Source organism: Stigmatopora nigra, chromosome 2 (assembly GCF_051989575.1).
Source record: "Stigmatopora nigra isolate UIUO_SnigA chromosome 2, RoL_Snig_1.1, whole genome shotgun sequence".
Lineage (NCBI taxonomy): Eukaryota > Metazoa > Chordata > Actinopteri > Syngnathiformes > Syngnathidae > Stigmatopora > Stigmatopora nigra.
The window spans coordinates 17,651,613-17,762,978 of record NC_135509.1 but is presented as its reverse complement, the minus strand read 5'-3'; the positions used below and the strand labels follow the sequence as shown (position 1 = coordinate 17,762,978).

At 36.4% G+C, this 111,366-nt stretch overlaps 6 protein-coding genes and 57 non-coding genes across 68 annotated transcripts; 2 read left to right on the top strand and 61 right to left on the bottom strand.

Annotated features, from left to right (window-relative positions):
- Positions 1-2,506: 2,506 nt before the first annotated feature.
- On the bottom strand, positions 2,507-15,955 carry hsf4 (heat shock transcription factor 4). 2 transcript variants are annotated; one of them, XM_077710281.1, is made up of 14 exons: positions 15,819-15,955; positions 15,476-15,624; positions 14,885-14,993; positions 14,672-14,799; positions 14,453-14,577; positions 11,820-11,895; positions 10,744-10,811; positions 9,338-9,437; positions 8,617-8,735; positions 7,696-7,926; positions 7,508-7,628; positions 5,865-5,930; positions 5,608-5,703; positions 2,507-4,632 (listed from the first exon to the last, which is right to left on the bottom strand). In XM_077710281.1, the coding sequence occupies exons 2-13, from the start codon at positions 15,599-15,601 to the stop codon at positions 5,644-5,646; spliced, it is 1,329 nt and encodes a 442-aa protein (XP_077566407.1). In that variant the 5' UTR covers positions 15,602-15,624; positions 15,819-15,955; the 3' UTR covers positions 2,507-4,632; positions 5,608-5,643. The 2 variants fall into 2 exon arrangements, with proteins under 2 accessions (XP_077566407.1, XP_077566408.1); XM_077710282.1 differs by having other exon boundaries at positions 4,622-4,632; positions 5,608-5,785.
- A 2,338-nt stretch (positions 15,956-18,293) lies between these two features.
- On the bottom strand, positions 18,294-26,360 carry LOC144189283 (cytochrome P450 2F2-like). Its single transcript, XM_077710747.1, has 11 exons — positions 26,115-26,360; positions 24,322-24,484; positions 23,338-23,490; positions 23,058-23,218; positions 22,019-22,087; positions 21,525-21,629; positions 21,283-21,424; positions 20,651-20,736; positions 20,300-20,401; positions 18,874-19,015; positions 18,294-18,802 (listed from the first exon to the last, which is right to left on the bottom strand). The coding sequence occupies exons 1-11, from the start codon at positions 26,271-26,273 to the stop codon at positions 18,615-18,617; spliced, it is 1,470 nt and encodes a 489-aa protein (XP_077566873.1). The 5' UTR covers positions 26,274-26,360; the 3' UTR covers positions 18,294-18,614.
- Positions 26,361-27,295: 935 nt separating this feature from the next.
- psme3ip1 (proteasome activator subunit 3 interacting protein 1) lies at positions 27,296-40,489 on the top strand. 3 transcript variants are annotated; one of them, XM_077741737.1, is made up of 8 exons: positions 27,296-27,382; positions 28,355-28,488; positions 28,579-28,677; positions 30,544-30,666; positions 32,866-33,004; positions 33,463-33,539; positions 35,266-35,472; positions 40,136-40,482. In XM_077741737.1, the coding sequence occupies exons 2-8, from the start codon at positions 28,365-28,367 to the stop codon at positions 40,225-40,227; spliced, it is 861 nt and encodes a 286-aa protein (XP_077597863.1). In that variant the 5' UTR covers positions 27,296-27,382; positions 28,355-28,364; the 3' UTR covers positions 40,228-40,482. The 3 variants fall into 3 exon arrangements, with proteins under 3 accessions (XP_077597863.1, XP_077597880.1, XP_077597872.1); XM_077741754.1 differs by lacking the exon at positions 40,136-40,482 and adding an exon at positions 37,235-37,584; XM_077741746.1 differs by having other exon boundaries at positions 27,327-27,382; positions 28,334-28,488; positions 40,136-40,489.
- cpne2 (copine II) lies at positions 39,726-82,318 on the bottom strand. 2 transcript variants are annotated; one of them, XM_077741717.1, is made up of 16 exons: positions 82,044-82,318; positions 70,485-70,685; positions 63,357-63,536; positions 63,193-63,267; positions 62,998-63,069; positions 62,594-62,677; positions 60,303-60,392; positions 59,532-59,630; positions 56,951-57,037; positions 56,244-56,303; positions 49,151-49,284; positions 48,526-48,580; positions 46,886-46,937; positions 45,485-45,618; positions 44,379-44,615; positions 39,726-41,147 (listed from the first exon to the last, which is right to left on the bottom strand). In XM_077741717.1, the coding sequence occupies exons 2-16, from the start codon at positions 70,659-70,661 to the stop codon at positions 41,040-41,042; spliced, it is 1,644 nt and encodes a 547-aa protein (XP_077597843.1). In that variant the 5' UTR covers positions 70,662-70,685; positions 82,044-82,318; the 3' UTR covers positions 39,726-41,039. The 2 variants fall into 2 exon arrangements, with proteins under 2 accessions (XP_077597843.1, XP_077597851.1); XM_077741725.1 differs by lacking the exons at positions 59,532-59,630; positions 60,303-60,392.
- On the bottom strand, positions 50,331-50,416 carry trnay-gua (transfer RNA tyrosine (anticodon GUA)). Its single transcript is given in 2 exon segments — positions 50,331-50,366; positions 50,380-50,416. It is a non-coding gene; the product is annotated as a tRNA-Tyr (tRNA).
- Positions 50,511-50,596, bottom strand: trnay-gua (transfer RNA tyrosine (anticodon GUA)). Its single transcript is given in 2 exon segments — positions 50,511-50,546; positions 50,560-50,596. It is a non-coding gene; the product is annotated as a tRNA-Tyr (tRNA).
- Positions 50,691-50,776, bottom strand: trnay-gua (transfer RNA tyrosine (anticodon GUA)). The gene is given in 2 exon segments: positions 50,691-50,726; positions 50,740-50,776. It is a non-coding gene; the product is annotated as a tRNA-Tyr (tRNA).
- Positions 50,872-50,957, bottom strand: trnay-gua (transfer RNA tyrosine (anticodon GUA)). The gene is given in 2 exon segments: positions 50,872-50,907; positions 50,921-50,957. It is a non-coding gene; the product is annotated as a tRNA-Tyr (tRNA).
- On the bottom strand, positions 51,052-51,137 carry trnay-gua (transfer RNA tyrosine (anticodon GUA)). The gene is given in 2 exon segments: positions 51,052-51,087; positions 51,101-51,137. It is a non-coding gene; the product is annotated as a tRNA-Tyr (tRNA).
- On the bottom strand, positions 51,233-51,318 carry trnay-gua (transfer RNA tyrosine (anticodon GUA)). The gene is given in 2 exon segments: positions 51,233-51,268; positions 51,282-51,318. It is a non-coding gene; the product is annotated as a tRNA-Tyr (tRNA).
- Positions 51,595-51,680, bottom strand: trnay-gua (transfer RNA tyrosine (anticodon GUA)). Its single transcript is given in 2 exon segments — positions 51,595-51,630; positions 51,644-51,680. It is a non-coding gene; the product is annotated as a tRNA-Tyr (tRNA).
- trnay-gua (transfer RNA tyrosine (anticodon GUA)) lies at positions 51,776-51,861 on the bottom strand. Its single transcript is given in 2 exon segments — positions 51,776-51,811; positions 51,825-51,861. It is a non-coding gene; the product is annotated as a tRNA-Tyr (tRNA).
- On the bottom strand, positions 51,956-52,041 carry trnay-gua (transfer RNA tyrosine (anticodon GUA)). Its single transcript is given in 2 exon segments — positions 51,956-51,991; positions 52,005-52,041. It is a non-coding gene; the product is annotated as a tRNA-Tyr (tRNA).
- On the bottom strand, positions 52,136-52,221 carry trnay-gua (transfer RNA tyrosine (anticodon GUA)). The gene is given in 2 exon segments: positions 52,136-52,171; positions 52,185-52,221. It is a non-coding gene; the product is annotated as a tRNA-Tyr (tRNA).
- On the bottom strand, positions 52,319-52,404 carry trnay-gua (transfer RNA tyrosine (anticodon GUA)). Its single transcript is given in 2 exon segments — positions 52,319-52,354; positions 52,368-52,404. It is a non-coding gene; the product is annotated as a tRNA-Tyr (tRNA).
- trnay-gua (transfer RNA tyrosine (anticodon GUA)) lies at positions 52,500-52,585 on the bottom strand. Its single transcript is given in 2 exon segments — positions 52,500-52,535; positions 52,549-52,585. It is a non-coding gene; the product is annotated as a tRNA-Tyr (tRNA).
- Positions 53,044-53,129, bottom strand: trnah-gug (transfer RNA histidin (anticodon GUG)). Its single transcript is given in 2 exon segments — positions 53,044-53,079; positions 53,093-53,129. It is a non-coding gene; the product is annotated as a tRNA-His (tRNA).
- trnay-gua (transfer RNA tyrosine (anticodon GUA)) lies at positions 71,237-71,322 on the bottom strand. The gene is given in 2 exon segments: positions 71,237-71,272; positions 71,286-71,322. It is a non-coding gene; the product is annotated as a tRNA-Tyr (tRNA).
- On the bottom strand, positions 71,404-71,489 carry trnay-gua (transfer RNA tyrosine (anticodon GUA)). Its single transcript is given in 2 exon segments — positions 71,404-71,439; positions 71,453-71,489. It is a non-coding gene; the product is annotated as a tRNA-Tyr (tRNA).
- trnay-gua (transfer RNA tyrosine (anticodon GUA)) lies at positions 71,577-71,662 on the bottom strand. The gene is given in 2 exon segments: positions 71,577-71,612; positions 71,626-71,662. It is a non-coding gene; the product is annotated as a tRNA-Tyr (tRNA).
- On the bottom strand, positions 71,757-71,842 carry trnay-gua (transfer RNA tyrosine (anticodon GUA)). Its single transcript is given in 2 exon segments — positions 71,757-71,792; positions 71,806-71,842. It is a non-coding gene; the product is annotated as a tRNA-Tyr (tRNA).
- Positions 71,932-72,017, bottom strand: trnay-gua (transfer RNA tyrosine (anticodon GUA)). Its single transcript is given in 2 exon segments — positions 71,932-71,967; positions 71,981-72,017. It is a non-coding gene; the product is annotated as a tRNA-Tyr (tRNA).
- trnay-gua (transfer RNA tyrosine (anticodon GUA)) lies at positions 72,100-72,185 on the bottom strand. The gene is given in 2 exon segments: positions 72,100-72,135; positions 72,149-72,185. It is a non-coding gene; the product is annotated as a tRNA-Tyr (tRNA).
- Positions 72,271-72,356, bottom strand: trnay-gua (transfer RNA tyrosine (anticodon GUA)). Its single transcript is given in 2 exon segments — positions 72,271-72,306; positions 72,320-72,356. It is a non-coding gene; the product is annotated as a tRNA-Tyr (tRNA).
- On the bottom strand, positions 72,447-72,532 carry trnay-gua (transfer RNA tyrosine (anticodon GUA)). Its single transcript is given in 2 exon segments — positions 72,447-72,482; positions 72,496-72,532. It is a non-coding gene; the product is annotated as a tRNA-Tyr (tRNA).
- Positions 72,627-72,712, bottom strand: trnay-gua (transfer RNA tyrosine (anticodon GUA)). Its single transcript is given in 2 exon segments — positions 72,627-72,662; positions 72,676-72,712. It is a non-coding gene; the product is annotated as a tRNA-Tyr (tRNA).
- On the bottom strand, positions 72,797-72,882 carry trnay-gua (transfer RNA tyrosine (anticodon GUA)). Its single transcript is given in 2 exon segments — positions 72,797-72,832; positions 72,846-72,882. It is a non-coding gene; the product is annotated as a tRNA-Tyr (tRNA).
- On the bottom strand, positions 72,966-73,051 carry trnay-gua (transfer RNA tyrosine (anticodon GUA)). The gene is given in 2 exon segments: positions 72,966-73,001; positions 73,015-73,051. It is a non-coding gene; the product is annotated as a tRNA-Tyr (tRNA).
- Positions 73,134-73,219, bottom strand: trnay-gua (transfer RNA tyrosine (anticodon GUA)). Its single transcript is given in 2 exon segments — positions 73,134-73,169; positions 73,183-73,219. It is a non-coding gene; the product is annotated as a tRNA-Tyr (tRNA).
- On the bottom strand, positions 73,307-73,392 carry trnay-gua (transfer RNA tyrosine (anticodon GUA)). The gene is given in 2 exon segments: positions 73,307-73,342; positions 73,356-73,392. It is a non-coding gene; the product is annotated as a tRNA-Tyr (tRNA).
- trnay-gua (transfer RNA tyrosine (anticodon GUA)) lies at positions 73,479-73,564 on the bottom strand. The gene is given in 2 exon segments: positions 73,479-73,514; positions 73,528-73,564. It is a non-coding gene; the product is annotated as a tRNA-Tyr (tRNA).
- On the bottom strand, positions 73,659-73,744 carry trnay-gua (transfer RNA tyrosine (anticodon GUA)). Its single transcript is given in 2 exon segments — positions 73,659-73,694; positions 73,708-73,744. It is a non-coding gene; the product is annotated as a tRNA-Tyr (tRNA).
- On the bottom strand, positions 73,833-73,918 carry trnay-gua (transfer RNA tyrosine (anticodon GUA)). Its single transcript is given in 2 exon segments — positions 73,833-73,868; positions 73,882-73,918. It is a non-coding gene; the product is annotated as a tRNA-Tyr (tRNA).
- trnay-gua (transfer RNA tyrosine (anticodon GUA)) lies at positions 74,013-74,098 on the bottom strand. Its single transcript is given in 2 exon segments — positions 74,013-74,048; positions 74,062-74,098. It is a non-coding gene; the product is annotated as a tRNA-Tyr (tRNA).
- trnay-gua (transfer RNA tyrosine (anticodon GUA)) lies at positions 74,181-74,266 on the bottom strand. Its single transcript is given in 2 exon segments — positions 74,181-74,216; positions 74,230-74,266. It is a non-coding gene; the product is annotated as a tRNA-Tyr (tRNA).
- Positions 74,348-74,433, bottom strand: trnay-gua (transfer RNA tyrosine (anticodon GUA)). The gene is given in 2 exon segments: positions 74,348-74,383; positions 74,397-74,433. It is a non-coding gene; the product is annotated as a tRNA-Tyr (tRNA).
- trnay-gua (transfer RNA tyrosine (anticodon GUA)) lies at positions 74,521-74,606 on the bottom strand. The gene is given in 2 exon segments: positions 74,521-74,556; positions 74,570-74,606. It is a non-coding gene; the product is annotated as a tRNA-Tyr (tRNA).
- On the bottom strand, positions 74,688-74,773 carry trnay-gua (transfer RNA tyrosine (anticodon GUA)). The gene is given in 2 exon segments: positions 74,688-74,723; positions 74,737-74,773. It is a non-coding gene; the product is annotated as a tRNA-Tyr (tRNA).
- On the bottom strand, positions 74,859-74,944 carry trnay-gua (transfer RNA tyrosine (anticodon GUA)). The gene is given in 2 exon segments: positions 74,859-74,894; positions 74,908-74,944. It is a non-coding gene; the product is annotated as a tRNA-Tyr (tRNA).
- Positions 75,039-75,124, bottom strand: trnay-gua (transfer RNA tyrosine (anticodon GUA)). The gene is given in 2 exon segments: positions 75,039-75,074; positions 75,088-75,124. It is a non-coding gene; the product is annotated as a tRNA-Tyr (tRNA).
- Positions 75,211-75,296, bottom strand: trnay-gua (transfer RNA tyrosine (anticodon GUA)). Its single transcript is given in 2 exon segments — positions 75,211-75,246; positions 75,260-75,296. It is a non-coding gene; the product is annotated as a tRNA-Tyr (tRNA).
- On the bottom strand, positions 75,377-75,462 carry trnay-gua (transfer RNA tyrosine (anticodon GUA)). Its single transcript is given in 2 exon segments — positions 75,377-75,412; positions 75,426-75,462. It is a non-coding gene; the product is annotated as a tRNA-Tyr (tRNA).
- trnay-gua (transfer RNA tyrosine (anticodon GUA)) lies at positions 75,545-75,630 on the bottom strand. Its single transcript is given in 2 exon segments — positions 75,545-75,580; positions 75,594-75,630. It is a non-coding gene; the product is annotated as a tRNA-Tyr (tRNA).
- Positions 75,880-75,965, bottom strand: trnay-gua (transfer RNA tyrosine (anticodon GUA)). Its single transcript is given in 2 exon segments — positions 75,880-75,915; positions 75,929-75,965. It is a non-coding gene; the product is annotated as a tRNA-Tyr (tRNA).
- trnay-gua (transfer RNA tyrosine (anticodon GUA)) lies at positions 76,048-76,133 on the bottom strand. Its single transcript is given in 2 exon segments — positions 76,048-76,083; positions 76,097-76,133. It is a non-coding gene; the product is annotated as a tRNA-Tyr (tRNA).
- trnay-gua (transfer RNA tyrosine (anticodon GUA)) lies at positions 78,439-78,524 on the bottom strand. Its single transcript is given in 2 exon segments — positions 78,439-78,474; positions 78,488-78,524. It is a non-coding gene; the product is annotated as a tRNA-Tyr (tRNA).
- trnay-gua (transfer RNA tyrosine (anticodon GUA)) lies at positions 78,613-78,698 on the bottom strand. The gene is given in 2 exon segments: positions 78,613-78,648; positions 78,662-78,698. It is a non-coding gene; the product is annotated as a tRNA-Tyr (tRNA).
- On the bottom strand, positions 78,783-78,868 carry trnay-gua (transfer RNA tyrosine (anticodon GUA)). Its single transcript is given in 2 exon segments — positions 78,783-78,818; positions 78,832-78,868. It is a non-coding gene; the product is annotated as a tRNA-Tyr (tRNA).
- trnay-gua (transfer RNA tyrosine (anticodon GUA)) lies at positions 78,962-79,047 on the bottom strand. Its single transcript is given in 2 exon segments — positions 78,962-78,997; positions 79,011-79,047. It is a non-coding gene; the product is annotated as a tRNA-Tyr (tRNA).
- trnay-gua (transfer RNA tyrosine (anticodon GUA)) lies at positions 79,131-79,216 on the bottom strand. The gene is given in 2 exon segments: positions 79,131-79,166; positions 79,180-79,216. It is a non-coding gene; the product is annotated as a tRNA-Tyr (tRNA).
- trnay-gua (transfer RNA tyrosine (anticodon GUA)) lies at positions 79,304-79,389 on the bottom strand. Its single transcript is given in 2 exon segments — positions 79,304-79,339; positions 79,353-79,389. It is a non-coding gene; the product is annotated as a tRNA-Tyr (tRNA).
- On the bottom strand, positions 79,473-79,558 carry trnaf-gaa (transfer RNA phenylalanine (anticodon GAA)). Its single transcript is given in 2 exon segments — positions 79,473-79,508; positions 79,522-79,558. It is a non-coding gene; the product is annotated as a tRNA-Phe (tRNA).
- trnay-gua (transfer RNA tyrosine (anticodon GUA)) lies at positions 79,648-79,733 on the bottom strand. Its single transcript is given in 2 exon segments — positions 79,648-79,683; positions 79,697-79,733. It is a non-coding gene; the product is annotated as a tRNA-Tyr (tRNA).
- Positions 79,825-79,910, bottom strand: trnay-gua (transfer RNA tyrosine (anticodon GUA)). Its single transcript is given in 2 exon segments — positions 79,825-79,860; positions 79,874-79,910. It is a non-coding gene; the product is annotated as a tRNA-Tyr (tRNA).
- On the bottom strand, positions 80,001-80,086 carry trnay-gua (transfer RNA tyrosine (anticodon GUA)). The gene is given in 2 exon segments: positions 80,001-80,036; positions 80,050-80,086. It is a non-coding gene; the product is annotated as a tRNA-Tyr (tRNA).
- Positions 80,175-80,260, bottom strand: trnay-gua (transfer RNA tyrosine (anticodon GUA)). Its single transcript is given in 2 exon segments — positions 80,175-80,210; positions 80,224-80,260. It is a non-coding gene; the product is annotated as a tRNA-Tyr (tRNA).
- Positions 80,348-80,433, bottom strand: trnaf-gaa (transfer RNA phenylalanine (anticodon GAA)). Its single transcript is given in 2 exon segments — positions 80,348-80,383; positions 80,397-80,433. It is a non-coding gene; the product is annotated as a tRNA-Phe (tRNA).
- On the bottom strand, positions 80,527-80,612 carry trnay-gua (transfer RNA tyrosine (anticodon GUA)). The gene is given in 2 exon segments: positions 80,527-80,562; positions 80,576-80,612. It is a non-coding gene; the product is annotated as a tRNA-Tyr (tRNA).
- Positions 80,696-80,781, bottom strand: trnaf-gaa (transfer RNA phenylalanine (anticodon GAA)). The gene is given in 2 exon segments: positions 80,696-80,731; positions 80,745-80,781. It is a non-coding gene; the product is annotated as a tRNA-Phe (tRNA).
- trnay-gua (transfer RNA tyrosine (anticodon GUA)) lies at positions 80,870-80,955 on the bottom strand. The gene is given in 2 exon segments: positions 80,870-80,905; positions 80,919-80,955. It is a non-coding gene; the product is annotated as a tRNA-Tyr (tRNA).
- trnay-gua (transfer RNA tyrosine (anticodon GUA)) lies at positions 81,047-81,132 on the bottom strand. The gene is given in 2 exon segments: positions 81,047-81,082; positions 81,096-81,132. It is a non-coding gene; the product is annotated as a tRNA-Tyr (tRNA).
- A 9,554-nt stretch (positions 82,319-91,872) lies between the features above and the next one.
- On the top strand, positions 91,873-104,185 carry LOC144209062 (myosin heavy chain, fast skeletal muscle-like). 2 transcript variants are annotated; one of them, XM_077735247.1, is made up of 41 exons: positions 91,873-91,953; positions 92,048-92,086; positions 93,594-93,815; positions 93,888-94,031; positions 94,171-94,327; positions 94,431-94,458; positions 94,532-94,640; positions 94,732-94,824; positions 94,904-94,967; positions 95,056-95,154; positions 95,245-95,348; positions 95,477-95,615; positions 95,720-95,838; positions 95,947-96,096; positions 96,183-96,353; positions 96,432-96,735; positions 96,816-96,880; positions 96,961-97,048; positions 97,193-97,310; positions 97,384-97,507; positions 97,650-97,786; positions 97,872-98,127; positions 98,209-98,451; positions 98,557-98,733; positions 98,815-98,960; positions 99,042-99,132; positions 99,229-99,618; positions 99,692-99,818; positions 99,899-100,017; positions 100,092-100,288; positions 100,585-100,768; positions 100,844-101,009; positions 101,485-101,609; positions 101,686-101,994; positions 102,077-102,280; positions 102,378-102,503; positions 102,594-102,764; positions 102,847-102,951; positions 103,613-103,708; positions 103,834-103,965; positions 104,083-104,185. In XM_077735247.1, the coding sequence occupies exons 3-41, from the start codon at positions 93,609-93,611 to the stop codon at positions 104,101-104,103; spliced, it is 5,805 nt and encodes a 1,934-aa protein (XP_077591373.1). In that variant the 5' UTR covers positions 91,873-91,953; positions 92,048-92,086; positions 93,594-93,608; the 3' UTR covers positions 104,104-104,185. The 2 variants fall into 2 exon arrangements, with proteins under 2 accessions (XP_077591373.1, XP_077591379.1); XM_077735253.1 differs by having other exon boundaries at positions 97,650-97,790; positions 97,876-98,127.
- Positions 104,186-104,663: 478 nt separating this feature from the next.
- syt19 (synaptotagmin XIX) lies at positions 104,664-111,149 on the bottom strand. The gene is made up of 8 exons (XM_077710485.1): positions 110,979-111,149; positions 110,827-110,900; positions 109,318-109,368; positions 108,894-109,073; positions 107,706-107,855; positions 106,094-106,213; positions 105,518-105,629; positions 104,664-105,442 (listed from the first exon to the last, which is right to left on the bottom strand). Exons 1-8 carry the CDS (start codon positions 111,139-111,141, stop codon positions 105,129-105,131), a joined length of 1,164 nt encoding a protein of 387 aa, XP_077566611.1. The 5' UTR covers positions 111,142-111,149; the 3' UTR covers positions 104,664-105,128.
- Positions 111,150-111,366: the final 217 nt, after the last annotated feature.

Sequence of the window (111,366 nt, the reverse complement as noted above, 5' to 3'; positions counted from 1 at the left end):
ATTGGGAAAGGCATTATTAAACACACTTAGATGAAATAATATTTGATATTTTGCGGCATAACTTTTCTTGCAATAATTGCATTGAACTGCATCGACTTTGTATTTTTCTGTAGACAACCAGAAAAAAATGTTTTAAGGATATCAGAGTTTAGTTGTTGTTATGCTATCATGACTAACATCATCATTAAAAACATTTATTAAGCATTTAGGCTGGTTTTTAGTGAATTAGTCAGATTTTATGGTGTGATTGAACTGAAAACTGCCTTGTCAGTAGTGATTTCTTTTTGTTTTTACCAATTGGAGATACCTTGTATTGGTGAAATAAAAGAACAGCATTTATGCTATGGACACAGAAATGTCAATGCTTTAGAACACTTCAGTAGTTTGACGTCAATAACTGATTTCTCTGCCAGCTAGTTTGCATCTTCTCATGCTTTGCATGTCTATAAAAAGATTTTTTTCATGAAAAATGCAGTTTCATCTTTCTGCAGCATGCCTTTTATCTTTGCTACAGCCACATTTAAATCTGTATTTTCTAAAATCACGCATTTCAAATTGATACCATGTTGTTCATCCGATTAGACAAAAGGCAGAAATTTAAAAATATTTTTTTTGCTTTTGTTAAAGTGCTGTAGGAAAATATCATGGACAACCAACTTCAAAAACCCAATTAAAAAAAGTTCCTGAACTAGAAATGCTGTCTAAAAAAAAAGGAGAAAAAGAAATAAGAGAACGCCATGTTCTGTTGTAGACAAGCCTCCTTAACTGCAACTGCCTAAGTGATCTCTGGAGAACAGTGGCTGTTATTTATGGAAAAATAAAAAGAAACACTAATAGGCACGTGTGACAAATAGCACAACCTCTTCACTTAGTAAAACACACCTGTGTACAGCATTGATGCTCATTGGCAGTTATAGTTTGCTATAATTCTTCAAAAGAGTATCATCTTTATTTCTACCAGTGGCCGTCAGGGCCTTTAAGACTTTCTCTGCTGGCCTAAGAAATATCTGAATCATATATTATATTGTGTCCATCAATACTTATTAAATAATTCCAAATTGTCTGTTAGCTTCCTTTCATTGCTTTTCCCCTGGTTGCACTGCTTCCATGTGTGTTTTCATATTCAAGTATTTAACCAATCACATTTCAGCCATTATTTGTTGCCAGGGTCAGAAATCTGCCTCAAGGCCTTCACAATCAGTTCTGCAGGCTTTGCTGCATTAAACAAGAGTCGATAAGACGGTTGCTAAAATCAATCAGATTTCGAATTGGCAACTCCACGATGCCTTGTCGCAGGCGTAGGGATACGTCATCGCTTTAACCAACTATGATTGGCTAGTGAAAAAGTAGGCGGGCCAAAGCTACCAAACTGTATCTGTAGCAAACTGCACAAGCAAATATGTTGTTGTGTTGATTTAAAGCCCTTTTCAAGACGGACTATGACAGAAATACGACAGGACAGGTTCGACTTTCAGCATTAGCTTTGATGGCGATATAAAAGAAGGAAGGAAGAAAGGAGGATGGATATTGTGTACAGTTAAAAAGGATTTTTGGTGAGTGAAATATGGATATATTCTTAAATAACATTTCAATTGTGGGCCAAGTTCTGATATCTGAAAAGCTCCAGTGTTTGTATTTAATCACTAAATGCTCCTAGTGGATTTTACCCCATTTTAAGGAAATGTTTGCCAGTATGCCATTGACGTTCATCGCTGTTTTTTTCCGGGAAAATCACCCCCGGCTCGGTTATAATGTCTGAAAAGCTCCAGTATTTGTATTTAATCATTAAATGCTGCTAGGAAATGGGTTTTCTACCCGTTGAAGGCGCTGCGTGAAAATGCACGGACCGCCACTCATTTCTACATATTTGATATTATAACATGTCCTCTATGAGGTCATGATGTAATCTATGTTTTATCAAGTGTAGTCTATATGTCAATGGTTTTGGTTTCACTTAAATAGTTTCTTGTTACTGTACTTGATACTGCATTTTAATATCTTAATTATTTTAAATATAACATTTAGATTGGATTTGTCCTTTCTTACCCATATTAAGTATATATATTGGAATTATTGATCTTGGTCTCATAAAACTGAAACGGGGTACTCTTCCTCCTGCCCGCAAACATCTGGAGTAGACCCCCTCATTCCTGCGATCGTTGTGAGGGTGGGCTTTTTCATGAAAAGGTTTTCAGGGACTGTACAGTATACAGCATTAAGTATGCGCATAATTGAATTCACTCATCGTGTAATTTCAATCCATCCATCTGCAGTAATGTCTAAAGTACTTTTTCTCAAGATGGGGTGAGCTGGAGTCTATTACAGATGACCTATCTGAAAAGAGGTACATCCTTAAATGGTCGCCTGCTATAATTAGAGTAGATACAGAAATGACTCATATTCACATCTGGTTCTTTATTAGTTGTCATGCAGGTTGATGGACTATGAAAAAAATCAAACAGTCGCTATTTAGACAATATGCAAAATCTACACAGCAAGGCTCAAACGATCAGCGACAAGCAAACTGGTATTTATCATAAACTATGTATTTGTAGATTTAAAAAAAGACACCAATGGCTCATTCAAAATCATCTCTTTTCTTTCATTTATTAATAATTTAGATATTTTTTTCTTTATATGTCAACTACATATCCAGCTCATTAAACCCAGTGTAACATTGCACTTTAGTCTTTTCATGAAAGTCATTTAACACATTCATTTCTAGCTGATGATCATAATGATGATGAGGTCCCCTTTCAAAAGCATTGTAGCACTAATATGAATTTAATGGTTGTTATAATATATCTTGGGAGAGTAATTAAAAGGCCAATTGTGAGAAATCATTCCTTCAATGGGTTTTTTTCATAGCGTAACAATGCTTTTTTGGGGGATACCATCAGTCTTTTACAGCAGTAATATTTTGACCTGTTTTGTTAACAATACTCATACAAGCAGCATCCAACTTAACACACATTCATTCATCTCCAGTGCAAATGGTTAAGAATAAAAATAGGCTAAATAAAGAACACAACAACAACTTATGCATATAAAGCCACCCCTGGAAAAAAAAACCCACTGTTGATCAGAACAAGAAAATAAATGCTGTCTTAAAAGTACTGTACACTTTCAAAAAAACTTTTTTTAGTGCAATTCCACATGTCATTCACCAAAGCTAACATGCACAGGGAACGAGGGTACCGCCTCAAAAGCTAGAACAATAGTCTTCTCAAAGCAGAAGCCACAAAGTTGTTTTATTTTTTTCCCCCAAAAAATCTGATGTCATTTTAATTCCAATAGGTTGAAATTGAAATGAATGAAATTAGTTTTAAAGCATATAATATCAAAAGTGTGAAGGTTTAATTAAGAGCATTTTTAAGGTGCCCCCTAATTTTCATTCACACAAGTATGAGAAATAAAATAAAATGAAAATAAATCTCAGCTCAGCCATATTGCTTCTACTTTGAGTGTTTTTGGACAAGCAAATTCTCCTTCTGCTGTGCATCTTACTTTGGTCTGCTCCACTCCACCACTCACATTTGCCCCTTCCTACATTCCTATGGTCATCCACATATTGCATTCTGTACAGTATATTGCACAATTCACATAATTCTTGTATACTACCTCTGTAAGTAAAAATATAAAATAACTATGCCATGCAATGTTGATATTTTAAGCAAAACTAGTTTACAAATGAGTGTAGTTTAGGATTTTTTTCTTCCAGAGCAAAGAATACTTATTTTTTAATTCATATTTGTATAAATCATGAAATGCTAAAGATCACTAAACCCATATGAAAGCACAGAAGGATTTTGGAAGCGAGGAAAGGCAATGTCTAAATGTCTGTTATGGATGCTTATTCTCACAATGGTCCAAATTTACTGTAAACAAACATGTGTAGAATGCTTTAATAATAATCAACAAAATTCTTCATAATAACTGTTTGTAGTTTGTGCAAAAAATGCATTAGTTTTGTTGGTTCCATCAAATTGCAAAAAAAGTCTATCAGTTTATGTTCTTCAAACCACACATGTATATAGACAAACTAATTCTAGCTACTTTTCAGGCCAATATATGTACATTACGTGGATTGGGTTGGGATATTTGGTACTACTATGTGAAATTGTGTCTGAATGGGTTTTTAGAGTGGCTTGATTCCATATGTTCATTGTAGAATCTACCTACTTAGTGATGACAATTTGCCTTGTTATGTTTCACACAAAAATTAGTTTGTTTTTGATATTTTAAGATCCAAAAATCTTACAGTAAAAACTGAATTGACGCTGTCACACGCAATTTACACACTCAGATAATCACAATGATTAATATTTAGTAAAAATGCTTCCGTGTGTACAGCTGTAATAAGTCGATTTTAGAAGGAATAAGTCACTTCCATAAGTAGTAATTCCCTCTCACAGAAAGACTAAAGTGCTTGAGGCTAGCATGCATTTTGGGCACCTAGCTGATAATAGAATCTTACTATGCTAAAAATCAATCCACTGAAGAAAAAAAAAGATGACATAACTGATACAAATATGATAATTTTCCTCATTTTGTTGTATACTATGCAAAGTAGGCAAATAAAATAAATTCCCTGGCTGGCCAGAAGTATCAAATTCATGCAGTGTCTGCAGCCTGAAGAGAAAATATTTTCAGTTGGGTTACACAAAGCAAGGCGATCAATCATATTGAAAATATTTGTTACTAAGTGAATAAAATAGAAATACATATTTAAAGTACAGTATTTTCACGACTATAAGGCACACTTAAAAGTCTTAAATTTTCTCCAAAATAGACAATGCGCCTTATAATTCAGTGCGCCTTATATATGGAAAAAACAGAAAACCAAAAACGAAAAACCACCACTGTCGGATATTAAAAATACACAAACGCCTGAACTGAAACAATACTGTTAAATATGCAGATGCCATCTTAGTTTACAAAATCTTCCATCATATAGCTCGTCCCCCACTGCAAGATTTTATACAAAAAAACCCAAAAACATCAACAACGGCTGGCTCTAGAGGCGATTGTGTAGTGAGTGCTTCATTACTGGAAGTCAATAGCAATTACCGTATTTTCACGACTATAAGGCGCACTTTAAAGTCTTAACTTTTCTCCAAAATAGACAGTGCGCCTTATAATACAGTGCGCCTTATAATACAGTACGCTTTATAATACAGTGCGCCTTATAATACAGTGCGCCTTATAATATAGTGCGCCTTATATTTGGAAAAAAAATGTCATTCATTGAGAGTGCGCCTTATAATGCAGTGCGCCTTATAGTCGTGAAAATACGGTAGTTCATGTAAACACAACATGAACAAATTTAAACAGCTTTCCCACTCATAACAATCCTGCCATCTGTCATTATTTTCATTCTGTATGTGTTCGAACAAGTAGCAATGTATAGCTTTAAATTAAAGGAGATACACAATTTTACTTGCTGAAAGTACTTTAAATGAGTAAGCATCAGTAATTATGTTGTTTATTAATTTTGACAATTGTTTTAAAGAAATGCCATTATGTTTTTTTATAGGGTTTAATCTTTGAATTATATTTGAAGAAAAAAAACTATTGTTTTAGTAAATAACATAGTTGCATTATTACCTTCCATTTGAAAAAGGATAACTCACTGCACAGAGATCACTGTTTTTCACAAGCAGATGCTGGAAAAGCCTCAGGTTCATGGTTTTGGAACACATACTGTGAAGTAACAGACATATGCACCACAATGCGGGCAATATCAATGTTCAATCAGACATGGAAACGCTGACTTGGATATTCCCTGAAACAGACATTAGACACCTGATAGGGCAGAATTTTATTCTAGTAAAGACTGGTAAAATGGACAATCAGCAACTTACTGATTTGAGGTTCGACTCCATCTCATTAAAGCTCCATTCACTCAGAGGGAGGTTAACGCTGAAGGGCTGCAGCATAAAGATCACAAATGAGTGTTTTGCTTTTAAGGCAGGAAATGACAGAAGAAATACTGCCTGTTGTATGTTGGTGAGGTGGACAGTTTGGTCTTGTGACAAGCTGGGTGCTCATGTTCTCATTCTCCATTTGATTATGTCTTAAGATCTATACATTTTATTTGTTGACTTTGAAGAATTCAACATTTTATTTAATTGTATTATTTCAATTACAAATAGCCATAAGAGTTCAAGAAACCTCTGCCTTTTAAGAAAATGCAGTGTACATACAATGAATTGAAAAGTTATATGCATCCTTTCCAAATTCCCTTCCTCTTGTCGTGTAAGAATGATACTTTTTGCTGGACTAGAATGAAGTGTCATTGCACATTGAATGACTCAGTGGATAGCAGTGGCGCTCTCACTGTCAGAGTTCGCTCAGGGAGTTTTCCAGCGGTGTATTTCAAATTTTATATAATACAGCGGGGATTGGCTACAGCACCCCCGTGCAGATAAAGCATTCGGAAAATTATATATATATATATATATATATATATATATATATATATATATATATATATATATATATATATATATATATATATATATATATATATATATATATATATATATATATATATATATATATATATATATATATATATATATATATATATATATATATATATATATATATATATATATATATATATATATATATATATATATATATATATATATATATATATATATATATATATATATATATATATATATATATATATATATATATATATATATATATATATATATATATATATATATATATATATATATATATATAAATATATATATATATATATCTATATATCTATATCTATATCTATATATATATATATATCTATATCTATATATATATATATATATATATATATATATATATATATATATATATATATATATATATATATATATATATATATATATATATATATATATCTATATCTATATATATATATCTATATATATATATATATATATATATATATATATATATATATATATATATATATAGATATATATATATAGATATATATATATCTATATCTATATATATATATATAGATATAGATATATATATATATATATATATATATATATATGTATATATGTATATGTATATGTATATATATATGTATATATATATATATATATATATATATATATATATATATATATATATATATATATATATATATATATATATATATATATATATATATATATATATATATATATATATATATATATACATATATATATATATATATATATATATATATATATATATATATATATATATATATATATATATATATATATATATATATATATATATATATATATATATATATATATATATATATATATGTATTTTTTTCACATTAAAAAACTTTTTTTATTTTTATTTGATTTTTATTTTTTGCATGGCATAGGGTGTCAAAGTGGCCTGAGATGTGTGAGAGATTGCCTGAAGATTGAGCACCCTGCATTATATCGTGTATGCATGCAATTTGTGTGTGTAAGCTTACATCAATAACTGTACTGGTCCCTGGATCCATATTACTTTGCGGATGACTCCTCAGTATGAGCTGCTGCAACTCCTCGAGGCTCATATCCATATTTTCCACTGGATCAGTAGCACAATCCACTCTACAAACACAAATGCCCTCAGTGACGCGGTGTGCACATAATCATGTATACTACATCTAAGCGCTACCTTTCTATAGCAGCTCTCTTAGTCTTCCTGTCTGTCATAGATGAAGTTGGAACTCTCCCCTCCAAAACAGACTGCACCATTGCAACAGGAAGGACGGGAGGTTCTGAGGGGCAGACCTCACAGGAGGAGGTCAATGCTAGTGTGTCTACTCCACCAACAACACTGCTTCCTTTCACTCCTCTAACTCCTGGGCTCACAGGCTCTTCTTTGATCAGCATCAGACACTTTTCTCTATGGGTTAAAAAAAAAATCATGCAAATTTTCATTCAACTAGTGTGTGAGCATTTTCATGTATTTCTACAATATTGCCACATCTGATTGTAGTAGTGAAATCACACCGAATAAACAAACACAAACAAATTCTCCTGCAGACTCCTTTACATCTGTCACATTTCTGTCCGTCTTTGTGTAGATTTGATACGATATGGAGTTAGTGCTCCAAAAGAAAATCTGATGGTTGTAAAGTAACATCGAAACTACTAGAAAAATTAAAGTCAAGAAGCCCTGTTTGCATTTGTAATTCAAATCTAAACAAAGTTCATTGTGGCCAAAATGGCCCAAAAAGTATTTTAAATAGGTTTTGTTAATTTTAGGGCCTTATAATCATTCACTTAGAAAAATAGGACCATGAGTGTGATTTATGCTGTGAAATGGGCACATCCATTTTGATTAATTGGCCCAATTTCGTAATCTCTTCTGACACCCAAGTGAGATGCTTTTCAAAATTCAAATAATAGAATAACAACATTATTGTGGTCAAATAAGAGTTTTAGATGCACAATGTTTATCTAAGCCTTAAAAAAAGTGATGTTGACTAAAGACAAAAGTGGGGCGAGGGTGCTGTAATGTGACAGAAATTAATGTTGACCAATTTACTACTGTAATTCAATATTTGCTTCATTCTTCATTAAACTAATTCACCTGGTTTCATCTGACTGCATCTGTAGAGACATGTTGGCTTGGGACATATCTGTTACATCTGATATGATTGGTCCACTTGTTAGTCCAGTAGTAGAACATGAAGCAGTATCACTAGATGGCTGACAAAGAAAAGCAGTCAAGCCAAGTTTGTTTGCAGTAAAAAAAATCCCCAATCACAAAAAAATGCCAAAGGCTTTAACAAGCTGAAACCTTGAAAAGGGATCCGAGATAGTGACGGTGTTTTTAGTTTGTGTTAACACATACCAACACATGAATGTTTCTTTCTCAAAGCAGTGCTTCCATCTAGTGTTGATATCAAATATAATAACAACTGCAGCATTAGGAATTGGAGCCATTTTATGGGTTTATGTACACAAATATTTGCCATAGAACAAGGGGTTGCTGCTGCTCTTTAATGGGTATATCATATAATAAATACTTTGTACTGATAAATGCCTGCATTAACGTTTGAATGTGAACTCAGCACAAGGAAATTTGACATGAAAAATGTTGTATTGTGCATGTTGATGTATTCATATACATACATTAACATCCTCACAAGGGTAGCAAGGCTGTTAAAGTATATACACAGTTTACCTTTGTCTCGGTGGCACACTATCTTCCGATGTAATTTATTGTTCATATCAGCATAGTTACTTTTTGGAAGAAAAAAATCTAAATCATGAAAATTATGTAACAAAAAAAGTACATATTCTCTCACCGATTGGATGTAGAAGGGCTCATGGATTGGCTCCATTGGGTTATTATGAATGAACTTGGAGGCTGGGGGGCTAATAGACCCATCATCCAACATCAGAGGCCTGAAGAGATAATGAGTTTTTAATAAGGTATATTAAACATCTCATTCCAAGCAGTCTAGGGCAGGGGTGGGCAAACTTTTCGGCCCGGGGGCCACATTGACTTTAAAAATCTGACAGATGGGTCGGGTCAGCACAAGATACGATACATATAAAAAACTGCATCCGTTAACAGTACATATGAAACATAAACAGAAAAAAAGGACTAAAGTATTGACATACTCATCACTCATCGTTAAACTAAAAAGTATAAAGTACAAAGTTAAGTAAAAAGGAATGTATTAAGAAATATTAAAATGCCATTTAAAAAAGATAGAGGGGCTGTAAAACAAGAAAAAACAATAAGAGTGGACAGAGCTAATGCCACTGGCTTCCACGTGACGGCGCCATCTTGGGGGAAAAAATACATTATTTGGACAATGTCGGCGGGCCGGATTAAAAGACATCGCGGGCCGGATGTGGCCCACAGGCCGTAATTTGGCCACCCCTGGTCTAGGGTGTAGTTTGGCTTTTGCCCAAAGTCCCCCGGCACCCATACTAGAAAGGACGGCTGGATGAAACAGATGTTGCAAATATCCAACTAGGCAGACACTTAAAGGTTCTTATGTCTGTTTGCTTTGACTATTAGAAGACAGTAGATATGACTAAAGTTATATTATCAATAAAGTTTATAAACTCCGTCATTAATTTAGGAAACAGAGGTGAAACATTCAATTATTTCCCTTTAGTTACTATTTTTTAAATGAAAACCAACAGAGATATACGCCTTGCTATCACAGAAATAACTAGAAAATTTCACACAGTAATAATGTATGTACTCATCTGATATAACAAAGATCTCCCAAATCAACTCAAACCGTGGCAATGTGTCATTGCAACTTTGCCAGGTAGCATGCTGACCCTGAAATGCTTGTTCTCTTGGCACCTTTGTGTGAGAACGTGCCTTTCCCACTGCTGTGGCAAGGCTGAACCAGCATTTTTCCATACATTGGCTATAGCAAGGTCATGCACTCTGTTCTGCCTCCCATCTCTGTGTGTGGATGCCGGACTGATTCAGCACTCGTGGCCATTGACACAGTTTGATGGTTCAGTTTGTCAGCTGAGCCAGCCCTTCCCACTGCCCCAACACGGCCTCATTTGTGTGACTTTTGTTGATTTGTACCCCGCGAATTTGTGTGTGTTTGTGTGTGTGTGTGTGTGTGTGTGTGTGTGTGTGTGTGTGTGTGTGTGTGTGTGTGTGTGTGTGTGTGTGTGTGTGTGTGTGTGTGTGTGTGTGTGTGTGTGTGTGTGTGTGTGTGTCCATACTCACAGCTTTCTCTTCAAGCTTACAGTGCCGGGTGTTTTGGACTGCATCTGGCTGAACAGAAACTGAATTAGCTGGCAAAGAGAAAAAAAAGTAAAGCATGAATCAGCAAGCCTCTCTAAGCTTTTAGCCTCTATTGCTCAGAGGAGTTCTCATATACAGTATACACACTGTTCACACACTCCAGAGATATTTAAGTTTCATACAGTATATTTACTGAAGAGGTTAAGTAAGAACTACATTTAGACATTAACTTTTCTATGGAGATCAGGTTGTGGGAAGCATTTTTCCTAACAATTTGAGTCAGAATTCAAATGCCATGAGAGTTAATATGAGTTGGGATATTATACAGAGGTAAATGAAAAAAGACCAAAATAATGAAATGCAATAAAGCTAAACAGGGGAGGGAACTATGATTGGTTGGCAATAGGGATAAGGTGTACCCCGCCTTCTGCTTGTTAATTGCTGCTAGAGGCTACTGCACAGCCACCTCGTGGCAAACCTTTCAAAGATGCGCGTTATGGAAGATGAACGAATGAATGAATGAATAGGCTATTGCACACCCTTGACCCACGTGAGGAGGAAGTGAATCAGTAGATTAAATATTGTCAGAGAGAGGGAAGGAAACCTTGACAAAATTGCATTTCTATATATTGACTGAAATGAGAAGGAAATAACTATAGGTTGTGTTAATATTGCACCGAAATATTCACTGCATTATTGTTAGTAACAAGTAGTATATGGCATTTACCTGATCATATTTAGGTTTATGTTTAACAAAGTAAATATCTGAACGGTGATGACAAAAAAATTGAAAAACACGACAGATCTCCAAAATAATTGATTTGGTGAGAATTAGTTTGTGTCCAGACACCTTGAAGCAATTGAAATTTTACAGCCATAAAAAAAAAAACAACACAAAGTAGAATACGCTTAAATTTGTTGTTTTTCCATATGTACTTGTCTACTCGATGGCTAATATTGTGATGAAATAGTCCATCAATATAAAATACGATCAATCTTACTCCTTTCAATAATCAACATCAATTCAATCGATTGTCTTATTTTCCTTATACACTGACCTTGTTCATGACCTTCTGTTGCTGTGAATGGTTCTGTCTCAGTGAGACCACCTCTCTCCACAGAACCTCATTCTGCCTGCAAACAGTCCAGTAAAAAGATAAGATCACGATATATGTATATATAAAATAGAGCTATGCTATGGGTGTCATAACATTACAAGCTTCATGATATCATGAAAATTGTGTCCTCAGAGAGAAGATGCAAACGCAACTGAGAAGGCTGGATCCATGACTTCTGAAGGGTTATAAGGATTATGGTAACAACTCAGCCGATATTACAATATAGCTCCAAAACGATTTATTTTAATGCCAAAATTGCTTTGCAGTAATTTTCGGTATGTTCCAAATTTATGTAATTTTTACAGTATTACTTATTGGGTGGGTGTCGAATACCAACCCATCTTAAAATACTGCAAAGTACTTGTTTTAATGCATCTAAAACAGTATTATGGAATATCTAAAAATAATCAGTTTCATAAATTTCGGAGATCAATGATCGACCGATCCTTAAAAATATATTGGCAGCTCTGTGGTTGTTTAAAAAGCAATCACATATATATGCAACTCTGGACAGATCAATACAGTATGCTTGTAAAATGTTCTATAGTATAATACTAGTAGAGTTTATGTACATTTGAAAAATCTAATTTGCTGTACTGCAATTGACTGGACAAGATATTTAGGGTGTACCCTAGCAACTCATTGCATTTAGCTGGGAGAGGTTCTAACCAGGAACATCATCGGTGGTTTATTGATTTATTGTAGTTTGATCTAAGCATAGTATTATTTATATTTTATATATTATTTTCCTACCACAACGTGTGATATGTTTTTGTCAAAGAATCTGCACTTCAACAAAGAAGGTGGTTATTGTTAGTCGTACACCTTTTTTTAAAGAGAACTTTCTTTAACATAAACCAGTAGTATATAATAATTTAAACTATTGCATTAGGTTTTTCTGTAAAAGGAAGGTTCTTGTAGAGAAATTTCTGACTAAGCTTTTGGATGTACGTTTTATAAGTAATTAGGTGTTGCATGAATAACATACAGTAGATACATAGTACAGTGTTCCCTCGCTTATCGCGGTTAATGGGGACCGGGACCCCCCGCAATAAGTGCATTTCCACGAAGTAGGGGTGCCCCTTCAAAAATGCTTAAAGAAATGTCTAACACATACACAAAAGCACCACTAAGCAAAGACATCATAGTAGTCCGTGTGGAGGATCTTCTGCAGTTTTTTTGCACGTAAGAAACATTGTTATTGGGAGTTGTGAACATTGTTTTTTTGGGCAGTGAAGATGCGCCTGTAAACAGCCATGACGTCATCAATGCGATTCCTGAACTCTCACCATGTTATTGACCATTTCTTTCATGCAATTACTAATTCTTATTCAATATTTTGTAATTCTTATTCAATATTTTGTTTCCACCTCTTGTAAATTGATGTAATTTATAATTTTAACTTAATATCTTTAAATTTTTTATTTTATTTTTTCCTGAAAAAAAATCCGCGAAGCTCTGAGTCCGCGATAGCTGAATCGCGAAGTAGCGAGGGAACGCTGTACACACTTTCATACACAGGTAACAATTGCACAAGTATTATAGAAACCAAATGTAGGCAATTCAAATTATTGTAGCACTGAAAAGCATTCCAATGTAAGATTATTTTTTCTGATATCATTTTTTAGTTCTTCAGAAAAACTATATTTCAGCAATTTACACTGTAATTTTCTTTTGGTGAAGCTAAATATTATTGCACTTTATTTTTTGGTGAAGTTTAAAGCATGTTTGCAGTTCAATTTCTTGCACTAATTTTTGTTTTTAGAAGATAAAACATGCTAGAATAAAGGGAGCTATAGTAATTTAGGGGCTTAAAAAGTTTTACTTGAACAGTATTACATGTAGTTAAAAGGTATCCTATTTCACAGGAAATTATTACTGTTTTACAAATAAAACAAGGTAGTGTGATTATTAAATGTGTATTTTTTTGTTTTCGCATTAATATGGAATTAGAAAATATTACAATTCATAGATCAGACTTTTAAAGAAATGATTAGGTAGACAATTGTGAATGTGCACCTCTAGAAATAAGGTGTTTGAGGAAATTTGGACATATTGATTGTTGTGTTTTTTTGCGTGTAGGCCAATCTTAAAATTACTATAAATAGTTTAATATGGATAAATTCTAGTCATTGTTGTTCTAAACACTTTTTGATGTATTAACAAAAATCTGCTCTGTAATCGTGTACTGTATGCGCATGCGTGTGCATGAGAGTCAGGTGAGCAGGTGAACATTCTCTGCTCTCATTAACAAACAATGGTACAATGAAGTAGCAGCACACAAAAGACACAGTAGCAACTGAACAATAGCCTCCAGAGAGAAAAAAATGTACAACTGGTTGACGTGTTCTATTATATTCACAGGTGCATACATTTGCTAATTTTTTTGTTTCGTTTAAAGTAAAATTATTCATTTTTTTATTTCAATCTTGTTTGAAATGGTCCCCAGTCTGACAATATTAATCAAAATAATGATTTAACTTTTAATGGTTCATGAATATGTTATATTTTCTGGCTTAGTCAACGAGATGTGCTCCATGATGATGAAAGGAACGCATAGGGGGTCTACTTACTGCTTCATGTCTTGCATCTGACACTCCATGTTGTCCTGTTGTGTTCTTAGTAATTGAACCTCATATAATAGTTTACTGAGGTCCTCCTGACGAACTTTGGTCTCTTCGCTCTTCACTATTGATACCTGCGCACATGGTCATACTGTGTGTGACACAGAGTTTACTTTGGGCAACTATTCCAATTTTTTTTTCTGTGGCCTATATACATCAATAAAATACCTTTCTCTTGATGTGTTCCAGCATGTGTTCATGCCCCTGGAGGAAGTACAAATGTTGGAACTCTGTATCGTCTCTTTCGGGTTTGACCAGGCCACTTTGCTCAATATTTACGACTTTACGAAAGCCATCTGGACACACAGCCAAAGTAAAAATATGAATGCATTAGGGAGAAAAAGATGAGAGAAAATGATGAAAAAAGCAATGATGACTCACACATGTTGAGCTGCCGGACAAAGCTTGCCATATTATTGTGTTTGAAGTACTTCGGTAGAACTTCTTTGGCAAAGCGACCCTGGTCAAATACATGGAAACTGGTCCCAGTCTGAGAGAGACCAATACAATAATGTCTCTTGTCATTATTTCGTTATTTCAGTTAGTGAAAAAGTAGTTCATTGTATGATTTCAAAGCATTGTAGGCATTTTGTGATTTTTGTCTTGAACAAAATACTAAATAAATAATTATTTTGTAATGCAAAAATGCATTGACAGATGTGAATCAATCCTACATTGTGAAATTAATACATTTGTTGGTTTTAAGCAGTGCTTGAACTAAGATTACTTTGTTCTATTATTGTTTTGGTGGTAAGGCGGTAAACAATATGCCTCATAGTTTTAAAAAAAACATACAGTGATGTCTTGGACAGACTGTTTTTAATTTTCTTCTTCTGGTGTTTAGGAATTGTTCATTTGTGAGGCCCCTAGTTGTCACATAAAAATTAAGATTATATTTAGCGTATACATCTAAAAAATACCGCACATTACATTTCGTTTACAAATGTCCAGTAGAAATTTTTGGTTACTCACAGCACTCCAACAGATTAAGTGGTTGGTGTCTGGGTCCTCCACAAGAGTCCAGAGTTTGGTGAGAAAAGCTGGAACATTGCTGGTGTAACTCCCATCTACACCCATGGCACCTGGAGACTCCTGCATGGTGACAAAGTCCACTGCCACAACTGGTTACAACAAGAAACCAGATGTTTGAGCTCAAGGATGAGGAATGCCTATATACAATATATATGTGTGCCAATTCCTGACATTAGTCCATGTTGGAGAAATCCACCTGTGTATATCCGTTACTGATATTCCCAAATTTGCTTCAGTCTATTTAACTCCATGCTCAAATACTCATGTCCAGCTTTGTATTTACCTTGCTTTGACTGGTTTTTCGAATATCCTCAAAAGCTCTCAGTAGGAGTTTTCAGTTATTTCCATATTTTTCTGCCCCCTCGCTGTTCTCTCTGCCCCATTATCATTCAACTGATTGTCATGACAGAAGGTCCTTGTCAGCACCCAACATCCCTGACACACATACGCACACACGTGCCCATGAAAGTATGAACGTCCCCCAACCACAGCCCCCTCTACCCGCACCTCACCTCACAAACACACGCACGCATTCATGCCCCCTGGACCCTGCTAACAATATTCTTTGGAAACTAAAACAATCAGTTTACCCATATGTACAAAGGATTGGATAATCCATCAATTTCTATTCACTTTATTATGTAATGTCTGTAGAACTAACTGTATAAAAGTTATTACTAGTGAGATGTCAAAATATGCTTTGGTCTTATTGAATAAATGCATTTAATTTTTTTTTTTTGAACAATTGCCTATTGGCAATTCAAGGTGTCTTCTGCCTGGTACTCGAAGTCAGATGACTCCAGCACCCCCTGCAAGACTTGTGAGTAAAAGTGGTTTTGAAAATGAATGAATGCCTGGTATCACAATTATTAAAAGGTTTGTATTTGTGTGTGATTGATTGACTATTAGAAGTGTTATTGTATTTCACTTATTGATAGTTTTTATTTTATTTTAATGGAGGTCAACATGAATGAAGGAGATAAATATAGATAAAAAGGGGGATGAATAAATATATAAATAAATAAAAAGACATGAATACAGAAATAAGTAAATAGTCTCATTGAACTGTAATCATCTTTTATTACATCAGGCCTTCCTTTATTCTACACATGCTTTTGTGGGATTTCCCCGTGTAGTCCAGTTTCCTCCCATATCGCCCCCAAAAAGCATGGTTGACTGATTGAAAGTGCCGCCTAGTGGTGTATTGCTTCACTAGCCTGACTTTGTGGCTTTGGTGCAAGCAGACGTGAGCTCGATTCCCGCTGGTGGCGGTATGATTGTGAGGGCAAATGGCCGTCTGTCCCGTTGTGTGTCCTACGGCTGACAGATGAGAAGCTGGGAATGGCTCCGGCAACCGCCTAAACCCTTACGAGGATGTGCAGTGCGGAAAATGAACGAATGAATGAAAGGTGAACTGCAGTACAGTGTTCCCTCGCTACTTCGCGCTTCAGCTATCGCGGACTCAGAGCTTCGCGGATTTTTTTCAGGGAAAAAATAAATAAAAAATGTAAAGATATTAAGTTAAAATTATAAATTACATCATTTTACAAGAGGTGGAAACAAAATATTCAATAAGAATTAGTAATTGCATCAAAAAAAGGCCAAATAAATGGTCAATAACATGGTGAGAGTTCAGGAATCGCATTGATGACGTCATGGCTGTTTACAGGCGCATCTTCACCGCCCAAAAAAACAATGTTCACAACTCCCAATAACGATGTTTCTTATGTGCAAAAAAACTACAGTAGATCCTCCATCCGGACTACTATGATTTTTTTGCTTGGTGGTGCTTTTGCGCACGTGTTATACGTTTCTTTAAGCATTTTTGAAGGGGCACGCCTACTTCGCGGAAATGCAGCTATTGCGGGGGTCCCGGTCCCCATTAACCGCGATAAGCGAGGGAACACTGTAATACATTATTGTCATTAAAAGTAGTGGAATAAACCACAGTAGGATCAAGAAGGGTCAAAAGAACACTCAACATTCTGCTGCTGAAACGTTAGTTTGTTAAGGAGACTCAATCAGACATCAGGAAGACATACAAGAATATTGTATGGAACTTTCAAGCAAAGCAGAAATGTTCAAAGAGCAGTTTCTCAAGTCGCTATACACAGGAGTCGAGACAAGTTTAGCGAGAACACATGGAAAACTACCGTATTTTCACGACTATAAGGTGCGCTTAAAAGTCTTAAATTTTCTCCAAAATAGACAGTGCGCCTTAAATATGGAAAAAACAGAAAACCAAAAACGAAAAACCACCACTGTCGGATATTAAAAATACACAAACGCCTGAACTGAAACAATACTGTTAAATATGCAGATGCCCTCTTAGTTGAGAAAATCTTCCATAATATAGCTCCTCCCCCACTGCAAGATATTATTAAAAAAAATCTAAAATATCAACAATGGCTGGCTCTAGAGATGATTGTGTAGTGAGTGCTTCATACCTGGAAGTCAATAGCAATTACCGTATTTTCACGACTATAAGGCCCACTTAAAAGTGTTACATTTTCTCCAAAATAGACAGTGCACCTCATAATACAGTGCACCTTATATATGGAAAAAAATGTCATTCATTGAGGGTGCGCCTTATAGTCGTGAAAATATGGCTGCTGAAATGCAAAAATATATACGTATTGTGAAGGAATTTACATCGTTCATCCACAAAATTTAAGCCTTGGGAGATTTTTTTCTGCCTGTTTTGTGGATTGGGTTCTCAGGTTTTCTCATTGCCAAAACCATAATACATGCTGTGAACTTTGTGCTAATGAGAAGAAACGTTTATTCATTAAAGATGTTTTTACATGCATGTTAAAAATGTTGGACCTTGAATGAAACATGCTATTAGGTTACTTGCAAAAGTTATACATTTATGTCATCAAACACTATAATCACAACAGGTCAAATAAAAAGGGAGAGATTTATATAGATATAACCCCCTTGAAAAAAGGTCAGGGACTTGTGGCCTAAAGTGCAAATCATTTTTGCTAAGGATACCTAGAGTTTTAGATCTCTCAAAAACATATTAGTTTTGAATTGCCCCTAGGTGATGTAGGGAGAAGTTCACCTAGGCTTGGCTTCACTGCATTTCTCTGAGTTGGATCTTCATGCGATAAGGTTTGGGAGTCAGAGTTACCCCATAGACTGGGGTGAAGTCTGGCTCTCCTGCATCCTCAGGCCAGATGAACTTGAACTTTCTTAGTAGAGTCACCGTAATGAGGAAAAGTTCCATTCGAGCCAAACCCTCACCAAGACACATGCGGGGTCCTGTACAGAAAATATTGAATGTGAGCAGGTTTGATGAAGATTTACAATACTGTTTAGATGTGCTTCCATACCTGCAGAAAAAGGCATAAAGGCCTCTGGCTTGACAAATTCGCCCTGATCATTGAGGAAATTTTCAGGATTAAATTCGTGAGGGGATTTCCACTGGCCTTCCTCATGCAGTACAGAGGTCAGGTTGGGGATGATCATTGTACCCTGAGGAACCAGAATTAAATCAGTCATTTAAAAAACACATCACGTAATGGTAAATGTATTCCTTTCCTATGCTTATTTTTGGCATAAACATTTGAACTGTGATTTTCTTTGTTAATGGATGTATTTATCTACACACAAAAATGTGTCTATCTGTCCATTCTTCATCTTCTATACAGCCCATCTTCGAAAGGGTTGCTGCAGCTTAACCCAGCTGTCTTCGTGCAAAAGGCAGACTACGGTCATCAGTCAGTCATAGGGCAAAAAGAGAGACAGACAGCCACTAACTCTCATAATTACACTGCCACTGAGTGTGAATCGAACCCAAACTGCCCGCACCAATGTCAGGTGGAAGTACCACTCCACCACCAATTGAAATTTTTCTCAATTACAAAAAAATAGGTAAAGATAGAGAAATGTATTTTTTTTGTAAACAGGGAAGTTCCTTTTTACCTTTTTTGAAAGCGTGAAAAATGATCAGTTATCCAATTAACTTCAGTCTAACTTTTCGGCCCGGGGGCCACATTGACTTAAAAATGTTGACAGATGGGCCGGGTCAGCACAAGATACGATATACATAAAAAAGTGCATCCGTTAACAGTACATATAAAACATAAACAGAAAAAAAGGACTAAAGTATTAATATACTCATCACTCATCATTATAGTGAAAAGTATAAAGTACAAAGTTAAGTAAAAAGGAATGTATTAAGAAATATTAAAATGTAATTTTAAAAAAGATAGAGGGGCGGTAAAACACGAAAGACAAATAAGAGTGGACAGAGCTACTGCCACTGGCTTTCACGTGACGGCACCATTTTGGGGATAAAAAATAAATAAATAAATTGTTTGGACGTTGGCGGGCCGGATTAAAACGCCTCGGCCGTAGGTTGCCCATGTCTGGTCTAACACATTGATGACTTCTGTGAACTTTGCAGAGGGGTGGCATAAAGTACAAACAGCACCATTATATGGTCAATGGTGAACAAATGATAAAACAAACACAAACTATGAAACAATTTTTGTTTTTGTAGTACTTTTCAATCATGTAGGGAACTTAAATGTGTGCGAAAACAGTGTTCAAGCTGGTCTATTTGTGTCCTGAAGTTGGCTGGCAAACAGTTCAAGCAGTACAGAGAATGAATTGGGCACATAGATCATGTGTCACATAATAGTGGCCTGCAAACATGGCCAAACAAAAAATAGAACTTCTAGATAATTTTCCCTTTAGTGAACAGGTTACATAATGTGAAAGTTTGTATTAAAAGGTTGCTGTCATGTTTCTTACCTTAGGAATAGAATATCCCATCACTTCTGTGTTCTTTGTTGTAGAGTGAAAAACACTAAGGGGCACAGTGTTGGCTACTCTCTGAATTTCATGGAGGACAGCCTGTAGAGAAGAATGTATGAATGAAACGAAAGAGAAAAGAAAAAAGAAATTATTAAAAAACAAGACATTTTGTTTTATATCACAAGCAGTAAAGTTTGTTAAATGCTGTATCTCAAACCTTGTCTCTGCTTTTCCAATTAGTAACTTTTTATTATTTTTGTTGGCTAGACTTCAGACATGTCACAATCATAACATTTCTTTAGAAATGATAAATCAGTTTTAATCACTTATCCATATGAAATACCTTGCCTGCATATATGGCATATTTTTTCTGTCATCAAAGAGCACTTTATCATTCCCTTTCAAAACCTCATCAATCTCCTCTTGGCAACGTTCTAAAAAGATAGCAGAAATAGAAGTTTGGGTTGAGAGAAAGGTTTTAAATGTTGGAGGTCACATAATTATTGTTTTGAAAGACTGTAAGTTGCATATTTTATATACAGTGTTCCCTCGCTACTTTGCGGTTCAGCTATCGCGGACTAAGAGCTTTGCGGATTTTTTTTTGGAAAAAAAAATACAAATATTACATTGAAAGAACATATTTTACAGGTTTTTTTTTGTTATAACATGAATTTCACTCTCTCTACCCGTATTCTATATGGTGTACTGTATACAGGGGGGTGAATTTAAAAAAATAAAAATATAAAAAATTGGAATTAAATTCAAATTAAGCATTTTTGAAGGGGAATCCCTACTTCGCGGAAATTCACTTATCGCGGGTGGTCCCGGTCCCCATTAACCGCGATAACCGAGGGAACACTGTAGTTTGACTGGACCTGCGACATTTTTTTTTTTTTCGTCAACAATAATGTTCACAACAACGTGTAATTCTTTGGAAGAAGGGTACTGGACAAATCACTTGTAATTTAGAACTAACATACCTTGTACATGCTGATGAGTCATAAGATAAAGAAAAGCAGTAAGGAGGGTATTTGATGTTGTGTCAGTCCCAGCAAAGTGAATATCAAGAGCATACATTGTAAGCTGTTCCTCTGAAAATGAGCAATCTTCATCATCACGTTTCTAAAAAAACAGCCATTGGAAAAAAAAAAGATTGACAAAGCAAAATCCACACTGGATGAAAGAACACGTTTTAAAAATAATTCACTATGCTCTTTAACACCTTGTCTAGTTCATCCAGGTAACAGTCAAGAAAGTCTCGGGGTTCTTTGGGAACTCTTGTCCTCTTGTGCTCGGCCAACAACTGCTTGGCATGTTTTTGACATGTCTGAAATCATGTAAAAAGCAACTTTTTTTCAAAAAAAATCAGAGATCAACATAAGCGAAAACAAAAACAGTTCCAGAATGTTACTACACATCATTTTTCTACCTACAGTGTGACAGCCTTACATCATCCTCAACATTCCAACAAAGGCGGGTAAACTATTCCAAAAAGGGTCACAGTTGGTACGGGTTTTTGTTCCAACCAATCAAGAAGACACCTTTCCACCAATCTGGTGTCCAATCAGTGGATTGCAGTCAGGTGCTTCTTTCTTTTTGGCATAAACCTGATTAGTTAAACTGTCTGTGCTGTATCGGTTGGAACAAAAACCTGTAACCACAGTGGCCCTGAGGACTGGTTTGCCAAACCCTGTTCTATAAAACCATACAACATACCTTTACATTTTCAAAAGCCTTCATGAAGGGCAAAGGAAGACTCCTTATCATAGGTAAGGAGTCATACAGCTGTAAAAGATACATAAAATGATATTTTATTATTTCAGTCTTCTATAATAGATTTCTTGCAAAAAAAATCTCTCTCTCTTGCTCTTTCACATTCATTCATTCATTCATTCATTTTCTGAACCGCTATATCCTAACTGTGTGGTGTGCTGGAGCCTATCCTAGGTGACTTTGGTCTTGCTTTTGTAATATAAACATGTTTTACATTGAATTAGTCATAAAAGTCCACCAATTTTCTTTGAAATGTGTATGCAAAAAAGAGATAAAAGATGAGAACATTTATTATGCCATTAAAATGAATAAGAAATGCAACGACTTTTTCCAATGGAGTGGGATCATGATTGGAAGCTGAGCTAGTGGACATTAACATACAATTTAATAACTTAAATCTATGTTACGCACACTCAAAAAAACACACCGCAAGCCAGAGCTGATCAGCCATTGTCTTGCGTAAAGAAAAATGCACTGAAAAGAGGCTTTTGGACAGACACTTGCGTTCATACGACGCTGGAGGCCATTGCCCTGACTGGGACATGTGTTGCATCCGCCAACACTACCACAATAAATTCAATGGATACAGAAAGTGTATTCGATTCAAGTTTAAATTTGGTTGATGTTTCATAACTTGACATTTTTTCACATCATGGAACAAAACAATTCTCCTCTAGGCTTATCTTTTCTTATTAACTTGAATATTTTGTATTTAAGCCTGTAGATGAAAACTTGTAAAAGCATAGGTTATGTATTTCATTCCATATCCCAGACTTCATGTTTGTTTGTTTCTGGATATTTTTGTGTTTAAGAAAACTTCCTGGATTTGTTTGTAATATTAAAAGGAGGATGTGATTACATTTTGTGGTAATGAATCAGAGGTGTCAGAACATTTTTTTCATGGTAACTTGTTTGAAATTCAAAGGAAATGCAGACATTTTTAAGTTTCCTGAGTGTTATTGCAATCATATTTCAGACTCACCATTGCCCAGGGTCCATTGGCCAACTTGGAATTCTCAGTAAAACACTGAACAATCACTTTGATAAACTCATCATTGTAATCGAAGCGTTTACCAAACAGAACTTGGCAGATGATGTTAGAGGATGCATTATGGAACATAAGATTGGGACTCAAAGTGCTGCCTGTAAAAGATTTTTAAAGCAAATTTAATATGCTATCCATTTGACAGCAATTTCTATTTTTAAACAAAATTAATAATGTATATAATCAAATGTTTAGTTAATATTTAGGGCTCACATACCGATGCTGTTTTCCAGTGTATTGATGATAAACTCTGTTTCTCCCAGTATCCTTTCCTCCATTGATTGCTTTCCAAGACCAAAGTTCCTCAAAGTCATCAGAGCAAATCGGCGATGGTCCTTCCAGCTAGAACCATAATCAGCCAGGATGACTCCTGAAAAAAATGTGATCAATACTGATTAAGAAAAGTAACCTAATAAAACATTCTCCAAAATTCTTTATATATCTAAACAATCCCTCTACTGCAACACTTTTTGAAACAATTGTGTTTTACTCGCCCAATAATATCCCGAAATGTACCATCCCATCACACAATTAGCATACCTGTCAACTTATACGTTTTACACGTATTTTATACGTTTTTTTTTTACCATTTCAAATCATGTACGCCGTACACCGACTTTTGTACGGGGATTTTTTTTTTTTTTTAAATCGCCAATATTTATGAAAACCAATCTCAACAAGACCGTTTTGGCTAAAATCCAGATAGTCTCGTAGGCTGGTTGCCAACAACGCTACTGTCATCGATCGTTACTATTGTCACGGTATACCAGCAAAAATTATCCTCAATCGTATGTATTTTTTTTAGCGGTGCGTACGGCAATATCGATAAAGGATAACATGCTCATGCGTAGATATACATAGAATAAATATCGTGGAAGCAAGCATGGAGGAGCCACCGAGTAAGAAACGAGTTACCGCGAGTAAACATGCGTTTAACGGTGTTTGTAAGGTTTTTTTTTGGAGTTTGTACGTGGAATCATAATCATTTATAAGGGCAGTTATCGGCAGAGGTTGACAGGTATGAATTAGTCAATCCAATTTTATGGCTGAATATATTAAAATTATAACCCACGAGAAGGTTTACTCTCACTGATAGAAAACCAATTTGTACCCAATGAGCATTAAAGCCAGGGAGTCCTCACAACTACTCCTCCTGTAAATATTAATGCCTATTTTTGTATCATACAATACTTATTTGAACCTTTTCTGTCTGTAGTGTCATTGACATAAAGGTCTTGGGGTCTTCCAGCAAATTCAGTCCCCTTGGAGATTAAAGCCTCCTTCATAGCTTGTACCCCATTCAGGATAACAGCGGGCTTTGGACCAAGGTACACACTGTAGACATTTCCATATGTCTTTCTTAACTAGGAAAACAAGAATAGTACATCAAATGTTATTTTCATGCAAAGAAAGAAAAGTATATAAAATGATGTTGAGATGTTGGATCGAAGAGAAGAGCAGACAAACTTAAACATCTCACTGTTATGGAGAGATTGCACAATTCAGCAGAGCATACAGTTTATTTATTTATTTTGATAATTAGGAAAGGAAGGCTTTCACATTAACACATTATGGCCTTCAAAATTCAATTACCGTATTTTCACGACTGTAAGGCGCACTTAAAAGTCTTACATTTTCTCCAAAATAGACCGTTATAATACAGTGCGCCTTATATATGAAAAAATGCCATTCATTGGGGGTGCGCCTTATAATGCGGTGTGCCTTATATATGGAAAAATGTCATTCATTGGGGGTGCGCCTTATAATGCAGTGCACCTTATAGTCATGAAAATACGGTATTCATTCATTCATGTTGGGTGGTAAGGGTTGCTGTGGTTGCTGGATCCAATCCGAGGTGACTACGGACGAAAGGCAGACTACAACCTACAACTGGTCGCCCGTCAGCTGTCGGGACTCACAATCATACTACCAGCAGCGGGAATTGAGCACGCACCTCCCTGCACTGGAGTCACGCGAGTGAACCAAAATTAAAAAGTAATTCTCAAAGTAAAAAGTATAAACTCCAAAATCAAAAATGTCTTTTTTGCTATATATGTATCACTAAAAGCTAAAGTTTTGTCCTAGCACTGACTTTTATTTGAAACAGTTCATACGTCCCTTGCACAAATGTCAACGGCCCCTGAACAAATAGAAGAGCAACGCCAAAGTACATTTGATTAAAGTCTGTATGTCTGTGTGTGTGTGTGTGTGTGTGTGTGTGTGTGTGTGTGTGTGTGTGTGTGTTGGTGGTCGGGGGATTATGGATACATGTTTTTGTTGTTGTTGTTAGGGTGAAACCACACACTCCAACTCCAACATATCAAGTAGCATGAAATTAAAATGAGTTAATTCACTGAGGTTTTGTTTGTGGTGTAATTATAACTATTTTGTATTTTTGTGGATGATTTATGAAATCTATTATTACCTCATCTTATTTTTTTGTCTTTTCGTGACTAATGAGCTCCTAAGTTCAAGGCCAAATGATAGCCTTGGCTTCTATTATGTGGTTAAAGTGTAGAGCTTGTCTGTTGTTATGCAACCAAATTGGAAAAGGTAGATAAAAGGTAGATAAAAAGAGTGAAAACATCAAGGTCGTGGGGGGTGCTAGAGCCAATCCCAGCTGTCTCTGAGCCAGAGGTGGGGGACACCCTGAATTGGTGGCCAGCCAATCGCAGGGCACAACGACAATCATGCACAGTCACACCCATACCTAGAGACAATTTACAGTGTTCAATCAGCCTACCTTGCATGTTTTTGGAATGTGGGAGAAAACCCAGAGTACCCAGAGAAAACCCATGCAGGCCCAGGAAGAACATGCAAACTCCACACAGCTGGACATAGCCTGGATTTGAACTCAGGACCCCAGAGCTGTGAGGCAGATGCATTAATCACTCACTCCACCGGGTCAACTCCATTTAAAATCATGCAATTTAAAATATATATTACAAAATGCATATTTTTTATGACAATATGAAGCATTCTTGTTTTTCGTACCCGCTCAAAGTCTTTCAAGGGATTCTCCAAGCTTAGGCTCAGGATGTTTCCAAGGATTGGCAAGATAGTGGGTCCTGGTGGAAAATTCTTCGGCCTTCGGCACATGATATTAAAAAGAAATAAAAAAACACAAAGTGGTAGGAGGATTGTGGCCAACATGTTGAATAACAGTGGGTAGACTTAAACAGCTCCACTTCTTTTAAAAGGTTGTGCAAGTGTAGGTCCAGCCTACCATTGTGTACTTTGCTTCCCAGAGTAAAAGGGGAGGGCGCAGAACTGCGCAATTAATAGAAAGTCGAAATATCCTCATTGAAATAGAAGGATAATTTAAAAAGCCATGAGTAGAAAAAATATAAACCACTTTCAGACGTGGGTGTGAAAATAACAATTGAAATTACTCTAATGTTGTTGCACAATTGTGCACGCTGTCTTATAACTGGGGGAGTTACTGAATAACCCCCCAAAAATGTTGAGATGACGCAAGTTTTCTCCTAAAAATGTGAGTTTCAATAAGCCATTTGAAATGTGTCACTGTATCCGATTAAAGAGCCTGATGTGAGCTCAATTGAGTTAATTGTCGGATGTTTTGTCATTCATTTTTAGACTTAAAATTGAATTAAATCATGTTTGTGGTAACCAGGACTGTGGACAGGATAAAATAATGTAGAAAGAACTTTATGATTTATTGAAAGAACTTTTTAGACCGCCTGGCAGGTTAACAAAATTATTCTATTTTAGGACAATATTACTAATTTTAGTTAGTCTTCTCTCATTTGTAGCTGATCGGAATACAATTTGGTATTTATATCAGGGGAATGCAAAACTATACTATTTTTTTGTGTCTCAGGGTTGTATATATACTACTTTTATCCTCAATAGGGTCGCAAAGGGTGCTGGAGCTTATCCCAGCTGACTCCATATATAAGTGTGTGTGTGTGTGTGTGTGTGTGTGTGTGTGTGTGTGTGTGTATGGTTGGCCTGAAGTCAGCTGGAATAGGCTCCAGCACCCCCTGTGAGCCTAGTGAGGATAAGGCGGGTCAGAAAATTAGATGAGAGGTCCAATAAAACAAGGAGATTTAAAAAAGAATATGTTTAATTTTACCAAAAATGACAGTGTTAAGGGCAATATTAGTTTATTTTATTTTGTTTTATTTGTACGTTTGTCCTCATTGGAAACAACTAGAGCGGAACTAATGTCACATGTTGCACCGAGCCAATTTCAAAGTGACACACAGGCGTCATTGACTCCTTACCCACAGCCCTTTTTGGTAAGTTTGTTGAATGTAAAATCATCTAATAGTTGGATATTGTCTGCGACAGTTTTGAAATGAGGCTCATGTTTTTGTTGCACCAACACGTGTCTAGATGACACGCTTTGTTTTACGTGTAGTATGACAACACCTTGCTGAATGCTAAAGAAGCTAACTGAAATTGATCTGCACGCAACTAGATTGCGTAATTACAATTTATAATCGTAAACACCATTGATGAACTTGCAACTGCATGTACCTAATTGCACGAAGTTTGCTCATGTGCGCAGTAAATGGCGAATTTTTCCTTTCATTTTAGCAAATTGAATGTTAGGCTATTAGCCAGCTAATGCTGTATTACCGAAATATTAGGCCTCAATTCATAGTCAAATATTTCAGGGAAAGTCAATTTTTATCAATTTAAGTTTAGGTTGTGACTCCTGCGTGTTTTTCTTAGTCGTGTATGAAGATGAAACTGTGTCACTTGTGTTCAATCTATCACGTGTACTTTTAAGTTAATGTCCACACGGTGGAGCTGTCGTCCAAACTGTGAATTTCAAGCCAACGGCAAAATTCAGCAAAATGTGAACAGTTTGCAGCATTATTTTTAATTGTTGATTTCATTTTATTTATTTATGTCCATTCAGAGGCTAAGAATACGTTATACACTGACACTGACTACTACCCCCCACTACTTTATTTGTTTGCACATTTAAGTACGGTGAGTTAATGCACAAAGATGAATTAATTTCTATCAATTAGGTTTGGAAGGTACTATCTTTGTTTTTATTCATTCAGTTCATTAATTTGCATTACAAAAGAAACTCTACATGTCAATACATAATGTGAACATGATGCAACAACAGGGGAAAAATAAATCTGATACTTTCTGAGTATTTCCAGGACATATGTGAGGTAACATAATTGATGCATGTGTCTGTGTTGTACACCATGTGGTCCGTGTCCAAGATCTGTAATCTTCCTCTATAGTTGAGCTGCAATGGCAGGAGGAGGCACTGGTGTTGATCTCACCAGGAAGTTTGTTTCGGAAGCAGAGCTAGATGAAAGGAGGAAAAAAAGACAAGAGGAGTGGGAAAAAGTTCGTAAGCCAGAAGACCCTAAGCGTAAGAACACCCACACGACTTGTCAATGAAGTACCAATAGATCAGTTGTCAATACATATAACTGCAAACGTGCTTTTTATCCCGCTTTAGAGGTCCCTGAGGAGGAGTATGACTCGCGTTCTCTCTTTGAGCGTCTCAAGGAGCAGAAAGACAAAAAGCAAGAGGACTTTGAGGAGCAATTCAAATTCAGTGAGTCGTGTGTTGTTTTGAAATGTTCTGTTTTGACAGTTGACCTCACATTGCTCCTTTTTAAAGAGAATGGTTTTCTGTGGATTAATTCTATTATGAATTTTGTGTAATTCCCATGTAAAATCAATCTTTTTACTTTCATTTGAGCAAGCTACACATACAGTTGTGGTCAAAAGTTTACGTACACTTGTGAAGAACATAATGTCATGGCTCTCTTGAGTTTCCAGTTATTTCTTCAACTCTTTTTTCTCTGATTAAGTGATTGGAAGAGATACTTCTTTGTCACAAAAAAACATTCACAAAGTTTGGTTCTTTTATGACTTTATTATGGGTTAACAGAAAAAGTGATCAAATCTGCTGGGTCAAAAATATACATACAGCAACACGAATTAGCAATTTTGGTGACTTAGAAAGTTTTGTCAGTGAAATGAGCTTCATGGCATGGCCTCTTAATTTCTTGTGAGTGATTATGAGTGACTACAGCTAGTGACTTCTCTTAGGCCATTTAAATAGAGCTCATTGGATGCAAACACCCACAAACGGTACAATGGGAAAGTCAAAGGAGCTCAGCGTGGATCTGAAAAAGCGAATCCTTTACTTTAACTAGTCAGGAAAGTCGCTTGGAGCCATTTCAAAGCAGCTGCAGGTCCCAAGAGCAACAGTTCAAACTATTGTTTGTAAGTATAAAGTGCAATGCACTGTATTGTCACTGCCACGATCAGGAAAAAAAGGAAAGCTATCGCCTGCTGCTGAGAGAAAATTTGTCAGGAGGGTGAAGATTCAACCGAGAACACCAAAAAGCAGATCTGCCAATAATTAGAAGCTGCTGGAACACAGGTGTCAATGTCCACAGTCAGCGTGCTTTGCATCTCCATGGACTGGCAAGCAGCTGTGCAAGAAGGAAGCCTTTTCACCAAAAGCGGCACCTGGCGGTAGTATTATGCTGTGGGGCTGTTTTGCTGCCAATGGAACTGGTGCTTTACAGAGAGTAAATGGGATAACGAAGAAGGAGGATTACCTTCAAATTCTTCAAGTAACCTAAAGTCATCAGCCCAATGATTGGGTCTTGGGCGCAGTTGGGTGTTCAACAGGACAATGACCCCAAACACACACACAATATAGCCATGAAGATGCATGCAAACCTTTCATTCATTTTCTGAGCAGTTTATCTTCACAGGAATTGCGGGGGTGCTGGAGTTTATCCCAGCCATCAATGGGTAGCAGGCGGGGTACATTCTTGATTGGTTGCCAGTCAATTGCAGGGCACAAGAAGACTAACAACCATGCACAATACACTTGCATACAAAGGGACAATATTGAGTGATCAGTCAGCCTACCATGCATATTTTTGGGATGTGGCATAAAACCAAAGTACCTGGAGAAAACCCACACAGTCAATGGAGAGCATGCAAACTCCATATAAGAAGGCCGCTACCCTCCGCGCTCTGAACTGCGAGCTGGAGGTGCTAAAGACTTTACTACTGTGTCACTTCCAATTCCAAGACAAACACTGGCATGTAAGCAATGGACATTTTGGTGAATGTTTCTTTTTTTAATATATACAAATACTATCATAACAGCTATCATTACAAATATAAAATGATACCTGAAAAAATGATCCTTTATCCCTAGATAAGTTCTACACTCAGTTTAACACTTTAAACATGTTGGTCTGTTACCTCACAACCCATAATTTCAGAACTGTGTTGGAATATGTTAGTGAGCAAATCTTATCATGGTTTTACTTAGAAGAAGGTCACAAGTTTATTTTTGAACGGACTGTAATGCAGCTTTTTTTTTCTTTCAACAAAATGCCATGATCTTGCTGCAATGTACTAAAGAGCAGCTTTGTTTCCATGGTGACAGAGAACATGGTGAGGGGATTGGACGATGATGAGACCAGCTTCCTGGATGAGGTCTCCCGGCAACAGTGCATGGTGGAGAAGCAACGCAGGGATGAAGAAAAACAAGAACTGTTAGAATACAGAATATCCTTTTAACCATACTACCATTTTTCTTAATCAGTGTCATTATGGATAATTGTGTATAGTCTTAATTTTCGACCACGTCTTTTCATTGAGAAAATACAAACAGAATTAATTAAGGGCCACACAATTGGAGACCCATTTTATGGGACACACCTGACTTTTTGGATCAATTGGTATCCGTTGTCTCAAGCATTTATGACCTCTAATAACATCAATGACAACATATCGTCAGAAGTGGTACAAAGACAACTACATAAGTACAAATGGACACGTAAAAATGATTTTATTTCTTCTCTCCTCGACCGTGAGCGACGTGCCGTCAATTAACAGAGCATACCAACGCCGATAATGAATCGCAGTTTCAGTGTTAATGACCATTTCACATTCAATAATTTTGTGAACTGTAAATAGAAACAACAGGGCTCTACGTATTATTAATGCCGGTTAATGGGACAGTATCTCCACAAAACTGGATGTAAATTGACATTTGTGCTTTTATAAATAAATGGAGGCAGAGGTACGATTGAGCCGTAAAATCTAGCCCGGCCCGCGAGTATTGGGGCCCAAGCCCAAAACAACACAAAATTTCATATTTTATTTGTGAGGTCTCAGGATTCCCCCGAGTCGTGTGGACGAGGCGTAATTTATAATAACAAATTAAAGGCTGTCTTTTGTTTTCTCAGTTAAACAAGACTGTTACATCTTTTATATGATAATATAGATATTTAATAATTTCAATTGTTCAAATGCCTGTTCAGCATTGAGGTGCTATTCTTTTTACTCTCGTATGGGAGCAAAGCCCCATATTGACTACATTCAGTGAAGCCAACGCAAGTTCTCATCTCTTTTCCAAAATTCACTATAGATGCCTCTGCTAAAAATTAGCTGAGCTACTCGTCAAAAAGGCAACCATAAAAAAAACTGTTTACAGCCAATCTATTGATGTCACATCAAAGCGTATGTCCTGCACCATCTGACTGTTCTCTTTGTCCACTGTTCTCTGAGGCATCTTAGTTTCCCTCTGAGCTCTTCATCTTCTCCATGCAGAGCGGCCAGATAGTGTGACAAAAAGGTTTGTCTGTACATGCCAGTGTGTTGTCCTGGTAACTGCATCACCATGTGGTAATAACTAAGGTTTCCATTTTGAGCAATTTTTTTGCTCCTGTGAGCAGCTACCAATGATTTATGTAAACATCATACACCCAATACTAAAATGTATTTCTAAGAAAAATTTAAAAATTTGTCTCTTATCTCAAGATAAATATTTGTTCAAAATTTTACTCTTATCTCAAATTGCTCGTGTCGGGCCAGCGAATATGGAGAAATTCTTGCAATTTGCAAATCACAATTTATATTGTATTGTGGAAAACCGGGACACTACGTTACCTTTACAAAAAAGCACAAAAACAATTCAAACTGTTTACAGTGCCAAGTTCAAAAGCCATTTCTGATGTTATTAGTATGGGATTAGTGGCACTGTGCTAGTGATAGAGACATGGCTAACTTACACATTTAGGAAGGCACCATTGCTGCTTGAAGGAACATTTAGATTTCGGAGAAACATATGCTGCTATCAAAGCAACAATTTTTTCATGTACATACATGACTGCTAAATCAGGAAGAAACTGCCAAGCCACATTCTGCACATTTTACAACACTTACTACATTGTAAAAGGTGCATGTACTCACATTGAAAATGTTTGGCACATTATAAAGGCTAAAATATGACCCGAAATTCCGGGGGTTGAAAAGCTGAAGATGTACATTACATTAAGGAATGAGAAAGAATTCCATCCACAAAACTTCAACAAATAGCATCCACAGGTCCTAAACGTTAATAGTCGTTAACATGACTCTATCTCATCTCTTTCGGGGTGGTTAACGGTTGTTTTTCTTAATACACATTTTATCAGTTTAAACATGAAATATTATGTCTTTGTAGAATACTTAATCATTTAAATATCGGTTAAATGTGATTTTATAAATTCTCAGTTTTTGTTCATGTTTAATGCTTAACACCACTAAGGAATTGGTATATAAAACTAAAGTGTGAACCCGTTGAGGAATGCACATCTTAATTTGCAGTTCATCCTCCTAACGTGTCTCTTGTTGTTCCCTGTGTGTCAAATGTTGGAACCCCGCTTCTTGTGCCCTCTGCCCCAACACATACATTTATTGAGCTTAACTCTCTACTGCCACAGTGCTGTGGCAAAGCAAGTGTCTTCCGACACCCGCCCAGAACCTGAAAAGAAAGTACCACCTAAACAATCTGTGGTGGAGCAAAGAACCAGTCATTTGTCTCAAGCCCATTTACTAGCTGGTGCTGTCAAAAGGCGCAGGTATGCAGACACACAAATGTATTTTTTCTCATTTTGAATGTCATGCAAATACAGCACAATAAGTTGACAACATAACTTTAGTATGGACACACTTAATTAAAAATGTTAACAGCATCCCCATTGAGTGGATTTTACACATTGAAATTGCCGCATGTGTAATATTAACTGCTTAGCTCTCTATGTCCAATTATTTTAATGTCAAGCTCTCTGCTGTTAAATAAGTTAGCATCTTGTATTTGGCATATGCAGAAAAATTTAAATACTTGGGATACAAGATTTCGGCGTTAGAGATATTTTCCCTCAAAAGGTTAAGTTGGATTTCAACTTGTAGAAGTACCATTTCAAGTACTATTATGAGTGTAATGGGGAAAAGGAAGAAAAAACAAATCCTGTAATACCCTTGAAAATCAATCTCTTCAGCTTTCTTTTCCAACCTCCTCTTGTCTTTCCTCAACCAGTTCTTCCCAGTCATCAGACACCAGTAAGAAACAAAAGGTGGAAGGTGGAGGAACAGGAAATGAAAACAGACACACAGGTGGGCATGAGAATAAGGCCTGACCCTTTGTTTATGTGTCTGATTCCCAATGCCCTAATTGTTTGTGCATTTTGCATGAAACACGTAAGATGCAAATGGTGATTTTTTGTTGTTGTAGCATTTCCCGACCTTAACTGAGTTGAGGCACCCATTTTGAAAATATTCCCATGAATACCATAGAACAAAATGTTATTTATATTTATTTATTGTATGATTCACAACCATTCATAATAATTTATTTCTCGAAACAAAGAGAAAGAAAACAATTATTCTACCCTATGCCATCTTACACAGAAGCCTCTATTTGGTCAGCCTTCTAGTACAGTATATTTAAGACTATAACCTCCACTTAAAATTACTTGCCTTCAAACCTATTTGTGTTATGGTGCTCCAGTAAAATGTTCAAGACTTGCAGTCATCATTCGTCAAACCCAAAAATAAAACAATAAAACAAAAGGGAAATAAGGGATGAATAAAACAATAAATAGAATCTTAAACAATAAAGAACTAATCACAACTGGAGTCCAGTGAGCCTTAAAATCTGGAACATTCATTATGAGTGCACCTTATAATCATAATCCATGTGCCTTATTTTCCGAAGAATAGAGTACGTTTGTAGCATGTATCAGGGGTGTTCAATCTATCCTACTAAAAGCTGGAGTGGACGCAGGTTTTGGCTCTAGGTCAGTGGTCTCAAACCGGTTCCACATAGGGCCGCAGTGGGTCCTGGTTTTTGTTCCAACCGATCCAATGCCGACATTTTAACCAATCAGGTGTCTTTAAAATAAGTAGCACCTGACTCTAATTAACTGATTGCACTTGCAAAAGGTATCCTTGTTGAGTTGGAATGAAAACCTGCACCCACTGCGGCCCTTTGAGGACCGGTTTGAGACCACTGCTCTAGGTGATCCAGCACAGACAGTGTAACCAATGAGGTTTATTTTAAAACCAGCAGCACGTGATGGGAATCAACTGATTTCCAGTTTTTAGACACCAGATTGGTAAAAAAGTATCCTCTTCTTCTCTTGAGGACAGGTTTGGACACTCTTTGCAATTTACTCTGGATTACACTCCATTCCCATCCTCAATGATCCCAATGCAGTCTTTCACACATTTTCTCACTGAAGCCTCCTCAATAGAACTTCTTCTATTGGTATCAGTGGCGACTCAAATACTAATTGGTTTCACTCCTACTACTCGGACCGTATTCAGTTATTCCAACTAAAATCCTCCCATTTACATTCCTGTCGCCTGTTCATGTGTGCCCCAGGGCTCGGTTCTAGGGGTTTGCTCTTCATCCCCAGCAGTACTTCCTTCTCCTTGGCAATATATTCAGAAAATACATTCTTTTCCACTGTCATGACTAGGATACCCAATTATACCCATCTTCATACTCCCGTTACATTTTTAAATTACAATCCTGGTTACCTTCAAATTTCTTTAAACTCAATTTGGACGAGACAGAGATTCTTCTCCATAGCGCAAAATCCACCCTCAATCTGAGTTACCATTTCACTATTGACGTCTCCACAGTTTCTCCCGACAGGACCCCTCGATTCCTCACTTACCTCCCAGTCTCATATTAATAACCTCACCCAGTAATTTTCGCATCAGTTATTAAAATAAAGTAAAATGTATTAAAATTAAACAGTTCGCTGCCTATCGTGTGCTGAGATGAAGTTTGAAATGAGACTCTTAAGTCTTGACAGTAAGCTATGTTGTTCAGAACAGGAGGGAGGAGGAGAACGAAGATCAGGGGGAGCTGAAAATCACCAAACTGTCTTGGGCCTGACTCCCAAGAACCCGTCGCCCCCTGATAATTCCACCCAGGCCATGCTTCACCTCCCCTCAGCAGCAGTTTGTATAGGCGTCCTACCAGGCCTCTGCGATTATTCTGGAAGCAGCGACTCTGACAGCAGCTCGGACAGTGAAGGTAGCGTGGATACAATCATGTTGCCCTACCCACGGCAAAGCAAAGCTCATAGATAGTCTGTTTCACACACACAACCACATCACCACCCAAACACTTTATTTTATGTATGCGTTGTGTTACCTGACAGATGCAAACACTCATGCCGAAAATCTCAAAACCACCCCAATCTTCTTCAAAGTATACCTGACCACATGAGTTATAGTAATACGGTGTCTAAAGTTCTCACAAGACGTTAAAAATAAATGAATACTGTCTCGATATGCAATTACGAATACTCTTGCAAAATGTTCAAGGAACATTATGTCTTGTTTTAGTGGCTGTTCCAAGGTTAAATCTACTTAGGAGTGGTTCAGTAATTGATTCTTAACCGTTTGTAATAGATGATATCAATTGTCTTCAAAAGTTAATCGTCTACGTTTTAGTGCAAGTAAGGCGAAATACAGTGGACAATTTAGGACCAACCAACAAAGGTAGTACACTTAACTTGTTTGATGTCTGAAAAAGTTCAATCATTTTACGTACAGCAATGTGAGGTGCGTCGGACCTGACTTTCATTAGAATTCGCCCATGGAAAGCCACACTGTCAAAAAACTGACAATTAGAAAGGCGTTCTCTTGAAAAAACTAACTTGATTTTTGATATACCATAACTGATCAATACGATTTGGTCATCCATCTGCTCATACAGTGGTACCTTTACTTACAAATGCCTCTAATTACAAAATTTTCAGGTTATGAATCCCTTTTATATCCAAATTACTGTTCCAATATACGATAACAAGATCCAAGTTATGTAATCCCTTAAAAGGTAAATACATTTCATGTATCTGTTATTTTGCATAGCGTTGTGTTCTGCTTGACAATCTCCCTACACTCTGCCTGCCTCCCATTTGCTGGTTCACAGCAACGACTTTTGACCGCTGTTCGTCGTCACAGAGTTTTAACAGAGTCCCCACAACTGAGTGTGGTTAAAGCAGTTTTAACTACCGGTCATGGAAGAAAAAAGTTAAATGCTAAAAAAAAAAATTCTGATATTGCAAGGCAATATGGCAACAACTCACCTACCATCACTACGAAATTGGAGCAGAAGGAAGCAATTTAAGCGACAACTCCTTGGTTTGGCCTCTCTGTACTGGACGACGAGATGGAGAGACTGTTACTCCTTTGAAGGTCTATTTAACGCTAAGTTGTTTTGAATTCATAATTTGAAGTTATTTAGATATGTGTTCGTGTGCTTTGTGTGCTGCCTAATGTTAGCGTCCTGCTTACACGAATGGACCTGCACCAATAGGAAATGTTTTTGCATGTTTATTTATTTCAACACACAAATAAATATTTTTATTATCATTTTGTGTGTTTCTCACATCTTTTATACAAAATTGGGAGACTGATCATTCTCAAAGGGTTGAGTTGGTAGTTTTTTGAGGATCGTGAGAGATTTTTACATATAAAGTACTGCTCTACTTACAAAAAATTCCAAATCAGGAAACAAGTTCTGGAACAAGTAGAGGTACCACTGTATCAGTATTTCCTTTGTTCGATGGGTTTCCCTCCAAATCGTTCTAAATTCTCATGAGAACTGGCTTCAAAAAACACTTTCAGGTTTACAATTGATTTACAAATTTTGTAAGGAAAACAAAATTTTCATTAATTACATTAAAAAAAGACTTTTTCAACTGGACCTAATTTGTACAGCTATTTGTGCTTTTGCTAGTGTGGCACTCAAACATGACGCTTCCTTCCCTCAATCACATTTCATGCAGTTTAGGCAAGCAAGGTATCCCGCACTGCCTACTCCGACGACGTCCCGACCCCCCCAGACCCACCCCAATCCTATCCCAAGCCACAGTGACGACACGCTTTGCATTTGAGTGTGGGAAAAGTGATTGACCGCTGCGGAGGAAGAAAATAACTTCTGTCATTGACTCGCAAATCACATGATTCACATCATTGTAGCTACCAACAAACAACAAGACGGTTTTCTCTGGGCCCCATAGAGGTGGAATGCGGTTGCCAAATAATGGAATTTTGTCATTTGTCCTAGAGTCGCATAATTCAGGAAGGATGCTCCTGACACAGACTCCCAAGAGAAATAAAGAGCTTTGTCTTTAAATGGTTTATTGTATTTTTTTAAAACTATTTTTTATGTATCTCACTTTTTTTTTCTTTACCTCTGCTTTGTGGTCACCATCCTTGACCAAAAGGATGTGATGTGAGCGCAAAACAATTGTAATACGTGTATACTTTAGTTACTTTTAAATATCCATATTTGAGACATGCCTGATTTTTTTAAGTATGCTGACTTATTTGTGTGAACAAGACTGCCCAGAAAATACATTTTAAAAACTAAATGGTGGCCTTTCACTGGATATGGATATGTTTTTCTTAAATATGTATCCAAGGTGATTTTGTGAATATTTTGGGGGGCATTTCATCCTCCAATTTGAACCAAGGGTCTTGAATTGACCCATCACAATAAAGAATATGGAACACAATCTATTTTCACAAAACTATTTTGATAAACCATATTGTTAATGATCATTTTCCCTTGACAGCATAACATTACAGCATATTAAATAAAATTCCACTTAGAATGACAGGTCATGAAAAATGAGATTTAACGGTGCAATAAGCTAACATGATAAATATTAAATATTACCTTAAATGTATTAGGATCTGCAATACTGGTCCTGTAATTACTTGGACAATATGGATGCCAAATTTAGCATCTTGCACCATTATTTGGTACATTCATTAATTTTCTGAACTGCTTTATCCTCATTAGGGTCGTGGGGGATGCTGGAGCCTATCCCAGCTGACTCTGGGCCAGAGCTGGGTGACATCCTGAATCGGTAGCAATTCACACTCACACCCATACCTTAGGGCATTTTTTTTTGAGTGTCCAGTCTGCCTACCATGCATGTTTTTGAAATGTGGGAGGAAACTGGAGTACCCGGAGAAAACCCACGCAGGCCCAGGGAGAACATGCAAACTCCACACAGTTGGACCAACCTGGATTTGAACCCTGAACCCTAGAGCTCTTGGGCTGACGTGCTAACCACTCATCCACCAGGCCGCTTTATTTAGTGTGCTCTCTGTGTATATGCTGTCTCCAGGGTAGGCCTAGTTTGCTTACAGAGGGAAAAAATATATAAATGTTGATGTCGCATATAATGTATTGCACCCTAAGACCATTATTGGACACTTTATACGTAATTGTGATAGATCTAGTCATGATAACATTTTGCTGCCATGTTAAGAACTTAGATACTGGACTGCTATATACACACAAAACTACTCATCTCAATTAAATATCTGTGTACATCAGAACCAATCTGTTGCACGGTGTACCTACAGACCCAATAAGAAACAAAAACAATGAGAGAAATTTTATTTACTTAAGTCCTGACATACACATTTACAAAAAGAGCCAAACATTAGACCAAAAGAGACAGCATTATACATTTTAGCAATTGTAGAACGAAACACGCTGCCACAGCAAAATACATCCAAAAATACTTTGCTTTCAAATACATATTACATTATATATATGTATATCATATACTGAGCAGTTGATCCAAATATGTACAGTGGGGCAAATAAGTATTTACTCAGCCAAAAGATTAGAGGCCTGTAATTGTCAACATGGGTAAACCTCAAACATGTGAAAATATGTGAATAAAAACTCTAAATCACATTGTTTGATTTTTAAATAATTTATTTCCAAATTCGAGTGGAAAATAAGTATTTGGTCACTTACAACAAGCAAGAATTCTGGCTGTTAAAGAGGCCTAACTACTTCTAATGAGGTCTCCACTCGTTACCTTTATTAATAGCATCTGTTTTAACTCATTATCAGTATAAAAGACACCTGTCCACAACCTCAGCTTCGAGGATATGCATTGAGAAATGGGCCAAAATCCCAGCAACAGTATGTGAGAAGCTTGTGAAGAGTTACAGAAAACGTTTGGCCTCCCATTTTCCCCAACAATGGGTACATATTTGCCATAGTGGAGTATGGAGTGTGAGAGACAGGTTGTGGACAGATGTCTTTTATACCGATAATGAGTTAAAACATGCTTTTAATACAAGTAACGATTGGAGACCTCATTAGAAGAAGTTAGACCTCTTTGACAGCCAGAAATTTTGCTTGTTTGTAGGTGACCAAATACTTATTTTCCACTCTAATTTGGAAATAAATTCATTAACAATCAAACGATGTGATTTTAAGTTTTTTTCTCCACATTCTGTCTCATGGTTGGGGTTTATCTAAGTTAACAATTACAGTCCTCTCTAATCTTTTCAAGTCGGAGAACTTGCACAATTGGTGGTTGACTCAATACTTATTTGCCCCACTGTATATCACAAACTGCTCAAGCACAATGTGAATGATTTTTCTTAAATGCTGATTTGAGGTGTGACCAAATCAATGCTTAATTTCAGTATTTGCAAAATGTAAACATCATTTCAATAACAAAAAAGAACATACACAATGTGGTCTTGGCTCATTTGTAAATAAAAAAAAGTGCGAGATGAGCCAAAACCCATGCACCAAACTGGCAAAATGGTCGCTATTGAAAAAGCAGTAGCTGTATGTTTTAGTGCTATGACTGCTCCCCCAGCATCCTCACCCTCTTTCTAATCATGTTAAATATCTTTTCTAGCTACAACTCATGGCACAAGTGATGAGTGTCCACAAGAATCAAGCCTTCTTTTGAGCTCACGGCTACCTGGAAAAATGCCATATGACCAATGATAAATTTCAGCAAAGCTGACTTCACGCCACAACATTGTAGGAATCACATGGTATCAATTACAAGACGTGCAAAAAAGCAAAATACTGACATTCTAAACCAGGGGGGTCAAACATACGGCCCGCGGGCCGTATCCGGCCCGTCTGGTGGCTTGGTACGGCCCGGGGAAGAAAGCTGCATTGTATAAAAAATACGAATTTTCTTTAAAATGTGTAGTTCTTGTATTATCCGCCAGGGGGCGCAGTGTTTTAGTACGTGCAGACAACATGAATTGACATTTATTTATGTTATGTTTTTCTCTTGTTCATAATATATTGTTCATAATGTAAAAGGAAAATTCTGTTAATAAACATTTTGATAATTTACTCATTCTTTGCACTAATTATTAGTATTAGTGACTAATACAAAGGAAAAAAGTGGGCTTATTGTTAGTTCTATGTAATTTTGCAATGAGTTTACTGGTCCGGCCTGCTTGATCTCAAATTAATCTGTATTCGGCCCGCAGACCAAAGGGAGTTTGACACCCCTGTTCTAAACAATAAAAAAAATGTTATTCTCTTAGAATGGCCAGTGGTGTTTCAACTGCATTTCACATTTGCTTTCATCACAGTTCTTGAATAGAAATGTAGAACTACATCTTCTGGTGGAATTATATTGGATAATTGCCAATACTCCCTTAAAGTAAAAAAAAAATCTAAATTGATGTCAAGATTGGCCACAAATGAGGCATTTGCCAATGGCAGACACATTTTGATCTTCACTGGCTGTTGTTAACAGAAGTTATTTTACAATATGTGTGCTCTTCTCACTTATTTCACTTTGGTGCTGGATTTGCTGGTGGAAGGTTCCGCTGCTTAAAGTACTGAGTGACCTGCTGAGGCAGCTCTGCCAGGACAGACTTGGCGAGGGTCTCCTTGGGGGCCTGAAAGAAAGGAGGAATGGAAAATATTTCATTTGTAGCAGTAAGGACCTAACCACATTACCTTTGAATGTTTTTAAAAAAATCTATTACTTGGGATATAGCATTTCTGGGTGTATTATTCATTAATTTCATTCATCATCTATCATTCATCACTTATCCTTAAATGGGTTCTAAATACTCTCTAGGGCAGTGTTTCCCAACCACTGTGCCGCGGCACACTAGTGTGCCGTGAGCAATGGTCAGGTGTGCCGTGGGAAATTGCAAGAAGTCATACAATGTGATATTGAGAGAGAAAAATTAATATGAATATAAGGAGATTAAAATGGAACTATTACAAGGTTCAAATCAAAATATGATGGACGTTAAATTGTAGATTGTACTACTATTTGATTCAAGTTGTGAAACAGTAATTTTGTTGCTTATTTTTCTCTAAGTCGAAACGGAAGTTGTCTGGTTTCCAGGGCATCAACTTTTGCCGGCGTGAAGTCTGTGTGAGCACAACATTTTTTGCGTAATATTAGGAGATTTAAGTAATATTTGGAGAAAAATCATAAAATGATGCGATCAATAACTTTATTTGGTTATTTGCATCACTCAAACCGGAAGTTGTTCAGGGTCCACAGGCCAAATTTTCGTGACATTAGGTCATTGTGAAAAATTAGATTTTGGAATAATTTTGGATGCGATTTCTGCTGATAAAACTTCGATGAGAATAACTATTATAAATATAGGCGACAAAGATTTTCAGATGGTGGTGTCCCTTGAGATTTTTTTCAATGCAAAAAGTGTGCCTCGGCTCAAAAAAGGTTGGGATACACTGCTCTAGGGTTCCAGACTACCTGAAAAAAAAAATGAATAAGAGCCAACTTACTGTTAGCACCAAGCTGGCCTGATAATTGTCACCCTATTAATTAGATGCACATTTGAGTGATTTAAGCAGCTGGAAAAACAATTATCAGGAATTAATTAAAAAAAAAACAATATGAGAATAAAATGTCTCTCAATTTACTGCTTATTTACTTGCCCTAAAATTTTAGAATGTAAAATTGTTTAAACAATGTATCTTGCATTAATATAAACTTATACGGTGAATAAAGCACTCACCCAATGCGATAAATTTAGCTATTTTTGTAGTGATTTGTTGGACATTCACTTTCTTACTGCTAGTTTTTTTTAAAAGCTACACATTTTGCTTTATACTTATATTATAATATATGTGCTACACTATTTTGTTACTTGTTATCTTAACTCATTAACTACCATTGGAAGTGATCCTAATTCATTCCATTTCAAGGGGAGAGACGTCCAATCCAATTTGACTGGAGGGCTCGCAATCCAAATGGATTGGACGTCTCACCATCAATGAAAGCTAATGACTTCATACCTAAAATGTGTTAATGAATACAGAAAAAATATATGTATTTTTTACCATATTCCAATTTTCTGTAAAATCACCCTATCAGGGTAGATTTCCAATAAATTCCCATTCGATTTTAGATCGGGGGCACCCCTACTTGTTAGCCATACTGGATGTATATAAAAAGTCCTAAAACAAGTGTTTCTTTTAGTAAGTATATGTTCTCTTGTTGTTCCGACACCTTCCACTGTAACCATAAAATTTTGCCTGGTTACTGTTTGATTTCACCTGTAAAACTGGAGATTAAACATTAGCTACATATAGAAAGAATTTACTAAATATGTTCACATTGATTTTCACTTTAATTTATGTGTTTTACTGTTTATGCCGAGTACACAGTGATATTTGACTTAGGAATGATCCTAGGTATAACACTAAAATGCCTAACTTGCCTAATTCCAGAAAATATTGGCTGTTATCTTTATAACATGTCAAAAAACTAAATTGTGTCTTAACACTTATTTTATTTGCACAGGGGTGCTGATGGTCAAGTTGTTTTTCATCCATTTAAAGTCAAAAAGCACAGCAAAACATGTTTTATACTTTGTTCACAGGAAACAGGAGCTTTAAAAGCCACTAATGAACATTTTAGACAAAATCCCTAGCTGTTTCGTTCCAGTCTTCATCCTGCATGGTAAGCCAACTGACGCTGTGCCCATCTTTTCATCTGGGATACAGGCATACTGTACTGAAAATAACACACTAATTGGAGTCTTGGGCCACCAGTGGGTCGGTTCTTTTCCAAAGATTTAATGACAATATTTAACTAGAATATCGCTCAGTGGAGTACATACTTCCTTCTCAGTTACATAAATGTCAACAAACAGGGGAGGGTGCAACACCTTTGCGGTTGTCCATCTGTCAATTACAGTAATGCCTTGAGATACGACCTTAATGTGTTCTGGAACCCGAGCTCGTGTGTCAAATCACTCCTATCTCAAATATTTTTTTCCAAGATAAAACAACTAAATACAAATTAATCCGTTCCCATCCTCTGAAAAAATCTCCAAAATGAGCCAGCAGAGGCATATGGTCAGTAACAAGCATTCGCTTATGTGTTGATGGAACTCTTAAGCTCCAAAAATACATTCATTCATTTTCTGAGCCGCTTTATCCTCACTAGGGTTGCGGGTGGTGCTGGAGCCTATTCCAGCTGACTTTGGGCTGGATGTGGGGGACACCTTGAGTTGGTGGCTAGCTAATCGCATGGGCACAAGGAGACAAACAACCATTCATGCCCACACTTATACCTAGAGGCAATTTAGAGTGTCCAATCGGCCATCCATGCATGTCTTTGGAATGTTGGAGGAAACCGGAGTACCCGGAGAAAACCCACACAGGCCCAGCGAGAACATGCAAACTCAACACAGGTGGACCGACCTAGAATGGAACCCAGGGCACGATCCATGTGCAAAAGATCATCACTGGCTGATGTCTCGGAGTAAACCAGACTGAAGAGAAAGGTCAATGTTTGAGACTAAATTGTAAGTATTTAAACTGGAGGAAACCCTTGACTTCATTAGATAAGGGAAAGTTTTGAACATTGTGCGTTCGAGGAATAAAGTATCGGCATGTCAAGATTCCCAAAAAGATGAGCTGAATGTTAATCTATCTTCGAAGTTCCAGTGTAAATCGAAAATGACACAACTTGCTTCATCAAGTTTGCATATAAAAACTTTTTTTTTTTTTTACATTTAACTGTAGTCATTGATATAGCCTGTAAACGTTTCACCACTTTTTGTTGCACAGGTCAAATCTCATCCTGAGAAAAGATAGGAAAATCATGTGGTCTTGATGATGACGTAAATACTCACGTTCCGAAAATCTCTGAAGGGAACAAACTGCACAATGTCTCGAACAGCTTCTTCACCTGTGTTGGTCCTCAACACACTGGCATCTCCATCTAAAAACTCCATGGCAGCAAAGTCTGCATTGCCCACTCCGATGATAATGATGGACATGGGCAGCTTGGATGCCTGGACAATAGAATGACGTGTCTCATCCATGTCACTGATGACGCCGTCTGTTATTATGAGGAGAGTGAAATATTGCTGCAAGAAAAAGTAGGAAAATTTAAGATAAAAAGTGAAAGAGTATCGCCAAATTTGACTTTTCGTTTGAGTTGTTCACCACCCACGCAACCTTTGTCTACGGAATTTGAATGAATGTGGCCACCTTTTTACCTATTAAAATGTAGATTAAAGCAACATTAATGTTTTATATTAAATATAAACTACGCTAAATGCAATAGAGGTGATCTAGTATATATTTAACCAGCCCCCCAACTTGCCATATAATTGACCACAGGGAAAGAGCTTTTACCTCCTCCATATGTTGAAAAAATTGAAGTACAAATAAAATAAACTCTTTTTTTGCCTCAAACTACCATGATGCAATGCAAGAATTGTAATAATGACATAATAGAACATCCTCCTTTCCTGTACATATGATCACCCGAATGCACATGAAACACTAAGCACTGAAGATAAGACAATTTTCTAATCAAACCAATAGTTTTTTTTCGTTTTCGAGGGAATCTCTCATTTTGAATTTAATACTACGTGCAATTCACACACATTTTAATAAGTTGTGTCAGGGCCATTTCTACCACTGAAATCACCTTTCCCCTTAACAGCACTCAATAGCTGCCTGAAGAACAGAAAAATTTAGCATCTTTGTAGGTATAATTCTGAAGAAAATATTCATAAATTGGATTTTTTTTAACTTAAATATTTTATTTTATATGTAGCTTTCAGTCTCCTGCAATTGGTTTGTAGCCACTTCTATTGTAAATAAAATATTGAAATTTGCCATCATTGCATTGTTGTTTTACCACAAGTTGTAAAGTGACCAAAATCTTTTTGAATTTGTTTTTAAACCCATTAATTGTGAACCCATGCTTGCTTCTGTTGTCACTTACCGCCGCTTTTTCTTGTTGAAGGGCCTGGGAGGCAAAACGGGCTACATGATTAATGATTGGAGCAAAGTTTGTTGGCCCGTAAAAACGGATGTGGGGTAGACAGGCAGAGTAAGCTTGCGCAATACCCTCCACACCTAGTGAAAAGTAACAATAAAACATTTGCATTAATGTTCTACATTGGTACATTGAAGTGAGATAATATACAATTAGGGCTTAAAGCATTTGGAAAAGTATGTACCTTTTGGATTATTTCAATTTAAAGGTAACCTTCCATGAAATAAAATTTTCCTTTCTCTATTTTATGCCCAAGATGCATTTGTCATTTTTGTTGTTTTGTTGATGACAATGGCAAGTTTTGCAAGTCAAACAACCCTGTAATGGGTATATTACTATAATAGAATTATGGACGTAAGCACCGGCATATGGCCATATCAGTGTGAAGACTTTAAATGTTACAGTCAAAATTGAGCCAATTAATCCCATACTTACAAGAATCCAGTTGTTTTCAGAGGCAAGCAAAAATGTTATTTTTACTGTATTTACAAGTACCAACACTTGTATTGGGGGGCCCGGTGAGTGGTTAGCGCGCCAGCCTCACAGCTTTGGGGTTCTAGCTTCAAATTTAGGTCATGTCCATCTTTGAGGAGTTTGCATGTTCTGGGCTTGCGTGGGTTTCCGGTTTCCTCCCAAACTCCAAAGACATGTATGAGAGGCTGATTAGACACTCTATATTGCCCTAGGTATGGGTGTGAGTGTGGATGGTTGTCTGTCTCCTTTTGCCCTGCGATTGGCTGGCCACCGATTCAGGGTGTCCCCCGCCTCTGGCCCGGAGTCAGTTGGAATAGGCTCCAGTACCCTCCATGACCCAAATGAGGATAAAGCGGTTCAGAAAATGAGATGAGACACTTATATTGATTGGTAAAAAGAGTTGAGGAGTAACCATTTTTGATTTTCTTAATCAATAACAGCTAGTACTTGTTTCAGACCGATTGTTGTTTTTAGTTACTAACTGCACTGGACATGCACTTATACACAGCTGAAATTACTAATGGAACACTCATTTTAGTCTTTAGAGTGGTTTAACACGCCAACTCGTATCATCATATATATTATATAGAATGAGAAACCCATTTGCCGAACAAAAATTCAGAAATGTAAGCCACTTTGTTATATGTGCCACAAGTTTCAAATGAAGTGTAAAAAGTAGTGGTTTATAGTAAAAAAATGAGGGTACTGATTTTTGGACAATGTCAAATACAGGAAGTGTATTTTCAAGGACAAACATTTCTTAATATATAGAGGGTACTTGTTTCAAATGTTATTATTGGTTGATATCGTTCGTATCCGTTTACTGAAATGGTTATAGAATCCAAGATTTTAGATCTCCACAGCATTACATACCTGAGCAAAAAGGATTTGTGGGGTTAAAGTTGATTGCAAATTCATGTGACACCTGAAAAGACAAGGAAATATTCAGATTTGCTTTGCTATTTACTGTAAGCCTTCAAAATTGTTTGTCTTGAAAATTTGTTCTCCAATTTACATCTTGTATCACTTCCATATTGTCTGTGTGCCTGTGTGATCTTCTCTCTTTTGTACTTTTCATCAACACACTACCATGGCAACACAGATGGGTTGACAATTGCACAATAAATTGGAATATGGTGTTTGCACATTACCATAAACCACTTTAATTCAGTACAGTAATACCTTGACATAGGAGTGCCCCAACATACGAGCAATTTGAGATACGAGTAAAATTCCGAGCAAATATTTGCCTTGAGATAGGAGCATACGAGACAGCCAGGTGGCCAAGACGTGAGAGGCTACTCATGATTACAGCGTTTTGTGTTTCTCGATGCATCTCTTTAATGTAAAGATATATACGAGCACTGGGCGCATCGTTGCCTTTTTTTGGTGTTTTTTTTTGCGTCAGTGCAAAATTAAGGGAAAAAAATGGGTCCTAAGCAAACAGGTGCAATGAAGGTTAGTGCGAAGAATGACAATCGATATTAAGCACGAAATAATTGAAAAACATGAGTAGGGTACACGTGATGGAGCAGGCTCGCCAATACGAGAAGAGTACCCGGTCAAAGTTGGCAAGGGGTCGTGCGTTATCTTATTGTGAGGACATTTGTGTCCTTCATTTTCATAATATTTTGAAGGGGAGACAAAAGCGAAAAATCCAAGATAGGTTCCCTCCGAAGAGGAAAGTGGAGGTGAGGCAAAAAGAGTCTGAGCCCCTAAAGAAGAAAAGACTCTCTCTCTAGTTTTTATGGGAAACGTTGATTTGAGATATGAATAAATCAACATACGAGCTCGTTGCATTGAGCTTTGAGCTCTAATCTCAAGGTATTACTGTAGTCTTATTCACAATGTTTAAAACAACCTTATAAATGACAAGGGGTTGCACATAATGTTTTTTTCATCAGTTACTGGTTACCAGAGAGTGGGTAATACACACCCCGTGGTTTTAATAAGTAAAGTATTTCTCACAATCTTGTTCTTCAGTTCCCAAAGTTGAAATTCACTCCATGTTGCTAATAACACACGGTATTGCCATGCTATACCGCTCATATTTGACAAATAAAGTATGCCTGTAATTATTTGAGCCTTTATAAAGCACCCCTCAATTATCTGCCGGATATGGACGTGACTGGCACATATTGCAATCCTTTTGAGAGCTCTCATTATCCTCAAACCAGAGCACATCTTGGAACAGCTTTTTAAAAATAGCAAAAAGAGTTTTTTGGCTGCATATGAGTTTGTTGCTTCCGCCCAAAGACGTTGCTTTCAGTGTCATTTCATTGTTGCTTTGACTTTTTCCACATCTGGTTCTTCAGTGTGCTTTACATGTTGGGATGAGTAGTTCCATAGATGAAGCTGCATCTTAAGGGTTTTTTTTTGGGTGGCATGCAAATCTATGTAATTATGTACACCCTTGTATATATATATATATATATATATATATATATATATATATATATATATATATATATATATATATATATATAGAAAACACAATAAGTATGCACATTTACCTTCCAGTCTGGAGGGAGTTGGGCTCCAAATCCAAGAGCAGGAAACATTTTGTCGCTAAGGGTGGAAAAAAAGAGTGAATATCTACATAGATATTTATAGAAACATGATACTAACAAACTGTTGCCTAATCAAACTCGGTACCAGATGGATTTTAAGCAAACATTTACTCGATTCGGCTGTTGGTGGTGCGAGTGGTTAGTGAGTCGCCCTCACACCTATGGGGTCCTGGGTTAAAATCCAGGTCACGTCTACCTGTGTGGAGTTTGCATGTTCTTCCCGGGCCTACGTGGGTTTTTTCCGGGTACTTTGGTTTCCTCCCACATTCCAAAACATGCATGGTAGGCTGATTGGACACTCTAAATTGTCGCTAGGTATGAGTGTGAGTATGAATGGGTGTTTGTCTCCTTGTGCCCTGCCATCGGATGGGCACTGCCTCTGGCCCGGAGTCAGCTGGGATAGGCTTCAGCACCCCCGCGACCCAAATGAGGATAAAGTGGTTTAGAAAATGAAATGAGATAAGATTCATTCAATTCAACGAATGTGTTCAGTGTTGAAATTGATTTTGGTCATCACAAAACAATACAAGGCACATTTATAATGTAGCTGTTCTCATTAAATACTCACGTGTCATAGTCCTGTATGATTTGTCCAACAGCTAAAATAGCAGAAAGATACTCATTGCTTCCCAATGGGTTAATGTAATGGAGGGAAGATGGCTCTCTAGGGCTGCCATTGGATGCTGTGAAATCTATACCAACCTATGAAAAGAAAAGTATTTTATTTAAGTCTACACAACTAGGAATTGATCTTGGACACAATTTGGTGTGACCTTAATGTGCTAACCATAAAAGGTGGAGATACACACTCCAGCAAAAATATCTAAATTCATGAATGTTCATGTCTATCCTCTGTAAGAAGCCTGATGATGTCATGCAATGAACTGATTCCGTGCTATTTTACTTTATTTACCCTGGAATGACAGATATAAATTGGCTGAGTGGAAAACTAACCTTAGCAATAATTAAAATAATGCTCAGTAGTTTTGTGCAAACATTTCAGCTAAAAAGACATATGACGTTTCTCTGACTGTCACGTGTTACAATAGCCCTGACACCGCAAGGGCACATTTCCAACACACACTGTACCAGTGACAATGTGCTAACATATATCACAAGTGAATTCAAGGAAACACACACACACATATACACACTTTCAACATAGGCACCTAAACAAAACATGAGAGGCAGTGGGAGTTTTTCTTCAAGCATCCAGTAACCATTTCTGCACTGTTAGAACGGCTTACCACAATTCCTAATATCATAGTGGCCAGTCTAAAAGATGATATATCAATTATATTTGCTTTTGTTCTCCTGGTTCCTACACAGTTCCATTCACTAAATGACTAACACATGCATTGGAATGGGTACATGTACAAAAAGGCATCTCGAGACACTGCAAGGATTAACAGTTAAACAGTCAGGATTGGGGTGTCGATTCCCTAATGCTCGCTGGGGATTTGCATTAATTAAGGCTGGAATAGTAGTTGATGACAAAGATAAAAATGTATTTTTTTTTTCAAAATACTACAGTCCAATTTTGGCCATTAAGATTATACAGCAGTCGAAACACAAAAATCAGTCCTTCGAGCCGGAATGGAACAAGGATATCAGTCTTTAACCTACAGTCCTCCGCTCCACCAACTGAGCTATCGAAGGTGACAATTAGTGTTCTTTTTCTTTTTTTCAAAAACTACAGTCCAATTTCGGCCATTAAGATTATACAGCAGTCGAAACACAAAAATCATTCCTTCGAGCCGGAATTGAACCAGCAGCCTAAGGATATCCATCTACAACCTACAGTCCTCCGCTCTACCAACTGAGCTATCGAAGGAGACAATGGTGTCTTTTTTCTTGTTTTTTTTTCAAAATACTACAGTCCGATTTTGGCAATTAAGATTATACAGCAGTCGAAACACAAAAACCAGTCCTTCGAGCCGGAATTGAACCAGCGGCCTAAGGATATCCAACTTCAACCTACAGTCCTTCGCTCTACCAACTGAGCTATCGAAGGTGACAAACAGTGTTTTTTTTTTGTTTTTTTTTCAAAATACTACAGTCCAATTTTGGCAATTAAGATTATACAGCAGTCGAAACACAAAAAGCAGTCCATCGAGCTGGAATTGAACCAGCGGCCTAAGGATATCCAACTTCAATCTACAGTCCTCCGCTCTACCAACTGAGCTATCGAAGGTGACAAATGGAGTCTTTTTTTTGTTTTTTTTTTCAAAATACTACAGTCCGATTTTAGCAATTAAGATTATACAGCAGTCGAAACACAAAAAGCAGTCCTTCGAGCCGGAATTAAACCAGCGGCCTAAGGATATCCAGCTTCGACCTACAGTCCTCCGCTCTACCAACTGAGCTATCGAAGGTGACAAATGGTGTTTTTTTCTTGTTTTTTTTTCAAAATACTACAGTCCGATTTTGGCAATTAAGATTATACAGCAGTCGAAACACAAAAAGCAGTCCTTCGAGCCGGAATTGAACCAGCGGCCTAAGGATATCCAACTTCAACCTACAGTCCTCCGCTCTACCAACTGAGCTATCGAAGGTGACAAATGGTATTTTTTTTGTTTGTTTTTTTTCAAAATACTACAGTCCAATTTTGGCAATTAAGATTATACAGCAGTCGAAACACAAAAAGCAGTCCTTCGAGCCGGAATTGAACCAGCGGCCTAAGGATATCCAAGTTCAACCTACAGTCCTCCGCTCTACCAACTGAGCTATCGAAGGTGACAAATGATAATCTTTTTTCTTGTTATTTTTTCAAAATACTACAGTCCAATTTTGACCATTAAGATTATACAGCAGTCGAAACACAAAAATCAGTCCTTCGAACCGGAATTGAACCAGCGGCCTAAGGATATCCAGCTTTGACCTACAGTCCTCCGCTCTACTAACTGAGCTAACAAAGGTGACAAATGGTGTTTTTTTCTTGTTTTTTTTTCAAAATACTACAGTCCGATTTTGGCAATTAAGATTATACAGCAGTCGAAACACAAAAAGCAGTCCTTCGAGCCGGAATTGAACCAGCGGCCTAAGGATATCCAAGTTCAATCTACAGTCCTCCGCTCTACCAACTGAGCTATCGAAGGTGACAAATGGTAATTTTTTTCTTGTTTTTTTTTCAAAATACTACAGTCCAATTTTGGCCATTAAGATTATACAGCAGTCGAAACACAAAATTCAGTCCTTCGAGCCGGAATTGAACCAGCGGCCTAAGGATATCCAGCTTCAACCTACAGTCCTCCGCTCTACCAACTGAGCTATCGAAGGTGACAAATGGTGTTTTTTTCTTGTTTTTTTTTCAAAATACTACAGTCCGATTTTGGCAATTAAGATTATACAGCAGTCGAAACACAAGAAGCAGTCCTTCGAGCCGGAATTGAACCAGCGGCCTAAGGATATCCAACTTCAACCTACAGTCCTCCGCTCTACCAACTGAGCTATCGAAGGTGACAAATGGTGTTTTTTTCTTGTTTTTTTTTCAAAATACTACAGTCCGATTTTGGCAATTAAGATTATACAGCAGTCGAAACACAAGAAGCAGTCCTTCGAGCCGGAATTGAACCAGCGGCCTAAGGATATCCAACTTCAACCTACAGTCCTCCGCTCTACCAACTGAGCTATCGAAGGTGACAAATGGTGTTTTTTTGTTTTGTTTTGGTTTTCAAAATACTACAGTCCAATTTTGGCAATTAAGATTATACAGCAGTCAAAACACAAAAAGCAGTCCTTCGAGCCGGAATTGAACCAGCGGCCTAAGGATATCCAACTTCAACCTACAGTCCTCCACTCTACCAACTGAGCTATCGAAGGTGACCAATGATGTATTTTTTGTTTTTTTTTTTTCAACATACTACAGTCCAATTTTGGCAATTAAGATTATACAAGAGTCGAAACACAAAAGGCAGTCCTTCGAGCCGGAATTGAACCAGCGGCCTAAGGATATCCAGCTTCGACCTACAGTCCTCCGTTCTACCAACTGAGCTATCAAAGGTGACAAATGGTGTTTTTTTCTTGTTTTTTTTTCAAGATACTACAGTCCAATTTTGGCCACTAAGAATATACAACAGTCGGAACACAAAAAGCAGTCCTTCGAGCGGGAATTGAACCAGCTGTCTAAGGATATCCATCTTTGACCAACAGTCCTCCGCTCTACCAACTGAGCTATCGAAGGTGACAGTCAGCAACACGGTTACTTATTTATATATTTATTCATGTATTTATTTATTGACTTACCATTAACTCCCAATTTGTGTACAATGCCTTTCCTATTCCTGCATCCCCACCCTCTTCCTACTGCAAAAAAGAAATTTCCCGAATACGGGATGACTAAAGTTATCCAATCCAATCCAATACAATTAGTGTTTTTTTCTTCTTCTTTTCCTTTTTTCAAAAAACTACAGTCCAATTTTGGACATTAAAATTATACAATAGTCGAAACACAAAAATCAGTCCATCGAGCCGGAATTGAACCAGCAGTCTAAGGATATCCATCTTTAATCCACAGTCCTCCGCTCTTCCAACTGAGCTATCGAAGGTGAGGCGGGATGTCGACTCCTCTAATGCTCTCTGGGGATTTGCATTAATTAAGGCTGGAATAGTAGTTGATGACATAGATAAAAAATGCTGAATACACTTTTTGCCAACAAATTAAATTTAAGATTTTTGACAGCAACTAATCACAGGTATACTCTTTGCATGTGCAATAACGACCATCAATGGCAGCATCCAGTGAACCACAGGAGTGCGTGCAATCGCCCAAAAACACGGGTTCATTTCACTCACCTACAAAATGTGCAAACTGGAATTAGACTGGTAAAGGATCACATCCACTATGCAAGAACATCTGAAGAGAAGACACCCAGGAATCCTGGAAGCGGATTATAAGACTCACCCCGGTAAATTGGCTCGTGCAGTGCTTGATGGTACCAGAAGCAGACTTGTCAAGGCTTATAACATTCGATCATTCATTTTCTGTACAGGTTATCCTCACAAGGGCCACAGATTGCATGTTTTGGGGATGTGCGAAGAAACAGGAGTACCTGGGGAAAAACCTGCGCAAGCTCGAGGAGAACATGCAAACTTCACACACCAACCACTAACCATTCTTCCACCGGGCTGCTGCACCTTACATTTGGATCAATATTGGTTAACCACCTTATAAAATTCCCTATCGCACAGTTCCATCTAGTTGATATATAACACCAGTACGCGAATTGCAACTGCTACATCTCAATTTAGTGGATCTATAACACAACCCCCTACAATTACATTTCAATCGAGTGGATCTTTATCACAACCCAATACTGCTACTTCCGCTCCATATAGCAGCTGTATAACCCCGCTATCACTGCGACTACAACTTCACCTAGTGTATGGGTAACAGTGTCTAGTACATCTATAGCTCCAACCAGTAGATGTATAACACAATCCCCTACGACTACCACCAGTACACATACCACCACCACCAGTACTACAACTGCATCTTATACGTATATGAAACAAGTTTTTTAAGATCTATTATTCATTGAAGGTGCCTCTTATACTCCGGACTGTCTTAGAATGCGGAAAATAAGGTTCACTCGTTAATCTTATAAATGGCAAGGTGGTTAACGAAGAAACAACATCCCCAGCAGAGCTTAAAGAAATATGATTTGTCAATATGAACTATATTGTAGAGAGAACTTGGGGTGCTTTTATCAAGTTTACATTTTAGGGGAATGAGAAGTTACTGATTAAATTAACATTGAGAAAGTACCTACTTTAACAATGTATTTTAATACATACACAAACCACATTTAAGAGTACCAACAAATACATGCTAATAAATAATCTTGTCAAAATCTTTGTTCTTCACTCATCCCTTACTGCTTTAGCAACTTAATTACCTACAAGTAGTCTATTCGTCTCCTCTTGACTCAAAATATCTCTTGAATGATATGTCAGTAGTTTTCAAAGTGTGGTACAAATACCACCAGTGATACATGGAGTTCCTCCCATGGTATGCGAAAGATTGTCAATGAAGTGTTTCAAAGATCTTTTGTACATCTATTAAGTACAGAACAATACAGAACTGTTTCTCCCTAATTTTTTGGAACCGTTTTTCAACGGAAAATCACTCACCTCTATCCTTAATAGTAATCCTAAATACAATGAGATTTCTTTTCAAAATGTGTACACAGTGTTCATCCTCAATCTATTCTTTAGAAAAAATAAAATAAGACATGATTGCCTTTTTCCCAAACATTTTGGCCTACTACAACAAATTATGTTAATGTCAGCCCTTATTGTGGCACAAGACAAGTATTCTTTTAGGTAATACTTGCTTTAAACTGTTTGAGAACTGTTGCCCTAAATCAGGGGTAGGGAACCTATGGCTCGGGAGTCACATATGGCTCTTTTGATGGGTGCGTATGGCTCTCCACTAACCTCTGAGGTAAACTATGGAAACTGCTGGTGAGAAAGTGCAGGAATAAGAGTGTTACGTTGGTATTATGGCGTTGACACTACCCCCAGCGCCTTATAATATATATTTTTTTCATTAATTTTTTTTGTATGGATTTTCTCATTGATACTCATTGATTAGCAACAACGTCACAATGTTGTCAAAATAATTCAGAGATTTTTTGTACATTAAAAGTTGTAAAGTGTCTAAATAAGGCACGCATTTTCATGTATGTTGACTTTTAAATTCTGAGCATGGCTCTCAAGGATTAACATTTAAAAAATATGAATTGTTTATGGCTCTTTCCATCAAGAAGGTTCCCGACACCTGCCCTAAATGAAACGAAATACAAGATATGAATAAGTACTTCTTTAACAATCAGCACATCCTCAGTAGCAAATCTGTGTGTTCGGAATGTTACCAAGAAATGTTTCTGTTCGCTTAAACCACACAGCACCGAGTGGAAGAGAGAGTTTTCCTTCTTGGAGATTAGGATTAGAGTCATTCTAAATCTGATTCAACATCACAGAAGAGCTCAATCTGCTTGTGTACGACTATATGTCACTTTGTACAAATTTTTGACATCTGTACATATATTTGGTGCATACTGTATTATGATTTAATAAGATTCAGCAAGTATGAATCAGTGTGGTTTTGCATGAGACACTTGAGTATACTGATCGTATATGAACATTCCATTTAATAAACATCCACTTCGCAGTTAAGAACTGTGATTGAATGCCTGTTTTGGGATTTTTTTTTCTTTTAATGTGATTCTCTGCAGAAGCAGGACTTGTTAATTGCTTCTAGTCTATTAGGAGAGAGGATATGTGCTGAAATAAAAATAGATTATACTCACTGGTGTATGTTAAAAGTTCTTTTTAGTAGAGTAAGAGACACATGTACAAACAGATTCTGTGCAACCCTTAAAAAGTAGCAAATCTAAGACCTTAACATTTTAGAATGGACGGTAAAATTCAAGAGTTTCTGTTCTTCAACTGATTTCAACCTAAAGCTACAACAACCTGGCCCCTTTATACTCATAATATTCCATTTTTTAGTCTCCTAGTTCAATACTACATGCTTCCATTGATAAATCTGAAAATAATGTGGTGTACTCTATCCTGCATCTCTGTATGGACAGTAACTTTCGATCTGATGGATGGCACACAATACATAGAAATGATATCAAACCTATCATACTTACGGTAAACATTAGCTGGCAACCTCCAAGTATATAATCCAAGAATGTGTAGTCCCTTGTAATCTGGAGAGAGATGAGTCAAATAGTAACATTAGCACTACTATTATTACATACATTTCCAAAAGAATTCAATGAAAAAAAGGATTGTCCTTGCTATATATACATTCTATTCTAATATTACAAACCAGCCATGTTTCTCTGACTCAAAACCATTAGTTCCTGCCTAAAGAACTTGCAGCATTTCTGAGTAAATGACTCACTTGCCTGAAATGTTATACAGTATTCTTCACACAATTATACTCTTTTAAGGTCACAGAAATGCCATTTTGGTTATGGAATATTGATACTTATGTGTAGACATTTTTCCAAATTTTTCTTACTCTTATGTTGACAAACTCATCCTACCCTCTGCTACTGAACCCTTTTGGGGATGTTCCTATTATACCGAGTCATGTAACTTCATATTTCTAATAATCTTTTCACCTGTCGAATGTTGCAAACAGGTGTCCTATTTTAACAATCATGAACATTCATCATATTGTTAACATAACACGAGGACTAGTAATTTGTCATTTTATAAAAAGTGTAGATTTTGAACGCTCAGTTAATACATTTGAACTTGGGTTGATCAGCAAATAGTATTTAATGTCTAATAGAATTTCCTGAGGATTTTTTGAAAGAATGAAATATCAGACACCAATTATCCTTACCTTACATGATTTGAGGATAATAACTCCAGAATTTTTATAATTCTTCTTTTTCTTTTGTTTCTTTGGGTTGATGCATTCAAATTCCACCTGGGAAAGATTTAAAGACAAAGCAAAAATGATAGAAGGTGAATGGAGGAGCAGAATTTAACAGCTTTTCCTGTAATTGTTTTGACAGTTTTTTTTACAAGACATTAAGAAATAAACACAAAATCCTTGCAGGAAGTCAACAAACCATAAGTAGGAGGTAGTTAATGCCTTGTTATGTGACTCCAAGTTTCAGTTAAAAAAACACCTCTTATTCTTCCCCATCCCCCATTGAGTCTGTCTTTTCTTGTAAGCTCTTTAATTTATACAAACACCATTGGCACATGTGAACAGGCTCAGTAGGAGAACAAGTCATGTGGTTGCTTTGTCGCACACACTCATATACACAAACAATGACGCATGCTCACAAGTGAATAGTGAAATATCAATTTTCTGCACAATGCATCACAGACAAAGAAAACACAAATAGAAAGTTAAATTTAAACAGTATTTAGTGTTCGCACACACTTTTACCACCATCATGAGCAGAATAAATGGAGCTATTACTATATATATATATATATATATATATATATATATATATATATATATATATATATATATATATATATATATATATATATATATATATATATATATATATATATATATATATATATATATATATATATATATATATATATATATATATATATATATATATATATATATATATATATATATATATATATATATATATATATATAAGTCCATGTAGATTCTGCTGCCTGTTTTGCATATTATCGATTCGGCCATGCTATCTCCTGCTAATTGTTTTATCTCTTATCCATTTTTAAACGAAGGCTCTCCATCTCGTTATGAACGTCACTGCACAGCACAGCTCGGAAATTATGGTTATCCTTTGGAAGACTTGAAATTCTTTATACCAGAGGTCTCCAAACCCGTCCTCGAGGGCCACTGTGGGGGCAGGTTTTGGTTCCAACCAGTCCAACACAAACAGTTTAACGTAACGCAACCTGAACGCTCAGTGCTCGATGATACCATTGCGCAAGGGAGATGCGGCGAGAAAGACAGTGAGCTCTTATCATAAGCACCCTCTCGAGGACTCAGCCATCAGGCTGTCTCGTATGCTTGTATCTTAAATTCGTCTCGTATCTCAAGGCAAATATTTGCTCCGAATTTTCTTCATATCACAAATTTCTCGTATGTCAAGGTATAACTGTATAGCTGTGAATGGCTCATCTGAGAATCTGATATGGTTTTCTTTAAAATATGAAAAATAAAAGCTGAGTAATTGTATCAGGTACCATACTGTCAACATTTTTTAATTGAATGCCTCCACACAGGTCCACTTCATGCCTCACTAGCTAGAGGCAGTCAGCCCGTGCAATCCAAACAGAAGGCAACCTCAGAGACTTTATGCACATGCTTCATGCAATGGAGTAAAAATGTGATAACAAAAGATGGACAAAAACACAAACATTGAGACAGATGGTTGGAAGTCTTTGTTATGATGTGCAGTGTGAAATAGCTGGCTGAACATGTGAAATGTTGTGAAACTGGAATCATTTTAATGAGTGTCCTTGTGTCTTTCACTGAAGACACGAAGCAACTCTAGACCTACTGGTTTCCTTTGACTACTTTAATAACAAATCTGTAGTAGAGGTAAGATAAGTAAAGATCTCTGCTTGTTTTGTTTTGAAACTGTAGATGAGCCTCTCAGGTAAAATTATATGATATATAGGTCTGTGCTCATGCCAATTTGTTACTTTCCATAAGCTGACAATTGCTGGCCAATTTTGACTACTAAAACAAGATGTACACTGAAATATATATATATATATATATATATATATATATATATATATATATATATATATATATATATATATATATATATATATATATATATATATATATATATATATATATATATATATATATATATATATATATATATATATATATATATATATATATATATATATATATATATATATATATATATATATATATATATATATATATATATATATATATATATATATATATATATATATATATATATATATATATATATATATATATATATATATATATATATATATATATATATATATATATATATATATATATATATATATATATATATATATATATATATATATATATATATATATATATATATATATATATATATATATATATATATATATATATATATATATATATATATATATATATATATATATATATATATATATATAGATATAGATATATATATATATATATATATATATATATATATATATATATATATATATATATATATATATATATATATATATAACAAATTTAAAACATGGACCAAATAGTTTGAAAATGGGCATTATTGACATAACATATTTATTAAAATACCGAATGGGAAGCAAAACATTTTTTCAGATGAGAATTTTCTGTACATCGTTTTACAGATACACTTTTTAAAAGTTGGTAACCCCAAAAAGTAAAATTAAATGAAAAACCTGGGAATTACCTCGACTGAGTTCTGAGCCTCATTCATCTTGTCCACAGTGGTTTGGAATTCTCCAATGAAGTCATGCCCGCCATCATTATCATAGTCATAACACAATACCTGTTATTGTGTAGAACAAATACATTGCGTTTTAATAAATTTAACTTTATATGGAAATTAACCTCAAATGCAGATTTGCTAATTGTGTTGTGAGCCAAAGACATGAAGTCTGGTAAGCATTCTAAATTCAATTACCGTATTCTCCGGACTATACGTTGCATTTTTTTTGTAATAGTATGGCAAGGTGTGCCATTTATGTGTGCACTTATTCACACATTATTTGATTTTACATGTTATTTTTACAATGAACTCCCAAGAAAGCGATCTAAGCCTGTGTTGATAATTTTAACATTGGCAGTGGGTGTTCTTTTGGCTTGTCCCCTCAGACATTGCCACGGCGAGCCTGAAGAATCCCCTGTCATTTAGAAAAATAACTGAGGCTTACCCCTCCCAAAAAATTAATTATTTATTTTTGTAAAAAAAATTATATTCAGCATGTTGTTGCCACTATTCTTTTTTTTTTAAAGGTCTTTCAAGATGACAAAGCAAAAGAAGAAAGTACAAAGCAAATCAAAGTAAATGTCTATTCTTTGTTTTGGATCTTATCAAATAAAATTCATCAAAAAATGTGACATACTCCAATGCGACTTATAGTCCGAAAAATACACTGCTGTATTTTAAATTTCGTGATTTAAACTGTCAAGCTTTAGTTTTATAAAATGTAAGACTGACCTTAATGTTTCTTTCCACATCTCCATTGCAGAGAGAAACAAGAGGTACAGTAAACTGTTTCCATGAGGGATCTAAAGTGTTCTTTATGACCTATAGTCAGAAAATAAACAGGCACCAGATAATTTGTTAAGTCAAACAACATTAGATGAAATCATGATAGCAGACTACCCATTGCAGAAACAATACAGAGAGCCAGTTTTGCAATTAGCTTCCTCAATCGTACACCTCTCTAGGTTCTGAATTGATGTTTTTCTTTAGAGTAAGAGTATTTGTGTGTTCTTGTGGACTGATGGTGTTGTTGACTGGCCATTTTACCTCAAAGCCATCATAGACGCAGTAATTTTATTTTATCTCTGATCTAATTTGCCTAATTTTGCTACTGAAGCTTTTTCTGATAGACATGTCAACCATTTTTTTTGCTACTCTATCAAACTTTGGTACCGCTGTTTTCCTATAGCTGTGTCCATTACACTTCTGAACATATAATTGCATTAACTTTACCAAGTGAATAGATATTCTTTCCACTGGACTCTATAAAATAATGCTTCCAGTACTAAATGCATTTAAAAAACAAATCAATGATAATCGACTCATTACCACCTGTGACAATAATCCTGGCTACTTTGGATTCATTTTTAATTGTTACTTTTTAGTGGGATCATATTTGATGGTTCCACTGTGCCCTATCAAATACATTGTTTATTTTACTCACCGAACTTTAAGATCTTCTAAACAAAATGAACTAAAAATTATAGGCATTACAGAAATTACATGCATTCACAGAACAGCAAATTCACAATCTTTGATGGGCAGCAAAATCTGAAGGAAAACCAACAAAATGTATGTACTATGTTAAGGTGTTTTAGTGGAGAAAAAAAACTCTTATCTTTAGCAAATATAGCCAGCCAGAGAAGTCCCTTGACACAACTGTACCGCTGGATACTTACAGTGCCAACGTCGGCCTTTAGACTTCAAGCATTATCCATTGTATGTGATATCCATGATGGGCACCACATTGTACTAATAGTGTCTAGCCTTGCAAAAAAAACAGTCTTGCCTGTTTCATTTATTGATTCTGCAGTTCCATTTTAACAGCCTCGGTCTAGACAGCTCTCGGCCTTATAATGTTGGAACCAATAAGGGGAAAGAGGCCAACTATCTGGTTGAATATAATGGTGCAGTACAAAGCGGTTCTTATAGATCATGGGTGTCCAAAATGGTCTTCAAGGGTGTGAAGGTTTTCATTCCAACTGAGCAATAGTAAATATTTTAACCAATCTAGTACCTTAAAAGTATAATCAGTTGATTACAGTCAGGGGCTACTGGTTTCAGGAGAAGCCTCATTGGTTAAACAGTCTGTGTTGGATCAGTTGAAACAAAAACCTGCCCCTGCGATCCTTTGTGGAATAGTTTGGATCCCCCAATTTTACATATAATTACATTTCCAAAGTTTAGTAATTTTTTTAATAGGAAATATGTTTTTTGTGCTTAGGAAATATGTTTTTTGTGCTTAGGAAATATGTTTTTTGTGCTTAGGAAATATGTTTTTGTGGTTTTGCTGACCAATACGTCATATTGTGGCTTATTGTGGATTGATAGATGATAAGTGTGACGAGAAGAGGGATTGTCCAATCAGTATTCATATAAAGCTTTCACCAATAAAAAATGAAATCTTTCCAATCCATATCTTTATGTAAAATATATTTGTGGCAGATATATAAAAAAAACATTCTAGATTGACAGTTGTACAGAAAATGTACATTATGACATTAGTCAAGTTAAATTTTTAGGGGTGTAAGAAATGTGAGGCGTGGGCAATTGTGTGAGAAGCATGCTCATTGCTTGACAGTTTTCTTACTGCAGAATGTACTAAATAGATTTATTAATTCATTTTCTGAACCATTTATCCTCACAAGGTTGTCAGGGAGGCAGGGGCCCATCCCAGCATACTGCAGGAACAAGACAAAGGATACCCTGAATTAGTGGCCAACCAATTGCAGGGTACAAGGAGACAGACCCCCATTCACTCTCACACTCAAACCTAGGGGCAATTTAGAGTGTTGAACCAGCCTATCTTGCATATTTTTGGGAAGTGGGAGGAACTCAGAGTATCCTGAGAAAAAAAAACAACCTTCGCAAGCCCGTGGGAGAACATGCAAACTCCACACAGTGAGGACCGTGTTAGGATCAAACCCTCGAGCCCAGAACTGTGAGTCCGATGCTAAACATACTGTACATAAATTACTAAAGATAATTTTTATAACGTGCAAACGGTAAAATATTGTACCCACCTCTGTCCTGTGGACAAGCATCCATTTGTCATCTTCTCCCTGTTTGTGAAATTCCAAATATGGGTCTGACTTCCCAAAGAAATCCTGAAATGAACAAGGTCATTATGTTAAAAACTTGTTAAAATTATTGTGTTGTTTTAACCATGTTAACTCAGCCCATTTTAGTATATACATACAGAAGCACAATGGAAATCCAATAATGGAGAAAAGGTAATCTTATATATTTGCCAAAACTAGTCTAGATAGCAAAACTGCATTCTAATATTGTCTCTGGGATTACTACCTTTAACAATTTATATTTCACAAATGCATTCAGCATGGAGCAACATTACTAAATGTTCAGTATATTCTGTATCCTATAGTGTTCTGAATCTGAGTGCATTTGCATTTGTCTCATCGCCTACCTTCTTGTCCAGTTTACGCCCACTCAGAGTCAAAGTGATAATTCTGTTGTCAGACAGCTCCTGTGCTGTAATCTATTTGAACATTACAGCACAATATAGTCAGAAGGTATATAAAATATGTATATACATATCAATCAAATAGCCAACTTAGAAGGAAAGCTCAAACTACATTGAAAACAAAGTACAGGTTCATACAGTGATGGATCCTTTGCCAGCTGGTTTCCCATTTGCCAAAATCAAAGGCCGGTGAAGTTTCTTATTGGACACAATCTAGTAAAAAATGAAATATATTCAAATAAAAGAAACATACAAATTAATATACAACAATATGACTTGGCGACTGAAAAAAAATAACATACTACACCGAGTGTGCAAACATATTCTCCTAAAAAATCATGTTCATAGAGCTGAGTGGCACACTTGTCTTCATCGAACACGGCAAAGCGAAGCTTTTGGATCTCCTCAAAGTGATAGTCCACGTGAAACTTCACGCCAAAAACTGGGTTCAAGTTATTGACAGCTGTTTCAGTCCGACCAAGCTGAAACACATACAAATGTGACAATGATTTAGTTAAAACTTTTTTTTCATTCATCTTTGATATAACTTATCGTCACAAGGATCACGGGGGATGCTGGAGCCTAAATTCCAAGATATGAAAAAAATGAAACATCATATGAAATCAAACATCCCCCAAAACTGGACTGGTTCCAAACAGGAGGAACCACAAGAACAAAACAAGTTATATTTGCAATTATGAAAACCCCAGCTATGACAATGCAACAAACACGGAAAAACAAGCGCATATTGTTAAGTCGTCTAATCCGTCATTTTGCTTGATTAAAAAGAAGAATCCATGAGAAAGTGGGCTTGGCAGAGTAGGAATGTGAGAAAGGACATTGTTCATGATGTCAACTACAATCCCACAAAATCATCTAGTAATGTCACCCAACTCAAACAAAAAAATGTTTTTGTTTGTAAGAAAGGTACTGCAATTTACTCCATACTGTGATTCCATGTATATATATATATATATATATATATATATATATATATATATATATATATATATATATATATATATATATATATATATATATATATATATATATATATATATATATATATATATATATATATATATATATATATATATATATATATATATATATATATATATATACATGGACACAGCAACAGATTTTTTATCTCTTTATCTTTATATTATGTTCATCATATTTTGCTTCCATTGTTTAATTATTTGTCAATTATTCATCCTCAGAGAATCATTTTTAAGCTGACGGATGTGCAGCTGGTGGATGAATGTGTTGTTGACACTGAAGCAACAACAATCAAATGTGATGACACAATAACACACAAAATACACAAACTACTTTTGTTCACATGATCAACGTAAACGTGCCCTGACAAGTCCTGTAACTAAATCGTAGCTGCAGCTTTTAGAGACGTTAGCAACTGACAGACGGTGAGGAGGCGAGACATCTAATCACACATCGTGTTTAGTAAGTGTTGTACATTTGTACCACATTTGTAAGAGAGTTTTCACTGAAATTAATATGTATTGGTGCTCTTTGAAATCCAGGTCATGTCCATCTGTGTGGAGTTTGTGGGTTCTACCCAGCCCTTGCGTGGGTTTCCTCCGGGTAATCTGGTCTCCGCCCACATTCCAAAAACTTGCATGGTAGGCTGATTGGACACTCTAAATTGCCCCTAGGTATGGGTGTGACAGTGCATGGTAGGTTATTGCACAGTAGAAAGTGTCCTAACCGACAAATGTACAGTGTGATATGCCAGCTGCATGGCATCTGAAAGGAAATAATTGCAAGGGGTCATCAAAATGGCCAAAAAGGGGAATCACCATCCCACCCTTCTCATGCCTGGAGGATATCTACTAGAGCCGGCTGAAGAACAGCCCATGGCTGCAAAAAGACTGCTGCGGGGATAATGCTGGCCCTATAAACATATATAGCAGGAACAACATGGACACTAAGCTTATGGTAACCTTCTATAGAACCACTGTGGAGAGCATCCTGGCATACTGCATCAGAGTGTGGTATGCTGGAAGCACGGCAGCAGACAAAAAGGCCAAGCAGAAAGTGATTAACACTGCCCTCACTGGAAGACATTGCCAGCCCACGTTACCTCAACAGAGCCATGAACATTGTCGGGGACCCATACCACCCTGGTCACAATCTGTTCTAGCTGCTGCCCTCTGGCAGACGCTATAGGTCCCACAAAGTAAGAACAAATGGGCTTAAGGACAGTTTTTTTTCCCCACATCCATCAAGACTATAAACTTGCGGTAACACAACACACAATCCCTTCTGTGTAATAACTTCAGGGTGAGGTAATATGAAAAGACGTTGGGCGGTGATCTGCCTCCTACTGCCTGCTGAAAGTAAGTGAAAGACAGTGAGAGGTAAGTGATCCGCTCGGGGGGTGATGCGATGTATCCATGACGGCAGAATGCTAAATTACCACAGATCACTTATTTGTTCATCATTCATATGCATATATATTAATTCTCCACTTACTGCTGTTTTCTGCTTTTTTATATTGTTCTTCTTTGTTTTCTCCACTTTTAAATGATGTGATCCGCTGCTCCTATGAAGGATGCAACCAAATGAAATGGAGTGCTTTTTTGTTGTTATTTTTACAATGACAATAAAGCTTCTTTCCTAACTGCCAAGAGGTTTAGACCACAATTCAGTACCAACAAGCTAATTTAACTTCTTGATCAGTTGCCATAGAAACGGCTGGCGATTTCACATCAGAGCCACATGCCCCGCTGACCATAAGCTAGCTACTACTAAGATCTCGCCTACACACAAGCAAGCGAACATAAAGATAAACACACAACCAACCTAGTGTGTCTTATTGGTGAGTTGAAAAAAAATGATGCTCTGAAGCAGCAGACATCATACAGCCAAATTAATGCTTTAAAATGAGGAAATATAGAAATATAGAAATAGTAACAGAAACACTATACACCGGGTGTCAAAGTGGCGGCCCGGGGGCCAGATCTGGCCCGCCGCATCGTTTTGTGTGACCCGGCAAAATAACTCATGAGTGCCGATATTCTTTTTTAGAATCAAATTAAAATGATGAGTATAGGTGTATATTCAATATCCGGATTTTCCTCTTGTCTTAAAGATTTATAATTGCTCTTTTTTGAATCCATATTTTCTTCGTTTTTAGTTCAAAAATCATTTTGTAGAATCTAAAAATATACAATAAAAACCTAAACTAAACATTGTTTTAGATCTATAAAAAAAAACAGAAGGTTCAGGGTCTTTACTCCAGTTCATTTAATCCATATATAAAAAAAGATATCTAAATATTATATCTAAAATGGCCCGGCCCACATCAAATCGAGTTGACGTTAATGCAGCCCGCGAACCAACCCGAGTCCGACACCCTTGCTATAAACCAATATTGTACTACATATGTATCTTTCCGGTAAACACAAGAACATCACGTTCCGTATTGTATGAATAGTTTCCAGAACTTACTTCACAGTGTAGTAATAATATTATTTTTGCTGTAGTAATATAAATGCTGTACAATATTAGGGAAGCCCATTTGGGAAACATTTAGTAAATGTACATCATGCATCAAACTATGAGACAAGGCACACGAGTGTTAAGACCATCTGTTTCACAGGTCGGAGGATGTGGGTTTGAATTCAGGCAGCATGTTTGCAGGTATTTTTACAAGCTTGTGTTTTTACGCCTTGCTATTCCTTGATACAAATTTCTTTTGGTTAACCTTCTAGTACTATATTTGCTGATAATATTATTTTTCTTAAAGCGGTCTGCCTGTCCATGAATTAAGCAGCAACTGTGTATTTCTACACTTTCATCAATTCTTTCCTCACTTATACTTCTTATGGTAATTTTTTGGAAATATTCAGATAATTCCCAATGCAAATACGAGGCCCAAAGAAAGCAAATTTTTGTATATATGTGTATCTTAGCTTGATACCAAACAAAAGCAGATTTATGCCAATTTTTCACTCTGCACTACAGCCTCTCCCAATATGACGCTGAGAATGTGGAATCTGCTCGTTTTGGGGACAATGGTGAGACCAGTCAAGGAACCTGTCACGTTAAACCATTTTATTGACTTAAGCTGAGGGCTGCAGCTTAGTTTCAGGATGTTGGAAATCTTCTTACAGACTACTGCACCGCCAGTGTGTAGTGTGAGACAAAAAACATCACCTCATGGGTTTTCCCGTTGTAGAAAAACCACAAACACACGATAAAAATATCAATAATAAAGAGATCTGGAATACGTCCTCATATGAGCAAACAGCCGGTGCATGCCGTCAGGATTTACATACATTGTTTGAATGCATCAAATGGTTGAGTAAGGAGAAAAAAGAAACTATTCATGTGGGTGTTAACTATGTAGTTAAAATTTGCCAAATCTCCCAAATAATTGAATGAACTGTTTTTGCTATGGTGACTTCTGAAGGAGAAAGCTCAGATGCAGACATTCCTTTATTTGAAAATCTAAAATTGATATCAAGCATTTTGCGTTATTTTTATCATTGAATAGATTTGTCTCATTTGCACCATAAGAGTCTAAGATGTAAAATAATAGAGAAAGTTGTTTACTGAACATATGTCCAGAAGAGATTCATGAACCCACTTTAAAATCTAGGTAAGCCATAAAAAGTCATGGCTAAAGAAGCTGTTTGATCAGAGAGTGCTACATCGAAGAAAATCTGGCTGTTATATCAGGCCTCATATTAGCCTGCAAATAGCCGTACAATTCCCTGCTGAACTTAGTTTTCCATCCAATGACGTTGTTAGTAATCGATTATTAGCAGCCAGCTTATGTCTGCATGTTGATCATAGATTGTGAATTTTATTGCAGATGAAAAAAAAACATCCATAATTGGTGCTTAAAGTCTCTTTTCCGGGAGTACTACATCCTCAGATACAGCAACAACCAAACAATGTCATAAATCTAATTGAAGAATGATTGATTTGTGAGGCATTCTCAAAATCTTGGGTCTCATTCATTTAAAATATACAGCTATAATTTGAGTTTTGTTTAAGAGACAGCACATATTGGGAGGCCCGGTGGAATGAGTGGTTAACAACCTCACAGCTATGGGGTCCTGGGTTCAAATCCAGCATAAGTCCATCTGTGTGGAGTTTGCTCTTTGTTCTTGGGCCTGCGTGGGTTTCCTCCGGGAACTCCGGTTTCCTCCCGCATTCCAAAAACATTCATAGTAGGCTGATTGGAAACTATAAATTGCCCCTAGGTATGTCTGTGTGAGTGTGTGTGAATGGATGTCCATCTCCTTGTGCCTTGCGATTCAGGGTGTCTCCCGCCTCTGGCCCAGGGAGAGTCAGCAGGGATAGACTCCAGCACCCCCCGCGACTCTAATGAGGATAAAGTGGTTCAGAAAATGAGATGACATGAGATGAGACAGTACATATTAATAAACATAAACATATTCATGTTAATGAACATATATATGTAATTATGTAACATTATAGCCAAATGCCAATTTCCATTTTTAGTCCCTTGTGCAAGTTGAAGATGAGACATACACAAACACAACCCACACAAGTAGCACACAAAGCCCAATAATAAACACACAACTTCTAATTATGTTAGGTACACAGATAATACTTAAAAAAAGAACTCCGTGATGAACGACCGGCGGCACAAGAATCAGGAACTCACTGCCAGAGAGACAGGGAAGGTCATATTTGGATCCACTACTTACTCTTCCACGCAATGGCTTTTCTGCGATACTGGCTGGCTTCTACAATATACTAACCTTGAGCATTCATAGCGACACAGTGAATGGTAAGCCTGTGAGGGGCCGAGAGAAAATAGGATACTAACTCCAGCACAACAATTTAAAAAGAAAAAAATATCAGTTACATTGTAGCGTCGCTGTGTGTGGTGACGTGACGCATTTGTAGGCGCAAGGGTTGTTGGAAGGCACTCGTGACTGAAAATAGGTGTCAATTAGGCTATCCTGCGTTGATGTTGCTAGGTAAGGGGCATGTGAGCCTGCTAAGTCCAGAGAGGACATACTTCTACATACGAGCAGCTCGAAATAAGAGGAATATTTCAAGCAAATAATTATCTCTAGATACGAGAAAATTTTTGAGATGCGAGAAAGTCAGGTGGCCAAGACATGAGGCTGTTTATCATTGTAGTTCTTTCGTGTATAACAGATATCTACGAGCACTGGCCGGAGCTTGCATTTTCCCGTGTTTTTTTCCCGCTAGTCATTGCATAATACAAAGTCAACAACAATGGATCCAAAGCGAACAGGTGGAATGAAGAGTTGTGCAAAGAAAAGGCGAACGTTGACAATCAACATTAAACGTGAAATAATTGAAAAATGTGAGAGTGGAGTACGTGTCACAGTGCTTGTTCGTTGTCATGGATGATATCGTCTCACTTGGAAATTTCTTGGGGCTGGAGGTTAACGAGGCAGATGTGAATGATCTAATCACCCTAACCCTTAAATCAAGCTCCAGGAAAGTGAACATTTGGAGGTGTTGCGGGAACTCAGTAGCGAGGAGTAGGTGGAAGAAGGGGGCCGCCTGGCTACAAAGGATATCAAAGACAAGCTAGCGAAGTGGCAAGAGTTTTCTGATTTTGTTTAAAAGCTGCACCCTGACAAGCTGGCAAGTGGTCGCGTGTTATCGTATTGTGAGGACATTTGTGCGCGTCATTTACGAAATATTTTGAAGGGAAGGCAAAAACAAACAACTCTTGATGCGTTCTATTAAAAATTGCCGCTGAACGTCCGGGTGGAGTCAACCCGGAGAACAAAATTTACAAAACTAAATTAGAATGCATTCCTCCGCCTGTCTCTACGTCTCTCTCTATACCCTCGGCGAAATCAGTCTAATTTTAGTTCTATTAAACACATTTTATCACTATTAAACCACTATTTATGTGTTACTTTGTTAATAGATGGCGAATTAGAAGAAATAAAACATTTTTTCCATTCCAACATCCTGTTTTTGGTGTTTTTCCGAGGGTTGGAACAAATTAATTTGTTTTTAGTTCATTTCAATGGGAAACGTTCGTTCGAGTCACGAAACGAATGAAGCTCGTGTGTAGAGGTACCACTTTACATCTGGACTTTTACTTCACTTGATATTTTGTAAATTGGACAGCTTTTTGTGTCTTGGAACAGTAATTTTCGTACCCAAATTTTTCGTAAGCTGAAATTTGTCTATGTCAAAGCATTCGTAATTACACTTCTGTACAGGTACTTTGAGGGGAAAGTACATTTACTACAGTGACTCTTACTGGATATGCTCTCAAAATTTTAGAAATTTTATTTGTTTAAATATTTACAAAAATGCAAGTTGTGTATTCTCTTTTGGGGGAATGACAGAGCTTCATAATCCTGTCATTTAATATACCATTTTTAAGACACACATCTCTCAGACACGGCTGTTTTCTCCCTGATTCTTACCTCCACCCAGTTTCCATCCACTTCATGGAAGAGAACACAGAATGGGTCAGACTTTGAAGCAACATCTCGGTCCAGAAGATTGGCAGCAGTAACAGAGAGCTCCACCCGCGTGATACAGTGCTGTGGTCCTACAACACGTGTCTGGCCATCAATGACTGAGCCCAAAGTGTAAGCCATTGTCCGAAGAGACAAATAGTCACTCTGTGGATTAGAAAACACAATTAAAAAATCATTTAAAAATCAGTTGCTGTACCTGTTAGTTTCAATAGAACGCCATTTTGCTAACTTCAAGACATTTCTTATGACTAAAAATTAGTTTTTGGATTATGTATAGAGGCATATTGGATTTATCCCCTTTTTAAAATATACTTTTTTTAAAAATCAGTTTAGCCATTTGATGGTTCCTAAGCATGGACAACCTGCTCCTAGATTTTCAATGATAATCAGGTTTTGGTAGTGGGTTGGCCCCTCTATCACATTGTAGACTCACCCTTTGTATGAATAGCCGGGAATCCTTTGAGTATTTGATAATGCATTATTGAAATATCTTCTTTTTTCGAAACACACAAAACAGTCCTTCGAGCCAGAATTGAACCAGCCGCCTAAGTTTATCCAAGTTTCACCTAGTCCTCCGCTCTACCAACTGAGCTATTGAAGGTGACATTTGGTGTTTTCTTTTTCTTTTTTTTTCAAAAAACTACAGTCCAATTTTGGCCACTAAGATTATACAGCAGTCAAAACACAAAAAGGAGTCCTTCGAGCCGGATTTGAACCAGCGGCCTAAGGATATCCAACTTTAACCTACAGTCCTCCGCTCTACCAACTGAGCTATCGAAGGTGACAATTAGTGTTTTTTTTTAAATACTACAGTCTAATTTTGTCCATTAAGATTATACAGCAGTCGAAACACAAAAAGTAGTCCTTCGAGCCGGAATTGAACCAGCGACCTAAGGATATCCAACTCTAACCTACAGTCCTCCGCTCTACCAACTGAGCTATCGAAGGTGACAATTAGTGTTTTTTTTTTTTTTTAAATACTACAGTCCAATTTTGGCCATTAAGATTATACAGCAGTCGAAACACAAAAAGTAGTCCTTCGAGCCGGAATTGAACCAGCAACCTAAGGATATCCAACTCAAACCTACAGTCCTCCGCTCTACCAACTGAGCTATCTAAGGTGACCATTAGTGTTTTCTTTTTCTTTTTTTTTCAAAATACTACAGTCCAATTTTGGCCAATAAGATTATACAGCAGTCGAAACACAAAAAGCAGTCCTTCGAGCCGGAATTGAACCAGCGACCTAAGGATATCCAACTCAAACCTACAGTCCTCCGCTCTACCAACTGAGCTATCGAAGGTGATAATCATTGTTTTTTTTTTTTTTTTTAAATACTACAGTCCAATTTTGGCCATTAAGATTATACTACAGTCGAAAAACAAAAAGTAGTGCTTCGAGCCGGAATTGAACCAGCGACCTAAGGTTTTCCAACTCTAACCTACAGTCCTCCGCTCTACCAACTGAGCTATCGAAGGTCTCATTCAGTGTTTTTTTTTTAAATACTACAGTCGAATTTTGGCCATTAAGATTATACATCAGTCGAAACACAAAAAGTAGTCCTTCGAGCCGGAATTGAACCAGCGACCAAAGGACATCCAGCTGCAACCTACAGTCCTCCACTCTACCAACTGAGCTATCGAAGGTGACAATCAGTGTTTTTTTTTTTTTAAATATTACAGTCCAATTTTGGCCATTAAGATTTTACAGCAGTCGAAACACAAAAAGTAGTCCTTCGAGCCGGAATTGAACCAGCGACCTAAGGATATCCAACTCAACCCTACAGTCCTCCGCTCTACCAACTGAGCTATCGAAGGTGATAATCATTGTTTTTTTTTTTTTTTTTTAAATACTACAGTCCAATTTTGGCCATTAAGATTATACAACAGTCGAAACACAAAAAGTAGTCCTTCGAGCCGGAATTGAACCAGCGACCTAAGGATATCCAAATCTAACCTACAGTCCTCCGCTCTACCAACTGAGCTATCGAAGGTGACAATTAGTGTTTTCTTTTTCTTTTTTTTTCAAAATACTACAGTCCAATTTTGGCCAATAAGATTATACAGCAGTCGAAACACAAAAAGCAGTCCTTCGAGTCGGAATTGAACCAGCGGCCTAAGGATATCCAACTCAAACCTACAGTCCTCCGCTCTACCAACTGAGCTATCGGAGGTGATAATCATTTTTTTTTTTTTTTAAATACTACAGTCCAATTTTGGCCATTAAGATTATGCAACAGTCGAAAAACAAAAAGTAGTCCTTCGAGCCTGAATTGAACCAGCGACCTAAGGTTTTCCAACTCTAACCTACAGTCCTCCGCTCTACCAACTGAGCTATCGAAGGTAACATTCGTTTTTTTTTTTTTTAAATACTACAATCCAATTTTGGCCAATAAGCTTATACAGCAGTCGAAACACAAAAAGCAGTCCTTCGAGCCGGAATCGAACCAGCGGCCTCAGGATATCCAACTCCAACCTACAGTCCTCCGCTCTACCAACTGAGCTATCGAAGGTGACAACCAGTCCATTTTTTTTTAATACTACAGTCAAATTTTGGCCATTAAGATTATACAACAGTCGAAACACAAAAAGCAGTCCTTCGAGCCGGAATTGAACCAGCGACCTAAGGATATCCAACTCAAATCTACAGTCCTCCGCTCTACCAACTGCGCTATCGAAGGTGATAATCAAGGTTTTTTTTTTTTTTTAAATACTACAGTCCAATTTTGGCCATTAAGATTATACAACAGTCGAAAAACAAAAAGTAGTCCTTCAAGCCGAAATTGAACCAGCGACCTAAGGATATCCAACTGCAACCTACAGTCCTCCGCTCTACCAACTGAGCTATCGAAGGTGACAATCAGTGTATTTTTTTTTTTAAATATTACAGTCTAATTTTGGCCATTAAGATTATACAGCAGTCGAAACACAAAAAAGTAGTCCTTTGAGCCGGAATTGAACCAGCGACCTAAGGATATCCAACTCAACCCTACAGTCCTCCGCTCTACCAACTGAGCTATCGAAGGTGACCATTAATGTTTTCTTTTTCTTTTTTTTTCAAAATACTACAGTCCAATTTTGGCCATTAAGATTATATAGCAGTCGAAACACAAAAAGTAGTCCTTCGAGCCGGAATTGAACCAGCGGCCTAAGGAAATCCGACTTGAACCTACAGTCCTCCGCTCTACCAACTGAGCTATCGAAGGTGATAATCATTGTTTTTTTTTTTTTTTTAAATACTACAGTCCAATTTTGGCCATTAAGATTATACAACAGTCGAAACACAAAAAGTAGTCCTTCGAGCCGGAATTGAACCAGCGACCTAAGGATATCCAACTCTAACCTACAGTCCTCCGCTCTACCAACTGAGCTATCGAAGGTGACAATTAGTGTTTTCTTTTTTTCTTTTTTTCATAATACTACAGTCCAATTTTGGCCAATAAGATTATACAGCAGTCGAAACCCAAAAAGCAGTCCTTCCAGCCGGAATTGAACCAGCGGCCTAAGGATATCCAACTCCAACCTACAGTCCTCTGCTCTACCAACTGAGCTATCGAAGGTGACAACCAGTGTTTTTTTTTTAAATACTACAGTCTAATTTGGGCCATTAAGATTATACAACAGTCGAAACACAAAAAGCAATCCTTCGAGCCGGAATTGAACCAGCGGCCTAAGGATTTCCAACTCTAACCTACAGTCCTCCGCTCTACCAACTGAGCTATCGAAGGTGAAAATCAGTGTTTTTTTTAAAATACTACAGTCTAATTTTGGCCATTAAGATTATACAACAGTCAAAACACAAAAAGTAGTCCTTCGAGCCGGAATGGAACCAGCGACCTAAGGATATCCAACTCTAACCTACAATTCTCCGCTCTACCAACTGAGCTATCGAAGGTGATAATCAATGATTTTTTTTTTTATTAAATACTACAGTCCAATTTTGGCCATTAAGATTATACAACAGTCGAAACACAAAAAGTAGTCCTTCGAGCCGGAATTGAACCAGCAACCTAAGGATATCCAACTCTAACCTACAGTCCTCCGCTCTACCGACTGAGCTATCGAAGGTCTCAACAGTGTTTTTTTTTTAAATACTACAGTCCAAGTTTGGCCATTAAGATTATACATCAGTCGAAACTCAAGAAGTAGTCCTTCGAGCCGGAATTGAACCAGCGACCTAAGGATATCCAACTGCAACCTACAGTCCTCCGCTCTACCAACTGAGCTATCGAAGGTGACAATCAGTGTTTTTTCTTTTTTAAATATTACAGTCCAATTTTGGCCATTAAGATTATACAGCAGTCGAAACACAAAAAGTAGTCCTTCGAGCCGGAATTGAACCAGCGACCTAAGGATATCCAACTCAACCCTACAGTCCTCCGCTCTACCAACTGAGCTATCGAAGGTGACCATTAGTGTTTTCTTTTTCTTTTTTTTTCAAAATACTACAGTCCAATTTTGGCCATTAAGATTATATAGCAGTCGAAACACAAAAAGTAGTCCTTCGAGCCGGAATTGAACCAGCGGCCTAAGGAAATCCGACTTGAACCTACAGTCCTCCGCTCTACCAACTGAGCTATCTAAGGTGATAATCATTGTTTTTTTTTTTTTTAAATACTACAGTCCAATTTTGGCCATTAAGATTATACAACAGTCGAAACACAAAAAGTAGTCCTTCGAGCCGGAATTGAACCAGCGACCTAAGGATATCCAACTCTAACCTACAGTCCTCCGCTCTACCAACTGAGCTATCGAAGGTGAAAGTTAATGTTTTTTTTAAATACTACAGTCTAATTTTGGCCATTAAGATTATACAACAGTCGAAACACAAAAAGTAGTCCTTCGAGCCGGAATTGAACCAGCGACCTAAGGTTTTCCAACTCTAACCTACAGTCCTCCGCTCTACCAACTGAGCTATCGAAGGTCACAATCAGTGTTTTTTTTTTAAATACTACAGTCAAATTTTGGCCATTAAGATTATACAACAGTCGAAACACAAAAAGCAGTCCTTCGAGCCGGAATTGAACCAGCGGCCTAAGGATATCCAGCTCCAGCCTACAGTCCTCCGCTCTACCAACTGAGCTATCGAACGTGAAAATCAGTGTTTTTTTTTAAATACTACAGTCTAATTTTGCCCATTAAGATTATACAACAGTCGAAACACAAAAAGTAGTCCTTCGAGCCGGAATGGAACCAGCGACCTAAGGATATCCAACTCTAACCTTCAATTCTCCTCTCTACCAACTGAGCTATCGAAGGTGACTATTAGTGTTTTTTTTTTAAATACTACAGTCTAATTTTGGCCACTAAGATTATACAGCAGTCGAAACATAAAAAGCAGTCCTTCGAGCCAGAATTGAACCAGCGACCTAAGGATATCCAACTCTAACCTACAGTCCTCCGCTCTACCAACTGAGCTATCGAAGGTAAAAATTAGTGTGTTTTTTTTAAATACTACAGTCTAATTCTGGCCATTAAGATTATACAACAGTCGAAACACAAAAAGTAGTCCTTCGAGCCGGAATTGAACCAGCGACCTAAGGATATCCAACTCTAACCTACAGTCCTCCGCTCTACCAACTGAGCTATCGAAGGTGACAATCAGTGTTTGTTTTTTTTTTTTTTAATACTACAGTCCAATTTTGGCCATTAAGATTATACAACAGTCGAAACACAATAAGCAGTCCTTCGAGCCGGACTTGAACCAGCGGCCTAAGGATATCCAACTTTAACCTACAGTTCTCCGCTCTGCTTGTAATGTCAATCAGTTTCTGGAGGGAAACCAAATAACAAACGCTCATAAATTTCAGTACTGTGTTTACCCTTACACACTTAACAAAAACTCCAGGCACATTAAAAATGCTACCGCTGGAATCACAATTAATAATCAATGAGGTTTTAAAAAGTCACTGAAATGAATCACGTATGGCATGTTTTCCAACAACTACCTTTAATTCGTGATACAATTAATTATGCAAACACAGATGCGATGTCACCTGTCCATCCAAATCACATTATCAATGCAAAAATGCCTTCTGGGAAAAAGCACAAAGCAGATGTGGCCATTAAGTGTGAACCTCATCAAGGTCACTGTTATACCCTAGAAACTAAGACAATATTGTTTAGAACTCCAACCTTATGACATAACACCATCTCATCTCATTTTCCTAACCGCTTTATCCTCACTAGGGTCGGGAGGGGAGGGGGGGGGGGTGTTGGAGCCTATCCCAGCTGAATAAATGAATAATATCTCAAATAATATGACAGCCCAAATGAAGGTTTTTGCAGCACAAACCTGCATAAAGGACTGACATTGTTTTTATATGGAATTCATACAACATAGGAGTGTTCACTCTTGGCACTTATAATTTCCTCTTGTAATATGATATGTAACAAGTATAACTATATACATCATTATTCACTACTAGCGTCAATGTAACAATACTAATGTGTGGCCCTTTGAGGACCGGTTTTAGACCCCCGTTTAAGGGCATTTAAAAAATAAAAGCAAGTCACGTTCAACAAATGCACGTTTGCAGTTACACTTGCATTTTTTTAGAATTTACCATAAAATAGCTTTAAAATGACATCAAGTATCAAAAATCTGAGCGGCAATGAATAAATTAGCTCCAAATATGATAATGTACACACTTTGCAAGCCAAGATGACATGTTGTTGTCATGATGTCATTTTGGATCAAATGAATGCCTTTTGATGAGCTCTAATTGGAAGAGGACAAAAATAATTTTGAGTTTCTCACACCCATTTCATATTATACATACTACAAATTTATCCATGTCTTATCATTTTAATATAGATTTTCAGTTTGTTTTTTTAACAGTAAATATGTATTGCACTTTAATGGGTACTTGCTTTATTATGTTACATTCTCACTACTTGGTGGTTACATTTTTATTGAAAATATCCCATATTGGCAATATGAGAATATAAAATATGTTATTGTGACAGGCCTAATGTTGGGACCTATCCTATCTGACTTCAGGCAAGTGTGTAAGGGTAATCACAGTACTGAAATTTATGAGTGTTTGTAATTTGATTTACCACCAGAAACTGATTGACAATATAAGTAATTAGACATATAAATAACTGCATGTTGTTTCACTAAAATCTGAACATTTTCATTTTTTTGAGGAGACATACTGTGCTCTAAATATTTTGAAATCCCTGACAATTTCATTTATTTTCATTCATGAATAATTGGGTTTTTGGATGAGGAATATTATTTTAATATTCAGTATAAAACCTAACATTTTAGAAATGGAATGAGCTTTATTGGAATATACGGCAGTCAAACACAAAATGCAGTCCTTGGAACCGGAATTAAACCAGCACCTAAGGATATCCAACATCAACCTACAGTCTTATGCTCTACCGACTGAGCTACCAAAGGTGTCAATTATTATTACTATTATTATTTTTCTTCAAATCACTACAGTTCAATTTTTGGAGTCATGATTATACGGCAGTCGAAATTTTAAATGCTGTCCTTCAAGCCGGAATTGAATCAGCGGCCAAAAGATATCCAACTTATTCCTACAGTCCTCCACTCTACCAACTCATACAGCATAGGAGTGTTCACTCTTGCGTCAATTGTTATTATTATTATCAATTGTCAATTGTTATTATTATTATTATTTTTCCAAAATTACTACAGTTAAATTTTGGCTGTTCAGACTATGCAGCAGTCGAAACACAAAAGGCAGTCCTTCGATCGCGAGTTGAACCAGCGGCCTAAGAATATCCAGGTTGCTCCCACAGTCCTCCGCTCTACCAACTGAGCTATCGAAGGAGACAATTAGTGTGTTTTTTTTTTTTTTCAAAATACTACAGTTCAATTTTGGCTGTTCAGACTATGCAGCAGTCGAAACACAAAAAGCAGTCCTTCGAGTCGGAATTGAACCAGCGGCCTAAGGATATCCAATTCTAACCTACAGTCCTCCGCTCTACCAACTGAGCTATCGAAGGTGACAATTAGAGTATTTTTTTTTTTTCAAAATACTACAGTCCAATTTTGGCCATTAAGATTATACAACAGTCGAAACACAAAAAGTAGTCCTTCGAGCCGGACTTGAACCAGCGACCTAAGGATATCCAACTCTAACCTACAGTCCTCCGCTCTACCAACTGAGCTATCGAAGGTGACAATTAGTGTTTTTTTCTTTTAAATACTACAGTCCAATTTTGGCCATTAAGATTATACAACAGTCGAAACACAAAAGGTAGTCCTTCGAGCCGGATTTGAACCAGCGACCTAAGGATATCCAATTCTAACCTACAGTCCTCCGCTCTACCAACTGAGCTATCGAAGGTGACAATTAACAAATTCTTGTTGTTTTTTTTCAAAATACTACAGTCCAATTTTGGCCATTAAGATTATACAACAGTCGAAACACAAAAAGTAGTCCTTCGAGCCGGAATTGAACCAGCGACCTAAGGATATCCAACTCTAACCTACAGTCCTCCACTCTACCAACTGAGCTATCGAAGGTGAAAATTAGTGTCTTTTTTTTAAAATACTACAGTCTAATTTTGGCCATTAAGATTATACAACAGTCGAAACACAAAAAGTAGTCCTTCGAGCTGGAATTGAACCAGCGACCTAAGGATATCCAACTCTAATCTACAGTCCTCCGCTCTACCAACTGAGCTATCGAAGGTGACAATTAGAGTATTTTTTTTTTTCAAAATACTACAGTCCAATTTTGGCCATTAAGATTATACAACACTCGAAACACAAAAAGTAGTCCTTCGAGCCGGAATTGAACCAGCGACCTAAGGATATCCAACTCTAACCTACAGTCCTCCGCTCTACCAACTGAGCTATCGAAGGTGAAAATTAGTGTCTTTTTTTTAAAATACTACAGTCTAATTTTGGCCATTAAGATTATACAACAGTCGAAACACAAAAAGTAGTCCTTCGAGCTGGAATTAAACCAGCAACCTAAGGATATCCAACTCTAACCTTCAGTCCTCCGCTTTACCAACTGAGCTATCGAAGGTGACAATAAGAGTGTTTTTTTTTTTTTCAAAATACTACAGTCCAATTTTGGCCATTAAGATTATACAACAGTCGAAACACAAGAAGTAGTCCCTCGAGCCGGAATTGAACCAGCGACATAAGGATATCCAATTCTAACCTACAGTCCTCCGCTCTACCAACTGACCTATCGAAGGTGACAATTAACAAGTTGTTGTTTTTTTTTTCAAAAACTACAGTTCAATTTTGGCTGTTCAGGCTATGCAGCAGTCAAAACACAAAAAGCAGTCCTTCGAGCCGGAATTGAACCAGCGGCCTAAGGATATCCAACTTGCTCCTACAGTCCTCCACTCTACCAACTGAGCTATCGAAGGTGACAATTAGTGTATTTTTTTTTTTTTTCAAAATACTACAGTTCAATTTTGGCTGCTCAGACTATGCAGCAGTCGAAACACAAAAAGCACTCCTTCGAGCCGGAATTGAACCAGCGGCCTAAGGATATCCAATTCTAACCTACAGTCCTCCGCTCTACCAACTGATTTATCGAAGGTGACAATTAGATTTTTTTTTTTTTTTCAAAATACTACAGTCCAATTTTGGCCATTAAGATTATACAACAGTCGAAACACGAAAAGTAGTCCTTCGAGCCGGATTTGAACCAGCGACCTAAGGATATCCAACTCTAACCTACAGTCCTCCGCTCTACCAACTGAGCTATCGAAGGTGACAATTAGTGTATTTTTTTCTTTTAAATACTACAGTCCAATTTTGGCCATTAAGATTATACAACAGTCGAAACACAAAAAAATAGTCCTTCGAGCCGGAATTGAACCAGCGACCTAAGGATATCCAATTCTAACCTTCAGTCCCCCGCTCTACCAACTGAGCTATCGAAGGTGACAATTAACAAATTGTTGTTGTTTTTTTTCAAAATACTACAGTCCAATTTTGGCCATTAAGATTATACAACAGTCGAAACACAAAAAGTAGTCCTTCGAGCCGGAATTGAACCAGTGACCTAAGGATATCCAACTCTAACCTACAGTCCTCCGCTCTACCAACTGAGCTATCGAAGGTGAAAATTAGAGTCTTTTTTTTAAAATACTACAGTCTAATTTTGGCCATTAAGATTATACAACAGTCGAAACACAAAAAGTAGTCCTTCGAGCTGGAATTAAACCAGCAACCTAAGGATATCCAACTCTAACCTTCAGTCCTCCGCTTTACCAACTGAGCTATCGAAGGTGACAATAAGAGTGTTTTTTTTTTTTCAAAATACTACAGTCCAATTTTGGCCATTAAGATTATACAACAGTCGAAACACAAAAAGTAGTCCTTCGAGCCGGAATTGAACCAGCGACCTAAGGATATCCAACTCTAACCTACAGTCCTCCGCTCTACCAACTGACCTATCGAAGGTGACAATTAACAAGTTATTGTTTTTTTTTTCAAAAACTACAGTTCAATTTTGGCTGTTCAGGCTATGCAGCAGTCAAAACACAAAAAGCAGTCCTTCGAGCCGGAATTGAACCAGCGGCCTAAGGATATCCAACTCTAACCTACAGTCCTCCGCTCTACCAACTGAGCTATCGAAGGTGTCAATTCATGAATTTTATTTAATATTTCCCTCATATGTTTTGATGCATATATCACATTTTCAATCATTCCAATAAAGCTCATTCCATTTCTAAAATGTTACTTTTTTGGATAAGAAATATTATTTTAATATTCAGTATAAAAGCTAACATTTTAGAAATGGAATGAGCTTTATTGGAATAATCAAAAATGTGAAATATTCCAGCATACATGATGTATTAAAGAATATATCGCTACACTATCAGTAACAGCACTTCATGTCCATGAGAGTGAATTTGTTCATGGAACAGCGAGAAGATGCTGTCTGTTGCTAAGATACAAAATGTATCATAACCATCATGATCCTGCTCTTGTGATGTCACACTGGTAGTAATAAGGTGAAATTCACATTTTACCTGCTGCACACCTGGAGTTGAATAAACCCGGATAACCCTCCCAGTTCAAATGGATTTTGACGTCTATTGTTGTCAATGGCAGCCAGTGACCCAACCTCATCATGCATGTTACATCTTTTAATCATATCCTATGACAATACATATCACATTATTTACAAACGTGCTATTTGAGTACATTAGAAGTCACGTGACTACTCAGTTGAGGAATTGCACCCCCAAAAGTCACCTGCTTCACACCGACAAAGCAAGAAGAAGATGCTCCGTGCAAGTATGGCAGTAGAAGAACGTTTTTCGTCATAAATTCCACACCCGATACAGTTCTATGTCAACAAAACCCACATTTGGACACATCATTTTAGGATAAACCATGTGCATATACGCAATTAACAAGCGTGCCTTGCATTTAAACTGCGATTTTCGTTAAATAATCATCTTCTTACATTCATCTTCTTTTATCCAGCGCACCTTACACTTGAGCTTCGGTTAAATAAATCAGAAAGCCGTCTTTGGACTTACCTTAGTTTGGATAAATGGAAGAAATACAATTAAGAAGTGGGGAAAAATGACGTCCAACTTCTCTGTTATGCTGTTTTCGAGACAAATGATTTAGTTATGGGCAGGGGCTTTATTTTTGCTTAAAACTTTTTCTTTCGTTGAGATATTTTTAAAACCAATGACCCAATTGCCATGTTTCTATTAAGGATTCTCCCCCCAAAACACAGTTTTTGTGTTAAATAATCCTTAGGGGGAAAAGACGCTCCTTTCCATCACAGACAGCGAGCTGCATCAAGTTGCAGAGTTTAACAGGAAGTACGTATGAATAATGTCAAAATAAAACAGCTTCCGCTTTGTGGAAAAACTACATATCCATAAACGTATTTTTTTGCTACCTATATAGTCACATATCAATCCATCTAATCTATAATCACTTCCAAAAGTGTAACAGCAAGTTTGATTATTTGATTTTCGTGGAAAACTAGAGACATTTGGGCTTCATATAAAATATATAACACTAAAGTCCAGAACAATGGCTTTTATTTCGTGGTTTCAAAATATACCAATAGCACAGGAAAGATGATATTTTATTTAAACGCACCCACTATTGAGGATATTTTCTCATTCTTTCCTTGTTTTGATGAGTTACTATATTAAAATACACATTTGCTTTATAAGTCTGTCCACTTTTTGTCAATCTCATCTCCCTTCAAGAAATTACTTCCATAGTGATATAAAAGTCCGATTAAAAAACATTTTTTATGTTGTTGCTGTAAAAAATATGAATTAGTCTTAGTCCAACATAAAGAAAATACTAGGGTGGTGTGTTTTGTCGTTGCTTTAAAAGTGGACGCATTCATTTAAGTGTTTCTTTTGCGACCTCTTCTGGTAGGAATTAAAGTTGCACGTAGTAAAGTAAAATTGCACATTATAACGGTCCTGTGGTGAAGTTTGGGAAAATAGTGGATATAAAAAAGGGAAGAGTGGAGATTTAAAAAAATAAATAAATAAAAAGAAATAAAACATAACGAATTGAGACTTATGTTGCGGCATGTCAAATGGATGCGCAGAGAAGACACAATGTCGGCAAGTTTCATTTTGATAGTTAGGACTGCAAGCTTTTGAGGATGACACATACAGCTCGGGCAGGGGTCGGGAAACTTTTTGACGAAGAGAGCCATAAACAACCCATTTTCAAACATTATTCCTTGAGAGTTAAACTCAGAATTTAAAAGTAAAAATACATGAAAATGTGAGCATTTATTATTCATTTCACCACTTTGAAAGTAAGAAAATGTCTGAATTCTTTTGAGAACATTTCTTCACTGTTGCTAATCAATGAGTATCAATGAGAGGATGCATGCAGAAGAGTCTAATGAAGAAAAATATGATTTTAAAAAGGCGTTAGAGATAGTTTCGGCGCCACAGTGCCGGCGCGACGCTCCCATTGGTGCGTTCGGGACTTAGGTCTCTCACCAGCGGTTCCCATATTTTATCACACAGGTTTGCGGAGAGCCCTATACACCCATTAAAAGAGCCATATGTGGCTCCCGAGCCTTAGGTTTCCTACCCCTGAGCTAGGGGATGCAAAATTATTGACTCTCAAATTATGTCTGTGTGTGAACAAATCCATGGTCTCAAAATTACAACCATAAAAAATGTTTCGGTCAACATCAGCCCAAAATACATTGGCTGGTTCCGGTCCTGCAAACTGAATGTAAAAAAGAAATTCCAAGCATGCAGTGCTTTATTCGGCATTAAAAAGTGTTGAATTGAAATATTTAAAAAATGCTGTAATCACACATTGTAAACAATCCAGTTGGTTTAAAGGAGCAGCTGTCCCAGAAACAAGTCATGGTGTTGCTTCTGAGGCGAGGGTCACCTCTTCAGAGTAGGGTTTCCCTCCCACTGTGTTCTGTAGTTGTTGGTGGTAGGATTATGGATTACGTATCTGAAGAAAAGGGTGTCATTTCATTCATTATCACAGGAGATAGTATGTCTGCAAACTGGGTTCCCAACATTACACATTACAAACATTGCTTGCGCATTTCCAAGTAACATTTCAATTTGACCCGTCACCCCTCCCTTTCCTGTGCACCCCTGCTCCGCCACTATACTCAGAAAATAATAATAATAGGCTTTGTCGTCATCATCAACAACAAAAGCCTAATCGTCACCATACCCAGAAACTGTGTATGAAGAAATTGGTAGTGCTTCTCCATAAGGTGTGTTTTCTCGGCAAAAGACCAAATCATGTAATAATTTCGGACTAGTAATTTGGCATTCTGCCGTTTTGTATACATCGCATCACCCCGAGCGGATAACTTACCTCTCACTGTCTTTCACTTACCTTCAGTCAGCCAGTAGGTGGCAGATCACCGCCCAATGTTTTTTCATTTTACCTCACCCCGAAGTTATTACACAGAAGGGATTGTGTGTTGTGTTACCACAAGTTCGAAGTCCTGATGGATGGGGAAAAACCGTCCTTAAGCTTATTTGTCCGTACTTTGTGAGACCTTTAGCGTCTGCCAAAGGGCAGCAGCTGGAACAGGTTGTAACCAGGGTGGTATGGGTACCCGACAATGTTTCTGGGTCTTCTGAGGTAAAGAGTGCTGGCAATGGTTTCCAGTGAGGGCAGAGAGAAGCCAAGGATCTTCTGGGCAGTGTTAATCACTCTCTGCATGGCCTTTTTGTCTGCTGCCGTGCTTCCAGCGCACCACACTCTCCACAGTGGTTTTATAAATGGTTACCAGAAGCTTAGGGGCCAAGTTGTTCCTCTAGTAACAATAGTCATACTGTGATAGCAATGCCACCTCCATTAGGTAGCGTTTTTATTTAGTGACCACATTTTATGGTATACTTCCATTTTTTTCTATCTATCTGTACACAAAAACACATTTCTTGACCTGTTATGTCTTCTAGATAGATAAATAAATAGCTACGGTTTAAATTATGAAAGAGAAATTAAAATAAACAAATATTAAGGATTAATAAATCTATTGTAATGATACAATCATTTGTTTAATTGTGTTCCCATTGAATGCAGCCCGGCTGCTGAATGGTAAGCGTGTCGACCTGACTGCTCTGGGTTCCTGGGTTCAAATCCAAGACCCCAGAGCAGTCGGGCTGACGCACGAACCACTTGTTCCACCGGGACGCCCCAAAGGTAGACTTGTTAGTATAATTGACAGTTAATGTTATCTTACCTCTGTTTACATTTTGAACTTACCATCATTACACTGATGCAGATAATGTAGGGAAAACAATTCAAGGTATTAATTGTTTGACCCACAGGTGTCATAGTGGCGGCTTGGGGACCAAATATGGCCCGCCGCATCATTTTGTGTGGCCCGGGAAAGTAAATCATGAGTGCCGACTTTCTGTTTTTAGAATCAAATTAAAATGAAGAGTATGGATGTATATTAAGTTTCCTGATTTTCCCCCTTTTAAATCAATAATTGCAATATTTTGATCATTTTTCAGAATTTTTTGTTCGTTTGTTCATTTTGTAAAATCTAAAAATATATTTTAAAAAAGCTAAAATAAACATTGTTTTAGATTTATAAAAAACTGAATATTCAGAGCTTTTAATCCAGTTCTTTTAATCCATTTATCAAAAAAATATCTAAATATATCTAAAATGGTCCGGCCCACATGAAATCAAGTTGGCGTTAAAGCGGCCCGCGAACCAACCCGAGTCTGACACCCTTAACCCATTGCTTCCCATAATCCCACTTGTAAAGTCAGTTTGAGTCTTGACTACTCTTGATGTAAATCCCTCAGTCTGACCAATGAGAGACTGAGACAAGACCAAGACCTTTATGTGTCAAAATCAAGACTGTTGTAACGTTGTTTTGAGGTCAATCAAGGTCTTGAATCCTGCAACTCTATTAATGTAATAGTCATAGTTCATATGCAGCATGTAGACTCAAGCAAATTCCTGAATTAATGAACAATCTTAGCAAGTAAGGAATAGTGTTACCAGAGTGAACAGCTGTTCAACTCTGTTAAAGGAATGATTAACACTACAATCCACTGAAAATGTCATCTTATCATGTATCATTTGATTTAATCTGATGTCCTTGTGTTCCTTCTATTAAATTAATGCCGAAGACCTGTTTGTCACTGAGAGGCTTTATTTCACTGAGTCATGCAATTTATTTTTTACCACCTTATTAAGAATATCCTAGCCAGGCAATATTAAAAAAAACATATTTATGTTACATATACCAAAAATAAACTGTAGAAAATGATGCTTCATTTTGTGCCTGTTCAAATAGGGCAGAGAAATAAGATCAGACAACAAATGGTCACTTGAGACACATGGAAACAGATTTAAAGGTCTGATGTGGATGTGTTAAATTCTTTAACTATGATAACAACCCCAAATTCCTCACAGCTCAACACCATTAACTTAGTGACCTTAAAAGTACATCAAGCTTCTTAACATTAAAATAGTCCATCCTCAGCTGCTCTTATGCCACATTTCACACAACACTGCATGTTGCAATGTGTGAATCTTGTTGTAGTCAACTGAAGCCGGAAGAAAATTATAAATGGCTTAACATTATGCGATGAAGATATAAAAATTAAGCTCGTTTCAAATAGGGAATAGTGTCCCAAAACAGTTTTGGAGAATTTTATTTGTATTCATAGATATTAATCACTAAGCCAATAGACAGTTTATTAAACCAACCCATCTCTGTTTGGGCTGCAAGTTGAATTTCCAAGAAAATTAACAACATAAAACAATAATACTGAGTTTTTGACAAAGAGTAAAAAAAGGAGCCTTTGTAATTTTCCAAAATATGAATACTTCCAAGTTGAATTCAGGCTTGTGCTTTGTGTGACCATCTGGTAAACCAACCAATCAGAAAGGACCACTGCTTTATGATCATAGTAAGACATTTTGAGCTTTATTTTAGGGTGGATGGTCAAACGTGTCCGACAGTGTGCTTAATTTGCTGGACACGTTCTGCTTATGATGCGGGTTTACTCCCAGGCAACTCTGACTTTATTTGGCCAATCTTTAATGACTCTTTAAAAGGAAAGATTTCATTTAAAAGTGCTTTTCATATTAAATATCGAGAAGTTTTTGCCCTCAATTTGATGGAGTCACATAGACTGAAATATGCAAACAATGAATACACAGTCTACCTGTAATTGGGTCAAAAAGCATGTACTTGTTTTTTATTGAAATCCTAATAAACATGCAGTGGTATTAAGAGCAAGTTTCATTTAGTCAAATATTAGTTTATGGGCACTCTAGTAAAATGTTCTTATCAAAACCAATGATATCATAAATGAGCAACTGAAAGTTTCTCATTGCTAGGCATTCATGCATTTCAGTATCAAGGGAAAATTTCATGTGTATCCATAAATATATATATATATATATATATATATATATATATATATATATATATATATATATATATATATATATATATATATATATATATATATATATATATATATATATATATATATATATATATATATATATATATATATATATATATATATATATATATATATATATATATATATATATATATATATATATATATATATATATATATATATATATATATATATATATATATATATATATATATATATATATATATATATATATATATATATATATATATATATATCAAATAACAAAAAACACTGCTGTGTGTAAGAAAGAGTTCTTTTCTCACCAACATGTGTGACGGCATGAAAATAGTACAATCAAAGCAACAGTGACGTCACAGCAGCAGTGATTCTAAGATTATAGGTTTAGAGGCGCTGAGCCCTCGACCATTTTGACACAGATTAATTTCCGAAGTTCTGAACGAAAAGCCTAGTTAGTCCCGACTGTATCCTTTCTGCTGCCTGGAGTCAGCCCTTTGGCATCATTGAGCTTTAAAAATGAATGTGTTTCTTGTTGTGGAATCACTGCCATGTTGTTTTACTGCAATTATGTAACTTGTAAAATTCAACACTACAGTCTTTTTGTTTAGTGGTCTATGAGCATTTGGTGTGCTATATATATTTTTTTACATAGAATAAATTGCACAAAGACTTTTTTTTCTGTCTATGATGATTGTTAATACACAAGTCATTGTATGAAGTCTTTGGATGCCGGTTTTATACATGTATTAAACACTAAACTGTGTCATGAATACTTGTCATTGTTCATTGTGACCACCTGGGCCAACAGGTTTACATGGTTTATAGTGACACATTTATATTCAGTTGTATTACTGATACTCTTCATCTTTCCGGATGGACTCTCAGACTATGATAATTATTGAAATATTAATTAGGATAAATGTTACTTGGAAGGCTTAGTTTTGTTGTCTGTGGACTATTGAAGCCCCTTAGAACTTTATTGTCCAAGTTAAGGCCCGAAGAAGAATATTAAATTATGGAATATGGCCCACACAAGATTCTTAAGAACATGTCAGATTCTGTTGTATATATATATATATATATATATATATATATATATATATATATATATATATATATATATATATATATATATATATATATATATATATATATATATATATATATATATATATATATATATATATATATATATATATATATATATATATATATATATATATATATATATATATATATATATATATATATATATATATATATATATATATATATATATATATATATATATATATATATATATATATATATATATATATATATATATATATATATATATATATATATATATATATATATATATATATATATATATATATATATATATATATATATATATATATATATATATATATATATATATATATATATATATATATATATATATATATATATATATATATATATATATATATATATATATATATATATATATATATATATATATATATATATATATATAATATATATAATATATATATATATATATATATATATATATATATATATATATATATATATATATATATATATATATATATATATATCCTTATTACTTATTAGGGTTACGGGGGGTGCTGTACCTGATTCCAGCTGTCTGCGGGTCAGAGGCGGGGGACACCCTGTATTGGTGGCCAGCCAATTGCAGATAACTAGGTACACTCACACCAATAACTAGGGGCAACTTAGAGTGCCCAATCAGCCAATCCTGCATGTTTTTGGAATGTGGGAGGAAACCGGAGGAAACCCACGGCCGCCCATTTATATATAAATAAATGTGTTTGTGTAAGCTTTATGGAACATGAATTGATTGTAATTTAATGTAATATAATTATTATTTCTTTAATTTATTCATCAGTTGATTTATTTATTTTCATTTATTTTAAATCATTTTAATAATACGGTTTTTATCCCTGAAAAATCCAAAACATACGCATAGGAATTAACCTACTAATTAGTGATATGAAACCAAAATTATCCAAGTTGCTTGTGACATTTAATAACGGCATTACTGCACAACTGTGACGAACAGTGTTGTGTGGTGAGGCCAAAAATGGACTTGCAGCTTTAGGTGCAGATTTAAGTGTTAATAGCATGATATGTGTGAATACCAGAGACATATCTGTTACACATGCAACAATTACAAAAAGTACGGTAATGCCATTTGTTTAAATGATAAAGTCTGTAAAGTTAAACCTTTCTTTACGAATATTCCTTACACTGAAAATTACATTGTAAAAATATTGATAGTATAATCGGAAGAGTTAGCAAAATTGATTTGATACATGATTATTCTAAACAATGTGATATCAAATAATAGAATCAACAATACAGGATTACCGGAAATTAAATCTTAATTTACCTGTAAACGAGATCGTTGTAAAATTTGTTGATCGAAACATGATCTCCAAGATGTACTGGTATTGTGACAAATGTTTGAGGACATATACACATCAGCTGTCTTCACACATTTTTTGGAATGTTTCAAATTTAACCACTGCTTTGTCAGCAATTCATGTTCACACAAAGTCTGTGCATGAACTCACCATTAACAGTTGAACTGTTTAGCCTAATATATTGTTACACCATAAAACAGATACAGGTGTATGCATCCATGTATGTAAAGTTGTGTATTTTTAGCAAATACTACGATATACAACATAAAATCCCATCTCGAATGAATGAATGAATTAATCTCTCTCTTTATATATATATAATATCTATTGTACGTGATGCGGTGGTGCTTGAGCCTACCACAACCATCTGTGGGCACTCACACCATGTGTTAAAACAGCCTAGGATGCATGTTTTCGGGAGGTGGGAAGACACCGGAGTACCTGGAGGAAACCCACACAGGGATTGAAAACCACTGGGGATTAAAGCCTTGATCTCTAAACTATGAGGTAGATCTGCCTCTCTCTCTCTCTCTCTGCCTCTCTCTCTCTCTCTCTCTCTCTCTCTCTCTCTCTCTCTCTCTCTCTCTCTCTCTCTCTCTCTCTCTCTCTCTCTCTCTCTCTCTCTCTCTCTCTCTCTCTCTCTCTCTCTCCTTCTCTCTCTCTCTCTCTCTCTCTCCTTCTCTCTCTCTCTCTCTCTCTCTCTCTCTCTCTCTCTCTCTCTCTCTCTCTCTCTATATATATATATATATATATATATATATATATATATATATATATATATATATATATATATATATATATATATATATATATATATATATATATATATAGATATAGATATATATATATACATATATATCTATCTATATCTATATCTATATATATATATATATATATTTATATATATATATATATATATATATATATATATATATATATATGTATATATGTATATATATATATATATATATATATATATATATATATATATATATATATATATATATATATATATATATATATATATATATATATATATATATATATATATATATATATATATATATATATATATATATATATATATATATATATATATATATATATATATATATATATATATATATATATATATATATATATATATTTGTTATCTGAACTCAATGATATTTTCCGAATTGGGTTACTTTTTTTCATTTTATTACACTCCATCCATCCATTGACACACTTTACCAGAAGATGATTACTGAAATGTACAATTTCAACAGGTTCATTCATTCATTCATTCCATTTTCCAAGTCGTGGGTGGTGATGGATCCTATCCAAAATATCTACGGGCACCTGCATGGAGGTGGCCAGCCAATCGCAAGGCACACTCCTAACTAGAGACAATTTATAGTGTTCAACAAATCTACCCTGCACAGTGAAAACCCACGCAAGCCCAGGGATAACATGCAAAATCTGACTTAGGACTGACTTAGGATCGAATCCTCGACCCAACAGCTTTGAGGCTTGTCACATCATCAGATAAAGCAAAATGTTAATGAAAAGGAGTCAAATTAAAACAATAATACACAATTAGAGTTATAAAACATGCACAGACCACAAAAATTAAGGCTTTCATTTGATAAATTATAATGGAAATTACTAGCAGCACAAAAACAAAAGTTGGACAAAAAGCAATACTCACACATCTTGTCTTGATGAAAATAAATGCTTACTACACACCAAAGAGTCATTAAACGTTGTTGTAGTGTATTAATGCCTCACTTAGCGCAATATTACAAAGACATGAGAAAATAAATGTTTTGCTGAATAACAATAACCCCAAAATATGAATATATTGACAGGGAGCTAAATAGAAATCCATTTTAATTGACGTAAATACCCTCTAAAAATGCCACTGGACCTGTTCGCAGGGTTGTTGGCTGGCTTTCAAGGTCATCCACACAAATTTGGCTTGTGGTCCCTATTTAACTCTTACCATATAAGCAAGGACCCCTTGGTATAAAAGGATAGCAAGGGGGGCTGAAGCAGTGTGTGGTAAAGGACTGAGAAGACCCCAGCGTGTAGTAAGTAAAACATTTCCCTTGTGGAGCCATTTAGTTTATTATCCATCCTTTGAAATGCAGTCGATAAAACAACTTTGCATTTTGATTTCAACAGGGTTGTGACATTTGAATTTTCAAAGGATAAACAGAACAGGTATGTACACCTTTATATTTGTTTGTTTGTATAATTTAAGAAAGATTAAATTAATGGCAATAGGTGTGTCACGGTGGATACTGGTGAGCACAAACTGTAAGATTCAAAATGCATGTTGTGCAAATTCTGATCTTTCAGCATAGAGTTTGTGAGTTCATGTGAGGGTGTTGAGATTAGTTTAGATTAGATTAGATAACTTTATTCATCCCATATTCGGGAAACATACGCAGCACAGAATGCTTACCTCATTGTACTGCTTACTATACTGTGACTGCATATTCATATCCAATCAAGTGTGAATCCATATAGTAAAGACAAATAATAATAACAATAATGAATGAATAGATAGTAACAATTTATCTAAACATGAATCAATTTAAAAACACATATCTCTGAAATTACTGAAGCGATTTCAATGAAAGCAAAGTTTGGTTAGTCAAAATAATACCTTTTGTTCTCTCAAATGTGAAAAATACATTTAATTTGAAAATTCTGAGAATAATTCAAAAGTTCAATTTTGTTCTCCTTGTGAGATAGCACAAGACTGGTCAGTAGTTACATTTTGGCCAAACATGCAATCTGCTTTAAATTTTTGTTATCATGTTTAATAAAAAAGAGTCTTAGCGTTTCGGCCACACAGTTTTGAGATAGAGGGTTGGATCCCAGGTCCAGACCTTCTTGTGTTAAGTTTTCATTTCTGTCTGAGCTAGTTTGTTGTTTTTCCCCCAACAACTTCGGTTTTCTCCCACATCCCTATAATGTTTATTGTAGACTGGTTGGAGACTATAAATTACCCCTAGGTATGAGTCTGAGTGTGAATGGTTGTCCATCTCCTTGTGCCCTGTGATTGGCTGGCCAACAATTCAGGGTGTCCCCCGCCTGGTGTCTATAGTTGGCTGGGATAGGCTCCAGCACCCCCTGTGACCCTTGTGAGAAGCGGTATGGAGTATGAATGGAAGAAGTAAGGAAAGAATGTTTAATTTGTTTACTGGTTTAAGCAAACTCCAATATAAAAAAATAACTATTGTTTGTAAATGTTTTTTTAACCTGAAAAGAAAGCAATATGAAATAATATTGTTTGCTAGCTGCTACAATTCAAACAAAATCTAAGATGAAAAATAAGTATTAACTGGATATGAAAAGAAGTCTTAGCGCGTTGGCCACACAGTATATATATATATATATATATATATATATATGTATATATATATATATATATATATATATATATATATATATATATATATATATATATATATATATATATATATATATATATATATATATATATATATATATATATATATATATATATATATATATATATATATATATATATATATATATATATATATATATATATATATATATATATATATATATATATATATATATATATATATATATATATATATATATATATATATATATATATATATACCCTGTATTCAAGACAGTATATGAATATTATGCAAATTACGAAGACATTCACTTAATTTAATTACAGACATAGACCGCCACCATGAGTACGGACGCAGAAATGGCCTTGTATGGCAAAGCCTCCATCTACCTCCGGAAACCGGAGAAGGAGAGAATTGAAGCCCAGAGCAGACCATTTGATGCTAAATCAGCCTGCTATGTGGTCGATAGTAAAGAACTGTATCTCAAGGCAACAATCCTCAAGAAAGAAGGTGGCAAAGTCACCGTTAAAGTCCTGGATACTCAAGAGGTTGGAATCCCTTCTTATATTAAACTCATCCACTAAAAGTAGTTCTCACTTGTGTCCAATGACTTTTTCTAGGAGAAAACAGTCAAAGAAGATGACGTTACTCCAATGAACCCTCCAAAGTTCGACAAAATTGAGGACATGGCCATGATGACCCATCTCAATGAAGCCTCTGTCTTGTATAACCTCAAAGAGCGTTATGCAGCATGGATGATCTACGTACGATAGTTTTATTAAATTCTTTGTATAATTTCGCATCTATTTTACATGAAATGGTATATTGTAATGTATGTAAAAATGCACATAACATTCAAAAGTTAAAAGGTAATCAAGCAATTATGCTTCAACTCTCTTACAGACATACTCTGGGCTCTTCTGTGCCACTGTGAACCCCTACAAGTGGCTCCCAGTGTATGATTCTGAAGTGGTGTCTGCTTATAGAGGCAAGAAACGTATGGAGGCTCCACCCCACATCTTCTCTGTCTCTGACAATGCATATCAATCTATGCTTACTGGTATGTAATACATTGAACAAGGGTAACTCTATGATTATTATTATTATTAACTCTATGCTACCACAGAATGATATAATTGATTTGAAAATTTCCACTTTAACAGACAGGGAGAATCAGTCTGTCCTGATCACGTGAGTATATATTTTTTTAAATTAGACACCCAAAATGTAAACATACTTTCATGAGTTTGGCTCTGTTCCCCAGTGGAGAATCTGGTGCAGGAAAAACTGTGAACACCAAGCGTGTCATTCAGTACTTTGCCACAATCTCCGTTGGCGGAGACAAGAAACAAAAGGAACAGGGAAAGTATCAGGTATAGTATTTAAATAGAAATAATTGCATTACTTTTCAGGAATTAACTTGACTTGTTGAGGCTGATTTAGATTTTTTTTAAATGATGACAGGGATCACTTGAGGATCAGATTATTGCTGCCAATCCTCTTCTGGAAGCCTACGGTAATGCCAAAACCGTGAGGAATGACAACTCTTCTCGTTTTGTGAGTATAGCGAAGAACGTTTGAGGAAAAACTATGATTCTACTACGTTATCATGGAAATCGGTCTCCTTTCAAAACAGGGTAAATTCATCCGAATTCATTTTGGCACATCTGGCAAACTGGCCAGTGCTGATATTGAGACATGTAAGTATGCAATTTACATTGTGAAAATACTTCGACTGTGATATGATTGTGAACTATGACACCTGAGATTTCCCTAAAATAATTTCAGATCTGCTGGAGAAGTCTAGAGTAACATTCCAGCTCCCTGATGAGAGAGGCTATCACATCTTCTACCAGATGATGACCAACCACAAACCAGAGTTGATTGGTAGGGTCACTTTAAATTACGACATTCACACAGTTGTCTGCCCTATGAAAAAGTTGTTTATTTTTTATATGTATTATTATTATTTTACAGAGATGTCACTCATCACAACCAACCCCTACGATTTCCCCATGTGCAGTCAGGGTCAGATCACCGTGTCCAGTATTGATGACAAAGTTGAGCTGGAAGCCACTGATGTGAGTAGTTATTTTTCAAATATTTTTAATGGTTTTGCTTTCATCTGACCCTTTTCTTACACTATTGATTATTTCTAAATGAAGAATAATTTTGTTTCGTACAATGAACCTACTTATGGTACCAACAGAATGCTATTGATATCCTGGGCTTCACCAATGAGGAGAAAATGAGCATCTACAAAATGACTGGTGCTGTCCTCCACCATGGCAACATGAAATTCAAGCAAAAGCAGCGTGAGGAGCAGGCAGAGCCTGATGGCACAGAGGGTATGTGGTAACAGTCAAAATCAGTCCTAAAAGTACCAGCCTGCCATTGTACTGCTGTTGGTTTCTTCAATTAAACAATCAATTGCACTTTAAACATATTTCAGAATCTGATAAGATTGCCTACTTGTTGGGTCTCAACTCTGCTGACATGCTCAAAGCTCTTTGCTATCCCAGAGTGAAAGTTGGAAATGAGTTTGTTACCAAAGGACAAACTGTACCTCAGGTAATATACTACTATATAAACAATAAAAGAAAATAAATCAGAAGGATGAAAACCAATGAAATGTGGCCAGTTCCATCCTGTAGATTAACTCATTTCATATGTTTTTAGGTGCTGAACTCTGTAACAGCCCTTGCCAAGTCCATCTATGAGAGAATGTTTTTGTGGATGGTCATCCGTATCAACCAGATGTTGGACACTAAACAGTCAAGGCAGTCCTTTATTGGTGTCTTAGATATTGCTGGCTTTGAAATCTTTGATGTAAGCGTCATTCCTGTAGAAAGACAAACACGAAAGATAATAATCCTTGTTGTGATGAAAATTATCGGTGCAATGTCTTCCCACAGTACAACAGCATGGAACAGCTGTGCATCAACTTCACCAATGAGAAATTGCAACAGTTCTTTAATCACCACATGTTCGTCCTGGAGCAAGAAGAGTACAAGAAGGAGGGTATTATCTGGGAGTTCATTGACTTTGGCATGGACTTGGCTGCCTGCATTGAGCTGATTGAAAAGGTGTGCAATTGATCCAGATGCAGATTTTTAAAATCTTCTAAACAGTCTCATTTATAACATTCCTCTTCTTTTTTTAAGCCCATGGGCATCTTCTCCATTCTGGAGGAGGAGTGCATGTTCCCGAAGGCCACAGATACATCCTTCAAGAACAAGCTGTATGACCAGCATCTGGGCAAATGCAAAGCATTTGAGAAGCCAAAACCTGCAAAGGGCAAGGCTGAAGCCCACTTCTCTCTGGTGCATTATGCTGGAACTGTGGATTACAACATCACTGGCTGGCTGGACAAGAACAAGGACCCCCTGAATGAGTCTGTTGTGCAGCTCTATCAGAAGTCTCCCGTGAAACTCTTGGCTCACCTCTATCCACCTGCTGCTGCTGAGGGTAATTCATTAAATCTTCATACACCTGAAGCACGAGATGGATATTAAATATTGCTTCCTCTCCTCCGAAACGGTAAACAGAAGCTGGAAAGAAGGGAGGCAAGAAGAAGGGTGGTTCTATGCAGACTGTATCGTCCCAGTTCAGGGTAAGGTCTCGCTGGTAAAAAGATTTACAAATATATATTCATATTATGTTTAATACATACTCCTTTTGGGGGGATTTCAGGAAAATTTGGGGAAACTGATGACTAACTTGAGGAGCACCCATCCTCACTTTGTGCGTTGCCTGATTCCTAACGAATCAAAGACTCCAGGTAAATTATTTCATGAAAATCTCACTTGAATGGAATTTTTTTATTGTAATACTTATGGGCGTTAGACCTTAGAACCTGATTTTGAGCCGGAGTTTCCCATTGTTAATAAACCAAACCTTATGAAATGTTTTCCCTTTTCCATAGGACTAATGGAAAACTTCCTGGTCATCCATCAGCTTCGGTGTAACGGTGTGCTGGAGGGCATCAGAATTTGCAGGAAAGGTTTCCCCAGCAGAATTCTCTATGGTGACTTTAAACAGAGGTATCATAAAATATCATTAATAGAAATTAATCATCAAAGTGATAGGATCTAACAAATCTTGTTGTAAAAAAAGGTACAAGGTGCTGAATGCAAGCATCATTCCTGAGGGCCAGTTCATTGACAACAAGAAAGCTGCTGAGAAGCTTCTTGGTTCAATTGATATTGACCATGACCAATACAGATTTGGTCACACCAAGGTAAATAAACAAAGTGACAGATTTATTTTATTAATTTATATCAGTGCTCTTTTTTTTTACATTATAGACATTCATTTATGTGTTTTATTCAAGATGGGACCGGTATTTAAAAATGTATTTTTTTCTTTCTTTCTTTCTTTAGGTATTCTTCAAAGCAGGTCTTCTGGGTACCCTTGAGGAATTGAGAGACGAGAAACTGGCAGCTCTTGTTACGATGACTCAGGCCCTTTGCCGTGGTTTCCTCATGAGAAAGGAGTTTGTGAAAATGATGGAGCGGAGGCATGTGATGACTTCTGTAAAAAAAATAACACCCAGTGTTTTTAAAAGAGAACCAATATCTATAAGTTGACATTTCAATACACAGGGAGGCTATCTTTACCATCCAGTACAACGTGCGCTCATTCATGAATGTCAAACATTGGCCATGGATGAAGGTGTACTACAAGATCAAACCTTTGCTAAAGAGTGCGGAAACAGAGAAAGAGTTGGTACAGATGAAGGAGAACTATGAAAAGATGACCTCTGACTTGGCTGCTGCTCTTGCAAAGAAAAAGGAACTTGAGGAGAAGATGGTGTCTCTTCTGCAGGAGAAGAATGATCTGCAGCTGCAAGTGGCCTCTGTTAGTGATAAGTCACTGACGGGTATTTTTGTGACCTGTGTTTTGCGTGACTAAATATGTTTTTTTCCCACTGTCCAACAGGAGACCGAGAATCTGTCAGATGCTGAGGAGAGATGTGAGGGTCTTATCAAGAGTAAGATTCAACTGGAAGCCAAACTCAAGGAGACAACAGAGAGATTGGAGGATGAAGAGGAAATCAATGCTGAACTAACAGCAAAAAAAAGAAAGCTAGAGGATGAATGCTCTGAGCTTAAGAAGGATATTGATGATCTGGAACTTACCTTGGCCAAAGTGGAGAAGGAGAAACACGCCACTGAGAACAAGGTGGGAAATATTCGATATGAATTTTTATGAAGATTGTGAGGCGTGAGGATCCACCGCATATATTGCAGTTTATGTGTGATAATTAAAACTCTGTTTCCATTGTAGGTGAAGAACCTGACTGAAGAGATGGCTTCTCAAGATGAGAGCATTGCAAAGCTGACCAAGGAGAAGAAGGCTCTTCAAGAGGCTCATCAACAGACTCTTGATGACCTGCAAGCTGAAGAAGATAAGGTCAACACTCTGACCAAAGCCAAGACCAAGCTTGAGCAGCAAGTGGACGATGTAAGTTTTATTAAGTTATTTGGATAAGAAACTCAAGATGTGGCTTGAATGCCTAACTGACGCAATAATATTACAACACAGCTTGAAGGTTCTCTGGAACAAGAAAAGAAGCTACGTATGGATCTGGAAAGGGCTAAGAGAAAGCTTGAGGGTGACCTGAAACTAGCTCAGGAATCCATCATGGACTTGGAGAATGACAAACAGCAGTCTGATGAAAAACTTAAAAAGTAAAAGCTTTCTTCTTTTTTTTTTGTATACTGCCAACCATTTCCCAAAGAAGCTGACCAAAATATTTCTGATCTTCATAGGAAGGACTTTGAAATTAGTCAATATCTGAGCAAGATTGAGGATGAGCAATCAATGGGTGCGCAGCTTCAGAAAAAGATTAAGGAACTTCAAGTAGGTTATAAATTTTTCCTCACTACAAATTCTCCCACTCTCTCAATATTAAACACTAGGTGTTAAAATTAGGTTGTTAACATTTTGTTCTAATAGGCCCGTATTGAAGAACTGGAGGAGGAAATTGAGGCCGAGCGTGCTGCTCGTGCCAAGGTTGAGAAGCAGAGAGCTGATCTCTCCCGGGAACTTGAGGAGATCAGCGAGAGGCTGGAGGAGGCTGGAGGCGCCACTGCTGCTCAGATTGAGATGAACAAAAAGCGCGAGGCTGAGTTCCAGAAACTTCGCCGTGATCTTGAGGAGTCCACCTTGCAGCATGAAGCCACTGCAGCTGCTCTCCGAAAGAAGCAGGCTGACAGTGTTGCTGAGCTAGGCGAACAGATTGACAACCTCCAGCGCGTCAAGCAGAAGCTTGAGAAGGAAAAAAGTGAATACAAGATGGAGATTGATGATCTCTCCAGCAACATGGAGGCTGTTGCTAAAGCAAAGGTGAAGTTTTGTTACACTGTGTCAATTTAGTTATGGAAAAGCTGACTAACAACACAAATCTTCCAAAAACAAGGGAAATCTGGAAAAGATGTGCCGTACGTATGAGGACCAACTTAGTGAGCTGAAAAGCAAAAATGAAGAGAATCTTCGGCAGCTCAATGACCTGGGTGGACAGAAGGCCCGACTTTTGACAGAAAATGGTATGCAATTGATTGTCAAATTAGCCGTCTGATGAAATACTGAAAATACACTTAGTCTAAATGATTTTACGTTTAAAAAGGCGAATTTGGCCGTCAAATTGAGGAGAAGGAAGCTCTTGTCTCACAGCTGACAAGAGGTAAGCAGGCCTTCACACAGCAGGTTGAGGAACTGAAGAGACAGATTGAAGAGGAGGTCAAGGTATGAAACATAGATTCTAACTTAAAATGGGTAGGAGGTTGAAGTCTGTTCACAGAGGACATTTTGGTTACCAGGCAAAGAATGCTCTTGCCCATGGACTGCAATCAGCGCGCCATGACTGCGATCTGCTCAGAGAGCAGTTTGAAGAAGAGCAAGAGGCCAAGGCTGAGTTGCAGCGTGGAATGTCCAAAGCCAACAGTGAGGTTGCTCAGTGGAGGACTAAGTATGAAACTGATGCCATCCAGCGTACCGAGGAGCTTGAAGAAGCCAAGTGAGTGAGATTTAAAAAAAAAAGACAGTTCCTTTATACATTATTTACGTGTAGAGGTTGCTTATAATAATTATAGTTATTAGTTGCATGGTTAGTATTTGACTTTGCCATCACCGACTGTCTACAAGGGGTACATTGCTACACCTCATAGCCAGAAAGAGCCAGAAATTGATATTGCTTAAAAAATATTAAGTATGGTTTATCACAAATTAAGCATTAGTGACCTTCACTTGCATTTTGTCTTCTCGGTATTTATACAGAACCTCAACAGTATTGTTTTCTTACCTTATCAACAGGAAAAAATTGGCACAACGCCTCCAAGAGGCTGAGGAGCAGATTGAGGCTGTAAATTCTAAGTGTGCTTCTCTGGAGAAAACCAAACAGAGACTCCAAAGTGAAGTGGAGGATCTCATGATTGACGTGGAAAGGGCCAATGGTCTTGCTGCCAACCTTGATAAAAAGCAGCGAAACTTTGACAAGGTACAACTAATACTTATTGCTTCCATGCCATACAAGGAGACACTGACCACTGTAATGTATAAATTGTTAAATTAGGTGCTGGCAGAATGGAAGCAAAAGTTTGAAGAGGGACAGGCAGAACTTGAGGGAGCTCAGAAGGAGGCCCGATCTCTTGGCACTGAACTGTTCAAGATGAAGAACTCTTATGAGGAAGCTCTGGATCAGCTGGAGACCATGAAGCGTGAAAACAAGAACCTGCAGCGTGAGTCATTCAGGTTTAGTTTTCAAAATGGTGGCAATTTGTCTGGAATTTGATTTCATATGACATGTAGTAAGGGTTATCATTATTTTTCTAAATTTAAAATGGGGGCCCAGTATTGAATGATTAGTGCATTGGTCTCACATTTCTGGGGTCCTGGGTTTGAATCCATGTAGGTGCTCTTGTGTGGGGTTTGAGTGTTTTCTCCAAGTCGTCCAGTTTTTTCCCCTACATTCCAAAAACATGCATGGTAAGCTGGTTGGACACTCTAAATTGTCCCTGGGTATGAGTGTCAGCGTGAAAAGTTGTTCTCCCCTCTTGGTACCGTGTGATTGGATGGCCACCAGTTCAGGGTTTCTCCCGCCTTATGCTCAAAGTCAGATGGGATAGGCTCCAGCAAGCCCCGTCACCCTTGTGAGAAGAAGCGGTCCAGAAAATAAATGAATGAATGAATTTGAAATGCTCTTTTTCTTTGCAGAGGAGATATCTGATCTGACTGAACAGATTGGAGAGACTGGAAAGAGCATCCATGAGCTTGAGAAGGCCAAAAAGCAGGTGGAGACAGAGAAATCTGAAATCCAAACTGCTCTTGAAGAGGCCGAGGTGATTTAAACTAGCATGGATTTCGCAAGGTTCGTATTCCCTGTTTGTTAATATTGGATTAAATTTAATCATGTAGGGAACTCTGGAACACGAAGAGTCTAAGATTCTACGTGTGCAGTTGGAGCTTAACCAGGTGAAAGGAGAAGTAGACAGGAAGCTGGCAGAGAAAGAGGAAGAAATGGAGCAGATTAAGAGGAATAGTCAGAGAGTGATTGAGTCCATGCAGAGCACTTTAGATTCTGAGGTCAGGAGCAGAAATGATGCCCTGAGAATCAAAAAGAAAATGGAGGGAGATTTGAACGAGATGGAGATTCAGTTGAGCCATGCCAATCGGCAGGCAGCTGAGTCTCAGAAGCAGCTGAGAATTGTGCAGGTGCAGCTAAAGGTATCGCAATGTTCAGAACTAAAACATGATCAGAGTTCATTTATGCTGCCATTTATTGATGGATTACCCTCATTTTCAACAGGATGCACAACTGCACCTTGATGATGCTGTCAGGGCACAGGATGACCTCAAGGAACAAGCTGCCATGGTTGACCGCAGGAATGGTCTCATGCTGTCTGAAATTGAGGAACTCAGGGCTGCGCTGGAACAAACAGAGAGAGGCCGTAAAGTGGCTGAGCAGGAGCTGGTGGATGCCAGTGAACGAGTTGGACTCCTGCACTCTCAGGTAAGTCTTGTGCAAGACACTTCATAACTTTTATGAGTCTGCAATGAAGCATTTTTGTATAAATCATATTCAAATGACAATGATATGGATTTATCAGAACACAAGCCTTCTGAACACAAAGAAGAAGCTGGAAAGTGACCTTGTCCAGATCCAGAGTGAAGTGGATGACACAGTTCAGGAAGCCAGGAATGCAGAGGAAAAAGCCAAAAAGGCCATTACTGATGTGCGATACCTCGTCTATAATGCATTGTTTTATTTAAAAGCTTCTACATTTCATTTCTTGTGACATAGAAAAAATATCTGTCCTTTCTAGGCTGCAATGATGGCTGAGGAGCTTAAGAAGGAACAAGATACCAGTGCTCATCTTGAGAGGATGAAAAAGAACCTTGAGGTTGCTGTTAAGGATCTGCAGCACCGCCTGGATGAGGCTGAGAACTTGGCCATGAAGGGTGGAAAGAAACAGCTCCAGAAACTGGAGTCTAGGGTATGACTGTTACAACAAGATAGTTAAAAAACATCTTTTTAAAATGATTACTATAAATGCCAAATTCAAAAACAATCCTCAGGTCCGTGAGCTTGAGACAGAAGTTGAAACAGAGCAGAGACGTGGGGGTGATGCTGTTAAAGGTGTCCGAAAATATGAGAGAAGGGTAAAGGAGCTCACATACCAGGTAAATATGGTACCTTATCATTCAGTATACATAAAAAATACACATTTTTTTTGTTTTTTGGGTGGAGTGGGTGTTTGTTGTATCTGTGGTTTCTGCCAATAGTGATCTAGGTAAATAAAGAGTATTTGTTCATTCATGTTATGTACTGCTTATCTACAAAAGGGTCGCAGTGGTGCTGGATCCTATCCCAGCTAACAATGGACAGTAGGCGAGGAATACCCTCAATTGGTTTCCAGCCAATCACAAGGCACAAAGAGATTAACAACCATGCACACACACGCTCATACATAGAGACATTTTTAAGTGCCAGCCTTGAATGTTTTTGGGATGCGGAAAAAAACCCATGCAAAGTCCACATATATCATGCATTTTTAAAATAATTGTAAATGTTTAGTTGCATGCACATTCTTTAATTTTTAATGAGCAGTATGTCTTCACGTGATCTATGTTTTTACTTTCTGAAGCTAATAAAATAATTGAAAATATCTGACAGTGGCAGACAGATTTCATTGGTCAACTAATTATATACTTCCTATACAGGCATTCCTGCCACCTTTAAAGTCCTGACATACTACATAATACTGCACATGGAGCAATGGTGGTCACAAAGAAATGAACAAACATGAATCAAATGTTAAAAAAAATATTCTTTGTATAACAGACTGAAGAGGACAAGAAAAATGTCAGCAGACTGCAGGATCTGGTTGATAAATTGCAACTTAAGGTCAAGGCCTATAAGCGACAGGCTGAGGAAGCGGTAAGGATGTGGACCCAAAATAACAACTATTTGGAATTTAAATGAAACGTACATTTGCAAATTTTGGCTCCAATGTGTCATTCTATTTCCAACTACTAATTGTATCTGTCCATCTGACTTTTAAGGAGGAGCAGGCCAATGTTCATTTGTCCAAGTGCAGGAAGGTGCAGCATGAGCTGGAAGAGGCTGAGGAGCGGGCTGATATTGCGGAGTCTCAGGTCAACAAACTGAGAGCCAAAAGCCGAGACTCTGGCAAGGTAAATACTGTATACATTTAATTTATTCATACTAGAGTGTGGACATTTTTCTGAGATCATTGTCATAATATAAAATTATTACTTTTATTTAACTAAGGCATTTTTGTTTTCTTACAGGGGAAAGATGCAGCTGAATAAAAATATTATCTCATGGGATGTTTCAAGTCATATAATATGATGAGAAATAAACCACAATAAAACACTTTCAATTCATAAAAAATGTCTGCTGTGATCATTTCATGTGTCTGACTATGTATTCTTTGGATTAAATTGTGATATGATTCTAAACATTAATATATGATAATTTTAGAATAATATTGATCAAAAACAAAACAAACATCATAATTTAAAGAACTTTGTTGTCCACTTTCATTTTTCCACTAACAAACTTAGTTTTGTTCAGCAAAATTCACTCAGCTAAAACGTAAACAGGTGAAGAGATGACAAATGAATCAAGGAAATCTAGCAAATCAGAATCAGTAATTTTAATGCTCCTTTTATATGTGGCGCATAAATTACAAATCCATAATTACACTATTGCACGTAAAATCGATAATTGAACTGGCTACTTTAAGATAGATTTGGATGAAAGTAATTTTTCGACTGTCCATATTAGGACATTTGGAGAAACCAGTTGTATTCGACACTGGTGAAGATCGGCTTCACATACAAAGTACTGAAATATTAACTGGACAAGATACAATATTGTTTTTTAATGCGGCACACCACCTGCAGCATGTCTAACATTAAGCAGGCAAACATAAATGCTAAACAAAGTGTTCGTTGTTAGTTTATATGTTCATTTTCCTTGGTCGGTTTACAAGTACAACTTAATATAGCTAGCCGGAAATAGTTGAAAATCCTTAAAACCTTTGTCCCGCTTTCTTCTGTGCATAGAGTCCATGTTTTTATTATTTTTTCTTAGCTTGCACTTGTGGTTTATTATGACTACCTGCACATCACCATCATAATTTGTAGGGCTAACATAGGTACAGTGGCAATATAAACAAATATCAAGCCACATTTGTGTCATTAATATCTGGCACTGCAATAGAATGGCATCCTTGCGCTATGTGTCTCATATTGTGGATATTATTCGACCTATTTGGTTTAAAAACAAATAAGGCATGCAAATAGTGTATAAAAAGTTCCTGAAACATAACTCAGATAAGCAGAGCATGCCATCTTGCAATTGGTTGACGGATTGAGCGGAGCATAAGACCCCAGTGTTCGTTTTCTGAAGTCTTGTCCTTCTTCAACATTACTTGTCCAATGAGTTGCTTTGATGTTTTTTTATTTAAGTGAGTCTCATAAACAGATCCTAAAATTGTACACTGCTCAAGGGGAAATTCTGGCAAGGAGAAAAAAAGAACTTTATTGAAGACCGTCACTGGGCCACGTACCACTGCCGCTGTTTTCTGGTCCGTTAACTTGCATCGGTCGCACTGCACACTGATCCTGACACAGAGGGCTGAATCTAGAACCAACAATGGCGACGGGTTACTGTGTATTTTGTTTAATTATATATTGCATGAGCATATTTGTCCATTACCTGGATCCAAGTGCTGCTCCTTAAAGACTGTTCGAACTTTTAACACTCCAATCTCAATCCTCTGAGAAGTAGGAAGAAACCTCAGGGACAGAAGCACTTCCCCGACAAGATCCTGCCAAATGAAAGATGAAGTTTTAGTTTGTATGAATGTATCCTGTGAACAAACTATTAAGGCAACAGTTTTATCTGTGCTCCAATTTTAAATAAGATAACATTTGTCACATACACAAAATAAAAAAAATGCTCTTAAATATTGTTCACAAATCTGTCTAAATCGATAATTCATCCAACCTCAGATGTAAACTATATCAAGATGTTAGTATGATTGGAATGTATATTGCACAGATTTGCCTTAATCTGGCCATAATAAAAGTTCCCCTCTTAAATATTGAATGTGTATTACATAATGCAATGCTATATATCTGACGAGTATAAGTACAAATGTCCACAAGAGCTCTTGCCTGTGTAACCAAAATTTGTTAAGAGAAAGGCAAATGGCAAAACCTTTGAGATCTTTCAGTTTATTGCATTAAAACAATAGTAGCAAAAACAAAATTGTAATTTGTGTATTTTCACCTTTCTCGGAGCGAGGAGTTTTCCTTTAAGCTCAAGAGGGTAGGAAATGTTGAGTTGTTTGAGAGGGGTCCTCACCTCTCCTAATGCGGTGTGTCTGGAGTGTTTGTCAAAGTTTTTCACCTGAAAAATAAATGCCAATGGAGGTCTTATTCAATATGTTGGACTTGTCAGTCAGAAGAATGAAGGTGAGCAGGAGTAACAGAATACGTACATGTGTGTCAAGGAGAAGGCCCCAGAAATGATTTTTGGTGGATTTTAGGATTTAATTATTTAATAAGGGACAGCACATATTTATGAACATATTCCTATTCATGATAATGAACATATCTATGTAAATATGTAAGATAATAGCCGAGACACACAATCCCTTCTGTGTAATAACTTTGGGGTGAGGTAATATGAAAAGACGTTGGGCGGTGATCTGCCTTCTACTGGCCGAATGAAGGTTAGGTGAAAGACAGTGAGAGGTAAGTGATCCGCTCGGGGGGGTGATGCGATGTATCCATAACGGCAGAATGCCAAATTACGAGTCCGAAATTATCACTTATTTGGGTCTTTTGCCGAGAAAATGCACCCAATGGAGAAGCACTCACAATTTCGTCATACGCAGTTCTGGGTATGATGACAATTAGGCTTTTGTTGTTGATGATGACAACAAAGCCCATGTCCAATTATTATTATTTGGCACATCACAGTGGTGCCTTATGTCACTCTAGCGCTCCTTTTGTTAATTTTTTTTTTTCATTAGACTCCCTTGACTGTACATACTATACCCTTTGATTCACAACATAATATCATTGTTATCAAAATAATTTAGATATTTATTGTACTTTAAAATTGTTGAAATGTCAAATAATTAACACATGAGTATGGCTATCAAAGAATTACATTTCAAATTTTGAATAGTGTATGGCTCTTTTGGTCAAAATGTTCACGACCCCTGATGTATGGCTTTTATAGAGTAGGTTTAAGGAAAAGAAATGAGGTGGAGCAAGAAGTAACAATTATGAAGATGCTCAGGTCCTTCTCAGGATTGACCAGGTGAGATAGGATTAGAAATGAAACAAGAAGCGGGAGAGTGAAGATTAGAGAAAAGATTAGATGTTTATTGGGAGAATTTGGGAGATTTTGTCCAACTTTAGAAGGTCTTTTTGAGTCCGACTCAGTTACCGCAACTAAAATGGCGCTGTTTAAGCGGCAGCCGGCGGCCACGGTAGCTCTGTCCACTCATGTTTTTTGTGCTTTTGCTGCTTTTATGTTTTAATGATTTGATGATTCCATTTACTTTGATTTGCTTTGTGCTTTTGCTTTGCTGTGTATTCTGTCTAATCACCCTCTTGCTACTGCCACAATGTAATTTCCCGAATACGGGATGAATAAAGTTATCCAATCCAATCCAATGTTGATGGGGGAAGGACAAGGAAATGACGGGTGTAGGGGAGGATGATACAAACGACAGGTTGAAGTGAAAAAAGTAGATTTGCTGTGGCAACCTCTCACGGGACAAGCAAAAGGTGTATTAGTAGTAGTAGTTGGACTTGTCACAAATTTGACTTATTACATAATAAACTGAGTCAAATGCCAGTTTCATTCCCATTCTTTTCATACCAACCTCCATCCTTAGGTCGATATCATCCAGCCTTTGTTCATCACCCAGAATATAGCTGAACTGGTCACCAAATAATGGGTTGCTGGTGCCTTTTACAATGCGAGTTCGCCAGTCCTGGAGCACTGTGCGCAGAGCAAGTGATGGCGCATCACTCTAATTGGATCAGAGCATTGAAATGTAAAATATACAGTAGTACACAGGTGTATCTTTATATATATTTATATAATAAAAGAAACAGGATTATTGATAAGTAACTCTCTAGTCTTGTAATTTATTCACTTGTTCAAATATTGTTCCTAAATTTGTTTTGTGCTTGTTCCATGATGTATGGGTCTTTTCAAATAGATTATTTAGTTTAAAATGTGTATGCCCAGCAAAAATTGCTGGATGTGTTAGCCCAAAAAACAGGGCTATTAGATATTCTAGTGGTGAGTTTTGCAATTGTTTTTTAACTTGAGCATGTTTTGCAATTTTTTTTTAGCCCCTCAAGAACCCAAACAACATATCTCCAAACTTTGCAAATGACACATTCTCATAGTTTGGATGTCCAACCCATGTTTGTAGGACTGTTAAATTGTAATCAGAAAAGAAAACAAACATAAACATAATTCCCATACACTATCTCAAAAACATACACACCAAAAAATGAGGAAACTGTTAAAGTTCATTGGTGGTGCTGGATCCTATCCCGGCCAACCATGAGCAGGTGGTGGGGAAAATTTTTCAATATTTTTAAATAGGGGATTATATATATATATATATATATATATATATATATATATATATATATATATATATATATATATATATATATATATATATATATATGAAAGGTGGCTTGGCGGCTCTCAGTGGTTCACACGTCGGCCTCACAGTTCGTGGGTCGTTTTTGAATCTTGGTCGGTCCACTTGTGTGGAGTTTGCATGTTCTCCCCAGGCCTGCGTGGGCTTCCCCCGGGTAATCTAATTTCCTCCCACATTCCAAAGATAAGCATTTTATGCTGGTTGGACACTCTCATTTGCACCCAGGCATGAGTGTAAATGGTTGTCCGTCTTCTTATGCCCTGCGATTGGCTGGTCACCAATTCAGGGTGTCCCTTGTGATAGGATCCAACACCCCGCCATCCTTGTGCGGATAAAGTGGTTCAGAAAATGAATGAATATATAGTATATATAAATGGTGTGAATTACCCTTTCAACAAGTTGATCCGCATCCTTCTCGCATCCAGCCCATAAGAGTTTAATTTGGACAAACAGTGGGTGGCTGCTTTCTCTTCGCTCTTGTAACCCTTCCACCTCCAAAATAGTAACTACAAGATGACGCTCCGGCTCATCATAGTATAATGAATAATGGAGCCATCCGACAAACCCCTAAGGCAATGGAAAGTGAGGCAGTGTTTAGCAAATTATACATCAGTTCTTTTTTCCCACCATGATAAATGTTTTCCAAACCCGATTTCGATTTCCTTATTATTCTGTAATTTTTGTGCAGGCAAATAAGGTATAGGACTGCCAAAAGTATACAAATAAAATATACCTTTATAATGTTAGTGAGTGCTAAGTGTTCTAATGAGATGAGATCATAAATGTATAAAAAGATTATCAAGATACAGACGTTGTCTCCTTTGTTTGTGGTTCCCAAGATGTCCGCATCAAAATCTTCGATCTACAAAGTTGGCAGAGGGTTTAAGTTAATAATTTTATTTGACTTAACCATGTTCTACTCCTTTACCTCGAAATTACTGGCTTCAATCTGTAACAAATATCTGAAATTACCAGTTTTTTACTGGTTTCCCACACACTGTACATACATGTGTTGTATGGCAAGAGCTAACCATGGTGTACTCTCCCACAAAACAGTTCCTTTGTTAAAAATAATCAAACCAAACTGGCACCACTACTAATAATAAGGTGGCATAAATATGATGCGATGTATCCATAACGGCAGAATGCTAAATTACGAGTCTGAAATTATCACTTATTGTCTTTGTCGGGAAACGCACTTTATGCAGCACTACCAATTTCGTCATATGCAGCTGGGTATGATGACAATTAAGCTTTTGTCGAGTCAATGATGATTACAAAACTCAATTTCCGATTATTATTATGCATATTTATTTATTGACTTATTTATTACCTAACTATTTATTATTTATTTACTCTAAAATTTATGTTCCTCTATCTTCATTCTCGCCCTCTTGCTACTGTGACAATGAAATGGGATGAATAAAGTTATCCAATCTATATATATATATATATATATATATATATATATATATATATATATATATATATATATATATATATATATATATATATATATATATATATATATATATATATATATATATATATATATATATATATATATATATATATATATATATATATATATATATATATATATATATATATATATATATATATATATATATATATATATATATATATATATATATATATATATATATATATATATATATATATATATATATATATATATATATATATATATATATATATATATATATATATATATATATATATATATATATATATATATATATATATATATATATATGTATATATATATATATATATATATATATATATATATATATATATATATATATATATATATATATATATATATATATATATATATATATATATATATATATATATATATATATATATATATATATATATATATATATATATATATATATATATATATATATTATATATATATATATATATATATATATATATATATATATATATATATATATATGTATGTATATATATATATATATATATATATATATATATATATATATATATATATATATATATATATATATATATATATATATATATATATATATTATATATATATATATATATATATATATATATATATATATATATATATATATATATATATATATATATATATATATATATATATATATATATATATATATATATATATATATATATATATATATATATATATATATATATATATATATATATATATATATATATATACATATATATATATATATATATATTTAATACGGTTTTCCATGAAAAATGACAATTTGCAGTTGTTTCTTACCTTGATTGTTGGAATTCCTTTGTACTGTTGTCTTATTCCATATACCTCAGCCCCGTAAAGCAAATGACCATTCACTGCAACAAATAATTTAAAAAATAAGAAAAATCTATTAGTCAAACGTTTTTGTTTTCCAACATCTTATCCTTGCTCACCTGCTTGGGACTGCGGTTGTGTGGTGGGTGGGCGTTTAAAGCATCTGAAGGCCTGCCAAGCCAAGATGCCCAAGGCCACCAGAAGAAGAGTAATAGACACTCCAAGGATGCTGTACTTAATGGCATTTGAGAATGGAAACCTCAATACAGAAGCAGCTGACATAAAACTTCCAGAGTGGAAGAACTATCATGTTTCACCCCCTTCACTGTGGTCTATGAACTAGGAACACAGAAATTCATGTGAAGAACACATTCAGAACAAACTGCACTTACATTATTTTAACAATTCACAGACAAAAAATGTTAACTGTATGTGACAGCAATAGTTTTGTTTTACCTCTAATACAAATGGTGAAGATGAGAGATTCTTCTCTGTTGGGAGTACTTT

What these genes read in the sequence shown, in the direction of transcription:
- hsf4 (XM_077710281.1), bottom strand. Translation starts at nt 15,601, where the DNA reads ATGCAGGAGTCTCCAGGTGCCATGGGTGTAGATGGGAGTTACACCAGC. An exon ending in ACTTAATCTGTTGGAGTGCT is followed by an intron (nt 14,994 to 15,475) that starts GTGAGTAACCAA and finishes GGTCTCTCTCAG; the next exon opens with ACTGGGACCAGTTTCCATGT. An exon ending in ATGCAGTCAGATGAAACCAG is followed by an intron (nt 7,927 to 8,616) that starts GTGAATTAGTTT and finishes TTTAACCCATAG; the next exon opens with AGAAAAGTGTCTGATGCTGA.
- LOC144189283 (XM_077710747.1), bottom strand. Translation starts at nt 26,273, where the DNA reads ATGTTGGCCACAATCCTCCTACCACTTTGTGTTTTTTTATTTCTTTTT. An exon ending in CCTTGAAAGACTTTGAGCGG is followed by an intron (nt 24,485 to 26,114) that starts GTACGAAAAACA and finishes TTGTTTTCCTAG; the next exon opens with TTAAGAAAGACATATGGAAA. An exon ending in TACACTGGAAAACAGCATCG is followed by an intron (nt 23,219 to 23,337) that starts GTATGTGAGCCC and finishes AATCTTTTACAG; the next exon opens with GCAGCACTTTGAGTCCCAAT.
- psme3ip1 (XM_077741746.1), top strand. Translation starts at nt 28,365, where the DNA reads ATGGCAGGAGGAGGCACTGGTGTTGATCTCACCAGGAAGTTTGTTTCG. An exon ending in TAAGCCAGAAGACCCTAAGC is followed by an intron (nt 28,489 to 28,578) that starts GTAAGAACACCC and finishes ATCCCGCTTTAG; the next exon opens with AGGTCCCTGAGGAGGAGTAT. An exon ending in TGAGGAGCAATTCAAATTCA is followed by an intron (nt 28,678 to 30,543) that starts GTGAGTCGTGTG and finishes CCATGGTGACAG; the next exon opens with AGAACATGGTGAGGGGATTG.
- cpne2 (XM_077741717.1), bottom strand. Translation starts at nt 70,661, where the DNA reads ATGGCTTACACTTTGGGCTCAGTCATTGATGGCCAGACACGTGTTGTA. An exon ending in GGCGTAAACTGGACAAGAAG is followed by an intron (nt 62,678 to 62,997) that starts GTAGGCGATGAG and finishes TGTTCATTTCAG; the next exon opens with GATTTCTTTGGGAAGTCAGA. An exon ending in ATGTGGAAAGAAACATTAAG is followed by an intron (nt 59,631 to 60,302) that starts GTCAGTCTTACA and finishes ACACAATAACAG; the next exon opens with GTATTGTGTTATGACTATGA.
- LOC144209062 (XM_077735247.1), top strand. Translation starts at nt 93,609, where the DNA reads ATGAGTACGGACGCAGAAATGGCCTTGTATGGCAAAGCCTCCATCTAC. An exon ending in AGATTGAAGAGGAGGTCAAG is followed by an intron (nt 100,018 to 100,091) that starts GTATGAAACATA and finishes TTTGGTTACCAG; the next exon opens with GCAAAGAATGCTCTTGCCCA. An exon ending in GAGGAGCTTGAAGAAGCCAA is followed by an intron (nt 100,289 to 100,584) that starts GTGAGTGAGATT and finishes CCTTATCAACAG; the next exon opens with GAAAAAATTGGCACAACGCC.
- syt19 (XM_077710485.1), bottom strand. Translation starts at nt 111,141, where the DNA reads ATGTCAGCTGCTTCTGTATTGAGGTTTCCATTCTCAAATGCCATTAAG. An exon ending in ACAACCGCAGTCCCAAGCAG is followed by an intron (nt 110,901 to 110,978) that starts GTGAGCAAGGAT and finishes TATTTGTTGCAG; the next exon opens with TGAATGGTCATTTGCTTTAC. An exon ending in AAGGAATTCCAACAATCAAG is followed by an intron (nt 109,369 to 110,826) that starts GTAAGAAACAAC and finishes CCAACTTTGTAG; the next exon opens with ATCGAAGATTTTGATGCGGA.